Source organism: Excalfactoria chinensis, chromosome 5 (genome assembly GCF_039878825.1).
Source record: "Excalfactoria chinensis isolate bCotChi1 chromosome 5, bCotChi1.hap2, whole genome shotgun sequence".
Lineage (NCBI taxonomy): Eukaryota > Metazoa > Chordata > Aves > Galliformes > Phasianidae > Excalfactoria > Excalfactoria chinensis.
In genome coordinates this window covers 44,039,185-44,161,080 of record NC_092829.1, presented here as the reverse complement: position 1 = coordinate 44,161,080, position 121,896 = coordinate 44,039,185, and the positions used below count along the sequence as shown (strand labels likewise).

General features: G+C 40.3%; 2 protein-coding genes and 1 long non-coding RNA gene across 5 annotated transcripts; 2 read left to right on the top strand and 1 right to left on the bottom strand.

The window, feature by feature from the left end:
• Positions 1 to 496: 496 nt before the first annotated feature.
• ELF5 (E74 like ETS transcription factor 5) lies at positions 497 to 10,001 on the bottom strand. Of its 2 annotated transcripts, XM_072338536.1 has the most exons (6): positions 9,878 to 10,001; positions 3,959 to 4,192; positions 2,927 to 2,977; positions 2,495 to 2,563; positions 1,166 to 1,361; positions 497 to 593 (listed from the first exon to the last, which is right to left on the bottom strand). In XM_072338536.1, the coding sequence occupies exons 1-6, from the start codon at positions 9,999 to 10,001 to the stop codon at positions 497 to 499; spliced, it is 771 nt and encodes a 256-aa protein (XP_072194637.1). The 2 variants fall into 2 exon arrangements, with proteins under 2 accessions (XP_072194637.1, XP_072194638.1); XM_072338537.1 differs by lacking the exons at positions 2,927 to 2,977; positions 3,959 to 4,192.
• Positions 10,002 to 16,339: 6,338 nt separating this feature from the next.
• On the top strand, positions 16,340 to 75,733 carry EHF (ETS homologous factor). 2 transcript variants are annotated; one of them, XM_072338202.1, is made up of 10 exons: positions 16,340 to 16,381; positions 60,953 to 61,052; positions 63,760 to 64,005; positions 64,305 to 64,364; positions 66,599 to 66,667; positions 66,754 to 66,822; positions 69,706 to 69,765; positions 71,815 to 72,010; positions 72,930 to 73,063; positions 75,105 to 75,733. In XM_072338202.1, the coding sequence occupies exons 2-9, from the start codon at positions 60,956 to 60,958 to the stop codon at positions 73,027 to 73,029; spliced, it is 897 nt and encodes a 298-aa protein (XP_072194303.1). In that variant the 5' UTR covers positions 16,340 to 16,381; positions 60,953 to 60,955; the 3' UTR covers positions 73,030 to 73,063; positions 75,105 to 75,733. The 2 variants fall into 2 exon arrangements, with proteins under 2 accessions (XP_072194303.1, XP_072194302.1); XM_072338201.1 differs by lacking the exon at positions 75,105 to 75,733 and having other exon boundaries at positions 72,930 to 73,237.
• Positions 75,734 to 82,971: 7,238 nt separating this feature from the next.
• Positions 82,972 to 92,784, top strand: LOC140253559 (uncharacterized). Its single transcript, XR_011903897.1, has 3 exons — positions 82,972 to 83,270; positions 86,130 to 86,241; positions 92,629 to 92,784. It is a non-coding gene; the product is annotated as an uncharacterized lncRNA (long non-coding RNA).
• Positions 92,785 to 121,896: the final 29,112 nt, after the last annotated feature.

Genomic DNA, 121,896 nt, shown 5'->3' with positions numbered 1-121,896 from the left:
ATGGATTTCTGGCATATCTGAGAAATGCAGTGGTTTAGAATGGAATGGATCTGAAGAGTGTTTTTCTCATCAAATGGAAAAGAAGCTTTTCTACATTCTTTAGAAATACCGTAGCATAACTGGGAAATGTCTCTAAATATTCCCCTTATAGATGGCAGCAGAACAGGGAGGAATTTCATACTGGGCAGTGACCATATTGGCTGAGACAGGGAGACAGATAGGATTTAATTGTCACTTGAGCAGCAGGTAAAAATATTCCTAAAGGCTTGCTAGCAGACAGTGCTTGGCAGAAAGCACAAAGGCAAAAATGGCTCCAAAATTCAAGTGCTTTTTTTGATGTTGTAGCCTGTCTCTTGAAGCAGACTCCAATGAATTCATCCAGATGATCTGAGGGGAAGAAGGGAGGAGAAAACCTCTCTCTCAAGTGTCCGCTGCAGCTGGACCATCCAGATTATGGCGTGTTTTGTGCCGAGCATGTGTGGAAGCACTGAGCAGTTCATATCTTGTTCTCCTGCCACCCGTGGGCATTCTTCCCAAACTTGTACACCAGCCTTCTGTCCACTCGTTCCAAAATGCCTGTTTTATAGTAGTATCTGCAGGAAAAACAAACAAACAAAAAACAAACAATGGAGCAAATAGTCATAGAACTCAGATTACAGCAGTGTTTTACATAGACACTGCAGCCAGAGAATAGAGTGGGAGTCAGTGTACTCTTTCCAGTCTTCCTTTCCATTAAATTGCTTTGTTGTGACTTAAAAGAGCTTTCATCTTTCCCAGGTGCCTTGGATTATACCTCCCGCTGTTTGAAAGTTACAAGGAATACTAAGCCTTTCTGTCAGTTGTATTTTTAACTAAGATTACCACAGTTCAGCAAAAACTGCCTATGTTACTAAAAAGGGTCATTTTGCAGGTATAGTCCAGGTACTCAGCTGGGTTAGTGTGATAGCTTTGTTGCAATCAGTAGAGTTGGTTGCACCACTTTACATCTATCCCTATGGTTGTCCTATTTGAAACAAAGGAGACTGAGTGCTCTCTCATGGCCTATAGAATAAACAGGAAGTACCAATCCCCATCTGCCCAATGTCAATTTTCAGGATAGTAGTGAGAAGTGGATGTTGGGGCAGAAGTAAAGTGAGGTGAGGGATTCTTCCACCAGTTAACTCACCGAAGTGCTCTGCTCAATTTCTCATATGTCATTCTGTCATTTTTCTTCCTTTGTCCCCACATCTTTGCTAGAGCTTCTGATTTGACAACCCGAAAAATGCCTTGTCCCCTGTCCTCCCATTCCAGAATGCCACTGTTTTCTTCAGGAGAAAGGAGGAGGTCTCTTACGAATTCCCACAAATGTGAACTCTGCAAGTCTTGAACAGGAAGAAGACAGCTATGCAGTAGATGTTTTCTTACTCAGGCAGAATTGTACTTACATTTTGTCACCAGCTGGTTATTCTCACTGTCTGTTTACACTTATTTCAATTTAGCTTTCAAAATGTTTGTGCCTTGCCTCTCCATAAATGGAAAAGTGCTCCAGAAAATATCAGTTAAGAGCCTTTTTTAATTTTTTTTATTTATTTTTTTTTTCTGTGGTGCTAGAATCTGTTTTCTACTCCAGAGATTTTACTGTAGCACAGCTTTATTTATTTCATTCATTGGTTTTGTTCCACTTATCATTGCCAACTTTAACACTGGGTTTAAATTGGTTCTTTTAAAGAAGTTTTATTTTTCATGTCAACTGCTCCAAGGAACAAATAATAACAAAGACTGGGTTGGCTAAAAATGAGATAATCAGTGCCAGTTTCCCAACACTTCTAGACAATTTCTTTTCTTATTTTTTCACTTAGCTCAGAGGTGGGGTTTTTTTTGCATCAGATGTCCTACAGATAATGGGACTCTAGTTAAAAACAAACAAACAAAAGCCTACTAAATAATGTCCCTTTCTACAACATCTAAGCTTTTCTTCAACCTCCTGGGATGGTGACTCAAGCACCTTCCTGGGCAGTCTGTGCCACTGCCTGACAACTCTTTCAGAGAAGAAATTTGTCCTAGTTGGTTGCTAATTGACTGACATATGAATGAACGTTGGATCTCAGTGTTGACCCCAAGCATTTAAAAATAATGAGTCAGCCCCCTCCAAAGTCCTGCGAGCAACATAAGAATAAGGAAAGTCATAATAATATTTGAGGTTTCTTATTTGGTTCTCTGCATTTCTAATCTTTATGTTGTTTTCAGATTGTTTTCCAGTCATTCTGCTGCTAGATGGCTAGAAGCACTTTAAACATGTAAATAGAAAAAGAAACATGGCTTTAAGAAAAATGCCAAGTACCTCAAGTCTCGTGATAAAATCATGAGAGCTGGCAATGCTTAAAAGCCAAACCTCAATGAAATGTTACTTATTTGTGGTATCATTAAGGTTTCTTTTGATAACCACATTGAGCTGGAGAGTTAGAACAACGCAGGCTGTGCAATCTTGAGTTTTGAGTTTCAGATACGTACTTACTTGTTCTACCATGACTGTGACATTCTTGGCTGCTGATGCCACCTGCCCTCATGCATGCCTTATCACGCACTGGGACTGAACTGCAGAATAACGTGAGAAGTGAAGAAGGAACTCCTGAGTCTGGTGGCAACTTGGTCAAAAGGTCACCTATGCAAACGCCATGCAACATTAAGTCAAAGAGGGTATGAGCTACAACTTTATCTCTTTAATAAAACTCCTGCACAACGGTAAGCACAAGTGAATAATTAACACAACCGTGGGGCTAGCAGAAGGGGGACTGGTGAAACCTCGTGAAAGCAATTAACAGTGGAGACCTACAGATTCCTTTCATGGGGTAAATAGTAGAGGGATAAAAGTAACAAAATAGGGAAACTTCTGTGAAACGTGTTTTCCATTGAATGCAACTTAGCGTGTATGAGTACGTTTACTTACAGTCCTTGTTGGATAACTTTGTTTCTTCTAAGTCAGTAAAAAAGGACGTGCCTGTGAGGGAAAAGCACAACCCAGTGTTCAGTGCTTTTCTTCAGAACATTATCTACTGAAATCAGTGAAATAATTTTTCAAAGATTTCTCATTTCCACTTCTTGATCTGCTTTTATCCTCCACTTTCCTTAGCCTTTGCATCACATCTACTCATGTGTCTCTGCTTCTCTCTCTAAAGCTCACTCCTTTACTGTTTAGATCACTCCTTCCTCATTCAGTCTCTTGAAAACTACTCCTACTTAATGACCACCTCTACTGCTGGAAACAAGATGTGCATAGGGCTGGAACTCTGAGTTAGCAGTTTTCTGTCACCTTGGTAAAGGAGTCATTGCATTCCCAGCATACAAATGAATTCTTTGCACATACTGAGCTGCATTCAGGAAACTTAATCTATGCTGAGCAGTCTGGCACACAAAGTAAGAAAATGATAGACTTAGGCCTGCTTGTAAAGGTGCAGTTGGGTGCGTTGCCTGCTGTGTTGTGGCAGCCTCATTACTGGACTCTCTATATTGCTTTTCCTCACAGGCCTTGGGCAATGCATGGGGTGGACAGGCATGATCTGTTGTATTTAACTTAGCTGTTGAGCGTCAGCTCTCAGAACCTCATCAAACAAAACCGGTCTACTTTCTGAGAAGAGCAGCCTTCACTCTGTTGGGTTACAGAAATAACTGTGTGTTATGTCTCTCTGTATCTAGTCTCGATGTAACCCTGGCACTGTGCAGGTTGAGCAGTTTCAGCAGAAAGGCCAAGGATGGAGCAGTGCTGGAGCCTGCACAAAGATTTGTGTGGCCCAGAGAGGAGCCTTGTGACATATGATTGTCCCCATGGCTACATCAAGAGTGCTAGCTGTGGCTGTGTCCTTCCTTAGGGCAGCACCTAAGCAGCCCTCCTGTTTTGCACGAATCCCACAGTTTCCTCTAGCAAAACTTCACACAAAAAAGCACTGCTTTCTGTTTTGCATTTGGTTTCTGGAACACTCACCGTGCATCCTGATGTTCTGTAAGATGAAATACAAGTATTCACCACAAATGCCTGCAGCATTCAGGAACTCTTCCTGGGTCATGTTGCACAGCTGTAAGCCACTGATATTAAAATGGGAAAAGGAAATGCAGTTGGCATCTAGCTTGTACTGATCACAGCAGAACTGCAGCCATTCGCAGACATTGTGCTTACTCCAGTGCTCTGGATGGATAGATGTCCAGAAAGAATCAGAATCTGTAACATATTGGGCAAGAAAGAGAAACACTACGATGCAAAGCTCATTGTGCTCTTCATTTTAATAACCACATCCCAAGCAAAACTGATCCCTCTTCTTTCTTCTTTTATGCCTGCAGACTCCTTCCTTATTCTTTTAGAAAACACCAGGCCCATACCGTCTGCATTTCACTTACTGCTGTAGCCACTCAAATATGCATGCTAATTCTTTTAGACCTGCTGAGAGAAACTGCTTACATGCACAAAGGACAACCTATTTCTCAAAACTATAGAAATACATTTTTCAAAGGTACAAGTTAGAGTAGAGAATGTGTACAAACTTAGCACTGTGTGGTAACAATGAGCGATGCATTCCCAGGCTGAAATAACCTGACATACTCTCTTTCAGTTATATCTGTGGCAGTAGGCTAAATGCCATTAATTTTCATCTAAAATGATATTAGTGTTACAGATGGAAATACTTTTTGTTATATTAGAAACTGAAAGATGCATTGCTTTTAATACTTATGTTATTTGGCTTTGATAATCTATCTGAGTCATTTATCGTACTCCTGGAGTGGCTTAAGAGTAAATAACAACAGGAGGGCAACAAAGCAGCACATGAATGAGAGTAGTATAATGTAATCAGGAATTATTCCATTTGTTTTCACATCTAGCAGTGTTGTATTCTTGACTTACGTTTCCCACCGTCTCAGTCTGGTCATCCAATTTTTACTATTATATTTTCAAATGAATCCCGAACATCTGATTTTAGGTACTGCTTACGTGAAATGGCAATTCAAATTAGGTTATGATAGCACTGTGAGCAAAGTGAATTGTAGCTGTCATTTGTCTAGACAACCAGCTCAGAGTGCAAAATGATGCAAATAGTCTGGGTGAGTTTCCACAGTAAAATGAATTCCGAGGGCTTGAAATTGTGACAGAATAACTAAAATATGGATCTTGCATTCTACGTGGGCTTCTGTTAAATAATTAATACTTCTAATTAGAAGTCCTAAAAGTTTACAGGGGAATTTGTGGTTGCTTTCATGAATCATTCCCAGGCTATAAATATCTTCATCTGTATGCACATACAGAATTAATATAATACTGAACCTCTGCTGTGACATCCCCATAAAGCAAAGAGGTGGGCAGAAGATCTGGGTCTAGCTTTTGGGCCCCATTGCTTGAGGATATTTGAATCTGAGATTTTATTCAGCTCCTGATTTAAAAGGGAAATCTGGTGAGCCTGACATTGGGTTGGCTGCTCTAAGCCCTGCAGACGGCATACACCTGGCTATGTCAGAGTCTGGAGGTTTCCTTGGGGGGAATGGGAGTGCTTAAAACACTGGGCTCACAGGGCTTCTGCCAGGAAAAAAAAAATTGCTTTAATACTAGGCCTGAGCTCTACAGGAATCTCAGCTTTAGAGGCTGCTCAAGAAAAGCAGAAGGCTGAATCGATCTCTTTTGGACCAGGCACACTATTTTTATTTAATCTTGTGCCAACAGCCTCCAGCCCCCTTAGGAAAGCTGGAGCATCCCCAGGTCCCCAGCTAGACAGACTGACTGTGGAGGGGCCTTTCCATGGGATCGGGCACACATCCAGCCCCATGTTTCCTGAGCTGCCTTGTGAGCTTTCTGTCCTTCCATGGATACAGTGAATTATCTCATATTGTTTTGGCCCTTGGTCTTGAAAATTTGACTTGACAGTGATAAATATCAGCTTTGCAGGCAGCACAAATGCCACAGCATGTTTCTTTCATGCACCAGCACTCATCTGGTCTGGTTTCCTTGTTTGCTTTGGCTTTGGAAAGGCTCAGATTCTTTTTATTTTTATTTTTTGAATATTCCAGGGCCCTGTGTTAATGTACATGATGTGTTCAAAATGTGCTGACACTGAGGTGTAGCATTTGCATGTGCTCTTGCCTTGTAGTTCTTATATCTGGGTTAGACAAGCAGGGGAGCTTCCCCTTCTTCCAGGCGATAGACGTGACTGAGATACTGTGCCACTTTAAACATGCTGCTGGAAGAAAAGATCAGCTGAAGACAAAGGCTCTGCCAAAGGATTTCAGGTCATCTTTTAGAGAAAAAGAAAAGGTCAGGCAGAATTTCAGAGCACTGTTCCAAAAGTGTAAGGCAAGAAGGCACCTGGCAGGAGCTGGGGGCAGGAAGCTCCCTGTGGCAGGGCAGTAGTGTACCTAAAGCTATGTAAAGGGCACTTAGGAGGAGGGTGGTGGACAGCTGAGAACAGAGAAGAGAGCCCCAATTCAGCCGTTGCCCTTTCCACTGGTTTTAGATGATTTCAGCTACCTATTCTATTTCACTAATTGTCTTGCTAGACCTCACCTGAAACCTGAATATTTTAAACCCTTTTATGCCATCCAGTACTCAGCCCTTGGGAAATGGCATTTGTAGGCATAATCCCACTGGGATGCAACTGTTGTTTCAGTCGGCAGGCCTGGTTCATGTCCTCCAGCTAATACTGCGCTGTGAAAATGAGTCTCCTGCCTTGCAGGGGATGCAGCTTTATATGTAGTGACAAGCAAAGATGAGGAAGACATGAAGTCCCAGGTAGGGTCAGCAATGCAGGCCAAGAAAAGGCAGCTGTCCAGGTTTTCCTGGGATGCACTGGTTTCTGCATGACAATGGCAATCCAACGTTGTGTATGTGCTTTCAGTTGGGGAGAATACTTCTATCAGCCATAGCAAACCTGGGTGGATGCAATAATGTCTGCTTATACACAGCCCAGCTGTATGTAATGCAAAGCAGATAGCCCATGCCTGTACCTTATGGCCCACCTCTTGTCAGTTGGAAAAGATGTATTTCATCTAAACATAATGTTTTGACTTTTAGAGACAGAATTTCCATACATTTTCTGTATCATTTCCCCACTATTAATGCTTCTGTATTATTTTCCAGCACTCAGTGATGGAAAATGAGGACAATAAATGAAAATGACATAATAGTTTAGTGTCACAGATTTTAACTTCCTCCACTTCATGTATATAAATAAAGATGGCTCCAAAATGTAAAACCTGGTATGTTCTGATTGCCAGAAAGTGGAAATGTCAGAACATGAAGATGACTGATGTGGGAACTGTAATGGCAGATTAACCTTGCAGTTCTGACAGGAACATGAGGATAGATTAAACCCCAGACAGAAAGCTCCACTGAGCTGGGCTCCAGTCTGTGATCAGGTTTACAGGAACAATTTCATATATTCAGGGAAACTTTTGGACTTGGACTGGTGCAAGTGTTGATCTGAGCTTGTACATAAAACTACTAATGCTCTGTCTGGCACAGGAGCTGAGTCTAGTAATAGCTTTAAATCTTCACCTGACTCTTTCCAGGCAGACTTGTTGTCTATTGTTCATCTGAATATATACATATGTTTTATATATATTTATGCATAATAATACACATTCCCATCTGGAATACCTTTGAACTTGACCTTACACTTTTTTTTTTTTTTTTCCCTATCAAATATAAAACAAGTTTTCAGAGGGTATTGAGATCACAGCCCTGAAGCCTGTTGCTGTGACCAGGAGGGACCTACATTCTCCTCTGCCTTCATAGCAAAGTTCTCCTCGAATTGCTGCTCTAGGGGCTGCTCCTGCACTGCTACAATGGTTTTGTTTTTTATGTGCTAGACATGTTAAATGTGCTCCTTGGCTACTGTGAAGGAAGGGAAGGAAATAGGAACAGAACTCACAGGTTCTACAAGGTTGGTTTAAATTTGGTTCGGGAAAGAAATGATTGTAACCACGAGGAGTTTACAGGAAGCCTAAAAGCATCAGAAATTGAGCTATAGAAAACTTGTGAAGGAGGAAATATAGCTTCCACCGTGGTCAGAAAAGGATAATTATTTCCTCTGTTCAACTTTGCCTGGCAAGAGGGAGTCTAACCTGATTGCTGCACAAAATTCTGCTTCTAGAGCAGAGGGAGTTTTGCACTTAGCTACAAGCAGAGTTTGATTCATCATCACTGCCACATTGCTGTTCACCTGGGTTTGCTCAGAGCTGAGCAACTGTTGAGTTGCAGAGCTCATGCTGATAACAAGGAACAGATGGCTGTAATGCTAGGAATTGTCAGGATGCCTCAGAAGGGCTGCTCTGCCTTTAACAAATGCTGATCTGCTGATAGTAGAACCACTTCACAGTCATAGAAACACAAAGGTTGGAAAAGACCTCTCGAGATCATCCACCTACCACCTATACTGCTCATTGAACCATGTCCCTCAGTACCACAGCTACATGTTTCTTGAACACCTCCAGGGCTGGTGACTCCACCACCTCCCTGGGCAGCCCTTGGCATCATTTCAATTTCAGTGACTTGGTGGATTTCTATTTTGGTTGGATAACAAAGTAAATCTATAATACAAATCAAGGCAAAACTGTGACTGACCCTAAATTAACTTTAAATTGAATAACATCAGGCATTGTAAAATACATACTTAAATTTTAAAAAAGAATACTTTCTATGATTTCTGTAATGTCAAGTGAACTTTAGAATTTCATTCTAAGTTGGAATGAAAACTACTATTAAAGCAATATATATGTATATATATTTAAGTAAAAATTTAATTCCTGCAGGGCTTTAAAGAACGGCCTTTTATTTGAAGCAAGATTTATATTCCACCTCATATATCATACAAACACTGAGCAGACAAATTCAGCCATGTAAAAATAAACGCTATGTCCTCAAAGGCCATGGATTAGCACCAACGGAAGCTGTGTGGAAAGTTTTGTTCCTTATTACTCAAACCATGCCTTAGCAGGAAAGTACTTTTCCATAAGGCCAACACTGTTTTCATTTAAGAGGACAAAAATAGCTTAATGAGAGAAAAATAATGCATGAAACCATTAATCTTCCCCAGATCTCACCACAAGTTTGGCTCAGTATTGTGACTTGGTTGTGTTACCTTTCTTTACAGAACTGTTGGATGATTCAGAGAAAGACTGTTCAGGAATTTACACTGACTGTTTTGAAGGGAGAAGATTTAGAATGAAATCCTTTGCAGAGCTGGGATGATCATGTGAGGTGTGCAGCCTGGTGAAGTGCAGGGTCTCCATGTTCACAGTCAGAGAATTTCACACTTAACATCCGCAGAGGAGAATTTGATGTGTTTCTGGACCCACACATTTCTCCACTGGCTTTAGAAATCCCAGGTATTGGCAGGTACGTGTGTGATCTGGTCATTGACATTCATCACAAATAATTGGCCCAGTATATGGCCGAAGTTCTGTATGGAGGAAGTGATCTCAGGGACAAATTCTGCACTCTAGGCAGATGGGATAAACAAGGAGTCAAGAATCTGAGGCTATTGCTGCCTTTCTCTCTTTATTAACTGCACTTTCCTTTGGGAGTTCCTTCTTGCATTATGTGTATCACCTTGACAAATGAGGGGAAAACACCACTTAAACACAAAACACTGTTCTTTCTGTGCACCTTGATAAGCTAGCAATATGCTTGAGAAAGTTAATCGGACCAGAAAAGGTCCCCTGCATATAGCAAAGGGGTTGAAACCAGATGCTTATTATGGTCCTTTTCAACCCAGGCCATTCTATGATCCTAAGAAAAGATGAAAATACAAGAGTGGACTCAGCCTGTTTGCCACTCAGTTTGTCTTGAACTAAATTAAATTGAAATTAACCTTGAATTATCGAAAATGCACATTCTTCTCAATTTCACTTTTTATCTACATACCTGTCTGATGGTCACAGGTGGGATAGTCATCTTCAGTTGTCCCAAATATCTCTGTCCAAGACATCAGGGGATCACAAACCATTGTGTTTGACAGCAGCGTGCTGGGTGTTACTGAATCCAGCATCACCTTGAGACAGCAAAACATTAGTTGAAGATAAAAAGGTAATAGTAAGAGTGTAATTTTTAAGTAGACCGGCATTATTTCCTTGCTGTGAATGCACTGCTCTGTGATGTACCAATGGCCACCACATAAACTTCAACTGAAGCTAATGATCTTCTTTTGAAAACTGCAGTGAAGTAAGACATTTAGGAGCAACGCAGCTGATGAAAGCACCACAGGTAGACTTGCAGTCCAAATGATTGCAGTGACACATTTCTAGGGATTTGAAAATGCAATGCATGCATACAAGAATAAGAGTGACAAACTATTACATAAATCATAAAATAATTAGAAACATGTAGATGAGTTTGACACTGATTATATGAGCTAGGTGGTAAAGAAGTCCCTGTGTATGAAAAAACATCAGATGGGCCATAAGGATGTTCACCGTGTTTATAAAACACTGCCATAAATGTCAGCCAGGCTAAAAACTGAGAATTTAGGTAGAAAATTGGAGAACTATTTCAAATGTTTCATGCTTCAAGGAAGAGTCTTCTTGCACCAAAAATGAGATGACTGCAGTATAAGTGGCTGAGAACTGGTGATATTTCAATGAAATAGCAGTGGTTGGTTAAAACATGATTTATGGTAGAAAGAGAATTTGTGGTCCATCGCACTCTTTTCTGCCTATGCCACATACATGTACATGAGTACACACGCATGCAACTTGCTTTTCATCACGGCCAAGACTCACAAAGTCCAAACCCCCACAGTTTCCCACATGCAGTAGGAAAGGTGATGGATTAGAAGGACTGAAGGAAGTAATAAAGCAGATTTTAAACACACAGTGCTTTACGTCCTAGTTTCCTCTTTAGGAAAGACAGGAATTGTTCCATGGAATAACTGCTGTGAAGACAAAAATGGACCTGATTTGAGCTCTTGCCTTCCAGACTTGTTTACCAACCATTTAGAATGTAAAAACAGTGGCTTTTTTTTCTATCCATCTGTGTGGCTGTGCAACATAATCCAAACAGAAATGAGCTCAAAATGCTTACTCAGATTTTTCTGAGTGGGATTACTTATTTATTTATTTATTTATTGTACACTACAGCAGAATTTCACCACTCACGTATCACCAAGGGGTGGCAGGACAGGCACACGCAGAAGAGCTGAATAGGAGCTCATGGAACAGGGAAGAAGGCAGGGAGAACTACGAGTTACTGGTAACTCACTTCAGTAATGACAGGACAATGCTAGAGAAGTACCTCCATCTGTGCAGTAGGTGATTCCAGTTTAGTACTGCTAAACTGGAAATATAGGAAAGAAAGAGGTGTCCAGGACACAGGCAGTGACAATGATGTTCCTGACCATTCCCTTGGCAGCCAGCACACCCTTTTTTCCTGTGACAGTCATCCCCAAATGGCACAATGATCACCTGGCTGTGAATACATCGTGGTACCAACCCGACAGGCAGGAATAAACCCCCCAAAGCCAACTCAGTTTTGGTAAAGCAAATAGAATATCTCTGCAGGTAATTGGAGAGAAATGTGCCTTAAGAGTGATTGCTGGGCTTACCTGGCAAAGCATCTCCCCCACCCTTTACACCTGTCTGCCCATAAGTAAGATTTCACACAGAGACAGAAGTATTTGGAATGAAATCCCAGTCCTTCTCACGACAATTTTCCCCTAAAATTCATCAAGGACAGCATTGCACTGCATATTTCTTTTGCTTGACAGTAGAAAATAATTTCTACCTGACAGTTTCACAAGTTTGCTAGAAATACAAATGGAAAAGATGTGAGAGGAAGGTGAGACTGACACATCTTCTCTACAGTAAAAACCATTTCTTGCTTGAATTTTTTTAGTCTAGTGTTTTTAGTAGAAAACAAACAAACAAACAAACAAAAAACAGTTGAAAATAGTAATGGCTTAGACAAAAGAATATGTTACTTTTGAAGATGATAATCGTATCTCTATCTGGGTAAGACTTAACCCAAAGAGAAGGATGAAGTTATCATTTTCATCATCTCTATCCAAACATTAATGACAGATTAGTAGATTCACTGCCTGGCTTGTGAATTTTCATGATGATTTTTCCCAAGATGGAAAGTAGATTTGCACAAGGTGGAATGATACCTGCGATGATGGATGAACTAGAGAGAGCAAAGTATGATCCGAAACAGAGCCAAAGCCATTGGTTTTAGAAAAGTCCTGAATGAGTCACATGCTTTATTTTGTAGTTCCCTGTGAGGAAAACTTTTTATCCAAGCTGGGAAATTCTGTGAGAGGAAGGGCAGCTTCAGCCCCTGCTGAGGAATGGGCCTCTTCTCCCAGTTATGGGACAGAGCTGCCAGCTCCACATCCAACAGCTTGGCCATGTGCTGTGACAGGTAGCAAAACCCATTTAGAAAGGAAAAATCCTGTTTTACCCATACACAGCTTATACTGTTGCTCCTATACAGAGCTATGTATGCTCCATAAAATAATGTTAATTCTTAACATTACTAACAAAGGTAATCTCTTTTCAAATATGTCATGCAAACAGGATGCTGGTTTGGATCAGGTCAAATGGCATTTCACTGTTAGCCGGTGCTGCTTAGATACACACATGGGTATCCGCTTAAATCCACTTTTGGGAAACAGAAAGAGGAAGAGGCAGTCACTTGTTTAAACAAAAGGAGAGCTTTACAATATTGGCTTTATCCCAGATGGTGGCTGGTTGGAAGAAGCAATTAATTAGCTGTCACACTGCAAACGTTCTCTTCTGATTTAATGAGACAGGCCTAGATTGTTAATTTATTAAAAAGCATTTGTTGAGGTTCTCCTCTATTAATTCATTAAACCAAAATCAATTGTTTATCATTAAGAGAGGAGGTGATGTGCAGTAAGAGTGACAGGCAGCACATCAGCTGAGTGCCTGACAAACCATCACAGCTAAAGCACCTTGGCAGCTGACAGCTCTTTTGAAAACAGCGACTTGAAGAAAGAAATGGAGCTTACTTGCAGGCGGGCACTTAGTCTTGATGCTGCAGCTAAATCCAGAAGCAGTCTTGGGAGCCAGCGGGAGCAGGAGGCGTCAGCAGCAGCGCAACCCGGTGCTTGGAAATAAAGCCACCTGTGGGACTGTGATATACGGAACACCTTGCAGACAGGTTCGTTTGGTTTTTCAAGTTCTTACACACACCCCTTTTGATGACAGTGATAATATATAGTATAACACAGCCGAGGGAACGGGGGAGAAACATTCTCAAGTGCAGAAAGTTTACCTTTATCCTGCATTGTTTTCTTCTCCTCCTCTAAAAAGTGTTGATTTATGTAAGCCTGACTCTTGGACCACCTTAGGCAAACCCTGAGTGTTTAAGCACTTGAACTGAGGTGGCATTTCACTCTTTCTTTTACAGCCTTAGTATGTCGGAATGGTTACTGCATTATATTCAGAGACCTCAAAGCCCAGAGAAGTGGCATTCTCACCACTTCTGACAAGGACCAGGAAAATGACTGGTGAAAATCATGGAGTAAAACACTGACAGCATGGGAGAAAGGACAGTGCTCACCTGATGTCAAGTGACATCTCTGCTCTGTACATAGAATCATCAAGGTTGGAAGAGAGCACTAACATCATCTAATCCAACCACCAACCCACTCTCAACATGCCTGCTGACCATGTCCCTCCATGCCACATCTCCATGGCTCTTGAACACTTCCAGGGATGGTGACCCTACTGCCTTCCTGGGCAGCTGTGCCACTGTATCACCACTCCTTCTGAGAAGATGTTTTTCAAAACTGTTTTTTGTCTCACAGGGCCTGAGATCCCCCAGACCTGCAGGATTGTAGCCCAGATACAACTGCCTTTATGTTGTCACCGACTACCGAATTAGGTGAATTTTCATGAGGATGATGTTTGGCATCATTAGAAGCAACAGATCAGAGACAACAGCAGTGGAGAGAATGAATTGGAAAATAAAATGAGAACATCTAATATAAAAGAACAGTTCTTAATATAAATAAGGAGAAGCTTTGGTCAGCCTAGATCAAAATATTTTTGTGCCCCAGAGCTCCATGTTAATTAGTAGTCTCTGGAGGATGCCCGAGTAAATAGCACGAGTTAAAGACTTGCGCACGTATGACACCTCAGTTCTCCAAAGAGGTGCTGTTTCTAATGCTGAAGATACCTCATCCTTTATATGCTTAAGGCATACTTTGGAATAAGGTTCTCCTGTCTTCAGAAATTCCACAGCCACAATTGTCATTCAGGGAGGAGTGGGAGAAATTAAATGAGGCAAACACAGAGCCATCTGCTTGTAGGATCCCTTTGACTTAGTCTTCTGCTATTATTTTAAGCTCTTGCTCCAAGCTTAGGCATTTGCTTGCCCAATTACTGCAGTGTCAGAGTGCCTCCACTCCTATGCACATCTTATGCTGCTGCATAGTGTGACCCTGAGGGGCAGAGACTGAAGCCAGGTGCTGCAGCGTGGTGTGGATACAGGAGCATTACCATCTCCCCAGTGCAGCAGGGCAAGCACAAGCTCACGGCTTGTGGGGCTGTAATGGGACCACCCATGGGCACAATGCACCTGAGGTTCATCACCTGCTACACAGGAACATTGCTCTGCACTTCTGAATCCCTAGGACAGCACCAGCCTGTGCCATGTGCGCTGAACTGCTCGAGCCTCAATGCTCAGCACACGAACAAAGACTTTGCAGGTTTAAAGAAGATTGACTGGGCTCCTGAGAGTAGCAGGAAGAAGTTATTACTGGATTAGCCTGTGACATCACCTTTCACAATTTTTAATAAAAGTGCCACTCACAGAGCTTTGCAGGCTGATCTGAGAAGCGTTGCTGACAAGTGCAAATGGACACCAGGGATTTCCACAGCGAGGCAGTTCTGATTCAAATGCAGCTCAGATTTCCACTGGCTACAATGAACTTCGTTCACAGTCTATTAAGGGGAGTTTGTCTCATATTCCCTCAGTTTATGGCCCATTATTATTTTTTATCTCATGTAATCATCTGAGTGACTGCAAAGAGACTTTGACTTGTACTGTATGGCCTGGAGAGTGTGCTGGTGAAACCAGGTTAGTAATACTTACTATAACTACTAATCAAGGCTTTTTTCTTTTTTTCTTTCAGCTAGAGCAATACAAACTCAAATAACTCCACTTCCTCTACAATGAATGAACGAACACCAAAGAGCACTGGCAAGCTGCCCTGCCGTAACAGAGGGTGCCATAAATATATTCCTGTGTAACATGGCCTAACTGTGTGCATCTTGGGCAACACATCTCCCAGGCACAGCCCATCCCAGTGAACCCCACATGGCTTGTAGAAAAGGGAAATTTCCCTTCATTACTTTTCCCTTTGGAGCACCAGTCAAAGTGTCAGTGGAAGCATCAAGTACCTGTGGAAAGGCAGTAGAAAGGCCCTTATCAGTGAGATCTCAGCATATCTGAGACCATAATGTCCTCATTTCTTCCATCCTAATACAAAACTAATCTGAGTGTCTTTTCCTACAGAGCACTTCTAAATGGGCAAGGTAAGAGGAAAGGCCTCTAGGAAAAGAGGCAGCATTAAGGTTATGTAAAAATATAACAGAGAATGCACTAGAAAAGAAAAAAAACAAACCAAACCAACCCTCACACAACCATCACTCCACAAATCCTGATATACTTCTGAAGGACTGTAAAAGGAACAAACATCTGGAGGCTTAGTGACATGCATGAAATACATTCAACGAATATTGCATCACTGCCTCTTCAAGTGTGCGACCCCACTGTGTGCTGCCATCAGGGATTCCACACTGAGCAACATTGCTCAGGAAGTCTAGGCATTTAACTAGACTGAAATATTGCTATGATGTGACTATGTACGTAATTTCTTAGGCACCTGGGCTGGCATTTAGACTTCTGTTATGACAATGTATCTGTTCCACGTCTTTCACTGGGGAGGGCAATTTACTTTTCCCAGCAAGAGGAATTCCTGCATTTCTGAACATACTTCATGCCTCAGTATCTTCCTGCAGTGATCCTGACAGTGATTCAGTAGGCCTACCCTCTGCAGCACCGCAAACAAACTGTGATCCAACCATAGGTAGACATGCACAGACCATCTCATTGCTAATAACATCGCAGTTCTCAGCACCAACCAGAGGCAGAAGGCAGTTTTTTTTTTAATGGGTTTAAAAGCTGTTGCAGAAATACTAAGTCAGGGCCTGAAGCAGTGATTGAGCACCTGGTGGGAAGGCAGGACCAACCCAGGGGAGCTCAGGTGCATGCAGTGCACCTGAGTGACTGGACGGGGTGGAGCCAGGATCCATCCCTTCCCTCACCTCATTTGAGGATTGGCAGTGGAGTTGGCTTGTTTTGTTTTTTTGCTGGAGATCCCTGCCCACCTGAAGCCTTCCAAGGGTGAGTGGACTTTTTTCTTTGTTGCTATGTTCACAAATGTTGCAGCCGACTACTTTGTTACTGTGCTGTTACTGCTGTGTTTTCCATTGTGTTACAGTGTTACAATAGCACTTTCCCTAGAATATGTAGAAGTTTCTGGGATGTGTGTCTGGAACCTCATTTTCTAGAGATTTTCTCTATTGAATGCAGTAGGATTGTAGGACAATAGAAGTATTGACAGTTTTCCTTGGTATTAGTTGAGATTATCATAGTATGTTACATACTTGTATGCTACACAGTTTTGGCCCTAAAAGACCTAAAAGAGAGAAGTCATAGTTGAATGTTTTCAGTATCAGAATAAAAACTGATGGCAAAAGAAACACTGAGGAAAAGCCAAGACTGGAGCTTTGGTGGTGGAGGTTGGGTAGCACCTGGGCTTTTTGAGTTTGGATCCAGCAGTAGGTGCTTACATTCATAGCTGCACATGGGTCAGAAAGGAGGCCCTTGTTTTTAATCCAGTTCAGAGGAATGATTTTTTTACCTCTCCCCAGCAAAATCTCCTTTGTTAGATTCATTTTGGTGAAGAGGAGGCTTTGTGAATGTTCTAGTTGAAGCACTGATATTTACCACACTATGGGAGATATTGTTGCTTTTTCTTCTGCCTGTTAGCCTTTACTGCCTGACAGAAAGGAAGCAGGCATGGACTTTCCACAGGTATTGGTCTCCTAGGTTGCAATCCAGCTTGCTAGGATGATGAAATTTTTCTACTTTTTAGACCCCATTCTTATCCTGACTGCTGAACTACCTCTTGGTTTTAGGTGCTATGAATGGGCAGCCGTTCCGGTTAAAAACATGATGTGAACGTACTCCTCCTAAAGAGTGTCAGATAGAGTGAGAGCTATTTTCTCACATCCACAGAAGTAAGGGTCACAACACTTACATAAAACATTTGGTTGCTTTTATTAAGGGAAGAAAAACCAAGGGTGTGTCTTTGACTTTTAAAATATGATGGGAATTCCCCCTACAGAGGTAACTTGGAGGAGTTAAGGAACAATGGCATAGATCAGAGACATCTTAGGGGTTGGAAAACAATAGTAGCGATCAAATCAGTGCTATAAAAATAATCACCCTTTTACAATACCTTTCACTTGTTAACAGGGCCCATAAAACCTCTGCAAGGTGAGGAAAAAAATATCTTTTTTTCTCTGAAAAGTCTAAGTGGTCAATGTTCATGTGGAGGTCTGCACTGAAAGTGACCATGCCTCAGGATCTCAAATTATTTCTCATCTAGGAACTATTGCATATGTATTCAGCATTTGATGCTCCCTGGAAAGTGTCTTCATCTCTAACTGTAGGAAGTAAGGAAGGTTGTTTTGAAGGCATGCTCATACACAGTAGATTCCTTTTCTTAACAAATATCTCTGTGTCTTTGGACAATATATTTAATCATTTTTAAGGTGGGGCCAATTTTCCTTTCTTATTCACAAGAGCCTAAAAGAACCTCATTCACGAGAACTGTGCTTTAGGTAAATATGAAAAGTTATACCTGTCTTCACACCTTGTAGAATCTGCGGCTTTGTTAGCTTGAGGTTTCTCCTTTATTGAAGGTCACTGCCATAAGTATAGGGCTGCAAACAATCCTTATGCTTTGGCTCAGGGAATTATTGTAGCTTAATGAATTAGTGCATGCTGTTCATAATCCCCTCAGTTAGACTGAATAAATGAACAGTGGGATACAGCATGGCTGACTCATAAGCAATGAAAGACGTGGGGCCCTTGATCAGAGGGAGAGTGTCAGATTCTGTATCCTGGGCCCTGAATGAGTGCTGTAGTACCAGCACCACAGAACTGAAAGGCAGTTCACCCTGCAGCAGGCTTGGCTGAAGCCTTCTCTGATAGCAATGTTCTAGAGATGCTGGTGAATTTGGATGGTGGGTGAGGAAGGGTGATTTCCTAATTCCTACTGAGGCTAGGTGTTGTGCTGAGAGCCTGGCATTTTGGTGGCTGGAAAATATAATCATCAGAAATGAGGGTGAGTATCTTTTTAGTGACACCCGAGCTCTTCTCTTTTGGGCAGCGTGGTAGCTGTATGATTTTTTTGATAGTCGTTTAGTGAAGTTTCTGAATGGAAGGTGCTTCATGATTAAATTATGAGTAGTTTTTACAGGCAAGTACAAGGAAGCAAAACACAGCACAAAAGAGCCTTGTATAGGTCACATCTCTTATCCTGAATCTACTACAGCAGAATGAAGCAGGTGAAAGGGCAGTAAATATACCTTGTGAAGGGGAAGCCCTGCAGAAAGCACCCAGATGACTCTCACAGCACTCGGAATTAAGAGGGGATTTTTTTTTCCCCTCCACAAGAAATCAGTTGATGCTGTGAGCCATAAGGTTCAAAAGCACTTACTGCACTCTTTCTTTGCATAATTGCAGTGGTTTATCATGCTGCTGCAGCTGCTGAAGCCCAGGTGCCCCTTTGGCCTTGAGAAAACCTCCTGAAGCAACAAGACAGCTCTTGAGGGTCAGATCCTAACCTTTTGCTGTTACCTCCAAGCATGGCAATCTGATGTAGCTATTGTTTAACCCGCACAAACAGCGTTTGCTCAGGTGTTGATCCTTCAGTGTCAGATCCTTCATTTTCTATGGCTGCTTTGCTCATGAGCATTCAGGTCCAGATACACAACCTGTGAGGCTAAAATCAGCTGCCATGGACATGATCAGCCTTATGCAGTCCTGGTGTGCAGGCTCCCTGCTTTCCTTGTGAGTCATGAGAAGCAGCTGGAAGAGCTGGAACAAAACTCCCAGCTGCACTATCACTCACAGCCTCAGGTTTAATCAGAAGGTCAATGTGGTTCTCAAGTGAGAAACTTTAGATTAAAATATAAACAAATGAATGAGAAATGGTGCCAAGCTTGGAGGGATTAAGGGATTCAATGAAAGATGAAACTTCAAAAAGTGTTTGAGCCTGTTTCTTAATCCTTGGAACTCAAAGGCACATTAAAGTAACCTCTTGCTACACACCTGTGCATGTCTTTGTCACTGCCTGCAAAGGCAGCAGGCTTATAGTTTTGCAAAGGTGGGCATCTCTCAACAAAATAGCTGTACACAGTTCCAGCTAAATGAACTCTTTCCTGGGTAAGAGAAGGGTAAATTCCCTTGATACTAATCTAACCTTATGAAGAGTTGTTGGTGATCTGAGGCACAAGAAACATAAAAAAAAAAGTACTCGTGACAGCTTTAGCTGGGAAATTTGGTTGTGAGAATGATTGAATCCTGCAAGATGCCATGCTGCTGTGGAGACATGTAGGGGGATAGGACTAACCAAGTAGCAAGTTGGGTTTCTATAGATTTATAATCTTCACTTGCATACAGAATGATATTCAGCAGTCTTGATTGAAATGCTGCTTCTGCTCAAATGAGGTTTTCTAGGTGGTGGTTCACAGGGGTAGGGCTCTTTCCATGGGAGGTGTTTCTTCTGTCTAAACTGTTATGCCAATAATATTACATGATGTTTTCATAGAGGAGAGCACTGCTTCAAAAGTCCTTTCAAGCTGTGGGCTGGAATATCAGTGGGGTGCAGAAGTCCCATGGGCCACAGCAAAGAGTAGAGCCCATGGAAGGAAGGAAGGATGGAAGCAGCTAGCAACAAGGACCTCCACTTGATTGCCTGTCCTGCCAGGTATTTCTTTGGAGAAATATGCACATCTGAACTTTTGTTTCAGTTCAACCCTGAGAACAGGTGTAGCAGTGTGTCCTTCTGTACAGACGCGCAGTGTGTTTCCGTCACTATTTGCAAGGACCACCTGGTCCTCTTTTAGTGCTTCAGCATGTTGAATATCTCCTTCAAATGACCTTGTAAGCAATCAGTGCAACAGCCAGATGAAACTAACGCTTACTTAGGTGGCTTCCAGAAAGAAATGAAAACTTCTGTCTGTTGTTTTACAGGCACTTTGGGCAGAACAGAAAGCTTAATGCTGCTGATGTTGTTGGCTGGAGAAATGCTTTTGACATTTCAGGAATTAAGCTTGAAGGATTAGTGAACAAATGGTACATTGTTGTGCACAAAGAGCCATCTTTAACCCTTCACACTTCCTGAAATGCTATGTGCCTTATCTGGATGGTCAGTGAAGAGACTTTGGGAGGGGGCATTTGGGCTTCCTTTCATTGTTACAAGTCTAAATTTACATTTGAACTTAGGGAAATGGAGTAGGAAAACTGTAAATGTTATGTTAGCTAGTGCTGGAGGAAAGACTGCAGGATTGGGCACGCTGCAGAGCTTTGTATGCAGGACAGGGAGTGGATCAGAGGAAGTGTTAATATGCTGAGTTTACGTGCTCCACTTTACAATGGGCAGGTGGGAACCTGGCTTTCTAGCCACTACTGCAACCAGAGAAACATCCTTGAAAGATTAGCACTGTGGTGCTGCTCAGGATTTTGCAAAGGCAGCTGTGAAGCCCGCCCTTGCCTTAGTTTAGGGGCTGGGCAGTGAATTTTGATGTTAAGCAAATCCATGACTTATAAAAATAGCCTTTGTCTCTCTTTTAGTAGCATATTTCTGTTCTTCAAGAAAAGTGTTAGTTTATCTTTTTGTAAAGTGTTCTAAACTAGAAGTTCAGCAGGTTTACTCTTTATTATTTTTTATCCTACAGCATCAGACCAGAAACATATTCTACATTTCTTTCCATATAAAACTACTTTAAGTTGTTTTAAAATTGGTCATTGTGTTTTTCTCTTCCTGTTGTTTCTTCTCCACGAAGGTACTTTGAAACTTTAATGAATTTGAGGGATTATTTTGCTGAGACTTAGCTAGATACTCTGTGAAATATAGCAAATGCTTACTGTCACACACAACTCCAAAGGAGTTGAGGATAAGAAGTGAAGGTTGATAATCACACCATTCTAGGACTGAGAAATGATGCAGAAAATCAAATTAGCTCAATCTGTGAGGCACTGCTCAGTAATAAGGACATCGTCCTTAGAAATGGAGCCTGAGAACTGTTTCTGGTTAAAGAGGAGAGAGGGAGGATAGGAAAAGGATTGGGGCTGTGGAACCATACGTGTGCAGACATTAAGAGGTAGAGAAAACAGTGACAGGAGACATAACAAGATCTGCCTGGAAACCCCAGGAATTGCAGGTCTGTCCCAGTGCTAGGTCAGTGTTTGCCAATAGCAATCATACATTTGGCCATCTCTAGTCCAATTAGTCACCAGGTTTGATCTGGTCTTGTCAGGTGTGATCTGGAAGGATCAGAATGCAACTATGTGACCACAGCATTGCAAAAAATATGGTGGCTGATGAACTGAAAGGTAGAGCAGGACAGATCGTTCTTGCTAGATGGAAATTTGAACGTAGTTTTCTCACTGACTCTTTAGGATTAAGCTATAGAGATATAGGACTATGTGAGAGCACTGGATTAGAAGTTTAACATTCTTTAGCATATACACATTAAGTTACACTTAACCAATTCACTTCCATTTTCCTGGATAGGTAAATGACAGTCTTAGATCAGTCAGGAAGCTGAACCGTGAGCTAGCAAATCTCATCCTAACTTCTGTAATTATCGCTATATTTTTTGGCATGTTTGGGCCTCAGCTAGGATCACGACATGGTACACACCTCCTGTGACTACTCCTATTAGTTTTCCATTCTGTTGACTTACAGATCTCTTTCAAACCAACTTTTAGCAAAGAAGTTCAGAAGGCATGTCCTTACTTCATATCCAGTTCCATTTACAACATTGAAATATTTTCGGGTCTTAACATGCTCAGGCTGTACCAAGGCTAAGCCAGATAGCAATCGATTGTCATGCTTTGAGAACGTTTGCTTGTAATGTGTCTCTGTACATTTCTGTGATGGAAGAGCTGCAGGTGAGGTGCCTGGGGAGGGCAGACACAGGGAGCAAAGGGGAATCGACCTCCTGTGTGTGTGTGTGCATAGAAAATGTCTATGTTGACTTTTGCTGTTGGTGGTGTTTTCAAAGCTTCAACTTTGGCTCATCTCAGAGCCTGCCTGAGAACAGCATTAGTGGTCCTGTAGGTTAGACACAGCTTTTGGGATGAGGATACACCTGTTATCAGACAGTGCTTTTCCTGTGATCAGTAACGGAAGCTTTACAGACACAAGAACCATTTAATCTTCTTGCTTCATTGTTTTATCAGTATTTCATGTAATTCTTTGTGCTATTTCTTTTTCTCATGTAAACCTGTGAATGTTATCTCTTCGGGAGCCATCTCCAGCGTTGTGTGGATTTCTAATAGTCATTTCAGTTTTCCAAGAGGAACAGTCCCTTTATTCATCTGGTTTGTCTGGAAGAACTCTTCAGTGCTTAAGCTGATAGCGGTCTTCCCTTACCAAGATATATGATGAAGTAAATTTCAGAGTGTGATTTCAAGAAAAATTTAAACCTTTTAGATGCATGGCTAAATATAGGAAGACAGGTATCACTTGAATGTTTCATCGCACACTGCAGTATTATTCCAGAAGGGATACAGTAACAACCCATATGTAAAGATATTTAGATGTGAATGCTGAACAACCTCAGCATAAACCATGTTTGGATAGTACAGTTTGCTTGCATAGGTTAAACAAATCCTGCTAAGATTAATTTACAAAACAAGACTAAAAGATGGAGACTTTTCAATGGCAGACTACTTTTTGCTCACTTAAGCTCCTGTGAAGCATTCTAGAGCTCCAGGTGCTGCTGTGTACTTTCAGTTTGAATGTGTTTCCATTGAGTTTTAGGTTCAGGATTTATACGTTTGCATTGATTATGTCACAAAGTGGAACTCTGTTCTGGAATCTATTATGCATCTGTATCAATCACTTGCAAACAGCATCAGTTGGCTGCCTGCAGTAACCATATCTAGGATATGCATGATCATTTTGTAGCCATCCCTCTTGTTAGCTCATTAGGAAAACAAAAGACCACAATAAAACCCACAAACAAGACTAAAAACACAACTGAGGAAGGAATCATGTCATCAGTCACTGGGAAACCTCAGAATTATTTCAAGCAAAAGATGTTCAATAAAACATGCGGCTAGGAAGTAGTTCCCAGACCATAAGGTGGTTACATACAAATCTCACGGTCTTTGTAGTTTTTTTGTCAGGACAGAGTTGATTTTTAACTTATGAAACCTTTCTGTGTGGCAGCAGAGTGGGGGAGTGGGAGGGGAAAGGGAAGGTTGTTTAAAGTCAAATTGCATAAATACAAACCAAAATACAGGCTGGGTTGATAAAATAGTCCCTGAGAGTCCATGCTTCCCTTATTAGTGAGTCCAGGCCTGAGTTCATGACTCATGCTGGAAATTTCTCTGTAGAATTTACACTTTCTGTTTGGTGGACAAAGTGAAGACTACGTGGGCAGGCATATGCTGCCTTCCCAAGCAGGTAGGTGCTGTCAGTGAGGAATGTGGCTTATGGGCTAAACCCCCTCTTTATGGCTCTTCTTTAAGAAGAAAGATCCAAGATCCCAGGCAGGGGTTAGGAGATCTTTTTTTTAGATACTAGGTGCTGCATTTTCTGATAAGTGCTTGCATGCAGTGCTGGTGAGGAATCTGCCAGGGCAGCATTTTTTCCACCAGAAATTTCCCTTTTGTAAAAGAAAAATAAAAATAATTTTTAAAATTGCAGTTCTTTTTGAAAAGACACTGACTACAATGAACACATATTACTGGAAATAGCATTCTTGATCAAATCAGACTGTAACGAACTGTTTGCCTCAAGTGTGTGAAATTCAAAGCTAGGTGACAATATTGAGATAGGCATGCATTTCTTAAAGCAAACAATCATAGAATCATTAAGGTTGGAAAAACCAACTAAGGTTGATGGCTGATCATCTATCTCCACCGTATCTCTAAGTCATGTCCCTCAGTGCCACATCTTACAGGTTTCACAAACACTTCTGGAGGCAAAGAGTGTCCAGGATAGCACTGAAGTTATGGGACTATTCCATCCAATGAATTGATTTTCATGTTCCATCTGTTAAAAAAAACACGAAAACAAAAAAACATTTTGATTCAGTAGTGAAGCAATAGTGCAAAAGAAACCTCCCTATGATGGACTGCAAGGCAGACTTCAAAAGAATGCAGGTATCTGTTGTGTGCACATTTGTGCAATTGTGCTATTGTGTAAGTGGTTCCCAGCATGGTAAACAGTTAAGGCAAGGCAGTGAGATAGCTTGGCCAAGCACGTATTTATTTCAGCTGTTAATGCAGTTTTGGTGACTGTATTTGCACAAAGATGTGATATTGTATGTCCAGTGTTGGGTAACCTTAATATTTATCATCACATTCAACAGTGGAAAGCAGCAGCAATCTCATCAAAGACAAACATCATAACATCATAAGCTCTGTATTTGCCCATACATCTTCTATGTGACATCTGATTATTCCTAAAGAATATTAATTGTCCCCTTCCAATCCTTTGCTATTTCCTGGCCTCTCTTGAATCTTATCTAATTAAAAAAAAAAAAAAAAAAAAAAAAAAAAAAAAAAAAAAAAAGGAAGAAACCACTTTACAACACTTAAATCATTTTCCACTGAATTATATGATTCTGTGTTTGATTTCTTATGTGCTCCATTAGTGCACATCAGTAAGACACTGTTCAGATCAGATGGAAGAAAAGAAGCTGAGACCCCACCAGCCAGTTTTAACTGTATTTGATGTGAAAACAGCAGTTTTAACAACACCACAGGTTCTGTGGATGTGGTCAGGTACGGATCTCTTGGTCTTTTTCCTTATAAAGACACTCCTTCTGACTTCCCCTTTTCAAAAAATTAGTTGCTTTAACAAGCATGACCCTTATGTGATGGGTTGCACAGACAGCATATGCCAAATGAGGCAGATTTGATCCTGTGAAGAATAACATGGGAGTGCAGAGCTGGAGACTATATTATTTCTTCATCCTTTGGAAGAAGGTGATTGTGAAGATCAGAACCACTGCTTTCAGTTTGGGCTTATTCTCCACCAGATGGTGCTCTTCCCCTTGTCCTGAGGTTGTTTTCGTTCAGCCTCCATCAACAAATACCTCGGCGCGTTGCCCCTTTGCATCTCTTCGCCTGTCTCTCCCGCACTGCTGTCCCCATGTATGCAACGTGCTGGTTGACCGCCCTTAGCTCTGCTTCTGCAGTCCGACCTGCAGCTGTGCATGGCTGCCTTACAGGAAGTCCGGAGGCTGGAATTTCTTCAAAACCTTATGCCTCATTGTGAAATTACAATATTGCAACTGAGTCTGATCACATTGCGTCAATACCTCCCAATCCGTTCTTACTGCCATATGCATTTACCTTTACAGCGCTGCCTGAGACAAGCAAACTGAGAAACGAGGTGTTTCCACACACCTGCACAACTGTTAGAGGTCATGATGTATAATCTGAGCACAGGATGGTGACCTGCGATGGAATGCGTTAGCTCTTTGGAAATCACTTGTTGGTTTCTCCAGACTAGGTCTAGATTGCTGTAAACAAGTGGATGACATACTAAATTAAAAACAAAAGCTGAATCATACAGGAAACCCATCTGATTTTACAGTGTCTGCTTTCCCGTGATCTCTGGTGTTAGCAGTGCTATGGGCACTGGTGGCTCAGCCACCTGCTGAGGGCAAGCACTGACCTCATGCTGCCCATAGTTTTGGTCCTGTGCTTCCCAGAGACGGAGTTCTGGCAGCTCCTGCTTCTGTCTAGTGCCAGGAAGACAGCCAGCAAAGGAAGTTGTAAAGACCTTGCTATCTCTATAAGAAGCTATAAAAAGTTAACAACATCCCTTGACACTCACTCTCACGTTAGATGCATGGAATCATATTGCTCTGAAAAGTAAAGCAACAGATCTGCAAGGAAGCTGACTGAGCCTGGCACCTGACAAACCTCGAGGGCACTGGAACATGGTGGGGCAACAGAGCCAGCCACAGTCCTGTCCTTCAGCTGTGAGTGTCCCCAGCTCACCTATTGCCCTCCATAGCCCTCAGCCTCTTCCTTCTTCATCGACCTCATGTTAAGAAAACTCATGAATTAACAACGAATACATTTTCCTCCGAGGTTTTTTTCCTCTATCTTTTTCTTTCTCTTCCAGTACGTACTTAACTGCAATCAGACTTCAGCCTACCTCCAGCCACCTGCAATAGTGTATTATTGGGGGTGTTAAGAAGATGCACCTGCTAAGTGGCTCAATGATTAACCCAGTGTCAGGAAGGGATGGGTGTGGGTTCAAACATTTTATTTAAATAGATGGTGGGCAGGGAAACTCTGTTTCCTAAAGGACTCATGTGCTTTGCTTTGCTAGCATGACCAAGCAGGCAGGTAAGAGTTTGTAGCTACAGAATTAGACTTTTTTTTGCTTGGAGTTCTTCATGAAGCTGAGAATTATTACTCCCTTGTTCACCTCATGAAGCAAAACAGACACTTGCCCATGGCAGACAGTGAGTCAGTGGCAATGTTCAATAGGTATGCCTGGGATTCAGGTTGCAACTTTACTGTGCTAGTTTGGCATTCCGCAACAACACTAAAATTCAGAAGGGGAAAGAAAAACATGATGAGACCAAATGATTCTAACAGACCAAAGATATATAACCAAATCCTATCTTCTATCATTTTTATTATTCATATGAAATTTAATTTTGTTACAAAAGTTTTTTATCCTGTTTATTTTCCTCTTTGAAACACCACTGAGCCCTACAAGCAGTTCCTCCACAGGTTGACTTTGTGCAGGAATAGCAGACAGTTGCATGGATCTTGAAAGCCATCCTGTTCTTAATATCCCTTGACACTTTAGAGATGCATCAGTTTGTTATCTGAGATACTGTTATTCAAATGCCTGGCTGCTATAATTTTCAATTACAAATCCACTCCTTAGGGAAAAAGAAGAAAAAATATATATTCTCATAGCTCTTAATATACTGGTAGAGCCATTGCACCTTTGTGCCAAGGATTCTTAAAGTGTTAATGGCAGAAATTTCAGTGGCTCAAGATCAGCCTGTTAGTAAGGATTGAAAAGACAATTTCATTTTGGTATTTTCCTAACTCTGAAAATTTGTCTATTAGAACCAAGCTGTTGGAATGGACTTCTCATTAGTTTCTCTCTAGCTACCTTGCAAGTAGCATGCCTTTATAAATGAAGGAAAATTATTGGAAGGATTCAAGCATTCATTTGAACAACTAGCTAAGAGGAAAGACTTCAGAGTACTTGTGGCTAAATTGCTTCATTCTCTCCCATTCAGAGCTGCTTGGCTCAGCCCACACTGGGGATGATTTCTGGGAGGTGACACAACAGTACTTTGGAGTGTGAAAATTGATTTGGAAACAGAATTCTGATGAGGATGAGACAGTGGGGCTGTGGGAAATGCTTACTCATGATGCAGAAATGCAAATAGCTAATAAATTATGAGTGCAGGAGAATTAATCCAGCAAAGAATGCTTTTTATCTTGTCAAGAGAGACTAACAGTTTGAAACTGTGCTGCCCAGTGACAAGCCTAGGGTAATAGGCACAAACTAGAACATGCAAAGTTCCACCTGAACATGAGAAAAAACTTCTTTACTGTGAGGCTGGCAGAGCGCTGGAACAGGCTGCCCAGAAAGGCTGTGGGGTCTCTTTCCCTGGAGATATTCAAAACTTATTTGGATGCTTTCCTGTGCGACCTACTGTAGGGAACCTGCTTTAGCTGGGAGTTGGACTAGGTGGTCTCCGGTGGTCAATCCCAAACCCCTATGATTCTGTGATTATTCTGTTTTCCTTAGACATCTTAATTACAGGTGGATCCAGATACGCTAGCACACAAAATGACAGCAAGCTGCTATGACAGTTTCTTTTGAGACCTAAGAAAGGAATAGCTTTCTTGTTATGACCTCAGGTGTGGTCAGTTAAAAGCAAAGATAAGATTAAGTTTTGGGAGGGATACAGAGAACCTGTCTCCTCCCTGCACCAGCTAACTGGGACGGGGTAGGGGTATCTGCCTGGCTAGGGCTTCTGCAGTTGTTTTGGACTTTTGAGTTTCAGCAACAGCACCGGCGATCATTAATGGGCCAAAAGTTACTGCTCGCTTAATACAATGAAGGTAGCTTTGCAGTGGCAAAGGGAGTGGCAGGTTGATCTGATGTCTTTCTTCTATCTCAGCTACAAAAGCTAGAGCTCAGGTGAGGTGAGGCAGGGCACCTGGAGCAAGGAGCAAACTGCCTCCCAAAGGTTACCCGGGGACTGCTGTGACTCAGTTTATCAGAGCCAAAGTGACAAAACAAGAACAAAGCTTCCAGACAGCCGCCAGTTGCATGGCTTAGATGGGTGCTACTCCCAGCAGGGTTCTGATCAGGGCAGTATTGGTCACCAGAGTACTGCTGACTGCTGGTCTTGAAGTTGTTGGCACATGCCCTCTGCATTTAGATCTGGGTATTGTGTATTAGAGGAGAGTTCCTTTCCCCCCCCTCCCCCACCGCCTTTTCTCCTCTCCCTGAATGCTATAGTAAATGCTCAGTTTAATTCCCAAGGATAATGCAAGGTCTCATCCACCACTGAATTCCTGAGGAAAGGTTTTTAAGGGCAGAGGAGGACTCTGTGCTGGCAGTGACACTGCCCCTTGGCACCTGCCGAGACTGCTGTGGCTGATGCACCCTTCTCAGTGGCTGTGAATGTTTCCTGAGGAAATGCATCTAGCTGAAGGTCTTCTCGGCCACATTCCTTTTTCTCTCTAGGGCATAAGAAGAACAAAACTGTACAGTACAGGTCCTGAACATTAGCGAAACAGTGATGAGTTTCTCTCTGTGCTTTTCTCAAGGGAACCTGGAAGAATGATTCAAAGGGCTTTGGGAATGTATTTTTTAATAACACCCCTGGATTGTACTTGCTGGTCTTTGTGTTTGGCTTGACATTTTGTTTACTATAGTGTTTGTGAAATAGGGACAAGCCATAAACATCCATCTAGCTGCACCTCTGCAATGACATGCTCTGACATGTACGAGTACTTTCAGTGGAAGTGTTCCTGCAGCCATCTTGAGAGATCTTTGTGGGTTTTCAAGTCATCCAGTTACGGAGAAAAACAACCATAACACATTACTGAGGTCACAGGATGAATAAGGCATTATGAATAGTTGTGCTGGAAACAAAAGCTTTGGTGAATACTTGGTGAGAAATGTGGGGGTTGACTAAAGTTTGTGGACCAGCTCAAAATAATGAAGCACTGGGAAAAATGTTAGCTTGTGGGTAATGTCCAAGTGAAAGAGTTTATTCATAAACAGTCCAATGTGAGGACCTCACCAACCCTTATTTCCATCTGAGTTGTGAATTAGTATGTCACCCTCTTGAAGGTAAATTATTAAGTAAAGAATTTAGAGCAAAGAAAAAAAAAAATCAATATGTCAGGTTTACCCTATGTCCCAGAGCTGTGAGTAATTGCTTTGTGTTGCTGTAGAAACAGATGGCTCAATCTCTTCAACTTACAATTCTCACCAGCAGTGTCAGGTCTTCTAAGCAGATCATAAATAAATGTGATTATATCTTCTTTGCATCAGAAACTTTGCCTACAGATAAAATACCTTTCTTTTCTATGCTCTTTAAAAGAAGACAGATACTAACATGCCCACATCACAACTTGCTCATTTGCGACAAAGCTTTTCTCCACATTGTGTCTTACTGTTGATTCACAACTTCCTTCTCAGTTCACTGGGATTTTATCTGAAAGTTTCTATCAGATGCATATTTATAAGCTTTTCTCAAATACAGATTGTAAACATCTGTAGAATCTCAGAAATGACACCATGTTTTACAAGTCCGGACCTGAAACATGGCTGTTGTACAATCTACCTACCCTCTATCAGAAGGACTGTGTTGGGAAGAGAAATTTTCCTTAAGATCAACAACATAGTCTTAAATACACAATCATGCAAGCTAAGTATCAGCTCTGCAAGCATGGGTCCATGCATACTTTTCCCTGATGTGATAGCAGAACTATACTGGCATAGAATGATAGCACGATTGATCCAAATATTTACTTTTCTCGGTCCTGTGAAACTGTAGCACTCTGATGTGTTTTCCTCCCTCTGAGACAGATATTCAGGTTTTTAGTTGGGTGTTTTTGTTTTTTTTTTGACTGCATCCCATTTCAAGTCACAGAATCAGAGAATTGTAGGGGTTGGAAGGGACCTCTAGAGATCATCGAGTCCAACCCCCCTGCCAAAGCAGGTTCCATATTGTCTTCTGGTCACTCCTTTCTCCTTTCTTCCACAAAACAGAGAGACTTGTCACCTGTTAGGAAGTTTCCTGGCAGAAAGGAGAACCGAGCTGGTAACAGTGATCAGCTGAAGGGATGAATGCTCTCATTACACAAAAGTGCATGCTTAGCAATTAAAATATTCAAAAATAACATTGTAGTTGTTTTTATGCTTTATGTACAGTATTAAAAATAAAATAGTCTACCACAGGTAATTTATGAAAGCAGGTAATAATGAGTTCATTATTGCATAGCAAGCCAACGTTGCAGTCGTGGTTATAGACCTAGCCAAGGTCTTTGATCTTCTGGTTAATTAATGTATAAATGAAAAGACCTTGGCTTTCATCTCGCATCCATCGGCTAATTATCTCAGTAACTGGTCTCACTCAGATCTCAGTCAGTTCTTATTCAAGGACTTACCCTTTCATTTTCCATCCTCTATACAGGCAGTGAGTCACCAGAGTCATGATTTATTGTCCGTCCTTGTAAGAGATTCGTTATTTGCACAGCTCTGTCCAAGGGACTCATCTGCTTTATAAAACTTGCAGTTGAAACTATTTGAAAATATGAAGTGATGTCTCTATTTATGGAGACACCACTGAAGTTAGCAGGAGCTGATTTTTAAGTAGGAAAGTGTAGATCTTAAGGGTTCAGCCAATCACAGAGCTGACCTGTGTATCATGAGAGTAATACTGCACAGTGTTCTGTCTTCTTCCTATGCTGCCATGCCATCAGGGTGTGAAAGCCATGAGTGTGAATAAGATAAGATTCTGTGTTAAGAGGGCATCTGAAAAAGCAATGAAGTTGAACTCTGAGGTCTGACAGCATAGATGCTGGGAGTTCTGTCAGAAGTGCACAGCAAAGAATTTCTTCTTGCAAAACTTTGCATCAGTTGGAAGCTTCCAATTGGCTGTAGGATCTCAACAAAATAATGTGGTGTTGTTTGGGATCATTTCCAAATGTTGCAAATGGCCAGTTCTATTTAGATCATTTTTTAGTCAAAACAGAATGTGTGTAATACATATGTATTTATATTCATTTGCATATCCACATTAATTAAATCCAATCTGGATTGTGTTTTTAAAATGTATATTTTGTTTTATGCGTACACCGTGGTTTTTACCTTGCATCTCAAAAAAAGACTATCATCAAAGGAAGCCTAACAGATGATTGCAAGACTCTCACCCTCTTTCTTCCTCCTTCTCTTCATCTTTTTCATTCTATTTGTAATAACAGTAATTCAATCTCAACTAGAGGAATTAAGTTCTTGACTTGGAACTTGCAGACCAAAAATGTTATGTTATTACACTAAGGCAGCTTTTATTTTTGTAAATAAAATACATTTCTTGAATAATTATGTTCCAAAATAGTCCTGGAAATACATTTGTTAGAAACTGTTATAGTCATGTTCTTGTCTTAAGATGATGAATGCTTGGAACGGCAATACTGCTGAGCTGCCTGAAAGTTCCAGCACTGCTTCTTTTTCACTGCATCTTTCAGTGATGAGTGCTGATGCTGAGAACAGAGTTGGTTCTATGCAGATCTGTTGCATGGGGGGTGGAGAAAGGTAGAGGTGATATTTAGCAGTTCATTAACTGTTGTTTTCAGGAGATGCTTCAGTTCCCCTACATTTAGCATTATCAGAGATGTGGGTATGGATGTGATATATAGTTAGAAGATAAAAGTAACTCCAAGTAGTGTTGCAAAAGGAATACAACAGTGGATTACATTCAGAGCATTTGGATGAACATGAACAGGGTAAAACTGAGTTAAATGACTGGGATAAACTTATTTCCAGATTATAATAAATGACTGAATACTCTCACAAAGGAAGAGGTACAAGTACTACCTTTGTGAATGCTTGACACTACATAATAGGCTAGTTACAGTGGTAGTTTTAATGGTTTCAATTCATTAAAATATACCTGATTCATCAAGGAACTGATTTAGATGGTTAAACACAACCCTAGAATCTGTATCAGTGTGGTCTGATCTCTTAGCTGATACTGTTTTCAGCAGGAGGTTGGACTAGGGACTTTCTGAGGTCCTTCCAGCTTGAATTATTATATGAAATAAATACATGCAGTGGTACAAAAGAAACACAGAAAATGACCACTTGTTTTACAGTCTATAAGTTGAAAAATCCAATGTTTTCCCATTTTTCACTCTTCTCTCTCTTCATCTACTCTCCTTTTCCTTTCTCTTCATAAATATGGGGCATGTTAACAAAATTTCCCATGTTAGCAGTGTTATGACCCAAGAACATGCTTGTGCACTTTCTGTCCTTATTCAAAAGTGTAAGCATGTTGTGCCAGTGACCATTCTGAATAGTTCAAGGCCAATAGCCAAGTGATGTAGTTGGCAGTAATGAACAGACAATTTGGTTTAGTTGCAATCTCCTAATACAGGAATCCCCATGAAAACCAGGTCCATACTTTCTTCTGGATGCGTCTGCTCCATAGGTATTCTTTAAGGTACATTCTCGAGGCATTTCTGTACGTGTGTAAATGCATGGTGAGGCCACCTGCCTGCTAAATCAACCAGTTCAGTCTTTCTGGAGGATCTGTTCTCACTACTAGTGTGATTCCAGCACACATCTGCCTGTTAGTATGTCCTTGCACTTACACAGATCTATTTTCAAACAAAATAGACTTGTAGAGTGTTCCTGTTGAAACTGTGTGTCAGTAGAAGGATTGGCCACAGGGCATGAGACCAGTGGTGGAGATTCCTGAAGAACAGAACTCCAGCTCCAAGGCTTTTGCTAGCTTACTAGAAGAAAAGGGAGCAGCTTAAGGAGGGACTCACTCCTTTGAAATTCAGGGCAGTGTTGCTGTGGGTCACTGAGTCTAGTTTGCAAGCCACAGAATGAGAATGAGTCCTACTAAAGTCACTCCAATTTTTCTCATTCTTTCCTCCCACAGATGCACCATGCCAGCTGCTAAAAGCCATTTCAGAAAGGGCATGAGAGAAACCTGGGAGAAGGTTTTTCTTTTTAAATAAATCAAGCAATTACTTCTGAGTAATGTAATGTAGTAACCCTGTACAGGGATGATGAAGTGCCAGCTTCATGCCAGTGTGCCTTACTGTACTACCTGGGATTCTGTTCACATGGTCATTGTCCAGGATCCATCAGCCTGGTTGGTAAAGGGCAGTGAAGTTCTTCAGTTCTTGCTGGCCAAACAGCTACATACCTGAATTAAATGGGCCTTTCTCCAGGCAAAAAGAATGTACGTGTACTTTCAGCTGAGATCAAGCCATATGTCAAAACAACTTGCCAGATCTAAGCATTAGAAAAGTGAGATAGTCATACAGTGAAAGGTGTCTGGGTTATATTATAGCTTTCAGACATGGGCAGCCCACTTCCAAGACTAATGCAGTAGAGCCCTAAGGACAAAGGCTGAACTTGGGGCATAGAAGGATATAGCACATATATCTATTGAAAGTTTCATATTTCTTTTTAACTGCTAGAAAAGTTGAAATTTAGTAAGGAAAGGGTGTACTGTTTTAATTTCATTATACAAACAAATAAAAGTACTTGCAGTTCTATGGAATTTTAACACAGTTAATCATAAACCTGATATTTGCATCTCACGGGCATTGAGCACTGTGTAGATACTGGAGTTGGGATAAACTGGTTTGTAAAGGTTTGCCTGCTGTAGCTGTGTTCAAGGGTTAACCCTCACTTCTCCCATTGATGCTGGCAAAGGAAATCCTGCCATGACTGCAGGATAGGAGGATAGCCTACTAACTGCACGTCATGCTGCCTTGCACAAGTAGCTGCCTGCTTTGAGATGTCCCCAAAAGATCTGTCCAGTTATGATTCCTAAGGCCAACCTGAACAACAGCGACTTGGACTTTTCATGTCCTTTGTAACTATGCAGCTCTTAGATCCCTTCATTCAGTACTGTTCAGCTATTCCAGTCTTGCCTCGTGGCAAACATACCCACTCCCTGTCTGTACAGGCTGAAATCTTGGAGGCCTCTAATAGCTCTTCTCAAACAGATGAATGTTAGCAATCTGAATGCACTCAGCTCACATTTATGCACCAGGACAGACATATACATAATGAGTTTGTTACTTTATCCCCTCCTCAGTCATTCAGTCATGTAATGCTCACCCACATGCATGCAAGCATTCATGAAAATGCACTTATACAGAACATTATTACTCTTGAATGTCATGAAGCGTGAGTAGCTTGGTCACCCACATATTCATGCTGCCATGGGTCTCTGTTGGGCGTATTCCTAGTTGAGCAACTCAAGGGAGCAGCACTGGTGCCACAAACTCCTCATAACTAATCAAATCCATAGTCTCACAGTCAGACACCTGGCATCCCAGACCGTCTGCTCTCTATTCTGCTGGGGTCTGTGTTGTGCTGACTGTCCTTGAAGTACTTTTGCTCAAAGTATGTGCATGGATTTTTGTGTCTAGGGATGTCCTTGACTCCTTGTCTCTATTTCGTTTAGTCACTCCATGCAGCTTTTAAGGGTGGCTGCCTTGAAAAATAGTTGATTGTGGTATGAACAACTTAAATGTTCAAGTAAGTGTTGCTGCTATCACTTTTCATTCCTATTTTGTATATTCTTTTGTCTGTTCTAATGGCAGATAAGTGCTCCTTTGGTGGCCTGTTGTGCTTACTTTTTAATCTTCTGCTTTTCCAGAGCATAAAGAAACATGTGCTACTTTCAGGTTTCTGCTGGAGATTATCTCAGGTCAAATTCTCTCTTCTGAACAGATTTTGATGTTGGGAATATTCAAACCCTATGTATTCTTCAAGGATTTACAAAGAGCACTCCTTATGAAATCTAGCTTCCTTAAATTGGGAAAAGTTTCATTCAAAAATAGGATTAGAATTGAAATGCTGTAGGTGTGATGCTCTTTTCATTTGTAGGTTTCCTAAGAGGTTTGACATTATATACTGTATATGAAATGACAACCTCAAATACTGTGGTGTAGAGTCATTGATGAGGGCCTATGCACAAGAATGAATTTGAATTCTGTCCAACCATTCTACAGTGCTTATCCCTACTTTTTCTTCTCTGTAGTTCAGTAACAAGGTGTCTGTGATGCAAGATCTCTTTCTGAGCTCTCTAATTGTGCTCTATGTCCAACATCGGAGAAATCGATGGCTCTGACTACAGAGTTACCAATGGGTCCTAGAGCAAGCATCCTTTTGCATTCACCAGATTTGGGGAGAGTGAGGTACAACACTCATAGGCTTTGCCCCTTCTGGCCCTTGTGGTTTTACCAGGTTGCAGGTTGTGAATGTACCAGGAAAAGTATCTGTGCCCAACTAAAAGTTTATCTTGCTATATTTGTACTCTTTATCTTTGTGCTTGCATTCATGGAAAGATAGTTTTTTGTTCTTAAAGTCAAAAGTTTGATGGTGTTGGGACCAAAACAAATCAAAGTATTTGCTAAGAGACTGAAACCACAACACGTAGAAGAGACCAATTAGGTCATTTTGCTGTGCCTGTTGTTTCTTAACATCTGCTATTGCATAAAGTTGTGATGCCTTTTCTCTGAGAAAGCATTCCACAATCTAGGCTCATAATAATCCCCATTTGGGCTTAGAAACTCTTAATGACAAAACACTCAATCAACAATTTCTCATCCCCTTTGATGCATATAGTCCTCTGATATGAATAAATGATTATATACGTCCATCATTTCCTACAGAAACACCAGTGAAAAGAAGGAGACTTTATGTAACAGATAAAGAGATGTTTTCTGGCTCCTGAACAGGCAGTGCACAGACCTACATTCAGAAATGCTGTATATATATTGTTTTATATATATTGTTAAAATCTCACAGAAATTTATGGGACTGCATGGGTTCATCTGGATGAAAAACACAACTTTTAGGTCTTGTAAATAGTTTTTTGACAGTTGATCCTGGTGACTCCTTACAATTTTATTTTATTTTTTTCCCCAAGTGAAAAGCAAAACAAATCAGCTGCTGCACTGTACTGAACCTCAGTGGTACGTTTTCATTTGCCACAGCCATTGCTTATTATTTCAGATCTCTCTCTCTCCATTTCTCATACCTGTATATTCCCACCAGTGTGAGCAACAATGAATTGAGCTCTTGCACAAAGGAGTGGCTGGATGCCACTGTGCTGTTACATTGAGTTGGTTTGACCTGCACACTAGGGAGAATGAAACAAATACGTAATTAATAATAAGCCCATGTTCTCTCTATGATTTACCTTTTTCCTTCAGTGTTCGATTAAGATATTCTGTTTGCCCTGCTGGCTCATTTTAGCCCTTTACTCCTCTTATCTTTTCCATGGAAAGCTTAACGTGTTATCTGTAGTTTTATTTGGTTTCTGCTCTATCCTCAGCTCAGATTTATATGTTTTTTATCCCAGAATATTTCTTGTAGATCACAGGCAGAATTGCAGTGATCCTTGAAAGGATTCTTGCATGTTTTTCCTGCAAATTGTTAAAGTAACAGATAACTGCTGGATTCAGCCTTGTCTTCACCTTTGGACTGGCACAATAAGAGAAACCACTGTGGATTTTCTGAGAAAATGTCTATTCCTCAGTTCTTTTCTGCAAATAGGGGGCCAAAGTATTGAGACAGAAGCTCTGTACCAGCAGGAGAAAAAACAGTGCTTAGGTGGTACCTCTGGTTGGCAATTGACTTTGCTTGGAGGAACCTGAGGGGTTTGCTTTTATCACCTTTTTTCATTGGAGTGTACAGCACCCCTTCCAAGGCTTGGTTTTGGAGGACTTCCCATCATGAGAGCTTTCAAAACCAAAGAGCTTTGTTACTCAACTACTTCTAGTTCATCAGTTCCAGTTAACAGCATGTTGTTGGTCTGACAGATGGGGGATTGTGAGGAAGCTGAAGAATTATTAATGAATGTAGCTGTGTAGGTTTAGAGATTGAACCTTCCTAGAATCATGGCTGATACTCTGAGGCTATTGCCTAGCTGCTCACTGTTACTACCTTATAATTCATTCAAATGGTGACCAACATAGCTGTAATGAGTTTTGCTTTAGGTTGAATATGTTTGGAAAAATCCAGACAAAATGCTTAAGCTGTCTTCTAGACTGATGTCACTGTTTGTTCATACACAGAAAAAGTTCTCCTTTCCTGGGAGAAAGATAATCTGATGTATGAAACTGCTGAGCACTAAAATCTGAAACAGAAGTGAATGGGAGAGAGCTTTCAGTACTACACCTAGCTACTGAATACCAAGTGAATGGGAGAGAGCTTTCAGTACTACACCTAGCTATTGAATACCAAGTGCTCTAAATACACATTCTTAGGCATCTCAGAATGGATTCCTTGAATTATTAAACAGCTTTACCTTGATCTTTTTTAGAATTCCCCATTAAAATAAGGATAATAAATTATTATGTTCTTACTTCACTAGGGCAGTGTAAAGATAAATAAGAATTTGGTGTTAATACTGTAGTGTTAGTGCTAATGCATTAATATAATGTAATACACTGCTGTACATGCATTAAATGTTTATTTATATTATGAATAAATGTATTACTATAATACCTCAAATACCATGAGGATTAACACTATAAGAAAACTCATGAGGAAATGAATACAAGTTTTCAGAGCAACTTTGATTCATGTGCAGCAAATGGAGCTGGCGGCCACTCCCTGAATACATAATATTGGTTAGCTTAGCTTCAAATGAGTACCATTTTGTCTCTGCCTTAAGTACAGTACTGCTCAACTGTCACAATGTTAATAAGTCCTTCTACTTCTGTTTCTTCTGTATGCATTCTGCATTATTTATTTTAAATGTGAAGTGAAAGAGCTGTTGTTTCAGCACTGCGAGTTAAACCCAGGAACTGCAGCCCCGCTCAGACCTCTGCCCAATGAACTGAGTGTGGCTGTTAGGCCAAATGGGGGACTCACTGGAAAATATCTTTTCAGAAGGGTGGATATGAACAGGAACACAGCCTTTGTTAGCTGTGTATGTGGGAAATGGAGAATGCTTAGTACACTGTGAAGCTGCACGGTATGTAGCTCCTCAGTGTGGAGTCCATTATGTGGGTTCTGATTTGACAACAAGCTTTGAACTCTCCAAATGTGGATAGCTCTTATTGAGAGTGGCAAATAGCATGTCTGTAACTCCATGGCCAGTTGTGATCATCCTTGCTTTAAATGTAGAAGTTCCTGAGCTTTCCAAAGAAAAAGGCAGGAGTAGTTTCACTATTAATACAAAGAACAGTACTATCTCTTAAAACAAAAAACAAAAAACAAAAAAAATAAAAACATAAAAACAAAAAACTTATATATATATAATAATAATAATTGGAGATAAATATATGCTATTGAGGATGAAAATTATCCAAATATACTTTGCATGATGGGAAATCCCAATTTATCTAAACAGCTAAGGAAGAGAATTCAGGAACCTGCAAAGAAGAAATTGTCTTGCAAGCCTAGGTAGTGTGCAACTGTAGTAATAGGTGGTGCTTGCCTGTAACATCAAAACCTGTTTGGAAATAACTTCTGTTCTGCTCCTTGTGATTTCTCTATAGTTTTTGCAGAAATTGTATTATTTTTACAGCAAATTTTATGAACCACTTCTGATTTTGCCGTGGAAGATTTGAAGACACATTATACACTGAATTCTGATTGCTGGGCATGTCTAACTTATGTATCAGCTTCTAACACTTTCCGTTTGTTATTCCCCTGGAATTTAACAAATGAAGCAAAGAATATGACTGGAAAAGTAGAAATTATCATACTTCTGTTCTCTGTTTTCATCAGGTGTCAGACGCCAATTTAAGAATCTAGACAGATTTAGATAATTTCCTCCATGCCTGATGGTTGCAATTAAATTAATTCTGAGAATCTGTACTGACACTACAACCATGCTGTGAATGTGGCCTCGTAGCTCCTAATTAGAGAGGTTTTCATGTTTCCTCTGCCACCTAGAACGGTGTGGGGACCAAAATCATGCTAATTTTGTGGTTCTGTTGCTGCAGAAGAATATGAAGAGGGAAAGGTCTGCCTGTCTCCAAAGGCCACCTGTAATACTCTCTGTGCTGAACCACATGTAAGTGTCAATAAGCATAATCAGGAGCATGGGGGCAGCATAGCTGGCCTGGTAGGGCAGTAAATTTAAGAAGCCACCACCCTGTGTGGCACCCTGCCTTTGAAAATAGAACACTACTAAATAATGCATGCTGGTATGCCGGCCAAGTTAGCCTCACCTTGCCCAGACGTGTTGGTACAATGTGCTTTTTTGTCTGTCTGGAAGTATTCTGGGCCTTAGCAACCAGAGCTGTCTCTGCCCTTGGGAGCTGAGACAGAAAAGGCTTGCAGCCACACACACAGAAAGTGGCATACCAGTCTAAGTACCATATTTGAATCTAAGTTCTGACACTTTTGCTTGTGCCCTTACTGAGAGAAGGAAAAACCTGATATCTGTAGCTATGTTGAGATTCTGTGGTCATATCTTCTGCGATACTGCTGCAGCATGTGGTGAGACATTCATCTTCCGCGTTTACTCAGTGGGGTGGTGTAAGATGTGGCGGGTTCCTTGTTAAAGGAGTCTTTCCAGGGAAGGGGAACGTTCTTTATTACTTTCTTACTCTTTGCTTGCTTCTTAACTTTTTCCTGTTCTCCTGCTCTGGATTGATCACTCTTGCTGATATGATGATAAGACATTATTTTAATGATGAAAGCTTTAGTATGAATGCTCACCCAAGGGATGAACTGGTATGCAAATACTTAGACTCAGTGACATGAATGCTTAGAGAAACCTCACAGATACTTGACCTACTTGTGAAAACTCTGAACAGTTGCCTAGCTGTTTTCATTGACATCCTTAGCCCTTGGTGTTGTAATTCCAAGATGGTACTGCTCCCCAAGATGGAAATTTACAGCTGCCTTCTTCTTCAGGGTCAATTTTCTTTGATAAGTGAGAATCAAGATTTGCAGCCATGGAACTTGACTTTACCTTGGGTGAAAACATCTTTTCAAACATTACTTGTGTTCAGGCACACCATTTTAATTTGGACAAATCCATCTTAGGTTTTAATATCATTGGTGTGGATGATAAAAGCAAAGGTGACATTCCTCAAGAGTGAGATCCACTATTAATCTTCAAATCAGGTTCAGAATAAGTAATGTATCTGAATTATTTTCTCTACACTGACAATGGTCCTGCTTAATTATTAATAGTATCTCTGAATGTTAAGGACGACTCACTCCCTGTGCTGTGTGCATCTAGCACCGAGAGTGCTTGTTGGTGTCTGCTCATAGGACAATTTATGATGAGCCCTGGAACCAAAAGTGAAAAGTAGATGGAAAATTCATTTTGTATGGACCATTGAAGAATCATGGAGTAAAAATATTCAGCAATGCTTGTCTTATGCATACAGATTAACAAAACCTTGAAACTTTCCTATGTCAGTAAATTATGTAAAACAAACAAACAAACAAAGATGAGGATTCATATTCTAGGTACCTCATTTCTTGCTCAGGTTGCTGATTGCAAGCTGAAGTAATTCACACGTGATCAAGGTCAGATTCTCAGAAGTGTCTGTAGAGATCAGGTATTTCACAAGGAAACAGCCTTTCTGTGCTTTTCATCTCAGCCAAGAGTTGAACTCAGGTCTGGATTAGTGAAAGGCTCTAATCCAGTGCCCTCCCTGTGGCTTGGACGAGCAAAGAAAAAGATTTTGCCTGACTCCTATGGTCTCTGGAGTGCCTTAAGAAAAGTTGTAGCTCTCCCTTACTGGTCAGAACCCTTAGAATCAAGAAGCTTAAAGCAGATAAATGTAAAACCAGATGCTCACCTGCATTTTTTTTCCTATTACAGATCTTCGTATAGCTATTTTTTTTCATTCAGCCCTATTTACATATAAAGATTTTGCTTGTAATTTTTCTTTTCTTTCTTTTTTTTTTTTTTTTTTCCTCTCACATACCCAGAGAAGCTGGAAGAATGAGAGACTCCCCCTGATGGAGACTCACTCATTTCACAGGAAGCTCAAAGTATGATAAGAAAGAATCAAGTCCATAATATTGGCTTGTCCAATCCATCTGCCTGGCAGCACAGGGCTATTTTCTACCATGTGTCTTCTAATGTTATTTCCAGACTAAGTTTAATTTAGGACATACCTGCTTTTCACTTCTCCTCATTCTAATTATAATCTCCCTATCTACCTGAAATAACCTCCTTTAAAAAAAAAAAAAAAAAAAAAAAAAAAAAGGGATGGTCTTAAAAAAACAACTACAAAGAAATCAATCCCTCATCCATTACCAGGTTTCTCTTTTGTTCTGGAGCCACACGTGTAACCTGGTTAGACCTGTTCTCTTTGAATACTGAGGACTGAGCTGGCCTTATGCAAATGTACCCAACCTCGTCTTGGTTGTTGTCGTTGCAGACCCAATCAAATGAACAGGAAGTGACCTAAGGAATTCCCCCATTGGCTGCCTGAGTGTTCAGCAAAATGTTTTAAAATTAATATCACATCCATTTATCTTCACTCCTGGGAGTCTTTAGGAGAGATAACCTAGTAGCTGTGTTTACCCAACCTACCATTCTTCAGACTGTCTTCCTATTGCCTCAGTTAAGGATTTCCACTCCAGAATCTGCAGCTAAATGAGGTAAGGTGTTTGGGTTATTATTTTTTATATGCTTCCTTTAAATTAACACCAACGGAGAGAAAAAAAAAAAAAAAAAGAGCTGTCTGCTGGACTCATGCCCACCCTACCGAGCCCCTCCCTTCTCAGTCTGGAACAGGAGCTAAGCTTGTTAAATCAAAAGGCTTTTTTTTTTTTTTTTTTTTTTTTTTAAACATTACAGTATATACTCCTATTTTTACCTATTTTGAACTTGCAGCTTTTCTTACGTTAAAATAATCTAGTTGTGTTTATGTTTGATTGGGGTCAGATCTCCTATCTCTACTCAGGCAGAGTGTCACTGACCTCACGCTTGAGCCACTGGCTTCCTCAGAATTACTCAAAGGTTGTGAGGACCCTTGTTATTATGATATCTCTAAGAATAATAAATTTGTGGGTCAACAGTCTGCTGCCGTTGTTCCCAGAGAGGTCATCTGTTCAGTAAGGCAAGGGGCAAAAAGGTAGACCTCACTAGCTCTAGTGAATTATACTAGTGACACCCTTCACTAGGATGGTGTTTCTGCTGTGGTTTAGGGAGGAGGTATGGATGGTGATTGTACTGATGACAAAAAAATACTGAAGGAGTTTATAACTTGGTCCACCTCTGTCCTCAAGGCAGTCTCTTGGCAACTCCAGCGGTGGGGGGGGATTGTCGCTCTCAGTCCCTTCTGAGTTAAAGCACCCCAGAGAAGGGAGCTCAAGTATTGAATAGGTAAATACAGTTTGAACAGAGGCCTGCAGTGTCTTTGCTTCTTTAATTTGTTTCCCTTCCAATGGTAATTTTATTTGAATAGAGCCTGAATTGGCCCCTTAAGGTATAGACACAGCAAGAAAGATACTATAAAAATTCGCACGATACTCTGATGATACTATGATACTATGATAAAAATTCTGTTTAAGGAATGGTAGAAGTGCGTGTAAGGAAAGAGTTGCTCAAAATCTACAATGATTGTGTAAAATATATGTGATGGGCATTGTGATAAATATTTGTGTTTCATCCCTTGAGACACTTTAAGTGGGTGCTCTTGTGTATATATAATTTTAGTTACTTATCAGTAGTAAGATTACTGCACCTAAACATATATCGCCTTTTCTTCTAAGTTACATCCAACTATCCTTTTTTTTTTTTTTTTTTTTTTTTTTTTCATGTTCATTTTTGAAATAAAACTGGTTTGTTAAGATAGAAATGAACCTTGAGGTAAATGTCTCACTGACTGATTTTACTTGTACTCTTGTTACTGCATTAAGCATAGCTATCTTGTTTTACATTTCCTGTAATTTGTGAAAATTTGAGAGGGATAATAATAATAGAAAGCACTCCTTTAAGCATTGTTTTGATAGCAAATTTGTGGGTAGCAATTTAAGCCACTTTTCTGACACCCGTTTTTGCACTGTAGAAAGTACGAGAGCTGAAAAACAGCAGGTTTACATTTAATGCAAATATAGAAACCAGAGAGAACAGTTGCAATTAAAACTAGAAAAACAGCAGTATTAAGGTACTTTACCAACAAATATTGCAATTAATGCCAGTTTAATTCTTAGCCCTTACGGGTTTTAAAACCAGAAGTGATTGTTGTGATAACAGCAGGATTTCCCAGAATTTTTCAGAGTTAGAGGGCTTGAAGTAGAGTTCATCTTTTTAGAAAACTTCCAAACTTGATTAAAAAAGCCCATACGTCCAACAGTGGGAAATTCACCAGAACTTTTAAATTAACTGCTTAAATACCGTTCCTCTAAAAATATTTTCTCTCATTTTCAGTCTGACGTGGTCTAACTTCAACATTCAGCCACTGGGTTCTGTCATCTTCTGATAGCCAGCACAAAATTCCCCTGGGTCACAAATTTCTCTTTCCTTACAGTGGTAGCTGTTTGTAGCTGTGAACAAGTCCACCATCTGTCTTGTCTTTGACAAATGTGCTGAGTTCCATAGGCTCTTCCATCTCATGGAAAAATCTTTGCTAGTTCCACTGTAGGTTTTTCTGTCCTCTCATCTCTTTGCTGATTCCCTTTAATTTTCAACTTCCTCTGTAAAAGTCGGATGTCAGAAGTGGTCATGTTCGGTAGGAGCAGCAAAGCCCAGCACATAAACAATATGAGTCAATATATCTGTGTTTCTGCCATCGTAAGTGACTTTGTTTTTTCCCCCCCAGAAGGTGGAATTCTTAAAGTCCTGGGTCAAAAGTTTATAAAGTATGGTTGAGACTCTGTGGAGTCATTGTCCTCCAGGCCCCCTTCTCACCTCTGTATGTCGGTCCTACCTGCAGAGATGGTGTTACCACTAATAGCGCTGATGTAGTTTGCTTGCATTTTGTTTTTATTTTTTCTAGTCATAGTAGCAATTATAAATCCCACAAGAAAATAAGAGTATATTCTTCCCAACTTACAGTATTAAATAAACCTGTATCAGAGCAGAATTGTGCTTCTTTACCAGCAGAAATTAGGTAATGCTACTTAGCAGTTTGTAAGGCGGTAGCAATTCTTATTATCCCAGTCAGAGTGAGCTCAGTTAATAGAATGTGGTCTTTTTAACATGAGAAATATTTGCTTGTCACTGTTTGCTTGTGGTATTGCCACAACATCATATTATTTCAGATATTCTCAAGTTCTTACGAGTTTTCAGACATGGAGAAAACAGACTGTTGGAGAGCTGGACTAAGGCAAAGTTAAATAATTTGGCTCCAACTGAACTTACTTCACTTCTTTTCATTACCAACTAGTTTTACTGTTAAAATCAGTACTTGTTCTGTCTGGGAGGTGCGAGGTAACAAATTGCGATGGAGAGAGATCAAACTAAAAAGGAAAATTCATCCGGAGACACAGATGAAGAGAGATTAGAGAGGAAAATGAAGGATTTCTGTAGGTGCGTCTCTGTCCAGACAGGACTGTTGTGTTAGTCTGTAGTTGCCTCTCCCACAGCAAATCAAACAAACAAACAAAAAAAAATCTAGGAGGGCTAATTTCTACACCTGCTGAAGAAGTATCAGCTCTTAAAAAAAGAGGGTAGATGACTTTGCAACTGTGAGCTCAGAGAACTGTTCATGACACCTTTCCAGAATCAATGCTTACTGTCACTCCTTTGCTCACCCCTTTCTTATTCTGTCTAGCTTAATGTTGGCACCAAATTATTCAATCTTCTCCCAGCAAATTTTCCACTGATTTCAGCATTATCTGGGTTTGCTTTGTGGAGTCTACAGTTATATGTTTTTTATTGCTGTTGATGTGCTTCAATTCGCACAGAATTGTCTAAGCTCTATCTGCAGTACAACCAATGCCACCTCCATAGACTGGAGCAACAGCCCGTGGTACCAGGACAGTGAGACGGAGCTAATTGGCTTAAAAATTGCTCAGTGTGTTGAGACTAAACTACAAATAGATGGATGACCCTTCTTGTTTTGATCGTAGTGTGACCACGCTCTGTGGGATCTTCTGTGGTCTTACAGTGCTCTCTTTCTCATAAGTCTTCTTTCAGTTGTGAAGGAGGTATTCTTGCTGAGGACTAGGTGTTCCTGCAGTAAACAGCACATAAAAAGAAAAGGGTCACAAACTTAATTGTCTGTTGTCATTGCTAATGACACATGATGTTAGCATGTGGTAGAATCAAATACAAAGGCATTGTTGCATATGAGGAAATGAACAGAAATGCTAACGATTTCTGTAGCTTGCGCAGTTTGTGATGTTTCGTTGAGTCTCTTGTCCAGTCTGGCAGCTTAGTTATTGCTGAACTTTTAAGTATAAACTCATGAAGTTCTCTTCCTAATGATCAGTGCACCAAAAATGTCCAGAACTATCTTCACCAAACCCACTGGCTTCGGTCACCCAGCCAACCTTAAAGGTACCTCAGGTGTCTGCTGCTTCTTCTCCCTGTGTCACCTTCAGCCCATGCTGCAGTTTGTGTGTATTTCAGCCCCTGATTAACCAGGGACATTGCAAAATTCATGAGTAAAACTACTGATAGAAAGAGTAAACTATTAAGTATTTGTTCGTACAGCTGGCATTTGGAAGAGTAAAGATTAATTTGGTTTCTGGGGAAGTTACCTGTCTTTTCTTAGTATGATAGACGTTTTGAGCTTTATTAGGGGTGCAGCTTGAAGCAAATCCCTCACTGAATGCCGAAAATGCCTGGGACGTTTGTTGGTCATTGGCCTATAGATGGGTGAGAATGAGTAAACAAGGAGTCATGTAGCCAGTGGAGCAACCAACTGGCACTTGGCACTTTGGGTGCCTCCATATGAGGAAGATCCCTCAGAGGCTCCCCTTCCAAAAGCTGACATTGCACATGGTTATCGTTACCTATTCCTTTGCTGATCTTGTGAAATGTGCTCCATCGGGAAGAGTATGAAAGCTAGTAGAAAAAATAGCTAGCTGGGGCTGGGTAATCGCTGGTCATGAACCAAAGAGATTGGGCAATGAAAAGGAATTGCTTTGTAGTGGTGAAAAGAAAGCTACTCTATGTGGAGGATCTGCAAACATGAAGAATAAAATAAAAAAATCCTGCCTATTAGAGAGGAAAAATAGTGATGTATTCTCTTAAGATATTTCCTTTGTTCACAATCATTTGTAGTCAGAAAACCTTCCTGAGCCGCCATGGGTCTGTAACGATTGAGCTTCTATGCATAAAAATATACTCTGTTGTCCAGATTTCTGGTGCCATCACCATAAAAAATACATACATACGTATATGTATTTCAAATCTGTTCTGAGTTCTCTCTTTCACCTTACAGTGAGCGGTAACTAATTTATATTGTTCTATTATTTATGATCCTGTGTAAAACTGCCTGAGATGCTATGGTCAGGAAAGAGACTAAATGGACAATATAGTGATTACCCCCAAATTTTCTTAATGGTTTTTACTGAAACTTATAATTACTATTGCACAACAGTGTAGAAGCGTGCATCTTGATGATGCACTTTCAAAGTATGCTTGGTTAAGCAACTGTCTCATAGATTGGCATGGCCATGAAGGGGCTTTATCAGGGAGTCAAATTCTGGCACACTGAAGGTGCTGTTCTCATCTCTTTTGCAGTGGGATATGCCATTCCACTCATGTGAACCAGATTTCACTCATAATGTTCCCAGGCAACTGCCCCGACAGAGAAAGATGAAAAAGGTTTTAGAAGACTGAATTAATAGGTGATTAGATGAGGGAGATATCCCTAGAGACTTATCAAAAGTGTGGTACACAAAGTGAAACAGATACAGATTTTCCTTCATTTAGGGACTGGTAGATATCTTTACACTCCCTAAGACTTTTGATGGAGCTCTAATACTGTGCGAGAACAGGTAGAAACTTATCTTCCTCCTTTAAAATCTCAAATGATTAAATGTTTTTGGATGATAGTCAAATTGTAGTCAATCCAGCAAATCTTTCTCAGTCTGTCTGCAGCCACTCCCGATAGGCATACACTCAGACACGCTGCACAAAGTACGTGCACACGCACATCCCTTATCTCCTGCATGGGCTTTCTTGCCCAACTTTTTAAAGTAGATATTCAAATATTTGCCTTATATTCAGCCAGTTTTGTCTGATAGTCTGAATAATTCCTTCATTTAATCCTTTAAAATGTAAAGTAACTTGTGTTCAGTGTATTTTGTCGGCAGGCAGAAATGGATGACTTGTGCTGTCCTGCAGCAAGCGAGGGGCTGCTCGTGCCAACAGCCCAAGCGTGAGCTGCCCATGAGTTCCATGATTCTGTGATGAGTTCCCTCCCTCTGCTTTTTTCCCGTGCTGTGCCCTGCTTTCCTGCAGGAACACGAGCTGTGTGCCCAGGGCTTCCCTTCCCTGAGCCCCAAGCAGAGGTTGGCGGCTCCTGCAGCATCAGGTGCTGCTGTGATCATTGGGTGCATCGCTGTGTTGGTGGATGTGAGACTCGAAGGTGTTAACAATGGATGCTAATATCATGTGAAAAGCTAATGAGCTTTGAACAAATTTAGCACCAAAGTGTTAGCCTGCCTTATGATACAATGGTCTTTGATATCGAAAAACCTGAAAACAGCTTTTTACAAGGATACGAGAAAGGATATATAAGGATCTCTGCTAACTCCCCCTCCCTAAAATATTCTAGTTGGTATAGCTTAGATGGTATTAAAAAAATGTCAAAGTTGGTATAGTTCTGATGGTAGTAAGCTTCCTTTAGAAGAAAATAGTTGTTTGAAAGAGCCTAGAAATATTTTCATTGGTTTTGTTGGTGATTTGTTAGTTCCAGCTAGCTCAAGGACTAAATGAGATACAGACAGAGGGGAGCAAAAAGGACTGATAAAACAGAGCTTTTCTCCCCACTTCTGACTCCTCCAGTCTCTGTCCTACAGCCCAACACACAACTGCTGGAGGACCTGGCATTTTTGTGCCATGGATAGAGAGCTGGAGATGCTGTTTTTGTCTGTCTCATTGGCTATAGGCCTTATGTGGTCTCCAAGAAAAAGTTCCTTAGCCAGATCAATCAGTCTGATCAAATAGAATGAAAAAGTAAAAGAGTAAAAAGAAAGAAAAGAAATAAGGAGGAAGTGATATTCCAGCACTTGGTGGAAGAACAGGACCAGGATTGCAAACTCCACATCACAGCTTGTGTTTGAGATGTCAGATCTGGTAATTGCAGAGAATGTGCTCTAGAATCACAGTGGCAAAAACCTGAGAGGATCTCCAGGTGCCCACATGGGCACACTAGACAAGGGGATGGCTTCCAGTGGAGCCGCCCTGCACTGACATTACTACCTTCTGCAGTGATATCGTAGTGTGGCTTTGGACGTTTTCTGTCTTCTACAAACAATTTTGCATGACAGGCCGAGTTGCGTTTTTGTTAATTGAACAGCTTGAATATAGGTTTTTACATGCCAGCTCATAGGGATGGGGATCCTCCCTCTTTGCTGCCAGGAAACTTGCTTTTTAAAGTTCATGGTGATTCAAAAGGGAAAAAAAAAAAAAAAAAAAAGCCTTGAAATAGCCACAGTTCCACAGAACAGGGATTTTGAATTTCAGCCAGCTCTATTCAGGAATTTCTTGCTCTTTTTCAGGATCATACATAGGTCAAGGGCAGCTTTTTTGATTTAATATTTCAAGTGTATGTTTGACTGAGTTAACATTCAAATCTCTACTAGGTGCATAATAACTGTGATGCATAGAGGAGACTTGCTTCCATCTGAACAGGTCTCTTTTCTAGAGAAAATTATTTTCCTTATTTTAAGTCTTCTCTTTGCCCTAGCGAAAAAGCCTATGATTATCCTAACTCATCTGTATGTTGAAATTTTTTGCTGGAAACATGATGTAATGGAGCCTGCACTGGAGGATGTGAGTGGGGCTGACTCGTTCACTGACTTCTTATAAGACTGTAGCAAGTCACTTCAGCTGTGTCTCAATGTGCCTACTAGTCATAAGGAGGCAATACCAGTTCCTGCCATCACTTCTGTGCTTTGTGCTATCTACTACCCTGTTTGTGGACTTTTCTTTTTTTGCGTGTGTGCTTCTGCTATTGCTATAGAGGGATACTTTTACAGAAGATGAGCCCTGTTTGGTTCTCAGAAGACCTTAAAACCAGCCCATTCCTAGCTGAGTGCCTGCTTCTTGTGAATTTCATTTATTAATTTATATTGGTAAATAGCAGCTGGAGGAGTGGAGTGTGCGTAGGTGCACAGGGATAAGCAAACCTTCCCAATGTTTCAGGTTTTCTTTCTCTCTCACCAAGGGTCCTCTGCCCCTTACACTCAGTTCTATGCTTTCTCCTGCTTACTTTCAAACCACTGCTTTTTTTAGCTGATTTTGCTTTACATATTTTGCGCAGCACCTCTTCTGATGCCAGTCTTAGAAGAGGGTGTTACTTTGCCCTGTTGGGATTTCAGTCAGTGGAAAAGTACAGTGTTGAGCCGTCCTCCTGACACCAGTCTGTTCTGTAGCGAAGGGCTATTTATGAAGCAGGAGAGAGTTCACGTAAGAATCGAAAGAGTACATTTGTGCAGAACCCAATGGGAAAAGCTGTATCGTCAAACCGGCCCAGGCTGTTGAGGCAGATGCCTGGCTTTGCTCTTTTGTTTATATTCCAACAAATCAAAGCTGACCTGTGTTGTTATCGGAGTAGAGCAGCAGGTGCAAAAAAATAACCCCACTGCCAACTCAAACGAAAGGGTAAGGCTAATACCCTCTGGGAGGTATTGAGAAGATAACAGAGGGCCATGCCAGCAACTGAATTAACGGCTCTATTTACGGTGGGTTTTACTTAACAACCTGCTCCCAACGCAGGCACATAAATACTCCATTGTATTGTTTAATGCAACCACTGGAGAAATCAATGGAAACAGGATGGGCAGCTCTCACTGTGCCAGCTGAGGAGAGGCACTATGAAATGTTGCTCCCCTAATCATGGCCAGGAGAGAGAGGAAGCTGCTCTGGGCTTTTACAAATGCAGGAAGATGTTTTCCACAGCTCCTCCTTGCTTTGCCTGTAGGAGGTGGCTGTTAAAGCATGAAAACTTTGCTCCCGCTATTTTCTGGCTGCTTTTAACAGAGGCAGAAAGCAGGAATGAGGTCTTGTGTTCCAGCACTGTGTGGCTCTAGGAGGTATTGGGCTTCCCTGAAGTTCAGGCCACGTGGGGTCAGGGGCATGTGACTGAATGGAATGCTAGAGCAGTGGTGTCACAACCTCTTATTCTTAACACAGTAAATACAGGATGAAGAAATATGAAGGAGACAGCAGAGCTCTACATAAAAGTGCTTGCTGAACACACAACCACACAAGACTAAATGGCAGTCAAAGTAATGGTTGGTGAGCACCACTGAACTGTTTCACTGATAGCTGCCACTCAGGCATACTTTCCTGCACAAACACCTGCCCACCTTGGGATATTTCATAGTCTAGAGAGCAGTGCTGGAGGAGCAGGTGTATTGGCTGGAGCAACTATCATTCTGATGGGATCAATATTCCCCAGCCTGTCACTGGGGAATGTCTGACTCAAGCGGAGGAGTTAATAGTCAGCTGTACAAACCCTCTCTTATCAACTGCAACTCATGATCCTTCCCATTACAAGCCCCTGTTATGTTCCCATTCTACTACCCCTGTTATGTTTCTTCCTTGAAACACCCTTGTGCTTTTGTGACAGTAGAAAAGTGATCACATCAGGCTAGGCAGACAGTAGGTTGAAATAAAGGTGCAAATGCCGCTGCTGACTGGCTTAGACCTCCAGCAGCCTGTGCTTGGACCTTGTTTAAGATAGGACACTTTGCTCTCAACTCTCGGCTCCTCTATCCTAGCTAACTCTCAGCTGCGCCTTTCATGTATTTAGTGAGCAAATGCTATCAGTTTGTCAACTGAATTAATTCATGTAAAACAAACAAACAAAAAAATGGTAGTCTCAATGAGAAAATGTCTGTTAATCATAAGTAAGGCTTTTAAGTATGAAATCTTAAGTGGACAAAATTTATATTGAAGATTTTATCTCTGTTCTCAAAAGCAGGAAGTTTTCCAAAGTGAAATCCAGCCTGCTATGAGTTGGCAGTGTGGGAAATGAAAAAGAAAATGTCTTTCTGTATCCCAAGTCAGGTTCTGGACAGTACCGAAAAGACCACTAACTCTAAGTGAGAAGGTATTCCAGGCTTATTCATGTCCATAGAGCCACCAGGCACCACACTGGAAGAATGTTAATATAGAATAATCTCTAGGCTGTGTTAGCTGGGTGTCCTGAGTGGGGTACTGACAGCACAGGCATACAAAGGCTCAGCTGCTCTCAGCTGTGTCATGCCTAGGGCTCACTGTGCCCGTGTCTGTGGGGCTGTCATCCCTGCCAGGGAGGTCTCTGCCTTCTCCCTCCTTCCCAGATACCAGAGGCTGATCGCAGGGACCCGCAGGACACCTTCCCTTTTATGGTGCCTGAGTCATGGTCCTCACACAGAAACCAACCCCAAAGAAGAAGCCTGTAATTTCCCAGCAGTTGCTCTTTGTAAAAGCACAATGTCTGAAACTGAATTGGTTTTGTTTTGTTTTGTTTTTTTAAAAGGATCTTTTTATTTTGGAAGTAGGCAAATTAGTGGTTGTTACTACTGAAACCAGACTAGTCCCATAAAAAAAAAAAAAAAAAAAAAAAAAGCAAAAAAAAAGAGAAGTTCTGGTTGTGGCAGTGGTTAAAATATATTTCTCCATGAAAAACTGGCTGCAGCAGCAGCGTATGTCGGACTCTATATGTCAGACTCTATATGTCAGAGTAGCTGTTACGTTGTGTTTCAGCACCTAAAAAGATCTAAACATGAACAAAGCCTCAATTTTTCTCTTTATTTGCTAGTAACTGATCAGTTACATAGCCTGTGTTAGCAGTATAGAAAGCAGATCCCCCAGCACAGGCTCAGTCTACAAGGCAATGCAAAGAGAGGCTGTCGTGAAAGGTGAAGGGAAGTGGTTGGGGAACCAGAGCCAAGGGGAAAGGAGAAGGTGTTAGAACACGATGGTAGTATTTTGTTAGCTGATGAGGTTCTTGCCTAATTATAGGCAGGTAGTTTGTCAAGCTACAGGGGCATCTAGAGTGCTTTTTGGCCATTTGTATATTTAGTGTATTGTAAGCAAAAGAAAGGTGTTTAGTAAAAGGAGATTAGGAAGATGAGCTGGCTCCTCGTTAGAGGAAGGATGTACTGGAGAGATAGGAAGGACATGAAAGAAGGTGTGGAGTTGTTCCATGAGGTGTGGTATTAAATGCTGAAAGAAGAATAAAGAGCAAAGGCAGTTTTTCCCATTATTGTGTTTTCCAAGACTCTGTACCCCTGAGGCAAGACTGATGAATCTATTGCAAATGACTTCTAAATACTCAGGAAAAAATGGCTGGCCCAAATTATCATGAACTTTATGAGGTGATGCAGACAGCAACAAAGGGAGTGCTGTATGCTGGTCAAAGCCACCTCCAAACAACAACAACAAAAGTCCTATTTCTTTTTGCCAGTTATTTGCAGACATGTCTACGTATTCAAAAAATTCTAAGTTTCTGATCATGCAAAATTGACATGAGCATTTCTCACAAGATATAGAACCTTTCCTTGGCTTGCTTTTAATTTAGCCATGTGACTAACGCTTATGTGCAAATCTGTGAAGGGACCTTCTGCATGAAAAGAACGAGCTTTCTGACATCAAAATCAATTGTGCTATTTTCTTTCTTACTCAAAAACTGGAGGCATGGCAAGAAGATGTACGTCTAGGCTGTGATGTGAAGAGGAAGCACAGATCCCAGCACTGGATCCTTGATGAGAGGCAGGTTCGCTGTTTCCTCTGCTAAGGTAGCATAAGTGTGGATAAAATTTCCCGAAGTGCCAACATTTGGCAGTTAGCAGTGTCAGGCACATCTGTGCCTTGAGGATGGTGTGCTTGTAGTTGGCTTTCTGTTTGCTTCTGATTTAGAAAAACAAACAAACAAAACCTCTGCTGAAATTCTCTCTTTTATTTTCATTATACTAAGTAGTACCTTGAAAATTGAAGCCAGTTCATATGAAGATTGTGGACTACGGGAGGGTGGGGGGAAGAAAGAAAAAAGGGGGACGGAGGAAAAATACCCTGTGAGACTTTGCATACAATCAAGTACATTTTCATTTTTTGCATTCGTAAAGTGAACTTTGTTCTCACTCAGAAAGGAAACTGAACTATGGTTTTGTCTTTAAATTACATCGTTAAAAGAGAGATAAGAACCAAACCCTGGAGCAGAGGGGTAGCTCAGATACAGATCTAGATCCTAGATTTTCTACTCAAGCTTCTCTTTGGTTAAAATATATATGCAAGATTTTGAAGCATCCATATGAACATGTTAAAACAACCACCACATATCTCTTACAAAAGTTGCCTTGTAGTGCATCATGAAAATCAGATCTTTAGTAATAAAAGATTCCAACCAAGCTTTATTTGACTTTGTTTATTGCGATCCTATCTGCAACACAGGTAAATGCTAAAAGCTCCTTTTCTATTCATCTTCCTTTTTCTAGTCTTTCAGTTTACCTTCATGTATACGTTTAATAACAAGGTTCAAAGAAAACAAAAGAGTAAACCCAACTCTTCCTTTCCAAAAGCCCACAACAGTAAATGATCAAGGTCTCAATATAATCTCTGAAAGCTTACCAAGAGCCCGTTTTGCACATGCGAAGGTGGTTTTATGCATATGAACCACAGCTGTATACACCAGAAATGTAGAAGCATAGGAATGTGCAGTTCAGAGGAAAGAAAAACATGGGCCCCAAAGCTCCAAACCAGAATCTGGAATACAAAGAGTATGGGGATTATTTAGAAAATTTTCTTATAAAAATGAGTAGTTGAACTTTACACTTGCAGCGTGATTCAGTGAACGCGTTTTGTTGCTGTGGCCTAAGGGTACATGTGATGGACTAAAAATGAAATGCATCAAACAGTGTGTATGTTATATAACAAAACCTGAGCCTGATCATAGTGCTGCTTCATAGCAACTTTCTTCACAGCTTTCACAGAACTGGGTAACCTTTTTCTTCTTTTCTTTTCTTTTCTTTTCTTTTCTTTTCTTTTCTTTTCTTTTCTTTTCTTTTCTTTTCTTTTCTTTTCTTTTCTTTTCTTTTCTTTTCTTTTCTTTTCTTTTCTTTTCTTTTCTTTTCTTCTCTTCTCTTCTCTTCTCTTCTCTTCTCTTCTCTTCTCTTCTCTTCTCTTCTCTTCTCTTCTCTTCTCTTCTCTTCTCTTCTCTTCTCTTCTCTTCTCTTCTCTTCTCTTCTCTTCTCTTTTTTTTTCCTGCTATGTTTGCACTGACATAAGTGGTGATTATATCAGCGAGGCCAAGCTGCATGGGGTATCACTGGTACAGTAACTTGCAGGTCACAGTGAGGTGGCACTCAGCTGAGCTTTGAGTTGTGAAATGGATCCCTGCTGGGAATCAGCTTGCAAAAAGTTTTTTGTTGGAAGCTTCTGTCTGCTTTTTTGGACACTGAAACAATGGGACTGAATCATGGAAGTGTGTGATTGCTGTATGTGGATCTGCATGGTCAGGAGAGATCCTAACAGGAAAAGATCACAGTGAGCTCTGACAGGGTTATATCTTGTCTGGGATTTTGGCACAGACACTGAGGTTGAATGTGAAACTTGTGTAAAATAGATGGTGAGGCACTCTTAGGGTCATCCATAACTGTATTTTTATGTGCAGTGGTTCAGAATTAAGCTCTGGTGCCCTGGTAGTAATGCACGTTAAATGAGAGAAAACAGCAGAAGACTGAAAGCTCATGGTAACATGTAAACAGGCTGTCAACATTCATGTATTCAGTTTGTGCCTGCTATTGGAGATGTAAAATAGGTGGTTGGAATGCAAAGCAGCTAATTGATCATACACATTTCAAGTACAATGCAGTTGTGTTTCTGTAATAACCGTATGTGTAAAGCAGGTCCACCTGCTTTGTTGTGAATCTCCTTTGTTTCTGATGTCTTGAAAACTCAGCCCGTTGCCATCTTTTGAGATTTCAAGAAAAAGCTTTAAATCCAGAATCTGATCCTCTGCAGCTGCAGTTATTATCTGGTATCATTTATTTTAGATTGCTGTTTAACTGCTTGACTGCAATCCAAGGCGCAGTAATGGTATAAAATATTTAACATACTCTGTAGATACTTGTTCCATAAACTCCAAGCCCTGAAAAACAGGGATTGTGTCTTCACTGTGTACATAACACACTTCAAAGAAAATAGGCCCAGGTGAAATCTATATTTGAAGTTCAGCCACGATGGTAAAAGGGGAAAAATGGGGAAGGATCCCATAGATAAATGCACCAAAAGAGATCCGCCCTTTTGGACACGCCAGGAGGAGCTGCACAGAGCTTGTCTCAGCTAGAAGTCACTTTTAGACTTCGCATAGCTTACGGGTGGAGTCATAGTTTAATAGTTCCAGTCAGTTTTGCCTTAGATATTTTTTTAGTCTTTTGCATAGAGTGCGTATTACAAACCAGAAAGCTGTATGCTCTTTTCCCCCTATGGGCTCCACACCCTCTCATATTTGTAATTAATGAGACCCTTAGTTCAGTTCAGTGTTGTAATGTAAGCAATTGTACAAATCAATGTCAGTGCAATCGCTGTGGTTGGAGTTCTTTGGGATTCACTCATTTTCTCTGCATTGCTCCTTTCATGTTGGGTTTAGCATTTTCCTGCCATTTAATACACAGTGTTCTTGAAAGATTTGAGTTCAAAGAAAGGAGAAATCCATTATTTGGCTGTTAAGGCTCATTGGGGTGAATGTGGAAACGGGGATCAGAGTAATTTACTTTCAGAGCACACCTGTAGTGCAATAAAATAATTTGCATAGAGTGCACTATACACTGTTCAAGGTTCAAGGATTTGTAAATATGTTTTTCTGCAAAGCTGGGTTTGCTCCCTTTGCCAGGCCATGGCTTTTTCTGGTACCACCATGCACTCAGATTAGTCAGGCAGCTAGGACAGATGAGAGGACCAGAACAGCTGAGCTCTGGTCGCTGCAAAGTCGCCAGGTTCTGGCTTGGTCCAAGCTCCTCCTGACTCCAGTGAGAGCTTCATTAAGAGAGGCCTTCAGGCTTTGGGCTTTGAATGCCATCTGATATACTGAATGTAGATTAAATAGCTTTTTTTAAAATTTATTTTCTGGGTGCACGCATGCCCTCTAGTAGGACTCTCTCTGAAAAGAATGCTGCTTAGCACCAGTGCACAACTATATTTAACCTTGCTGACTGAGTAGAGTGTTGTTTGTTTCAACTTATAACTGTGTGTCGTGTTCCTGGTAATGTTTTAAGGTTATAATTCAAAGGTGTCACATCTTTAGTGGAAAAAACTAGGAATGTGTGTACAGATACCTGCAGCGTGCACACAAGGGTGTATGTGTTTAAAAATGCATATACACATACGTATACGTATAGACACGCAGAACATTTCATGTGTGTTTTCATTCATAATATACCACATCTTATTCAGTACTGAGACACATCCTAAGATCTTTATATTGTTTTTTGAAATCTCATCTTAGTTAGAATCCCCTTTTAGCATGGTTTCCTGAGGAAATGAGGGTTTTGTGGTTATTTTGTCTGTATCTTGGCTTTTTTACAGTGGCCTGTAACAAGCTGAGTCCCATTGCCAATTTTAATTAAATTTGATATGGGGTAGGAGTCTCAAAGATATGAAGTTCTTACAGGATTAATGAAACAGGCTGCCAAATAGAGGAGAAAAATCTATTAATACCATGTCTGAAAGGAGTGAAGCTTGAGCTCACTTCTTGAAGACAACGAGATATTATGAATGCCCCAACCGTGGGAAAAACTTCAATCAGCGCTCACATCTTACTAGACACTCGAGAATCCAACCACAAGATACACATTCATAGGAAACCAGGCTTCATTAGTTCCACCGTTCACTTTGATATATGGCATACGATTAAAAGAAAACTGAACATATTATGTGTCCTTCCCCTTGAGGCTTCACACCCTTTAACCAGGTTTGTCTGTACACAAGGGAGACTTGAGGATTTGGCCCCAAACTAATGAAGAGCACGCCCGTTCCAATATCCTGACTCGAAATCTTTCCAAGTAAGGGATGAGACACTGCTCTAAGCATAAATCTGTCATGAACTTGTATCAAAGAAAGGCATATACTGGATGAAATGAAGAAAATCACTATTTCGTTTTCATAGGGAAAATATTCTTGAGCATGATGTGCACGCTTCATGTTAGTTATGTTAGTGAAGCAAATTCTTGAAGTTACATTAGTGGGACTTTGTATTCAGCCTGAATAAAGTGCTACAAGTCACTTCCAAATAAGGAGTGCTCTTGCATTAAGGTGCAGAAGGTGACACGACAATTTTCAAGTCACAGAAAAACTCAACCCAGCACCTTGATTAATACCTATAACTTTGGGAAAGTTTGAGTTAAAGCTGAATCTAGTCCTGTGCCAGTGGTTATTGTTGTATCATGATTTCTTCTTGTGAACAGCTGTTCCCACAAGTGATGTGGGAAGATAAGTTATTTTGGTTGAAATAACTTGTATAGCTTTCAGAAAGAGGATGTACTGACTGATAAATTTGCAAAGTAAGTTCCATGTACATTGTCTGAAAATACTAATAATGTTGTAAGGAATACTGTGAAGAGCAATTATCTGCTAGACTATGACAGGGGAATAAGTTTTCAAGGGAGCACGTCAGGAATCAGAATCTAGGGAGAAGGTTTTCAGAGTGCTTCTACTCAGTGCTTTAATGTGTTCTGCTTAATGCTGGAAACTACGCAAGACTTAATTTTTGGTTCATTTAACTTTCTATGGGTTTGTCATTGAACCGAAGTGTCAGTGTCTTTTAGTTTGGAAATTCAGCTGATTGGTTACGAAGAAAATAAAATGAGAATTTACGAGTAGAATTTTCAGAGCAAAGATACACGGGGCCTTGAACATGGAAAGTATTTCAGATCATAAGCATACGTTTTCCCAGACACGTTTTTATTTGCACAAGTATCAGGCATTAAAATTGTGTAGAATTCCATAAACTGCAGAAACTGCTTGAAATAACATAACAAAGTACATGTGAATCCTCGATGATCTCTTCTGAAAACCTGAGATCTATCAGTTGAAATTCAATATTAAATGCCTGCTGCATTTTTTTAAAACAAAGTCACCAAACTACGTTCTTAGGAGAGTTTTGTTAATCCTCAAGCTCTATGGTTTTCCCAGCGTACCTGGTGTTCTACCTCACCTTTACTTGATATTGTAATAAGTTTTTTTATCATGAATACTTTAATTGTATAAAATCTTAAGAATATAATTGAGTCTTAATTATTAAAAAACAAGTCAGTGAAATAAATAATTTGATGTATCTTTCAGTCTGTATCTGCTCAGAAGAGTGGATATGTGTTTACTTTAAAACATGCATTATCACTGAAAAAGCATCCATCTCGAGTATGTGTGATAAATGATATTTATGCTGAACACAATTGGTGTAAGAAAATTCAATGTTTCCTGACCTTCTCCCCCTCAGAGTACCAAGGTGCTTGGCTTTAACACAGGGCTAATAATGTCTTCTTATCTAACTTGCATAAGCTTACTGACTGATACCCCCGTCATCTTTTATTTGGCCACGGAGTTTAGCCATAGAGGGACAATGGCTATCACTCAGTTGTTGACATTTTGTACCATCACATATCTGCTATAAGAAATAAAATTCACCAGTTGTCACTGCATCACAGATTTGTTAGAATTAAGAATGAAAGGCATTATGTCATTCTGTGTAGCAGAAAAAAGATGGTGCTGCAGTAGGGTATACTGTAAAGGACTGTTCCCTGTGACACATTTCTTAAGGCTCTGTATTTTTAAGTAATTTTGAACAACCCCTCTCACTTTATAAATGTACATAGATGTGGAGTCAGGGAGAAGAGAGACTCTCCATAAAATGCACATGTTCATAACTTTTACGAATGTTATCATTTATTGCAAATGATGGAGGAACGTGTCAGCCCAGATCTTTTTCACGCAGTTCTTTCAAACCAAGGCTGTGACTGTTCTGAATGGCTTCTTCTATCAGAAATGTTCTTGATATCAGCTTGTGGGGTTCTGACAGGGCACTCAGTGGAAGTTTTCTCTTTCGCCTCAGTGGGGAAAAGGCCAAGACCATCATTTTTAACTTTCACAGGTGCATTTTTATCATTTCAGCCTCTCTGTAATTTCAAAGTGATGTCTAGCTACTTTCATGTGCCCTCCTGAGCTCTAGCATTTTCATTCTTACAAACTCCATGGCTTTTGGTTTAGAAGGTTTTTGAACAGCAGTTTGTTCTGTGTGTACTTATATGAGGGCAGTGCTCTGAAACCATTGTAGAAGTTAGAAAAATTACCTTTCTAAACTCTCAAAGAATGTTCATTCTGTGTAGATATAATGTGTATTTATAAACTTACAACTTTAAACCACTGAAAGATAATAAGAAAGTCACGAGTACCTGTAGTTGTGGAGTTTTGTCCATGTTCACTGAAATGATTTAATGTGTGATAAATGTGACATTTTTCTAAAATGCCATCTAAGTAATTTTGCACAAACAAAGCCAAAAAAAAAGAGCAGTTTTATTCATGATGCTAACGCTAATGTAAATAGAAGGGAAAATCTGCGTCATTTGTCTTACTTATGAGATCTTTGACTGACCAGTAGTTAAAAAAGTATGATCTGTGCTATCTGCAACTGAGAACAGGTTAGGGACGCTGCTGACACAGATCAGAAAGAACCTGAGCCAGCTGAGAAAATATCCCTTGTAACATTACCTCCCTGTAGCACTTACAGGTGGGTCCCTCTGTGTGAAGGAGTTTCTCAATATGAGTTGTTATCATGAGTTCTTGTATAGTTTAATTTGCAGTTATTGAAAAGTCTTTTCTTCCTCTTAAACAAAACAAAACAAAAAACAAAAAAAAAGAAAAGAAAAAAAAAAGAAAATCCTATTTCGATCACATTTGTCTTTAAATTTAAAAAAAAAAAAAAAAAAAAAAAAAAAAAAAAAGAGTCAGACAACTTTGTTTTTCACTTCTCAAAGCTTGGCAGTTTTCCTGTATTGCTCTGTCAGGATCCTTGTCTTTTCATTCAGCTTCATTTCTGATTACGGATTATTCATTTATGGATGGGCAGCTGTAGAAACTTGCTTCTTGCATATGCAAATCAAGCATGGTAATGTTTATCATAAAGAGATTTTGTGGCAGCTGAAAAGGGGTTGTGGCAACATGTTCTTGATTTCAATTGTATCTCCTACAAATGGAATTGGCTTGCTCACTTCACCTTCAGTGGATTCTTTTTTTTTTTCACCATTTACCTTTTGGACTAGACGCTGTTCACTAAGCAAGCTGTTCGATTCATTTACAGATCATGATTTTGGAAGGAGCTGGCAGAATGAGTATCAATTCCAGCAGCAACCTACTCCACCAGCAGCCTTCCTGGACAGATGGATATTCCACATGCAATGGTAGGAGGAATTCAACAGCTCTGAGCTACGTGGTTTTGTTTTTTTGGTGGGAGATGGTAGAGGATAGGTAGGGGTGGAAGGGACTACTTAACCCTTAAATACACATAAGTATTGCTTTTCAGTGATACTGGTTTACTGGAGTTTCACTTCACATCGGAAAATTTCCCTTTGTTATTTTCTTTGTAAAAGCTGAACTCACAAAACTTATATTTCCGAAAGTGACCGGTTTATGGCTTGTTTTGTTACTGCTCCTGTTTTTTGTTTTAGTTTTTTTTTTGTGTGTGTGTGTGTTTTTTTTTTTTTAATGAATTTCAAAATAGCCAAAGAGTCAAATGTTCCCTTTCTTCAGTCCGGAATTCTTTCTCTGTCACATTTACCCCTCATGCCCTCTCTGAACTGACGTTACTCCTCAGCACTAATCACCCCTCCGGCTTTGCAGGGGAGTAGTCTTTTTGCTCCTTTACTGTATTTGCTTTTTCAGCTCAAATTACTAGATAGCTATCTAATTAGACTGGCGTTAGGGCACTAGATAGCTTGTGATCTGAGAACTTCTTTGTTATGCACAGAACCATCTCTTTAATTCCATATATGCCTTCTAATGCCTAAGAGCTAGTGATGACTTTTGCACCTGAATTAACTTCCAAGGTGTCACACAGGGTGAAATTTATTATACTATTTTTGTGATTATATAGCTGCACAGATACACATTCTCTCTTTATATATAAAAATGTAGATACAGATGCATAGATAGACATGCAGTTCTTCATCTAATTTTATTTTCCTCACCCAAAATAGTGTTTTGGAATCAATGTGTGAATCTTAAAATCTAAGCAAACATTTTGCAGTTGTTGTTCTAATCTATAGAGTGGTACAAAAAACTTACAATGAAAGTAAAAAGTGAAACTCTTGTGTTTGATTTTTATTTTACTTTTTTAATTTGTCATTTCTAAATACAGAGAAATACAAAAGTGAGCTTTGAGTAAATGTACCAAGCTGCCTATAAGCTCCCTAACAGAATTATGGAAAAAAGTCTTGACTGATCTTGCACAGGATCTCATAAAGATATGAATTTGGATTTCCCATTTAGAGATCCTCAGGATTCACAAATCTTTTGGAGTTACAGGAAACTGAGAGCATAGGCCAGCCTCTGCAGTTACGTACCTCCTCACGTCCATTTACCACGCTGACTCCTTCCTCTCACTGAAGACTTGTACTTACATTAGAGAGTGTATGAAAATTCTTCACTCTTCTGAAATGATGGAAATAAGTATCAACCTCTTTTTCAGGGATAACTTCTTTGTTCCATCAGACCTTCACTTGCCAACATACCGAAGTCTTAGTCATTTCTGTACTCATCCCCCTAATCCTTCTACAGCAGGATGAGTAACATCAACCTAAAGCACTGACGCAGACTTTGCTGGCCAACATTAGTAAAGGAACCTAAGAAACTGTGGGCTTATTTTGCGTTCACCCATGGGCTCACACTGTGCATTGTATCTTAAGTGAAGAGACCTGAGGTCTAGCTGAAATGATTTCCTAAAATGTGCCAGCTCTGTTGTTTGTGGTCTTCTAGCCATACCCCTTGTTACCCGTATTTCTTGCAGCTGTGTGGGGAAGACTGTGAAGGACCAGATTGGTACCAGTGAGAGAAGCCATGTGCTGGAGTGAAGCTAACTCAGAGCTTGGCCACGGCAGTATTTCCTTTTCCCATAATTTAATCACCTCTGCAGACTATAGTTCTCTCATCCTTAAATGAACCTCCTTGCTCTTCTGAACATTTTATCATGCCGCTGTCTCTGCCTGGCCTTCCCCACTGTCCTCCTTTCCCAAGGAATAAATTGCACCAAACTCCTTTTGCTAGATTTTCTGAGTGGCTGGATCAAGGCAGTCCTACCTTTGTATATCTTACATCTTATCTTATCTTGTGTAATTATCCTGTCCCCGCATATGTTTCCTTTCATTTGTACACATAAATAATTGTCATGCAGTGCCATACAACTGAGAGTGGTTTGAAAGACTGACCAAGAAATTATTCAGACATCCTAAGAAGAAAATAAGGCAGCTCCCTTAATTTCAAAATGAGTTTTACAATTCTACTCAGAATTCATCTTACCAGACTATAAAGATAACGTGCATTTGTTAGAAGGTCAGCTCTGCCCTGATACTGTAGGCCGTACTGATAGATTTTTACGTTAGAGCAGTGTAAGAGCGCCTTGTTTTTAGTGTTCATTGGCTGAATTCCACAATTCATATTCAGTCTTTATACAAACAAAATTCCACTGCTCATTATGTGGATTTTGCAAGGCTTTTCCATCATTTTCTGATGTACTAGAACATTTTTCCCACGCACAGATCAACACTCCTTTGTGACAGTACTCCTGCACTTTATCTTGCTCCAAAGAATTTTTTTGGTATATTTAGCCAACATTACTGAATTTGTTCCTTCTCATTTAACTTCTTAAGAGAGGTGTAAAGTAATATCTTTCATTTTTAATGGGAAAACTGAGTAAAAAAAAAAAAAAAAAAGAAGAAGAAGAAAAGAAAAGATCTTTTTCTCCAGCACTAGCTACTGAGCTAATCATTAAAGACTGAAAAGAGTCTAAGTTTGTGGACTTCCAAGACATAAAATTTAGCTATGTAACTTTTCTATCCTCACCATAATCCCATGGTCTCAATGGATCCAGTTAATATCCATTTTCTTCTCCAGTGTCCAGCAGTTTCTATGGAACCCAGTGGCATGAAATACATCCTCAGTACTGGACAAAGTTTCAGGTCTGGGAGTGGCTGCAGCATCTCCTTGATACCAACCAACTGGATGCCAACTGCATACCCTTCCAGGAGTTTGATATCAATGGGGAACATCTGTGCAGCATGAGCCTGCAGGAATTCACTCAGGCAGCCGGGACAGCAGGGCAGCTGCTTTATAGCAACCTTCAGCACCTAAAATGGAATGGTAAGTAGACAGTAAGCTACACAGGGATAGAGATGCATGTTCAATTGTCTGAATTTGGGAGTCTTCAGGAGCTGCTTCCTAGCAAATCTCATTTGCTTTGTCTGCTATATTGCTTATACCTGACAGTATTACTGTATCACTTATGTCATGTATAAGGCAGAAGGATTAAGGAGAAGGGTTTGTACTCCACTCCAGAATTAGCTCTCTGATTCAAGTGTAGCAGTTTGTGCTTGGAGCTGTATCTTCAATTCTTCAGTGCTTGTTGTCGCATGTCCTATCTGCTGTACACTTTCTTGCAGGTCAGTGTGGAAGTGACATGTACCAATCTCATAATGTCATTGTGAAGACAGAGCAAACAGGTAAGTAATTGTTGGGTGACTTATGTCTTTATGTAGACAAAAAGGGGAAGCTGTCCATTCCAAGAGAGGGAGATCACAGCGGCATTAGTTGCAGTGTCAAGCGTTTCACACAGAATTAAAGAAATAACACAGATATCAGTCATTTTTTTGAAGCTTCAGGTAGCACCATAATACCTTCTCATGTGGCCACTTTTGCTGGAAGAATAATGTAACACCACTGGCCTACAGTAATGTGCAGAGTTAGTGTAGTGCGCTGTGGTCAGAGAGTGCAGCTGTACAGAGAACATCATTCTTTGCTTCATTCAGCAGATTGAAAAACGATTTACAGAGTTTTAAGTTGTTGGCTTTTTTCATAAGAGGAAAAATATTTTGCGATGAAGTGCTGTTAGTGCTTTGAAATGTGAGGAAATTTCCAAACCAAACGTATCGGATTAAAAAAATTCAAAATGTTACATTTCAGTTTCTTGGTGTTTCAATGAAACTGAAATTCTTAGTATTGATTAAGTCTGCATTTTTCCTGCAGCAGTCCCTTATTCCATTGTATTCGTGGCTAGATGCTTTTCCTGCCAGGGCTTTGTTTCTCTGGGGAAAGAACTTCAGCTTGGCTCAGTGCACTTTGGGCACAATTATTGTGCAGATTCCTTTCCCAGGACAGCTCCATCTGTATCTGAATGCTGCTTATCACAATGGCCCCAGCATCTTTGTCTGTAGATGTATTCAGTAGGCACATTTTAGTATCTCCTGGCAGCAGGAGTAAAGACTCATAGTGTGAGGTGTCTCTGTCAAATACTGCCAGCCAGTTCATTCATTGAACCCGGAGGAGCGCAGCCTCCCCAGCCAGGCACACTCTTCACCTTCTCCTTGCAGCAAACAAGCATGGCAGTCCACTCCCTGCCTGTGCCCACATGGCATGGGTGGCATGCATCCAGTGGCCTTGATGCTTGCCCTGTGAGAAACCACAGTAATTCTCTAAGTCTTGATTTATGAGATCCTGGTATAATGTTAGTCTCTCCTTCCAGTAGAGATGCACAGGGCTCTGCAGAGTACTTCTGCCACACATCCTGGAAAGATCAAAACCCACCACTGACTTGTGTCTACCTCTGCCAGGTGGTGGGGTGGCAAGGACTGGTGCAGACTGGGACTCCATGCGAGCTGGCAGGGATAGGCTGGTGGTTTAGGGGGGAAAGCCTGCCTTGTAGGCACTGAAATAGTATGAAATGTGAAGACAAGCTGTCTCCCCACGTTCTGGCTGGCTAAGGCCTGTTTTCAGAGGTAACACTGGGCAGATCAGGTGTCCAAACAAGCAAAGGGTGTGTGCTATTGTAGGAACACAAGCTCTGGGTGCCCAAACATGCAGCTATTACTTAGCATGCCTGCTGAATTCCTATGTCATAAGTGGTAACTCAGCCAACCATGATTATTTAGCTATAACTCTTTTTTTCTTCCCCCATTTATACGAACATGAAAAAAAAATAATAAGTAAAACAGGGATTTGAACTTCAGATCTCATCCTTTCTGAGCTTGAGTTCAAAAGAAAAGTAAGTGTTTAAAGCTTCTAACCTCAAAAATGCACTGTAAAAAGAGTAATTTCCTGCTCACTGTACAGCTTATAAAGACAATCCTTCTGTATGTATTGATCCACCTGACCAGAAGGTCACTAAGTCATATTAAGCTTTAAGCTTACTAGTGGCTTTTGGGTTAAGGGTGGGGACTTACGTGCTGGTTATGCTTTGATGTTTCTCACCATGTGCTTACACATGAAGCTCTGTCTCGGAGGGGACTTTCGAGTTCCACTATTATAGAAATAAATACTCATTATAAGCATTCTCTTGTTCTACTAGATATTTGAGAGCACTTTCATTCCCATGGCACCAAAGAACCATCATAATCACCAGGGGCTGAAACTTCAGGACTGGACTGGGTAGAATTAGGGCTGTTCTGACATAGGAAAATTCCTTCAAGGGCAGGCATAAATGATGCCTTAGCCAGGAAAGCGAAAAGGCAGCTACATTATTTTGTAAGTCAGTGCTTTGTGCAAGTACGTTTGCCTGAGTATGCAAACCCTAATCCACAATTTGAGAGAAAGGAAGTAACTTTTCACTTAGCCCCTTCCATTTTCAGTTCTTTTCACTATTCCTTTTGCGCACTTCTTGCTGCTTTGTCCATGTTGTGCTCAATATTCATCCTTATGTTGTTTTGTTGATCTAATTTTCCTTATTGCTCTTCACCTTCAGATCCATCGTTAATGGTGTCCTGGAAAGAAGACAATTACCTGTATGACAGTGGCTATGGTAGTACAGTAGGTAACTACCTTCACCATACTTCATGCTTTTCTGAAGCAGCTATATTGTTGTCAGAGGACATTAAGTGTTTTCTTTTTAATTCCCAGAGCTGCTAGACAGCAAAACGTTCTGTCGTGCTCAGATCTCCATGACAACACCAAGTCACCAGCCTCCTGGTAAGGAACTTGTAATTATTATTGTTAATTGTTGCTTCTTCCAAAGCTACCAACATATATTAGCCTCCGTGTTCTTCTGTTGCATGATTGAATCTCAGCCTCCAGTCATTTTATACCAAGCAGTACTGATTCTGACAACTCTTCTAGCTATCATTATTACCGTAGCTTCTCTCTTCCCTCTGTCAAGACAAAGAAGATCAAACAATCTGCTGCCTCCACATATCTTTTAAAGTGACTGAGTCAAAGGGTTCATGTCAGAGAGACAAGATGTTCCAGCTCAGGCATCTCCTTTTCTGTGGGGTAGCCGAGTGTGGGCAAATAATAGTCATATTCCTCCCCAGAAGCGGCTGCAGTTCCTTGCTGAGCTGGTTGTTCATGTCAAGTAGGTTTGGGGGCAGACTGGGGGCAGCCTCTGGGCACTGTAGGGCAGACCCGGAGCCCCCTGCCCAGCCTGTCTCTGGGCAAGCCCAGCATGCCATTTCACCCCTTCTCGGAGCTCCACAAGGCCACAGGAGAGATATGATCTGTCTGCTAAAGGGCAGGAAAAATTGCGAACCCATTTAATGCAGCACCCATCAAAACCACGGGCAGGGCATACACGTTGGGGTGCTCTGCAGGGCACCTCCTGCTGCAGGCAGCGGGATGGAGGCGAGAGCGAGGTTGGAGGGAAAAGGGAATCTGAGGTCATGAGGCAGCAAGGAAAGGGGAAGGAAAGGCACGGTCCTCTTAGAAGGCTTTCATGCAGATCGGCCTGAGGGTGACAGGTAGAAGCTGTGGGGTAATGAGGGAGGTGTGCTGCTGGGGATGTGACCTTGCAGGCACTGTCTCTGCAGAGCGCTGTGGACTGTGGAGCTGTGACTGTCCCTGTGCCCACTGCGCCCCTGCCTCTTGGCACCGCTGGGCTTGCTACTGGGATGTGTGGCTTAAGTGAATACACTTGGCAATCTATTTAATAAGACAGAGAAAACCTGACTTGAGAAAGAAAACCGCCAAATCTTAAAAAGAAAAAAAAAAAAACCCAACCAACCAACAGCAAAACCCCCACTCTGTTTGCTTTTGCCGCTGCCTCCACCCACTCTGCTAAGATGGCTGCCAGGAGTTCAGAGCGCTCTGGTGGGACCAGAGACCTGTCAAGCTCCTGGCGCGGTGTGTTTACCCGCTGACTGCTTGAGCCTAGAGCGAGGGTGGCACGCCAAGGGCACAGCCTCCTGTAAAAACTAAATTTGTATATCCCGTAAAGAATATGGCTCATTCCTGAATCATATGCAAATACCCTGCAACCTTTTGTCACAAGTTTTGCAAGACAGCTTTGTTGAAACTGCATTGTAACTCTTTTCATCTGCCAGGCCCCGGCCTCAAAACACGGTGTGTTTGAAACCGGTCTCCATGTGAGAGGGAGGCAGAGCGAGAGGCTGTGTACACAGCTGAAATCCAGAGTAAATCACCAGCCAGGCAGAAGGCAACTGAATCTCCACGAATAAATCTCCAGCTAAACAGAGCATAACAAACATTTGCGAGCAAATTGTGGGATTTTAAAATAGAAAGGATTTAAATAAGAGGGCAAATAAAGGGCCTGGTCCTGCTGTCCTCACCAGGAGTTCCCACAGGCTTTTAATAACATCGGGGGATCGTGATCTGAGGAAAGGCAGTGAAATAAGCTTCATTTTACTTTTTCCCCCCAAGCTGAGTAAGGTTCAGGCTGGTTCCTGCTCTTTGAGAGTGGGAAGGCAGGATGACTCAGAGAGCATTTGCTGCTCGGGGGGTCAAGGACACTAATTATGTCAGCTCAGAGCAGGGGAGGTTGGACTTATCCTCTCTGCCCTGCTTGGGGTACATATCCAGTTATATATGAATAAAGCGAGTGTGTGAATAGCTTTGCATCTACCTTTTCACATGCAGTTATTGCAGTTGCTTGTGCAAATCCAACAAGTTTCCATGCAAATGAATATTTCCTATGAGTCATTTGCAAATGCAAATGTCCCGTTTCCATGAAAAGTATGATAATCTTGCATTCATAGAAGCTGGGAAAACGTGCGTGGGACCTTCAGCTTTGCTTTGTGGCATTCATGCATGAAGCAGGCCAAAAAGCAAATAGAGGAGGGCCTCGCTCTTGGGACGGTCCCACAGATTTTGCGAGACCTTGGAGTTGCAGCGGGATGCAGTCAGGCTGCCAGGTGGGGGATGGCAAGGAACAGACAGAACTTTTCTTTTTCTTCGTTTCTGAAGAAACGTTTGTGCCAGAAATCCGATTCCTCCTGGGGCTGGCTGCAGGTGATAAAGCACCATCAATGAGAAATGGCTTGTTTCTGTGGCTTCGAGCCACGGAACAATATACGCACGTCCAGCTGCCAAAACCTCCTACCAGCACAGTCCCACTCCCTGCCCCCCAAACAACCATGCTGTGCCAGTTCATTATGTTTTAGTCAGGTAGGTGTTCTGTGCATCGGTACTAGCGCATACATTTCACATTAGATCATCTCTTCAGAAACAAATAAGCCCCCAAAGATACATGCTTCTGCAAAGACTAAGACATAATGGGACAATTCAGGCTTCCTTTTATAGACGTGATTCTCTTATTTTTCTTTCTCTCACACATAGCATGGGGTGAGGTATTTGTTAATCTAATTTAGGTTTCAAAAGCCAAATGTTTACCTCTGCGTTCATTCTTTATTCATCAATGGTCTCTTTGTGAAGTGTGCTGATTACCATACAGTACAGAAAACAAAACTCTCCCCCTTCCTCCTCCCTTAGATTGCCTTCTGAAAAGTGATTATCTTTAAAAGAGATATTCATTCTTTTTTGTGGTTTTATTTCTTTCAACCTGCTAGTCAATGGAAAACCTTTAATCAAATTTACAAATAGGCTTCATTTTCCTCTCTACAGATTCTTCAGATGTGAAAAAAACACAAGATCATACCCCAAAGTCCCACACCAAGAAACACAGTAAGTCCATGCTTATAATGGTTATAACATCTGTGGTTTATAATGGTTGTTTGATTGAGGGAAAAGAAACACATTAAGAGTAGATACCCATTGGGAAGGAAAAGGGAGCATTCTGAGTTCATTTTGAAAGCAGAACTGGTTAGATGGTTACTCTGATTGAATTCTCTTAGGATCTGACTGTTTCTGGTGCCGTTTGCTCACATTATTTCTGATGCAGTAGTTTTGCACTTTTCTAATTGTTTTTATCGGTTAGAGCCTAGAGCGAAACAACCAGAATTCAGTTTCCTTCACCCTGTGTTTAGCTGAGCTGGTAAAAGGAGTATAGTAATGACAAAAGAGGTGATGGACTAAATTAGGAAGATCTGTGCACAGGCCCTGCTGTGCCTGTGCCCGTGCCTGCCAGGTGCAGCAATTCCAGAGATGCAGTTCTGCATCTCCTCCCAGAGCTTTTCATGCATGGCATCATGAACAAACACCTGCCCCCCTTCTCCTACAGCTGCCTTTTCTTCTGATACAGCTGTCTTTCTGCTCTCCTCATCCTCTTTTTCTGCTAGTTTTGGTTCAACCTGAGTCTGAAGACCAGTTACCATATCAGTGATTCATAGGCAGCATTCTGTTAATGCATTTCAGTGGGACTTTAAACCTGAAAGTAACTTGCATATGTTCTTTTCAGCCTGCATTTATAATAGAGCATATTAACATTGGTCCTCTGATGTGCATTGCAGTATTCAATGTAATCCTGTTTCTGTAGTCTCCAGATTAGTTTTTCCTTCATGACTTCTCTTCTTATCCTGTTCTGTGATGCTGCTCTTTCAGGACTCCAGAACTTTTATCTGCACACAGACTCTTTTTGTGTTGTTGTGTGTGTGTATCAAGATTGCTAATGAAGAGATTAAGTAGGAGTGGTCTGAAGACAAACCTGAGAAGAACCCCATCACAGACTTGGCATAAAGGTCACTTTGCCATGCTGGGCTAATCCCCTACATTTCCAGTTTCATCAGTAGTCGTACCACTATCTATACAGACTGTTGTTGGTGTCCAGATAGACCAGATTCGCCACATTTTGTTGCTTCTAGAAAGCAATTATCTTAGCAAAGAAAAATTAAGGATTAGTTGACAGACAGCTACTGATGTTACCTGTATACCAGTTTTTATTTAACATCACATCTTTGTTGAGGTTGTTTCCTTCTTACTTTGGTCTAAAGCTTTACATGCGCTTGAAAGCAGACCAAAGGACAACAGTTTTCTGGCCCACCTTGTCACTGTTATTCTTCATTTGTATATCACCACATCTCACTTGTTTGACTGTATGTTTGTTTCTTTTCCTTCTTCTACCTGGGCGTTCTGGTGTCATCTCTACAATAGCTGGAACAGAGTCGTGCTTAAATAGGGCCTCCATATTGAACTTGGATGTCTATTTTTGCCCTTTCTGCTATTGCAGTCAAAATTTAATGCTATTTTCCTATACAGTTTTGGCTATCTGTTTTTATCATATCTCTCTATCCAGTATACACCTTTTTCCTGAAGTCTATCTAGAATGCTTGAGATAAACACTTGCTTATGTGGAACAGCAATGTATTTCATTTGCCTTCTTTTTGTCTGTTTTAAATGTATGGCACTTCAGTGCCCACCATATGGTTCTGCTGGCTGCTTCACAAGCTGCACAATAATACCAGGTTACATGCTGCCATGCTGTAGAAGAATATCAGGAAAAATGGTCAAGGGAAGTGAGGGGAAGATTTAAACACATTCAGTTCCAGAGTGGTGTTCATTTCAGGAAGCAGAGGATGGTTTGGTTTCTGCCTCCCCTGGTTGCTGGGGCTCCCATCCATCCTTTTGCCTCAGGACTCAGCCTGCTGAAAGGTGTAAAAGCCATCAGTGTTTTCACCTGTGCAGCTCCAAGGTGGTGGTTCTGCACTCCGCGAGGCATGGCCCATCCTCACTGTGTGGTCCTTGTTTATAGATGACATACCATAAGAAAACGGCATAATAAAGAACATGCCCAAATTGCTCCTTAAACTCCTTCCTTCTGCACCCTTCCTCTTTCAGACCCTCGAGGAACTCATCTCTGGGAATTTATTCGAGATATTCTTCTTAACCCTGAGAAATATCCAGGATTAATCAAATGGGAGGACCGGTCAGAAGGTGTCTTCAGATTCTTAAAATCCGAAGCTGTGGCTCAGCTCTGGGGGAAGAAGAAGAACAACAGCAGCATGACTTATGAGAAACTCAGCCGGGCTATGAGGTGAGTGCACCATAAAGAAACTGCCTGAATGGTGAATCTCATGACTTTTAAAAATGAACTGTAAGCTGCAGCAGTTCTTTATTTTATTTATTTATTTTCTTTGCAACAACAAAGTCTCTCCCACTAATTTTGAGGTTGTAATGTTACATTCTGCTTTGTCTTAACTTATTCCTCCTGTTTCTGTATACTGTGTGTATTATATAACGTGTACACTATATTTTATACATGATAAATTCTGTTTCTGTCCATACTACCAACCATTAAAAATATTTGACTGTAGGAAGGAAGGATGGTTATAGAAAGCTGAAAGTTCACGTACTACTGAACTGGGAAGTTTTAAATTACAGAGAACTTGTTTTTTGCACCAGTGTTCAGAACATAAACATTCCCCTGCCCGTTATCTTAAAACTGGTTTACAAATCCTCTGTGAGGATCTTCATTGTCCCTTGCTTTAACATTTTCAGTATTTCCTATAATCCATAGAAGTTCAAACTGTATTTCAAAATGGTATTTTAGATTCTTTCCTGGTCAGGCTTATTTAGGTTAAAAAACAAAACAAAACAAAAAAAACCAAAACAAACAAAAAACAAAAAAACAAAAAAACAAAAAAAAAAAAACCCAAAACAAGATGAAATCTAATCAGATCTTGTAATGAATAGGGCAGTACTTTGTAACTTAAAAAATGGTGAGATTCAAATTCATTAGATGATTAATGGGAAGTAAAGAGAAGACACAATGATTTTTTTCTTCTTGTGTCTTTCAGTTAGATGAACGTTAGGTGTAATAAAATATGATAAAATAACATAAAATGAAACAAAATAAACATTTCAGATAGCTTTGTGATGCCCAGTTTGACTGTGGTCTTTTGAGACTATACAGGAATTTAGTTTAAATCTTTTTTACATGTTTCTTTTAACAGATACTATTATAAAAGAGAAATCCTGGAGCGTGTGGATGGTCGCAGATTAGTATATAAATTTGGAAAGAATGCTCGTGGCTGGAGAGAAAATGAGAATTAAAGATGTCAAGAAATAACACTTAAAACACCTGGATGTAAATATTCAAAGACTATTTTCTTATATTTATGTACCAAACTGGGGTGAAAAAACAATTCTGCTTCTGTCGGGAAGAAGGAACATTATCATTATTGGTGTTAAAATTATTTTATTTGAAGTACGTCCTGTATGGGGAAAAAATGTACACAGTTTTCTGTGATATAAGATAACATTATAGAATTATGATTATTTTTCCCTTCTTGTGAAGTTTTTCTTTTTTTTTTCTTTTTTTTTTTCTTTTTTTTTTTTTTTAAAGTCATACAGGCATAATGTGATTTATGACAATGCTGTGAGTCATGCAAAGAAAGGGAAGGAGCAAAATACTAGGGCATTTAGGCAGTATGATAATCCACTTTGGAAGGCAACTGTAAGTGGAGAAACTGTAAAGCATCTCTGAGCCAAGTAGTCTTCTTCTATAACCAGCTGGTTTATAGCTTTCATTGGCCAATATCACTTGTTCCTTCCCTCCAGTTTCTGAATGTTTCAACACTTTGCTGGCTTCCAGTTGCTTTTATTAATCCAGACAGTGGGTTCCCCTTCAATTGGCTTGTCCCAGCTGTCAGAGCGGTAGCTCAGCAAGGTGGGCATGAGCATTTACTTGGAGAACCCATACTACCTCCACCACTGGGACCTTCTTTTGTAGGCAGAAGTTTAGGACTGGACCTTGCCTGGTACTGAGTATCCTCCCTAACCTCCAAAGGGCATTCAGCTCACACCATGAAAAGGGCTATTTGTTTATAACTGACTTTAACTATCTTTGAAGTGGACTGCAGGAAGAGAGTCAATCTCAGGGACCAAAAGCCATTAGAGGAAGATGACTGTTTTCTGACTGGGCAAACATACCAAAAGACACCAGTTTCCCAGTAGAGAGAATACTCTCCCCTACCTGATATTCCTAACTAAAGCATTCAAATCCTTGACACATAAAACAATGAGGGGTGGGGGGGGAGGGGACAAGCAGAATATGTATTAATCCAATGGCATGAGGGAGAAGTCCCCCCAGTTCCTTCAAGTTATATGATCTTCCTGGCAGGTCAAGTCTCATTTGGACATATATTTTCAAATAACCTCTGAGAAATGTAAAACTCTGTTGCATGTAAAATATGAGTTCTCTTTGCTTTTCTCAAGTCTAGCTCTTTGTATTTGTTTGCTTTTTTTCAATTTTTTTTTTTCTCCCCATTTTTTGGCATTCATAGTTTCAGATAAACCCACCAACATAAAGACACTGAGACACTGGATACACTTGAATCTGGGTCTGAGTCAGTATTTTGGGCTTGTCTCTAGCTGTGCCATGCGGAGACTGAACATTCATTGGCAGCTTTTTCTTTCTCCAACTCACATTCTTCCTGCTGGCACCAGGCAATGGGGAAATAAATCTAGAGGAGGCAGTTCTTCACCAGGTCACTGAGTGCGTGAGATGTGGGAGTTGAGAAACAGGATTTTCTTGGTGATGTTAACAGAGGTGAAACAAAGATCAATTCCTATTTCAAGGATTGGGAATTTGGAAAGCAATGACAATTACAGGGGCTGAAAAATCCCAGGGAAAAGAATATTAAATCCACCCGATATCCATTTCCCCAGGCTCTTGGATTTGAATCCAAATTAGCCAGAAATGCAGCAGGGCACAGCTGGAGCTTGTAAGTTATTCCATTTTTTTTGTTTGTCTTAAAAGGAGATGGAGATGAAACCAAGAGACAACAGAAGTATCAATATAAATGGCATCAAATGTGCTTAGCAACAATTTGTAGGCAAACATAAAAGCCTAACTTGTTATCTACACATGTAGGGCATGTCTAACAATAGCACCACCTCCTGCAGTGTGTGTGCCAAAGCTGTCACCATCAATTACCCGTACATGACAATTTTTACTTTTCATAACCTGGGTGGAGAGAGGTTCATCTAATTTACAAATCAAGTTATAAGTGTCTGTACTTCAAAGTATTGTTTTTTCTCTCAGTGTATCTTTTTTTTTTTTTTTTGGACTGACTGTGCCAGCCTTGCTTGCTTTTGCGCAACTCATTAATTTCCTCTTTTTTCAGCTTGATTGGCTACATTCCACTCTATTTACCATGATTTTGTAGTTCATACAGCAAGAACCATGCCACCAGATGAGGAGAGAACCTTCACTTTGTTCCAAAGATCGTTACCTTCCTTCCCCCAGCCCCACAGTTATTCAGTTATTTGCAGCCCTTTCATAGGATCATAGAATCATTAAAAAAGGTTAAAAAAGACCACTAAGATCATCTAGTCCAACCATCAACCCATAGTCACTGCACTCCAGGCTTATCCCCCTACACATTCCAATCCACCCCTTGAATGAAAACCTGAAATTAGTGCCACCATCACAAATCCTCTGGCACCCAGATTTCATCTTTTCTTGCTCTGGAAGCAAAAAGGCATAGCTGATGGCCATAGTGATGCTGTTGTGCTAACTCATTTGTTGTGCTATAGCAGGCTAACTGATGTCTTACAGATTATCATACCTTCTGCTTGCTACCAGATCTTTCAGCAACTTCCTGGGAAATACATTGAACTTGTGATATAGATGTCTCACCCCTTTTTTACTGAGCAGCAGCTTAACATGCTTGTAAAGGTTTTGAAAATAAGAATCTTCACTTAAAGCCCACTATATAAATCCAGATAGTGATTTATGCTGGGCTGCAGTACAAATGCCAGTCTTCTGTCATGTCTTTCAGCAAGTGGAAATTGTGCAAGTTTATGTTCCCATTCTGTAGAACTTTTCAGACTAGGTACTTGTCATTCAGCATTACAATAGCACAAACCTGGAACAGAAGCCAGCCAACTTTTACTCTGTTTCACAAATATATTAACCCTCGCCTAAGACAAACACAAAGGGCTGTTTAAATCTGCAGTTCTTGCCAAGGACAGATGCAACCAACCAAAGGGAATCTTTTTACCAGACCTAAGCAAATGGAGAAAATGAAGAGATGAATGTTTATGTAAATTACTATTTAAACAAAAAGCATTTCTGATTGCTCTTTTATTTTGTATTTCAGAAGCTGAGCAATCATATTTTTAGATGTATCCTTTAAGTTAGCAGCTGCTCATGGTAGCACCATGTGTATAGATTTTAATTGTACCATAATTTTTTCACATGTAAAAAGCTCTAGATAGGAAAGTATATTATATTTATATAGATACATGCAAATCACAATGTCAGAGGTGTTGGTGTGAGCACCCCTCCAACTCTATTTTCTACACTAAGTTAGAGCAACTTACTCTTAAAACATCCTGAGAAGCTATATGTAGGCTGGTGAACTACACGGACATTAACATGCTTAGTTATGTTTTTGTCTTTCTTTCTGTGGCAAATTGCATAATTCTTGCTTGTGTCTCACAGCTTCTTCAACATACACGTGTGGAAAAAAACCCACATGAGATATTTCTCTATTGCCATTGTAAATCTCAGCTTGGAGACTATGTATCACAGAATGGATCTAAAGACTGTTTCTATTTTTGTGGACATTATATAAATTCAAATAAATGACTTGTGAAAGAATTTTCAGGCTAACATTTACCTTTTTTTTTCTTTTCTTTTTTCTTTTTTTTTTTTTTTTTTTTTTTTTTTAATCTCTTGAAACTAGAATTATGGCTGCAATGAATTCTTTTTGATATTGAAGAATATTTCGGTATCGGGGAAAAAGTGATGTAACTCCCACAGAATCCAGTAGCCTACTCAACTGGTTGGTGGCGTAGCCCTTCTCTGGTGAAGCCACTCACTGGATTTGCAAACGTCTTGCACGTCCCACAAGGCTTGTTGTCAGTGCTGTCAGCAGAGCCAGACTGCCTTTCTTGTTTGGCTGCTGAACTTCACAAAGTCTTACTTCAGCACTGCAAATTTAACTTCAAGGCATTTTGGAGCACGCACAAGGGCTTGTCTGATTACCGCTGGCATTACTCACACCGAGCATTTCCTTCACTGAATCAAAGCAGCTAAAGTGGCAAAGTCCTTTCCTTTGTGCTCTTTTTTTCCACCTAAGAGATAGCTACAAAAACACTCAATGAACAAAGAGAGCACCTTTCTCCTGATTTGGTCTGCAGTTTGAGGGAAACAAAAGTGAAAAACCTGATGCTTAAGAGAAATTCAGAGTGGGATCGCACAGCATTTGCACCCCGTGGCTATATCAAAGAAAACGTTTGATTTTCAGACACAGGCACAGCCCTCGCGTTCAGCCCGCAGAACCAGGCTGCTTCCCCACAGGGCTGTCGCAGTCTGAGGGCTTGGAAGTCCCGCGTCAGCCTTCAGGAGGAACAGGAACCAGATACCACGCTGGTTTGGCTGAATTTTAAATAAGCACACAGCTAGTTTTCCTCAAAATGGCTGGGCTTTTGTTTCAAGCAAGCTGAAGCCAATATTTGAGCCAAAGACAAATGAGAACATTGTCTGGAAACATGCAAATAAATGCATATTTAAAACTAACCTTCTCTGCTTATGACTTAAAATAAAGCAAAACTGCAGTTTTCAGCCACACTAAGGCCATGTGAAATAAATAACTCTGTTTGCAAATCCTGTGTGAATTGAGAGTAAGTAAGACATGCATTGAAAATGGTCTTCCAAACTTCATCTAAACCTGATATAAACTTGCGTGCACTCCTCTGTGACAGGAGTGAGTGGGATTTGGTTCAGTTAAGTGAAATCTGGTACTGCAGAAAAATAAACAGTTAGAAGTTACCAATACCAATAGTTCCCAAGCAGCATCATCAATTTAAAAGACAGACAGTCTATTGGAGTTTGCAGTGCTTGCTCCCAGGCTGATGGAGTTTTGCACAGGCAGCCCAGGTCCTGAGATGAAGGCAACTCAGCTGAGCTCTGTGCCACTCAGGAATTTCCTCCAGCGAGCACTTTTGCCGCCTTTCCCTTGATATTTAGCTCTTTCAGTCACCAGACACTGTTTCAACATGTGAGAAAACAAGAAAATGCCAGGAAAACAAAAAAACATGAGAAAGAGACAGCACACAGCCATGTATTACTGCACCGAGTGCTGCTGTGTGGAACTCCAAGGGCAGGAAAAGAGTTGATGACATCCAAATCAGTCTATTTGTATTCTTCCTACCAGAGGTTGCTTGCAAAAATTAAATACAAATTAGTGTTTACAAGTCTAATTGCAACTGTAAGGAGAAGAAGAAAAGAGAACAATATGCCTATATGCATGACATAATCTTGTGAGGCTAAAATAATTATGGAAGTAAAATGACAAAATATATATATATATATATATGCTTTCTGCTGAAGAATTTCCCTCCTCTGTCTTCAAAATGGTATAATATTCTCCTTTTCTCTCATCAACTTTTGAATTTCCAGCAACGATGTTTAGTCTCAACATGGGGAATGAGGAGGAGCAGGATGATCTGTGATGCTGCACCACATCCTGCAAAGCAAAGAGGCAAATTATAGCTTCTTCTTCCCAGACTTTTGGGATTGGTTTGGATCACAGAGCTTTTAATGTTCCTGGGAAAAAGATACTTTGTGTGAGGTTGAGGGTTAATTTTAGAGCAAATAGAAGATGTCACTAAAATTAATAGGAAAATTACATTTTTTCTCAGGATAGAAAATCTGAATTTTTCTCCAGTGAAACTCCAGTGAGTCTCTCCCAAGCAGTTTCTGTGCTGGTGGGATTATTTTTCATGAGCCTGTTGTCTTGAATAGCCAAGTCTGGTTGAAAAGTGCCTGTTATTTCTGTGAGAATTTTAAAGCTTTCTCAGGTGTTTTCATTTTGATGTAAGTAACCTGGAATTGTTTCCACATGAAAAGCCCAGCACCAATGTATATTTCACAAGAGTATTTTAATGTTTGAAACCTATGAAGGGAAATTTTTTTATTTTAACTGAATACCAGAGAGATTTCCAACATGTCAAGAGAGCAAATAAAGTAAAACAGGAGAGATTCTTCTTGTCATTTTACTTTTAATTTTGGAGAAAAAGTTTTATAATAACTTTTTGCATTTTGTCTTTGCCTCTTACATCGTAGTAATGACACTGGAAATGAATCTGATTTAATTGAGTTATTCTTTTAAAAGTATTCTGTGTTTTCTAAGACACAGATGAAGATAACTGTTGCTGCATTCGTAGAAGTTGGAGAACATTTGCACCTCTTAAGTGATTCACCTCTTTTTGGAAGATACAAAGGTAAAAATACATCACAGTTGTATGTTAATCATGAACAAAAACTGCATGCATGCTGTGTTGCATCAGAATCTCCCTATACAGATGCATCTGTTCCAGTTTGAGGTGTTTCTAAGAGTACCTGATTAATGATACTTTTCAGGTAAATGTCAACAGCATGGCAGCTATAACTGTATTTTGCTTGAAGTATTCTGGTTTGCTGATAAATCTGGCGTAACCCAGCATATATTTTCATTTTAATCAAACTAATTAAGGATCCATCCCACAAATTTTACATCCTGATGCACCATTGCTCCTGCCTTGATTACTGTCCTTTTTTGCCACAGGCCATCAATTTCACTGTCTTATTCAATGCATGTCCCTAATACCTATTTGATTCTGAATATTTTACCTTAAGCGCTGCTTTGAATTCTACCTTAAAAGGCAAAAAAAATCTGGATGCAATCTACAAAATTTCAGTATTGCAATTATTTTCTCCTCTCAGATCTTGCCTAGGGTCAGGGAGACAGGATAGGCCAGAAATGCAGTTTCTGTTCCTACAGTTGGCCTGCAAGGCCTCTGAAGAGCAGCACAAAATGTGCTTTTGCCTTTTGCCTTTGCAAACCAGCTTGCTCCTCACGCAGCACTTCTGGGCCCCAGGGAGGTGTGAAGGCTTCATAAATTCTTGTTCTCTACTGTTATAAATTTCATGTATGTATTGCACTTGTTTGTATCTGAGCCTGCAGCTTGACACCTCTCTAGATGTTAAGATAGTTTCTTCTTCCAGTGAATTAGTTCGAGTGATTTATTGTTTGAATGAATTGATCGCAAACTGAGATTAACAGGTGGACTATTTATTGCAACTTTCATTCATTGTGAAAGTCACTTTGTTTTTCCATTGGCAGATGTTTTGTGACTGATTCCAGGTTTCTGCATAACCATGCGCTGGGATTTCCTCATTTCAAGCTCTGGGAAATTCAGAGGTGCAAGTGCTTTTTCAGGAAGTGATTTCAATATCACGACACATTTTCTGTGTTTTGCAAAGGACCTTCTCGCTCTATGTGTCTTCAGAGCAGTGAAGAGACTGAAAGCTTGAGGATCTCGAGACCCATTCATGTTAATAAGAATCCCTGGGGCTGACATGACTCTCTCACCTGCTTCTTTCCAAAGCTCTTTTCTGCACCTAGAGAATCTTGGACAACAATGTGACCTATAGGATTGTGTGGGGATGAGATTACTGTGCTTCACAGCTCTCAGAGGCAGGCTGAGGACAGCTCCATAGCTCCACAGGTGAGGAGAAGCATCAAACTGATACAGGTTGTAGCCCCTGGAGAAGGTAGGACTGACTGAGCACAGGGCTGTACTGCTGCTCTGCACCCTCGCCTCCTGAGGCCTGGCCAAAGATGCATGCCAAATACTTTTAATATACTGTGACAGTGAGTGCTGCAGAAAGGTCTGAAGACAGATGGGACTGGAGAAGGTCCAGGTTGGTGCTGTGAGGATGCTGAGATGTAGCCTGCCATTAGAGTACATGAGGAATGCTGGGATGAGTGGACTGCACCCTCCCCTTCAGGTCTTGCCAGCTTGCTTGCTGTGTGTCAGCTCCTGCCTCTGCTCTCCCACCCCCTTTTCCCAGGTGGGGTGGTTACAGCTTCCCAGCTGTACCCACAGGAACTGCCCTTTCCCCAGAAGCCGCCAGCCTTGAGCTGGCTTTCATGGGCTAAGAACAAACTAGCCCTTTGGCTCTAGCTTACACAGTTATAAGCTTTGGATTTGCCAAGTCAGGGAAATTTAAATGTGCAAACCGAACCTGCTTCCAGGGGCTCTCTCATTCTGAGTCAGTGCATCTGGGAGGGAATGGAGGACAACACCAGAGCCTGACGCTGCTCAGTGGTACTTCTCCTCAGTGCGGCCACCGACCAATAGGAGGAGAAACAACAACCAGTGACTGCTGCGAGTCACCAGAGACATGCAGACTGCAGTCCTATGCTGTCTAAGAGCCCTATATTTTCAAAGAAAGCTTAAATAGAGAGACAATTAATTAAAAAGGGGGGAGGGGAAACGCCTTGAATCTCATCCTTCTTATGGCAGATACAATCATAATGTTTCGGGTAATTAGCTTTGCCTGAGCTGATGATCTCTCATTTTGGGAGTGTATAAAATCTGTGAGTAGTGATATGAGGCAACCTGCAAGTCTCCATGCCTTCTTCTAGAGTTCTCTCTGTACTCCTCTATCTCCCTCTGAATCGTACCTCCTCTCCCAGGAAAAGGCTCACTGGTGCTTATCAGATTCAATTACTGCTGTTTCATATCAATGTTCTCATGTGAAATCAGAATACAAATAACAGAACTACTTCCATGCCCCTAAACAATTACAAACGCTGATGATTCACCAGTTATTCATGCCAAACCAATATTTTTCAGTATTTTACAGATCAAGAGCTAGACATTTTAATATGTTCAGGCTGAAATCACTGGCATGCTGAAAGACATCTAGTGGAGAAGGCCACTCTGCTTGAGGATGCATGGCATGCTCAGTTGCTGTCACACAGCCACACACAGCTCTTTTCCTGGTAGGTTTGTGGGTAATGAAAGGCTTGTTTGCTTTCAAGGAAATTTAGTTAGATGGTAAAGTTAATCCATTCTGTTACCATGCTCCCATGGAAGAGGGACCCACTTTGTCCTCCTGCCCCAGCAACCATCCCTGGCACAGCTCCTACATACTGCTGTGGTTCTTTACTAGCTCTTCCCCATTTTGGGGCTGCCTCTATCTTCTCTTCTTAGAGCTCTCCTCAAGCTGGTCCGGATGAGAGTATAAGCTGTCCTGTCATGGCAGGCTCCATCGCTTCTGCCACCAGCAGCACGGCAGATGCAGCTGTTCATTAGTTTTGCTATAAAATCTGAAATTGAAGTTGTCAGTGCTGAAAACGTTAAGGACTGCGGGAACTGTGATAAATGTTGAGGCTGAGAACACTCTTAAGCTCCCGGAAAGCTGAGCTCATGGCTTCAGTGAAGGAAAGTAACTGACACTGGACTGTGTGCTTGCATAGGTGAGGAGCAACCTGGTGCTGTCAAATTTAAGGGAGTGAAATACAATGCCCCATTGTGGGTGTCCCGGGATCCCACCAAAAACTGTATCATACCAAATATGTTCTGCTGTCATGGAGATTGGTCACTTTCAGCGGTGGTAAATGAGACCTGCCCTTTATCTGATGTTTCTATCAGATGTAGTTTTTAATATATATACACAATAAAAAGTCATGTGCTGAAGCTTATGCTCCTTTCTTCTGGTGTGCAGAAGGAATTTAATTCACTGCATATGGATAACCCATTTGTTTACAGTCAAGTTAAGTACAAAGCCAGCTATTAAGCTTTGCTGTCACCTTTAATAAATGGTTTCACAAGATAATAACTCCATGCAGCTACGCCCAAGGGCCATCAGCATTTTTAAAGCCTCTTTATGTGTCAAGAAAAAGCCACACTGTAACAGCCAACAACACTGTGGAGAAATATTACCAGCTAATATTTTGTTTGAACACTAAGGTTATGAGTTACAGAGACCTGCAAGCAAAGCTGAAGCTTTAAGCTAATCCCCTGCCTCAGAAAGGATATAGAGCAGCAAGTCTTTCTTCAGCTTGGAGAAAGACAAGGCTGGAAGCAGGGGACTTATCAGAGGCCTATCTCCCAAGCCTAGTCACCATGTGAAACACCTTGAACCTGATTGCAGATTGTTTAAGCTGACCTCAGATGGCTGCTGGGAGAATGGCTACCTTGCCTTTTCTGCTCTGTGCCTGCTGCTGTGTGGGCTGGCCCTGCTTGATGATGGATCCAAAAATCAGTCTGAAGTAGAGAGAGATAAGATTTTGGTTGGATCTGTACAACCTGAGGCTGTGGGGTTGTTGGGTCCAACCTGAAGGAGAAGGTACAATTCTGTGATCAGAGGATCAGAAGAGGAAGGTGATCTGTTTCTTGGGCAGCCATTTATTGTCAAGTTATTTGTTATCAGCTATTTGTGAGCAGTGAAGGGATCACCTCCTCTGTGGAGAAGACATCTGACTGAGCCATGCAGGGGCACTTGGCAGGTATGTTACACTTTGACAAACGTGTTGACACCTTTCTTTAAATTTTGCATGGCAATGAAAGGATTTTGTGTTGCATTTCTGCCATGATGTTCCTTTGACTCTAAGAGTGCTTTCCCAGTCTGGCAAAGCACAGATCTGATGAGACTGGGGTGCAAAACTAGGGAGCTGACACAAACCAGGGGGACCCAGGCTGATTGCAAACCTCCTGGGCTGAGCTGCAAGGATGAGCTTGTTGAGGAGTTGCAAGCACAAGGTGTTCGTTTGTGAAAGATCCCTCCCACCAGCAGGTGTTTGCCATGGAGGGTGAGCAGGCCATGTTGAGTCACAGGGTGCTGTGAGGCACAGCCTGCATCATCTGGGCAGCAAGGGGTGAGTGGGGATCAAAGCTGCTGATAAATGGTGTGGGGTTATATGTTGTGAAATGAAGTGATGGTTGGTAAGGGGTGGAAATATAGTTAAGATAAGGAGGAACTGAAGAGAAGGATTTGGTTGGGCAGGGAGTTCTTCCCAACTGCTAGCTGCAAGGCTGGAGGTGCTGGTGCTGCAGGGCTGCACCATGCTTGCTCAAAGTGTGTGTGATCAGAATTAGAAACCATTATAACTGTAATGACTGAAATTGCAGAGTGATGCATCTAGGCCTTTTGAACTCTGGATACGGCATTTGCATGCTAATATCTGAGAACAATTACCTCATGTCTCCTAAGGGAAGTGGTTGAGGCCCCATCTGCGCACCAGCAGGGCCTGATTTTCAGAGGCACTGAGCAATTGCCTATCCCAGGAAAAAATCAGGCTGGAAAATAAACTGCAGATAACAATCTGGTACTGGCAGAGGAATAGAGTAGGTGGGACCTATTATGCTTTTTTCCATCTCAAAATTTTATGATTTGGCTGCATGTATTCGCCTGATACGCCAGTTAAAAAAAATAAAAATAAAAAAAAAATACTGTGTGATCAACCCACACAGCTCTGCTCCCCAGTCAGTTCCCACACCTTCATTCCCCAGCTTACTCAAAGGGTTTGGTTGGGGGAAGAAAATCACAAAGAAACCACAAGCAGAGCGGATCACCACAATGTGGCAATGACTGGGTTACAGATAATTAATTTTTTGGAGCTAGATTATCCCATGGGTTTACACACCTGTCTGAAGGAGCAAGGCAGAACAGACGATCCTCCACTTGATGCTGAGGAGCTATGGCATATGTAGCTCGAGGTGTGATACCTGCGTCAGATCTCTTTTCTCCTTGCCCCATCCCTAGAGTAGGGGTGAGGTGGAGCACAGCAGGGCTTCTCTGGTGATGGAAAAAGGGAAACAGGAACTGCTCTGGATGGGAGTAAAAAGTGTTAGTTGCTTCCAGGGAAAAACAGGAAAAATACAACCCTGCTGGCCAGTCCTGAGGGATTTCTTTCAAACAAAATGTCTGCATGTATACTTTCAATCTAGCCTTGCGCAACAAGTTCATTGTAGTAAGAGATCTATGGTCCAATCATTTTGATAGCAGAAAATAGGCATCTTCAGAAGGCTGAGATAATGAAGTAACACCCTTTCATGCCTGCCATGTCATAGTGAAAACAAGCAGGTACACAACAGGCATCTGATGACAGAAAGGGTTTGCAATGGATGCAATTACATTGTACTTTTTCAAGATGTTCTTGAACAAATTGTCTTCTATCTACAAATTGTAATGAAGAGTAAATCATAAATATGACCTGGATTGCTACCAGTGTGTGAAAATGTGTCTATGGGATCACACACATTAGCAGTTTCCCAGAAAAAGCCAATGATCTTAACGATTGAGTCCTAACTTGTTAATCACTCCATCATTTGTCCTTTTATTTTCTCATCAGTCCTGTTAGTGATCTTTAGTACTTCAGCTGCTGTCTTAAGGTAACAGAGTTGGAGGCTTCAAGCTTTTTTTCCTTCAGAGTATTTGTAAATATTTTGTATTTTCCTAAACAGATCAGGCTGTAGGTGAGCAGGGTAGTATGTTCAGAGCTACAGTAAGTGCTACATGGTTATTGTGGAGCTTTTTATGTGCATGGAGACATAAATTATACTGTGTTGGTTTTGATCGCTTGGAAGGATCTCAGTCAATGGTCTCAGCTATTTCAGACAGAGACTCTCCTGTTTATCAGTGTTGTATTCCAGACACAAATCTTTCTCAATGCCTCAAGTGATTACAGCTGTAATATTGCATGCAGAAAGCTAACATGTGACACATATATGTGTGGTATGTAAGGGATCTAGTCATAATATTCAGCCTTTCTAAATCATTATTTATAGAGCATGGTGTGTTCAAAAAGATGTGCAATACTTTGAAAATAAAATAGATTACTGTTTTTCTGTTTTATTTCACAGCCTTATTTTCTTTACTATTCCGCTCTATGGAGAAAGCAATAGTTTGTGACAATGAACCTGTACCATCCACAGGTGAGATAGCTCAGGCTGCATGTAAAGGTCTCTGGAGTTATTTGCAAACCTTTAATTCCTTCTTGGGCCTGTCAGTTTTGCTTTGGAAATCATAGTCTAGGTACTGAGTATGGAATGCAATAACACAGTTTTAAAATCTCAGTGCATGTAGCATGGAATGAAAGAAGAAAATTGTTTCTAGTCAGTTTTCCTTCGCATGTGTCAGTGAGGGAAACAGAAGAAATAATATTCTTCTTAAACAAATCACAGTATTTAAAATTCTTTTTCAGAAGGTATTACAAGTAAATAAAAGCAGCCATCACTTCTAACTTTTAGGGTATTAAATTAAAAACAAAAATTCTTGAAGCTTTTTCCAAAATGCATTTGGATATAAATATGGTAAATTCTGGATTGGACAATACTTGGTTTTTCTTATCCTTTTTTTTCCACAGTGTGAGCATTATGAATTTTAGTAACATTCCCACTAGAAACTTGGTTGGACTTCTGATTAGAATGCCAAAGAAATTAACATCAGCAAAAGAAGTGTGACTTCAGACTGGAAAGGTAAGAATATGAGGAAGGGGGCTCAGATCTTTTTGAGATCAAGTTAAAAACTCTGAATTGTTAACAATTGAGAGTAAAAACAAAACAAAAAAAGGAAAGCTGAAGTTCTTAAACACAAAAGACTTCAGGGGATGGTGAGCAGAAGATGGCTAAGGCAAATATAGGTCAGTGGGCGTAACTTCAGTTTCTGAACTGGTACAAATAATGCATTTACAAAACACCTACAAGCACAGTTCCAACAAATTTTATTCTGTGATAGCATGTCAGGTTAACAGTTTTGTAATAGGAGAGAGAATTCTGTGCTAGGCTTTTGACTTATTACTGTTTTGTAGATGTTTTAATCTTCAAGGTATGGAAACATAGTTTTGATGAAATTACACCAAACTGTGCTCAAAGCAGTTGCAAAATTGCACCCCATAAGTGGATATTAGTGATTCATTGTCAAACTGAGTTATATTTAATGTGGCTTGGCTGTGATCTCCCATAGGCCCAAGTACTAGTCAATATTTTCATTAATGACTTTACTCATGGAAAAAAGGAGTCAATTTACTGAGTTTGTAAGTCATGACAGCTAAAAAATATAGCCAGCCTTTTGAAACACAGGATGGAAAGTCAAAACAATGACATTAGAGTTGTGACCCAAAATAAGTAGAAGGTGTTCTAGATGGACACAAACAAGATCAATGGTACTACAGGAACACTCAGTTGCACAAAAATGAGGTGGTAAGTGACTTATTGGATATGTGTTTCACAGAAAAAGAGGAACATAATATTTCTGCGAATCTCAAGTTAAGCATAAGAGGGCAGTGCCAGAAAATATTCAAGAACACATAGACACAATGCTTATGAGATAACAACAGCGCATTTCCTGCTCACCTGCAGATAATCTAGCTTTATGCCCAGCTTTGGACGCTACTTCAGCAACACCAAGATCTTGGTAGCACAGCAGGAAGTGCTAGAGATCTAAAGACATGCTTTATGAGGAAAGATTAGAATATCAGGTTTATTTTATAGGGAGAGGACAGGAATGAAAAGAAAGGTGGTTCCCGTATTCAAACGTGTTTAAAAAACAACAACAACAAAAAACACAAAAAAGCCATCACAAAGAAGATGAATCTTTCTCCACTTCCAGTAAGACAAAACAATAAATAACAAGCCTAACTACAGCAAAGGAAATTTGGGTTAGATGCAAGCAAGAGATTTATAATGGTATGAAGAGGATTCCCATCAGCAGACACTAAAAAGAACAGGTTAGACCAACATCTCTTTAGAATTACATAAGCACAGCTGATCTTTCCTTTGGGTGAGGGATGTACTTGCACAGTCATAAGAGCTCCTCTAGAACACCGTCTTGTGAAGACATACTGCAGTCATAAGTCATGTAGGCTTGGATAAAACAATAATGTCTCAATGGGGGAAAAGACATTTTCTTCAAAAGCTTTCTGGCCAGCTCTAGCTGCATACACTGACAATTCCTAAAGCTGCCTAATACTAAGATTTCACTGTTACACTGTCACCTGAATCTACATTCTGCAGTAAATGTTTAGGCATTTGGAGAAGAGTATCATATGGACATACAATTTAAATTAGAATATATGAGAAATTCAAACTGATTGTAGAGGACAGTGGTGAGAACAAGTCATACTGACATACCCTGTATTATGTCTGAGTCTCACCTATCATGCCTGTTAGGTAATTGTTTACTATTTACTCTTTCCCTGCAAGTAAGTGATAAAGTAAGTTCAAGTCTTAGAAGGAAATGAGAGAGGTTGCTAATGTCATTAAATTGTAGGGAGTGTTAACCTAGATTGGTCTACACTACTACACTAGCAGGATCGTGTTCTGCAAACAACTGCCCTGCAGGAGGGAAATCAACTTTTTACACGGGTAGGTGGTGATAGGACAAGGGGGCGCGATTTAAAACTAAAGGAAGGGAGATTTAGTTTGGATGTCAGTTAGAAATTTTTACTGAGAGACTGATAGAGTGCAGGAACAGGCTGGCCAGAGAAGCTGTGGGTGCACCCGTCCCTGGAGATGGTCAAATCCAGATTGGATGGGGCCATGGGCAACCTGATCTAATTCCATGATTTAGAGGTTGCCAACCCTACTTGTAGCAGGGGGCACAAAGATGATCTTTGAGGACCCATCCTGCCCAAGCACTTCTGTGACTTTCCTATGTGCATCTAATCTTTATATAGCTGATACTATTGTAAAATTCTACAACACCTTAAGATCCTTATCCTCATAGTACTGTCAGAAATGTGAGTGCTATCATATCAGTGCTAGTGTTACCATCTTCCTACACATCTTAGACACAGAAAATAAAGTCTAAATCTCTTCACTGCTTTTGAAATGTTTATCTACTTGTATGTAGACATGAACTGATGCAAATTCCTTGAAGTCATAGAAACAGAGAAGTCCTGGATGTGAATGCATCTGCCAGGTATTGTAGGTACCCTGCTCTGGGGTCTTTCTTTCATTTGCCTGTCATGAAGCACAAAGCTGTCTAAAGTAAGCACTGTGATTCTAGTGGTAGAAAATGCTTTTGTTTCTTAAAATGGTCACAAAAATAAGGTTTGAGAATATTTTTTGTTGTTGTTGTTATGAAGAATTTCTAATAGCAACCTGTAAAGCTGCAAAATCTGAACTGTGGTAACTAAATAGTACTAGATTTTAGAAAAATAAAGAAATCATGAAAAAAGAAAACACCCTGAAAAAATACAATATAACAAATATTTCTGCTTTGACAGAAAAATACATCCATGTATTTTGGCTTTTTCCAAGGAAAATTCAAACTTTTAGCCAATCCCATTCTTCTTGCTGTCAAGTGGGAGATAGAGTCCTATTAGAAGGTGGATATGGGGAAGAAACTGTGTAAAAAAAATAAATAATAATAATAATTTAAAAAATTAAAAAAAATAAGGTTATGCTAAATGAGTTGGTCCTGTGCATTGTGAGTGAAAGGAAAAATAGGACATCAGTTTTACAACACATTAATTCTCTTATTCTTCAGCTGAGTTTTTAATGTGTAGTTAAAGAGCTGGGTGAAGAACTAGGATGGAAAACAGCTTTTTGTAAATAAGCCAATGAAGTTAACAGTGATATTTAGACACAAAACAGCTTTAAAATGATGTTCCAGCTTTTCTTCTACAAAGCCCATAAAACTTAATGGTTATGAAATATTTCCTTTGTTTGGCTTCTTTTTAATTCAGTTTAAAGCAAAGTCTGAGGTACTCCTGATGGTCTGCCAAGGCTAAGAAAAAGAATTTTAGGAAAGCCTGAACTTCCAGAGAAGTTCATGTTCATTGCTGTCAACAAAGCAGCAATAAAAGGAGATTTGGCCATCCAAAATTCAGCTTATACGAAGTAAATACAATAGAATCAGATTTCTAAGATGATTAATGCTTGGTACTTAGGAAGGTAGACACAAAAGGTTGGCTGCAGCCTGCTGAGGCTGATCACCTAAGGGTTGTCTATAGTCAGTGGAAGATTTGGGCTTGGCGGACACAGGGTATGTGATTCTTGTGTTGGACAATCTCCCCATGGATTCTCTGCATTGGCATTCCAGGAGGAATCAAAAACCTATGCAAAGCTCAAGTTTCAAACTGGATCCAGTCAGTTTGTAGCACTCATAAATGAGTGCTAACAATTAATTAACTCAGTGCTACCGAGTTTGTCCTATTACTTAGGACAAACCTCTATCTTGATGTCCAGAGAATTTGAATGCAAAATGAACATACCTAGAGGATACCCTGAGTTAACAAGATGGTAATGCCTTATTGATCTTGCCAGGCCACAGAAAAAAGGATCTTGGCTGTCTAGAATGATTGGCACCTGGTACTGCCAACCTCAGGCGCATGAAATGATGTGGGAGTTGGGTGTGTCAGGAAGCAAGGACTGAGCCTCATGCTGCTATCTTCTAAGGATAGCTTGCGCTCTTCCTGATGCTTAATGGGAACTGGGATATGCCTAATCAGACCAAACAAAAGATGTAGAGATTAAACTGCACCATTAGTATGCAGTAATGAGATGACTGGGAAAGATCTCTCACATGCAACACCTTCATTTCCATGCTTAAATGATTTACTTCTTTATTAAGTCCACTTGAATCAGCATTTCAACCAGGGAAATTAAATGTATGTGGAAGAGCAGTTGGCATCTTGACCACAAGCTGTGCTGTGGATGTGGATTTAAATGCACAAGCCTGCAGAGTTGGATATTACTAGTGAATGAAACAACAGAAAAAAACCCAACATTTACATATCCTTACTCTTGCCAAAAAGTCTTACAGAAATACTGCAAGGTAAATTGGGAGCATCAAAAAAGAAAAAGCAGAGCACTTGCCAAATATAATTTTTTTTCATGGCACTGCTGTTTCACTTCACAAATAGACTATTGATTTTAGTAATGTAGGAAGAGTGACAGAATTACCTGCTCGTAATTACAGTCCTTTCAGCTTCAAGAATCTGTCTGTAGAATCTGACATTCAAGGAAAAAAACAGATGGCCTGAGAAAAGCCCACATCTTCTCCCAGTCCAGACAAAAAGCAGCCACATTTTGGTATGAAATGTTTTATTTCCAGAAACCATTAAGGTGAAATTTTGCTTGTGATTTCACTGCAGATTTTTAAACATTTTATCATCTTAGAGTCACCCCTGGCTTACCTCCCCTCCACTGCAGGACAGGAGTTAGGAGTGATGGCACTGGGGAAAGTCCAATGGTCAATGCATATGTGCACCAATGCTGATGGTGCTGCAATGGCACCACGAAGCATGAAACTGCAGTCATTTCTAACAAGGGATGTGAACTGGAGTTGACTGCTCCACATGAAAGGCTCTCTATTCCAATTACTCACTGCTCAGCTATCCAACACACCCAAGGTTTTCAATTTGTAAGAAAAACACATTTTGATCTTGATTCTGGAAAGAGGGCTTGGGCAATTTGTTAATCATGTACTAATAGGATTGGCTCTTGTCATACCAAATCATTCTGCTGGGTTTTGAGTGGCTTGCAGATTCACTGTGGCATAGAAACTGGAAACTTCTTTATACAAGGATTTTCTCTTTTATTCACAGAAAGGCCACCTGAAATCTAAAATGTGGTGCAACCTAGCTTTTCAACATTGATTTTAGTTGAATCGTCTCTGAGATAAGGATGCTGGTAAAAATAATTAGAGAGCATTTCAAGCTGATTAGAGGATAAATATTCACAAAGAGTTATCTGCATTCATATGAAATACTTCAGATTCATGTTTATAGAACTATGGACTGATAAACTACCCTCCTGTTGTAAAACTAAATTGTAGTGAAACTTGATGAAATAGTCATCATAAGTGATGCAGAAACAATAATCTCTTCCCAGAAACTAACAAGAATTGGTGCACAGAAAAGTCAGTCCATCTGCTACAATATCTGAATTTAAAGGAAAGAACAAACAAACACTAAAGGAGTCTTGGCTTTGGGATGTGAGGCCCCCCACTACCGTATCAGTGTTGACTGCATATCATGTGAGGTGGAAAACAGGACTGCCTGTGATTTGCTGAGAACAGATCTGGTCAGCTTGAATCCTGGTTTGCCCCTGGCCACACTAGGAGTATGTGGCACAGCAGGGACCTGCTAGGGGATGGCCTTAGTACTCAGCATTTCTCCTAAGCTGGAGTCTCTCCTCCTTGTCTGCAGTTTTTCCTCCCTTGCAGAGAGTGGCAGCTCAGATCTCCCAGCTGATCCTGACGGGAACTTCTCTGGATTTCCCCCACTCTGCCCAAGATACACAGTTTTTATCTGTTTTCTGAGCTTTGGGGTTGCCTGTTACCAGCGGCACACTGGCATGAAAGGACAGAGGCTGTCCTGGATGACTTTGTGGGTGCAAAAGCACTTGGCTGGGAGAGTTACTTCCGTGGCTCATTTCTGTCAATCCGATACATTTTTTGTTCATCATATGGAAGAATAGCCTAAAAGGAAAACCTGGGAAATGAGTGAATTTTAGAAGGTAGTTTAAATTAGCAGTGGAAGATTTTTATAAATAAACACAGGTCATCAAGTGTTGAAGATAATTAAGAAATAATAAGAAAATGCCACCAAATTATTGTTTTGTCAGAAGGAAGAATTTGGCAAAGAGAGCAATGCTCACTGGGTAGCTGCTAAGGGATAATATTCCCTGTAGCCTTTTGGACATCTCTGAACAAAATCCCAAGAGCAACTAAAAGGCAGAGGCTGCATTCAGTGCTACAGCATTTGCTACAAAACTGTTGTTAGGTGAGAGAAGCATATCCATGTTCCTTGCAGCTGGTTTGGCAATGTGCAGCCATGGTTACATTTGAATAGGGCAGCCAAAAATAGCTGGAATTTTTTTTCCAAATTGATGTTGTTTTCCTTCATTTATTTACAGGCTGGGATCACACATGCTGTTGGAAGGGCACTACTCTATGTAGGAGGCACAACCAGTGGCTTTGCCTTCCTGACCCCCACCCCCCATATACTGAACCTGCACACCCACTCTGCCTGAGCTGCGCAGCATTTGGTTTGTCTGTTGGTGGCTGGTAGCAAAACCTGTGCTTACCTTGAAGTGTCAGTGCAAATACAGTCTCCTGCAGGGTAAAACTTTGTCCATACCCTTAGCCCTCTATTTCTAAAGATCCAGTTTTCTTTTTTTTTCTCATTTTCCTGTCCCCTCACGCATGGTGGTGCTAAACCAAACTCAGTGAGGATATGGTAAAGTTCCAAAAGTAGTCAGTTTATCTGATGGTATTTGTTTTCCTTCGCTGTTCTTTAAAAATAATGACATGTGATTTGTAATATTTGCTGTAGCCTGGCAATACATATAGCGGCAACAGCACAGATTCAATCTGAGATGAAGCCATCATCCTCTGCTAATCAGGGTGTGGGAGCGGCATGCAAGCAACATGTTCAGCCCATTTATTCAGTTATGTAATGGCCTTTTAAACATTTTCCATTTACGGTCTCTATTTAATTTACTGTAAGTCACAATGGTTTAATGTAAATTCAAGCCATAACATATACCAGACAGCTCAGCCATAAATCAGATGAGACTCTGTCTTCGTATATTTATTCTTTTATGAAATAACAGAATGTCCATGACCTGCATTTTAAAACTACGCTAGAATAAATAAATCATTTTTGTTACTGCATAGAAAAAAACAGTTCAGAGTGACTAAGTCTTTGCCCACAGTGAATGCAAGAAAGGCTTAGAAACCTTCTAAAAATATTTTCACTCACCTTTTGTGTTGTATGGCTTCAGCTGCGCTTGAAAGAGAAAATGTGAAGAAAAATCACTTCTGCAGTATAGGTTTCAAACTTCTGGGAAGTTTGAAATGTCAGGAGCTTGGGAAGGCTCTTTTTGCAAGATTTCCAAGTGTCTCGTTAAAGGAGATTTGGATTGGTGTCTAGATTAGGAGACTTACTGAACTAAGCAAAACCTTAGCTCTACTGTTAACAAGTCATAGCATGAGTTCAGTGGTGTGTGTTTCCTCGTTCATCTCTACTCTGGAGATTCTCTCTCCACTCGGCTTTTCCAGTCAGGATCAGCCTAGCACATTATTGAGAATGAATCATTTTCTACTGAAGGTGTCGATTAACGTGTCACAATATCTGGACATTTCTCTGCATCCCTCCTGCCTGCAGGCCTACCCCAGAGCACCAGCTGTTCCTATGGGGCCTTGGGAAGTGCAGCCCAAACTCCTTGGTGGCAGCCAGACCGCAGAACCAGCCCAGTCCCTCTGATGCATGGCTGGCCTGCATCCCAGGTGGCCTCACACTGGCTGGACAGGGCTGCTGCAGCCCCCTAATTAGCAGGACTCATTTCTGACATTGTTAGGTGGCTCACTGCTCTGAGCAGTGATGTGCATGGTGGCAGGGCTTGCATGTGTATGCTACCCGGTTCTCTGGCAGAAGTGCTGGTCCCTTTGGGCAGACCTTATGTCAAAGAGGGAACTGTCCCTGTGCTGCCTCCTGGGAGCCTCAGACAGGACTGAGAATGGGTCTCAGAGGTCTCTGGGGAAACACACTGAGGTAAATGTGCCACTGAGGAGCACCGTGGGGTGAAGCTGGACAAGTTCTTTCTGGTGGGAAAGCTCTTTGTGGTTTGAACTCTAGACTTAGAAAGTTTCTGCCCAAAAGGCTCATCCTGAGGTCTGTCGGCTTAAGGGCGCTGTGCAGAGGAAGAGTACAGCTTCTGAGCCTACTTCTGCATTAATGAAAACAGAGTGTACCTATATTTCTTCTCTGTACTGACTTTATCTGATGGAAATCTGATGGGTCTGGTGTATTTGCGAGAGCCTTGTGTGCATTGTTCTGCTGTTTGGTTTTGATAAAATGTGGTATTGTACTTGATGTTCTCTAGCTACGTCAAACCTTGCTTCACGGTTAATGCATGGCATTAGTCCATACCACAAGTTGTGCAATGCTCTGCAGCAAAATATTGATGCTCCTTGGGGATTAACAGTGTTATTTCAGTGTGAGTTTGATGAAAGAAGTGAGGGCAGAAGTGGAGGAAGGATAGTTATGCTACAGAATTGATTTTGGCAAGTTAATTATGGGGGAAAAGACCATATTTATTCACCCTTTCAAGCATAATACGTTCACCTGTTTCAACAAATGAGCTTTAACAGAAAGAAACAAAAAACAAAAAACAAGAAGAATACATCCAACTAGAAAGAGTGAAGAGAATGACAAGTAATTCTACAATAGACCATCTCTCAGTAGAGGTTCTCAGAAAAGTCTCATGAGTTTGGGGTATCCCAAATCAGCAGATGCGTTTCTCTTGCCACACCAACCTCCTGTAATTTGGCTACAGTAAAGACAGTCATGACAGAGGTGGATGTGGCCAGCTCTTCACAGGACAGGCACTTGGTCACAGTCACTCTGTGAACTTCTCAAGGCAAGTAAATGTGTATTTGATGGCCTTGGTGGCTACGTCTCAACCATGTAATGAAACAGTATTGTTTAGGACATGACACTCTCAACATGCTTTTTACTAGGCTTCCCAGTGGTTTCCAGACATGTTTTGGAACCAGATGCTCGCCACCACAGACTGTGTGTGGCTTGGGCTGAAGCTGCAATGTACAAATCCTTTTCCTGCCCTGACAGCATCAAATTTAAGCTGCTCCTCTCATTTCCTGGCCAAGGAGGCCCCATGCTACGATCACGCTGGGGAAGCAGTCCTGCTTGCAGGAGAGACGCCTCCACTCGGGTAGCAGCAAAATAAAGCTCACACCCACCCTCTGGACTGATTCATGTGCTCTACTCATTCACGCCAGGCTGATCCAAGAGATTAGCCACTCTAGCTGGCAGCCACACCTGTCTGCTGGGGGTTGTTGCCCTGTCACGAGGGCAACGGGGCAGCAGAGGATCAGTTCCAAAGGCTCTTCAAGGCACAGGCTGATAAGCCCACATGAATGGCTGCTTTGCTTTTGGTTAGTATTACCATGCCTTGGAATGTGGCAGCAGTTTGTGACCCCTCAGCTACAGCTAGATCAAAATTGAAATACTATTTCCCATGTTTCCAATGTAAACTCTGTGAGACCGGCTGGCTTTTAATTGTTACAGGCTTATATTTCAGAGAGCCTGGTCTCTGCTGAGAGTAGCAGTTACTGTGCTAATTTAGTGCTACTACCATTAACCATAACAATAATAACAACAGTGAGCACCCACATGAGCCAGACAATAAGTTTATTAGATGCCACAAACACCTTTTATCATGCAGCACAAGTGCTTATGTCATACTGCCTGTATGCCTTGACTGTCTAAAACCCATGCTGCTGGCTTCCTTCCAGGGTGTTCCTGCATGTCCGTGGCATGACTGCAGGGTCAGGGCAGCACAGGCCATCCCAGAGCTGGGTCATCTAAGTCCAGCAGGTAAGGAAGGAATGCTCCCCCATTACGCAGCGATTTATTCTAGCAAGATCACTCCATCTCAGTCTAAAACCAACACTCATACATATTAGAGGAATCTCTACCCACCAAAGTTTGCATGTGGTGTTTTTGCTTATTAAATTCCCGAGTCCTCGGGTCATCATTTGCATTGTGTATCTTCCTCTCTTGGGCTGACAGTGTTGCAGTATGAAAACACTGAGGCTAATTGTTCTGCTATTACAAAGGCTTCTAGAAACAAAGCAGGTTTGGAAAATAATTCAGAGCAGGTGATCTGTACTGGGGAAGTTCAGCTGTCCAAGTAACAGGTACCGCAGAAGGTCACCAGCTCTGGTATTTGGTTATATTATTCTCTAACCCTTTCAGGTCTTCTCTAATGGATTAGGTAGCTTAGAAAACCTCTATGGCTATCTTTCATATCTAAATGCTATGAGCATATTGTTAATTTACCCTTTGTCTAATTATGAATGTTCTTCTGGATCTAGGTCTGGCTTTATTTTACTGAGTTGTTTTACAGATGTTAGTATCCTTAGTGGGCATGGCTTCAACACTGTGTTTAAGCACCATGGATACATTTTGTGAAGTGAAAATGGGTAATATTCATAGTTCACCAGAGATGTTTACGAATTATTAATCTTCCTTCCTTTCTCCCTTCCTCCCTTCCTCCCTTCCTTCTAGATATATGCCTTCATTATGGATTCAGTACCTATTTATGCCTAGATTGCAGTAAGAGAAAGAACTTTGTAATAGAATAATATAATCATTAAGGCTGGGAAAGACCGCTAAGATCATGTAGTCCAGCCACCAACCCATTACCACCATGCCCACTGGCCATGTCTCTCAGTGCCACATCTCCACATTTCTTAAATACTTCCAGAGACGGTGACTCCTCCACCTCCCTGGGCAACCTGTTCCAATGTGTCACCACTCTTTTGGAGAAGAAATCTTTGTTAATGTCCAACCAAAAAAGAGAGGAAGCTGAACATCCCATTGCTAGCCATGCTAGCTCAGACACTGTTTCTGTGCTAAATCTGTCTTTTTCCTTTAGACTTCTTCAGTAAGATGTGAATAGCACAGACTAAATTAAAAGCTTACTATGATACAGCAACTCCAAAACAGATCCTGGAGATGCTGAATTGCTTATCATGAATTAATCCCAAAAGAAAACCTGTGTTCATGCTGGGCTGTGAAATTCAGTGTCTGATTCAGACAGACATTCCAGGAAAATTACTTCTATCTGATACAAGAATAGTTCAACTACAGATGCACTGGCAACAGTAGCAATATCTAGTCACAGCATATGATAGTCCAGCAACATTATTTTATGTTAATTACCTTTCCTAGTAATTCCTTGCTGCTTGTTTTATATTTAGTTTAAAGCTGGCTCATAATAGAGCATGCTCATAATTTTATAATAATATATAAGTATACATTGTGCTTCATCAGTGCAAGAAATGAGAAACAGTCACACTTAGTAACTGACCAGGCAGACAAAATTAAATAAAGGGGATAGTTTAAAAAAAAAAAAAAATGACCCCAAACACTCAGGGAAATTAAAACTTATCTTTCTTCATGCTGTGATACCTATATGAATAAATAGGAATGACTTTGTAGTTTTTTCCATTAATAGATTGTTTTGCAGAATTATATATATTTAGTTCATTTGTGAGTTGCAGTCAGGGATTTCCTAGGTGCTGGGCAGTGACTTAGTAATTCACTGTGCTGTTGTGGCTTTCATGTTAACCCCCTACATGTATACACTTGCAGCACTGTTAGTGTTGGTAGCTAACTGATGAAGTAAATGAGGTGAAATTACTGCATGTGAAGAGTTAATGAAGAGTTGTTAATACCCTCTGCAATCCCCACTTAGTGCACTACTCAGTTATTTACCTGGGAAGAGGAGCTTTCAGCCTGATCAGAGGATAATTCTATGGACCATTTCTCTTTTTTAAAAGCTTGTTACTTTAGCATTTCTTGGTAGACAGTGCTTTTCTCCATAAAAATACCTGACAGCAGGCTGGTAGTAATGATAAATAATTATTTAATGCTTTTGGAGTACGCATTTAATGCATGTATACAGCATACATAGGTGTGCCTACTTTTTAATTGCCAGTTATGAAATATATGTATATAGATGCCTGTGCATTATGTGAATAGATATATTTATTCATCTTTTTCAGAAAGTTTTTTAGAAAGGAATTCAAATATTTACACTGGTTTTAGGAGTATCATAAAATTAGCTTTCTTACTAAGTAGCTTGTTTTCTTTCTAGAGGTTATGAATCACATTTTTTGTTTCCTAACTACCTAGAAGTAGTTCATGAATAATCAGTCATGCAAAGCTGTCACACTTGGTTAAATAGCTCAGTCTTGTTTTTACTGCTTCAGTCCTTTATATCTTTAATTACCTTTATTTAGCTGATATAAATCACCTTAGAATGCATGCTTTCCAAAGCAGCCCTCCTTTCTGCACGTATTCTGCAAAGTACTGAAGTGCAAAACAACACCTGTATCTCTTTTTCTTTGGTGTAGCTAAGAACATCTTTTTCATACTTCAAGTCATTTTATCTAGAATGAAACCTTTTTGTCTTGCCTTTTTAAGACATATTTCACTGCATTAGTATTTTTGCTTGGCTGTCTTCTCATGTATATACATTTTTTGGTTTATGCAAAGCCCCTTGTATGAACTCTGTCTTTTCCAGCACCTTCACCACTGGAACAAGCTGCTGTGGAAGCTTCTTTGACCCTCTCTGCAATTGGATATGCACTGCTCCATGCCTAAAGAGCTTTTAGGAGCCTATAAATAGCTAGTCTCTAGCTGATAGAGGGATACACTGTGTTGAAGAATATAATTCATTAAGAAGAGTTTTGATAACTTGAACCATGACTTCAGTGTTACTGTCATAATAAATGTTTGCAAAAGCCACTCAGTGACCTAACTTACTCAATCAGGTTGTAATGAAAAAGCGATGATGTGTTAAAGTCATAGCAACTAGAAAAGTTTGCTGATGGCTGCCAAAAACACACTTTGTCTAATATGAATGTCACTTTCCATTTATTTTCTCATAATCTATCTGTCATAGTGAACAGACAGATTTGCTATAATGGCTAGGTGTCTGCAGATTAAATGTGATTACTTCTCCAAAATGAAAGGAGTGCATCTTCATGCAAAAAGTTAATTAGGCTCTGAAAATTGTCTTGCAAATCCCCAAAGGAAAGACAGACAAGAAAAAAAAAAAAAAAAAAAAAAAAAGAACAACCCACAAAGAAGATAAACTAGCTGAATTATTTCAGGATGATAATTTAGTTCTCCTAATTTTTTGCATACGTTTTAACTTCTGTTCAAGGACTACAGCTGATTATATATATGCATGTATGTATGAATATAAACAAATGACTGTAGCTGAGCAGATGAAGCCAGGTGTCCTGTATTCCTGATCCTGCAACAGGCTTGTTAGTAGGGACAAGATATTTAATGTTTCTGTGTTTTTGGACAACACATATGTGAAAATTGCAGAATCACAGAATTATAGAGATTGGAAGGGACCTCTGGGGATCACCTAGTCCAACTCCGCTGCTAAACCAGGTTCCATTCAGTAGATTCAGACAAACTTTCTCTCTCCCATCTTGCCAGTACCCTCAAGCTTTCATCTTGTTTTCAAAAATTTCTCTTGAACCTTCCAGTTCATGAGTAATATAGCAACATCTATAAAAACAAAACCTACCATGAAAATCTCTGCTAAGGAATAGCTACATAACATCAAACACATCAACAAGTCATTAACACCCTAAGCTTCTGATGCATCATCTGACATCAGTGATGCTTGCAATCGGACTGGCAAGAGCTGCTGTTCTGGCTGTTCTTGCTTTTTTAAATTCCTTTTTGCATGTTCACTGCCAACTGTACAAAACTGATACGCCTTTTTGATGAAACAAAGGGAATATTATTGGACAAGCTGCTGATTACAATATGTTGTTATTTGCATATCTAAATGCTGGCTTGTGAGTAAGTGCTGTAGGCCTGGGAATGGGTGGGTTTCTGTTCAAGTGACTCAGATTGTAGCTTTGCCTAGTGCAGGAGCTTTAGTGAATAATAATCACCAAGTATCCTTCTGTTGTATGTATGCAGAAAGATAAGAGCTACTCTTTCTAGTGCAGAGAGACCATCATCACTCAGTACATAAAGGATAAAGGAAGCTTTTGCTCTAACATTAATTTTTCTTAGTGTCTTGCATAAACATAATTGACTTTTTTTTCCATCTTAGAAAGTTCTGTTACATTTTCACAAAGGTTTTCCTCATTTTGTAACCACGTCTGGAGATCTGGAGATCTAAAGTTATCACAACTCACAAGTTTTGAAAACTCTCAAGTCTGTTTTTTTATTTATTTTTCTAATGCAAATGTGTTCCCTTTTCTAGGCCATGGACAGTGCAGCTAACAAGAACATTTGTGCCCTAGATTTGCATATATTACCTCTTTAATTGGGATTTAGTTCCAGTGTTTTCTTTTTCTTACTTTTTATACCATCGCATCTCCATCCAGCTTTTAAAAATAAATATCAATATTCCTTCCAATTCCCCTTCTCCAGATTGTAGCGTTCTTCCAACATGCAAGTATTATTCCTCATGTGTTAATGAAGCTGATATCTAGCACATTATACTAGACACACAATTACTAACAGTGCAGGTCAGCAGATAAATACCTACTGCTTATTTATTCCCTCCAAACTAAAACTAAAACATGCATTCTTGTCTCAGGCGCTCAAGAATCAGACTGAGGTACCCACTCTCTGAAGGGAAAATCCCAGGTGAAAATCAGACTGTCCCAAACTCTTTATGACCTGTAGACCAGTTTCTTGTAAAACAAGTGTTTCCCACGCTGGAACTTCAGGCACTTTTCATAGTACTCCAGGCTTTGGAGATGGTTCAAAGCTTCTTTGGGAAGACCCCTGTGAGATAAATTCTTGTGCTGAGGGTCCCAGGCCTGGATGCAGTACTCTACAGAGGACCCCAAGAGGGCAGAATAGAAAGGGCCACCCCTCCTTTCATGCAGCCCAGGATACTGTTTGCGTTCTGGGCTGTGAGAGCACACTGCTGGCTCACATCCAGCTTTTGGTTTACCAGAACACCCAAATTCCTCTCCAAAGGACTCATTTCAATAAGTTTTTCTCCCAGTCTTTAGACATATCTGGGATTGCCCTGACCAAGTGCAACACATTACATTTGGCCCTGTTGAACCTCATCAGATTCTTATGGGCCCACATTCCAAGCTGGTCTAGATCCCTTCGGATGGCATCCCTGCCTTCTATTATATCAACTGTACCACTCAGTTTGTTGTCATAAGCAAACTTGCTAAGGGTACTTTCAGTCCCACTATGTCATTGATTAAGATGTTGTAGAGCACTTGTCCAAGACCAGCCTATGGGGGACACTAGTCATAAACAGTCTCCACCTGAACATAGATCCACTGATCACAACGCTCTGGCTGTGACCATCCAACCAATTATTTGTCCAGCAAATAATCAGACTTCAAATCCATGTTTCTCCAATTTAGAGATAAGGATGTGGTATGGGACCGTGTCAAAGGCCTTGCACAAGTCTAGGCAGATGACATCAGTTGCCCTTCCACTGATACCATCACACCATCATAGAAGGCTATGAGATTAATGCTCCATGATTTTCCGAGGCACAGAGGTGAATCTCACCAGCCTGTAGTTAGCTGGGTCTTCTTTTCTCCCTTTCTTGAAAATGAAAGTAATGTTTCCTTTTCTCCAGTCACCAAGGATTTTTCCTGACAGCCACAGCTTTTCAAATATGATGGATAATGGCCCAGCAGCCACATCAGCCAATTCCCTTAGGATCCTAGGATGTATGTCATCTGCCCCATACATTTGCACACATTCAGACTTATGAGGTGGTCTCAGACTTTCTGTGCTCTTATAGCAGGGGACATTTTGCCCCGTAGTGACCACATAGAGGTTCAGGGACATGAGAGGCATGGAAAATCTGACTGCCAATGAAGATAGAAGCAAAAAACTCATAGAATACCTCAGCCTTCTCCATGTTGAGCTATCTGGACAAGTCATTAGGTGAGTACTTTTACAGATAATTCCACATAGAAATGAGAGTACTAGGCTGATGATGGACATCTTTATTGTAGGAATGCGATTTTTAAGAGATAGTTGAGATGGAGCTGCTGCACGGGGGTGGTTGTGGAGCAGTTGAAGAGACAGTCTCTGTGGCTTGCAGCTGCTTTCAAATTTGCATCTCCTTCAGCCACATGGCCAGAAGGCATTTTCCAGCCCAAAGTGTACTTCAGAAAGGTAGCATCAGCATTCTCCTTGAAAATGACTACTGTAAGGTGGAGGGAGTAGGAAAAAAAAAGAACAACAAGAAGTGGATAAAACTTGGCTGAGAGTGATGAAGAGAGAACACTCTCTATGCTTCTGATGTGTGACCATTCTCACCTGCTGGCAACGTAACCCATCCTAACTCTCCATCTGATTATGCTTGCAGACTGGCCTCACCAGTTCCTAGCTCAAAAACAAAAACGACAGTGGGGTGCTGTACCATTTTCTGCAGCACACTGTTGTTGTAATATGGGTCTAGGGAGAGAAGGACACAGAAAAGCCTGAAATATGTGACTTGGGGAATGCCTTTATGCAAACAAAGACCACTTCAGTTAGACCTCCTTCACCTGGTGCAGTGCCAGGGCTGATTGATGAGCTGAGCTAGGCCAGCTGAGTGTCTCAGCTGTGGGGCTGAGTAGATAGGTTGCCTGGGCTACTGATTGTTCTGTGCTTGTAGCTGTGCTTGTGTGTATAACTGAGGGAGCAGATGTGGCTATCAGTTTCTCTCTGTGCTGGGAGATAGCACTGTCCTGAGAATGCCTCTGCTCTTGTGGCATGTGAGCAGCCCAGCAAAGATATGGAGCAAGTGTCCTGAGCGTGCTGCAGAGCTAATGACAAGGTAACCATCTCTACAGACATTTGGGTGCTGGGACGTGATGTGAAGGTATGGTGACATATAACTGTGACTGTTGGTTTACTGTGTGTGGCAGATGGCTTGGGTAGTTCAAGCTAGAGTAAGCCCTTCATGCTTCTCATGTTGTGTGCTGAAAGCTGAGAGGTGTGGAGAGCCAAGTACTCCTGAGTTTTCCTCTCCCCTTGGATCCCAAGCAGGCTATTTTCACAGTGCCCTGCAGGTGCCCTTGTGTTAAAGCTGAGTGAGCAACTGGAAAGTTGAGTTTTCAGAGCTGAGCTAGTGGCAATCCTATGGGCAGCGTGGGTGCAGCCAACCTGGGCATGGCGAGCCTCTGGAGAAAAGGGTGTGAGTGCTGTGATCGTGTCTGTAGGACGGATTGAATAGGTGATGTTGCCCTCTAGTGACTGCCCAAAGAGAGAGTAACTGCAAATACGGAGGGTATGCTTTTGATCTTGTTTAAGACCTATGGTGATGAAGAGTTCAAGTCCTTGGTCCTTGTTTTCCGTTTGGCTGAATACAATTATCGTTTATTGCCAGCAGCATATTAAATCGATCAAGCATAACAAAAGGTTAGTGAAATGGTAGGCTTAGTAAAGTTTGAGTTTCATCTGTCAGTCTTTTTTTCTTAAATATGTTCTGAAGAAGGGTTGGTATAAGAGAAAATCTTTGGCTATCTGGGTCCTCTTAGAAAACAATCTTCTCTTATTGAAATAAGTATTACATTTTCATACAAATCTGCTTGCTCCTGTTATGAGTATTTCCTTAACATATGAGTACCTGAAATGTAAGTTAAAATATATAGTAATTACATTTATTCCTTGTTCTTACTTAATGGGCCCTGCTTAACTTTTTGGGAAACCTTTTTGATTTCTTGCCGTTCAACTTAGCTAGAAAAATGTACTTGGATCAAACGTTTTTTAAGAGCACTGTTGCTTATGCAGACTGCATCATTTTCTGAATGGAGATGTGAATCACCGTATTGAGTGCAGGAATGACTTTATATAAAGACCGATAATCACCAGGTTTTCAAATTCAAAAGGACTGTAATGTTTCCTCCCTCCTCCCTCTTCCACCCGTCCCCCAGTTTGCTGTGTCTATTTACTTACCGTTTCTGTACGTGAGTGTGACAATTTGTACAGTACTGCTTTCAGTCAGAGAGCCTCTGCTGTGAGATCTATCTCATATGTACATACTTATTAACTGTTGCTCTTGGCTTACAGTCGTGCTTCAGTCTTTGATATCCCTTCTTTTGGGAAGGGAGGTCTTTGGCATTAGGACCATTTCTTTTTATCACTATTATTTTCATGTTCTCTTCGTACTCAAATCATGCTAGTGGTAAATAGAAGATTCCAGATAATCAAAGGACCAAAAATGCTATTAGTATCTTTTTTTTTTTTTTTTTTTTTGGCCAAAGGTGAAGGAGTATGAGAATGAGGGGGGAAGAACATATCCTTCCTGTTCTCCACAAAGGAACCACCACTTAGAGCTGCAGTGCCTCTTCCTTGTTTGCAGAACTCATGAAAATGGCTAAAGATGGTAGTAAGCATAAGTATTTCTCTTTGTATCAAATCTGCACCATCTTTGCCTACAAATGCTCGGGGGAGGGCTGTCCTGCTCTGCAAGCAGCTGTGCCCAACTCAGTGCAGGTGTTAGCCCCAGCTCTCTCTGCCTGTAGGTGAAGGGAGAACCAGGGAGCCTTGGAGATGGGAAGTGGCAGTGAGAAGAGGAGCAGTAAAGGATATAGGAAAAAGAAGTGTAAAGTGATATCTGGCTTCCCAGTTTTTTTTTTTAATCTCAGTACTGCACTCCTCTCTCAAAACATGAGAAGTGAAGGAAGCCCATTTACAGAGAATGAATGAGCAGAAGGGAGACAAACAGAACAGAGAAAAATGTGTTGGAAATAGGGCAGACAAAAAGCAGGTACATGTCACAAGACACCCCAGCATTTTGTCTTTGTTGTCTCTTGCAAGTGACCATCTGAAATAGTCAGAGGGTATTAATTAGATTAGCAACAAGAATTCAGTGGGTGGAAAAGTGGGACAATCTGCTGATATTATGCATGTCAGCACATATGACCTCTGTGCTAATTCAAGGCGTCTGTTTTGCCAGTCCTGGGTGTTCCTTCAAGCTGACAGAAAAGTGCTCTGGGTGCAAACAGATGTACTTAATTAGGAGCAACACCAATCTGTACTTTACTACTTACAGATCTCAATTAAAAGATGGTTTAAATGTGCTAGATCCTTTTACTAATAAGTCTTGTATGAACAAGGCATCCAGCCTGCTGAACCTCCCCGCTGGGAGGATGAAGTGAGGAGTGAAATACAGGGAGCTGTCTCTGTTTATTTGGTGTTCAGTGTCCTCAAGTAAGGCTGTTGATTATTAAAGTTAATCTTATGCTTTGATCTTTTTCTTTTTTTCTTCTTCTTTTTTTTTTCCCCTGTGTGTGTAGGAACTGTATGTAAAGGATTTGGTGTGGACAGAAATCCTATGAGGATGTAGGCTCTGTCTCTTAAATACTAGCATGATTAAAAGTTATTATGCTTTTTTAGTAGTAGATGTTGTGAGCAGGTTATTTTTATATATGGGTGATGCTTCTGGAAAATACAGAGTGAATTCGTATGGTACTGGAGGAGGAGAAAGCAAGCAAGCCTATGAGTTACAATGAGTAGGTCTGTTCAGGGAGCTGCTTTGCACAAGCTGAGGACAGGGGGTATTAAATCATCTTAATGACTCTCCCGTCTGAGCTTCTGGACCTCCTCTCAGCATCCTCTGCAAGACTCCCCCTGGGAAACAGTTCTCTGTAAAAATATGCCTCCCCATCCATCAGCAGAGAGCAGCTTCCATGTGTTCATTGTTGCCCCTCACACACAATGGTGACAGAGGGTACAGTTGTACCACACCTACGTCATACCCTGCACCTGAACTCCTGCTTGAGCAGGTGAGGGTTCAAAGATTTATAGCAGAATTGAGAAATGTCTCACTCCTATGTTCCTTTCTCTTCAGGGAGAGCGGGGAGAAGGTATTTTTAAAATAATAATAATGCATATAAGGAATTACTGGGAGAAGTGCTATTTATGTCGCTTATCCCAACACAAAAGTTTACTGCAGAGTTGGAAAATCTTCCTTTTGGAATCTCACGGTCTTTGTCACTTGATGTGTTGTTGATTTTTTTATTGTTATTATTATTTTTCATTTGCTTGGAATTGATTGGCATTTTTTTATTTGCTTCTTTGTTCTGGTTTGTTCTTTTCTTTCTTTTCTTTCTTTTAATATTAAGCAGTAATTTATGAAGATAGGTCTTCAAAGTATATCAGCTGAGTATTCTGAGTATTCCAACCACAGGCCTTCCAGGTTCATCAGATTTCATTTTTATATATCTATTTATTTGCTTCCTAAAGGTTGTGGTTTGACGGAACAGAATCAGCTCTAGAATTCTTTTAAAGACCAGTGACCAGCTAGGATTCACTTACTGACTCTTCCCAGACATCAATTAGGAACTGTTCTAAGATGTCCAGCAAAAATACAGTAAATGCAAAGCAAACCTTCACCCTCAGCTGTTCCTGTTATCAGGCTTGTCAGAACTTCAGTTTCTGTGTTGCCAACACAGAATCAGGCTGACCTCCTTTAATAAGGAGTCTTTATTTTACTTTTTCCTTCCTTTGGCCCTTTGAACATCAAGGAAGTAACTTTCTCTGCATTACTGTGGGTATTTAATTACAGATTGTTCATGACTGCATCTTTTCCTTTTCTCTCTATATTATGAATATTTCAACTTGCTTATTCTTCAGTGTTTTTTATTTGTGTGTTTTGGGTTTTTTTCTTTAGTGTTTTTTTTTTTGTTTGTTTGTTTTTTTCCCCTTCACAAGATAATTTGTTACCTTGTTCTAAAGTTCTAACCTCAAACATTGTACTTGGATCTACAGTTAATTTTATTGGTTAAAATGCCTTCATTATTTCAGACAGGTGCTGTGCTCAGCCAACACTAAGTAATGAAGAAATACCAAACAGTTTGGGAGTTGGGATAGATTCTAGCTGTCCGTAGTATTTATGTGATGTTCTGTGTTTTCAGGATATACTTCATGTACCAACTAGTTTGACAAGCAGTCCAAAACATTTGTGCACCAAAAAAACCACCGCAGGCTTGTCTTCTTTCTTATTGTTCTTGCTTTGACTGTAATGACAGAGGGAGGAATAACGAATGATCTGATGGTGCTGTACTAGAGAGTATATATTCCAAGCATGAGATAAGAGATGTCAGCTGTTCACAGATGAGGAAAATAACAAGCTGTCAGCAATGTAAAGAATATTTTTTCAATAAGCATTGCAGATAAGGAAGATAAATGAAATTTCTTCCTGACGTGATTTTTTTTTTCTTCATGTTATATTTGGAAAAAAACAAAAAACAAAACACAAATAAGAAACCAAAACACGACAGATAAGACTAGGTTATCCACCGCCTTTCCAAGGAAATCAGAGCTCAAGAATGGATGTCTGCTACAGTTGTTCTTTGCACATTGTCTATTTGCAAGGAATAGGTCTGTGCAGGTAGAAGTGGGAGCAGAACTTGGCTGCAAAGCCTTGATGACTGGTGAGGGTGTGCAGAAGAGCAGGACTTGTGCTGTATTTGCATAACTGACAGCTTGGGGGTGGGCAGAGGAACAACAAAAAACAACATTTTCAATTATAAACTTAAAAAAAAAAAAAACTAGTGCCCAAGAAATGCTGAGATAGGGATGCTTTTAATCCTACACACTCAGTCACATGATGGGACAGGACCACGCTTTGAGGCAATCTGATTTTCTTCCCATAGATTTAGGATTCTGCTGTGATTCCCTAATTGCTGTGGAATGTTGGTAATAACAAGCAGGGTTTTATCGCTCCATCTGGATTGTACAACACTAGAATACTTTGCATTTCTTTAGTCTCATTTACCATGGGGAATTTAGATGTAACCCGACTGATGAACCTGCATGACTAATATTCCCTTTATAGGAGTGCAGAAATTGAGACCAATGGCAATGGCTTTTTATTCATGTTGTACAGACTAGGAAAGCCTGAGATTGGAAGGGGATTTTCAGATCCTTACAGGCTTGATTTCTTTAACCCAAAGCTTCAAGTACAGATTGCATGAAGATCTTCATTCTCACTTTTCTGTATTTTTGGCATATGGAAGAAATTCACTGCAGAAACTTCTTCAATGGTCTATCACAGAACCACTTTTCTCAGGCTTACAAAATGTGTTGTGTTTTTAAGAAATATATAAGAGCTTGTATGAATGTTGATATATATATATATATATATATATATATATATATATATAAATTCTTTATTCCTGATACCTGCTCTGTGAATACACTTGTATCTTTCCAGGTATTATTGTGGTTATGAGTTGTCAGTTCATAGTGGCATAGTGGGTGAGTTTTAGGTGGTCCCATGTGGAACCAGGAGTTAGACTCGGTGATCCTGGTGGGTTGCTTCCAACTTGTTATATTGTATTCCACGAACATACAGAATTAATGTGCTTCTTAGCTGGTGCCTTTCTCTATGCTGTAAAATGACAAAAGATTTGAACCAAGGCTTATAATTTAGTTGAAATTATAATGATAAAAAAACCCCACACATTATCTCTGTCAGAAGGAGGTGGTATTTTGAAGTATATTAAAATCTTTGAGTGCCAGGTTACGGTTTCTTGGAGAAAAATGTTGGTGTCTCCTTTCTGACAGATGGGATACGCAATAGTTTTAATGTGAGTGTCCTGCTGTCTACTCCTGAGTGTTTGTTTTTCTATCTTGCTCCTTTTCCCCAATCACATCTACATGTAATGTGGTGCGGTTGTTCAGATGCTTATTACCAGACAGTGTCAGAGAAAGATCTGAATACATTGAAGATGTGAGGACCATGTTTGTGGCTTGAATTCCCTCTATGAAAGGCTTTCTGCATACGTGTAGTTGGCATGACAGGCAAAAGCACAGTCTATCGTTTCCATGCAAGCATGCAAGCTACTGCAGACACCTTGCTTAGAAAGATAGGGGAGTTTTGTAATTACTTGGATATTGTTTCCCACTAGCTCAGTTACCTGTATTTCCAATAGCTTATTACAGTTTACAACCCTAAAAATGTACAGTCAGAATCACATTGAGGAGGAAGTTTTGGTCTGAATTGGAAATCTGGTGGGAGTCGCAGGATCCTGGAGGGTACATGTTTGTGTCCTACCCCCATCCTATTACTCTGCAGGATCTGTTCTGAAATGACCAGCTTATTTCCCACAGCTGATCAGCCATCTAATCAACACTGCTGACCTTGACTGGAATGGAATGATTATTTAGCATTTAGCTGTAGGAGATAATGTTGGTTCAAGTTCCTGGCCATACTTGATCAGTTTTCAGAGTAGTGCATGTATGCACGATGAACCTATCGCAGCTGTGGTTTAATAGATCTAAGCAATTAAGCAATTATAAATCAATGAGCTCTGTAACTCTGGTATTATAATAATTACATTTTAAAAGGCTCTACTTAGTTACAACTTGGGGATTATTTACAAGCAATAATTAAGGTCAGACTGACTTCCTCCTGTTACACAGTGTATGTATGAGTAGCATGTCAAACAATAATTAATTTAGGGTAAACCTAATTGCTTATTGTGCTGGAGTGTGTCGGTACCTTACAGAATATGATCTTGTATGTATTCCTGGTTATATTTTAAGTAAAAAAAAGACATCTATTTTAAATTTAAAAAAGAAAAAAAAAGGCAAATTGTCTTTGTAGGTCATGTTTTACTTAGAAAGGTAACAATTGCTCCAGGGTTTTTTTCATTAAACCCACAGGAAAAGGAATAAAGTAACAGGAAAAGGAGTATGGCACACTGCGTGTATGAAGCAATCCTATGAAGAAGAATAGATGGGAAAAATTAGTGCAATCTTTTTTACAAGATTATTCCCCACAGTATATTTCCCAGTGCTTTGTCTGGTCTCGTTTGCAAAGATGCAAATGATGTCGTTTTTATTGCTTCCCTAAGGGGAGATTATCCAGTCTAATAACATTCACTGTTAGGAAATTTTACTGATGTTCAAACTGTTTTTCTTTACCTGACTTTACCCTATTGCTCCTAGTTGTAAACTCCCGCTGGCGGTTCTGAGTAGTTCTTCTCCTTCCTGGGTGTTCTGGGCCAAGCTGCATACAAGTATTCTTTTTAATCTTTCACCAGAGTCCATCTAAATGATGGGCATTTGGGTCTTGGAGAGCCTGTAAGTTTGAATGCAGCATCTGATCTCTGTCCTGTGTGCACACGTATGTCCCTTACATAAATGTACTGACATGCAGATGTGCGCATGCTCCTGAAATGCTTGCCCCCAGACAACCTGCTGATTGATGAAACATTCTCTTGCAAATGTTCTTGTCCTCTGGTGAGAGGGAAAGTCACTGCTGGACCAGCTGCCTTAAAAACAAAACAAAACAACATCAACAACAAAAAAGTTGAGCTCATAGGATCAGCACAGTGTGGGGAAGGGACCTGTGGTACTCTCCAGTCTGACTTCCATTGCAAAGCAGGATAAACCCTGAACATATTCCTTGGGTCTTTGTCCCATCTTCAGAACTCACAAGGACTCATGTTCTACAGCCTTTCTTGGTGTCCTAGTCCAATACTCTATTTTTACATTGATTTCTTTCTTTTTTTTTCCCTCCCTCCCTTTATATTCAGTCAGAACCTGAATCAATAGTAGTTTTCTGAGATGCATTTTACGTTTGAGTTACTTTTATAAGCAGACACCAAAGTTGCCAAAGGGGCAGCTTGAAGTGTTGATAAGAAGTTTCATGAGCTTTGAAAGGCAGCACAGGCTTCCTCTGCTCTTGGTCAGATGAAGACAGAAGTTCTGTCCCTTTCTATCTTTTACTTTCCTGTCCAGTTTTGTTTCTGTAGTATTAAAAAATGAAGGGGTTTTGAATGATGTTTTAATAGGATGTATTTAAAATGGGCTTGTGTGAAAACATTTTAGAGTTAAGTCTAGAATGAAATCTAGAAATCACATCAAACACTGGAAAGTTTCTTCTGTCTGTTGAAGTACCTAACATAGCATGACTGTTGGTAGTAGTCACACTGTGCAGTCTGTCCCCATCAATCTGTATGAAAATGGGAATTTTTTGTGAGGGGCATAGTGACTTTTTTTTTCTGAACATGATTTATAAATCAGATGACCTCAATGACATCTACTTAGGGGACTGACATTCATATGCAAGCAACTTGTTTTTTTGCCCCTGTACCTCATTCTTCCTTGGTGTTCCTATTTTTTGTTCTAATGCTGAATGTGCACCAAGACTTCTCCAGCTCCATCTCTGCAGTGCAGACCTTTTTTATCTCAGTTAGTGCTGGATATTTTAGTCGGATACTGGTGTTACTCCCTGAAATATATCAACACATTTTGCATTTCTGACAGGCTTGATTACTACCCAGAGATTGCAGTCATCACAACTGGAGGTGTCTCTGAGAAAGATAACTTTCTGTTCTGCAGCAGCAAGTGTAGTGAACAGTCTCTGCTTTGTTAGGCTAACAAGCTCTAGTTCCTTCAGTCTTTTAAAGATTCCTGTCCATTCTTCTTGACCTCTCGTTTCCATCTGCAGTACTTATAGAGGTGGAGTTCCTGGTTATAGGCTTAGTATTCCAGCTGAAGACTTACTAACCCTGAAAAAAACTTCATGTATTTGAAGGCTGTACTCTGCTTTAAAACTCCAGGGGTGATGCCAACTTCTTCTTGTTATGGCAAGTGTAGCCTGTGCTTAGAAATGTCCCTGACCTCAGTGTATTCCAAACTCTTTTCTGGACATTCTCCACTCTGCTTTCATGCATCTTGCCATGTCTGTGCAAGCATGCAATCTTCCACTTGATTCTATTACTAAATTGCATTCTACTTTACTTCTAGATAATTTCTTGTTTCTTTTTTTCCTTATGATATCTACAGTTTTCTGAATCCGTTCTCCTATATTTTGTTCATAAGTAAGGGTTTAGTAAAATGGAATTGCAGCACTCCAAAAAGATCAAACCAAATAAAATCCACAGAATGGATATGTTAGGATATCAAGTCAGGTGTAATTCTGTTTTGTACGAGTCACAGTATTTATCATGAAGAAAATAAGCATTCGTTTAGGAAGAAGTACATATATGAGGAAAGCTGAGAAAAGTGAATGTCTGCTTTATAAATAGATGCAATGGGAAAAATGACTTGACAAATCCTTGTAATGTAATGTTTCCAAATGACAAGGATGAGTTATTTCATACAAAGGACATCTATGAAGACATTTCAAGAAATAAGAAAACGAAAGATCTGAGTTCCAAAGGGACTGAGTTTCTTTTCATTTAGCAAAAAGTTTTACACCATGGTTGTTTTATAGAGATGTACAGATACATCTAGAACCCAAAATAATAACTGAGTTATACTGTAATATACTTTAGCTGAAATATTTCAAAGGGGACAGGCTTTTCAAAAAGCTTGGCTTCTGTTTGAGAACCAAAACAGCAACATTCTCAGAGACCTTTAGCATGCATGGCTTTGAGCACTTCTGAAAATTTGCCTATAGAGGTGGATGCTGAGTATTTGAAAAGAATTATCCTTGAGCTCTTTTGAAAATCTGGCTACATTTTAGACAAATGCCTGATCTATGATCTCTTGCCCTTTGATATACCAAAGCTTCAGTGCTATGTGGTGAACTGCTTGTTGTCAGATGCTTATCAGTTTTAAGCTGGCTTTAGAAGTAAAAACAAAAACAAACCAACAGAACAACAGAAAAACAAAAAAACAAACAACAAAAAAAGAAAACAATGAGGTGTGGAGAGTCTTTTTAGATTTTGTGGAGATGTAGCTAAACTTTATCATTAGATAGCAAGTCAAGCAGTCGACCAAGTGATTAATCAAAACTTTCAGTCCTTACAAAGGACCTGGAGCATACAATCCAAGTGCTTCAATCCCTTGTTACATCAAGGCTTTATAGTTTTACCGGTGCAGCCAAGAGGTGTTTGCTCATGTTTTCCACTACCAAATGGGAAGAAAATGCTGCAACCTCTTGTGCTCATACATCAGGTGATTAGCTCAGTTTGGAAGGTATATTTATTAGTACTTATTTGTAATCTCTCTGCAGATTCAAGTATTACTGGTAAAATAAATTGTAAGAATGTGCATATTTGGATGAAACCAATATTTCATAAAAAGCATTAAAAAAAAAAACAAAACACCAAACTATTAACTTTTAAATCTACTTACCTTCATAGCAGCACCCATTTACTAACATTTCTAGGTTGCACTTGTGTTTTTCAGGTTTATGTGCTGATGCAATATATCTCTCCTGTTTTCAGTTCTCTTATTTGTAATGTTAATCTGGAAGCTTTCTTCCAGACTCCCAACTTCTGAAGAACATCTAAATTGAACACACAGGGCCATGTATTCGTGGAAAATTTCTAGTATTTAATTTGCTATTAAAATTTTTTTGCAACCTTTTCAAATTTTTGAGCTCATAGCAAAACAAATTTAAAAAATAAATAAAGAAAGAAAAACAATCTGATGCAAATCTGTATCGGAACAAGAGGAATATCATGGCTGGCCTGAAGGTGTCCTTTGTGAAAATGTAAGACTCTACTGAAGCATTCTGTCCCTGAAGCATCATCGTCCCTGGATGTGTTTAAGAGCCGTTTGGATGTGGTGCTCAGAGATATGATTTAGCAGAGGGTTGTTAGAGTTAGGGTACTATGGTTAGGCTGTGGTTGGACTTGATGATCTTTGAGGTCTTTTCCAACCTGAGTAACTCTATGATTCCCACAACTGAAATGTGGGCAGCAGCCAGTGCTAGACAGACTGCCAGCAAGAATATCATTGCACCCTTTTTCAGACATGTATGCATATATGCTAAAAAACAAAGAGCCTAATCTTTTGAGGATATGCTTCTCTTGCTGTACTCAAATATTTAAATGTACGAGTAGTAATTATTTACAGCACTAAGTGATTAACTTGTTCTTATATATCAACTACCAGTCTTATCCCAATTCATCAGTATTTCATTGTGCATTCCACATCTCCACTGACCTTTAAAAATATTCTTTGCTACCTATCAGAAAATTTTATATGTTAGGAATTATTTTAGATTGTATTTGGATGATTAATTGCTTTGTTTTTCATCTCAGCAGGAGAGGTAGGCTTGTTCAGTGCATTTCTCAGAACTACATGAAAGTAGTTTCTGAGCAACAGAAGTGGACAAACTGTGCTATGGGTGCAGTAACATGGGCTTTGTGATATAAGACAACATTAATACTTCTAAAAAGAAGTTATTTGTTTACTTATTCCCCATAGCTTCTTTTCAAAGATTGTACAAGTGATGTGAAGCTATAATAGCAAGGTAAAGATATGATTGTGTAATAGATATGGTTTAAGGGAAGTTTTAATCTTTATTGAATCTTCTCAGAAACTAGTGAATGATATGTAGCTGATAGAAGAGATATAAGAAAGAAAGAGCAGCTGGTGTTTTGACTGATTCTATAATATTGTAATTATGTTTCTAAACCTATGCCAGGTGCTTTAACATCTCTACCTAGGTTTTATGTTACGTGGATGTAAATAAATAAATATTGTGGTTAATTTTCCTGTTTCCTGAAATAAGTCTATATATGTGTCAGTGAAAGCAAGATAATTGAGGCCTAGAAAAAATAGGAGACTTAATTATTGGAAGTGTGCAACCAAAATAATGGGGTGCTTCAGAAGGTGACTAAGAAGCTTTGGAGGAGGTGTACTAGCAAGGTATTTATAGTCCAGCAAAGGTCCATGTTCATGCCTTTTAATAAGGACATGAAAGCAAGAAAATGGCCAAAGATAGCCTTCAAACTCTTAGGACATGAACAAATGGTGAAGATTGGAGGTAGCATGAATTCATAATGTATGGTTAAGTCATAATCATTAATCAATTGACAAACGTGTTGCAGATTGACAACAGAAGCTAAGCAGTAGGAAGGGCACGGTAAAGTGTAAAAGGAACAGACTGGATGTAAATAAAGCAGTGGGAGGAAGATTGCATATGAACTTTTTGGTTCAGCTGCTTGAAAGCTTGACCTGCAGCATGTTTCTTCACTTAACATCCTATATCAGTAAAAGGAACCTGAGTAACAAATCTACTCTTGATTCTATTACGTGGTTAAAGGCTACTAAGTGAGTGAAAGTTCCTGACTGATGAGAAAGGGAGGGTCCTGCTAGGGGTGTAGGGCTAATGGATGAGCAATCAAGTCTGGAATAGCATCCAGGGACCCTAGAGGGCTAGTGGTCTGTGGGAGCAAGGCATAGTGCAGGAGAAATGATTTGCAGCTGATAAAGGCATACCTATCAACTTCAGGAAGGCTGAATTATATTCTTAACTAGTTTTAAATGCTTGTTTTAACCCAACATAAATTAGAAGTCAATACAACTAATAATTAATACAGCCTTATCTCCCAAATCTCAATATTTAACAAAGATTCTCTTTGTTTTCACTGAAAGTGAAGTGGAAGCCACAGCGGAAAAGATCTGAGCTTCATGTGAAATGTGATCATACCATATTTCAGAAAACATTTTTGTATTTTCTGGTTTAAACGTCTCATAAAGCTGTATGAGATTATAACAAATCTTACGACTTTCCCCTTAGGTCTCTGTGATGATGGTTATTGTGCAATTTTCATTTCAACATACAGCTATGCTTTCTGGATTTCAGCCCTACTGGAGCATGATCAACTTCAGGATAAACAATAAAGAGAAGATATAATTATATGTGCTCACAGGAGATGAAAATCAAAACTTTTTCAGACCATAGATGCTAAATGGGCTCAAGTCAATTAGCAAAACCATCTCTCACCATATGCTATAGCAATTAATGTATTAAATTGAGGAGTGATCACTTAGTGCAACTTAGGCAGCTGCTCTTCTTTCAGTGAGACAGAAGTCTTAAATATTTTCTCTGCCACATTACCTAGCAGTGGAAACTAGCTCTTGCCAAAATCCATAAAGCTGATGCCTTATCCCTCTCTAAATCCCTCCTCAAAACCTTTTTCTGCTATGATGCTCATGAACCACTCCCATCTGTTAAGCAAGTAGTGAGCTGCAATGAAGTCTGTTTGCTTTACAGTTATTCAGTCTTTCCAATCCACTCCCACCTCACAGTTTATCTGTTCCATCCATCGCTTTTATGCTTGCCGATAAGAGCAGTGTTAGATCTCTGATGCAGCAACTCTTATTGTTTGCAAAACTCCTAATTAAATGATACCCTTTCTTTTTGGGTTTCTAGGTGCAGCTATAATATATATTGTAAATAATAACTTAGTGGCATTAGCATTATCTGTAACCCAAAAAATCTGGAATTAAGACTTCAGTTGTAGATGATCTGTGGTGTGCTGAAGGAACTAAAAAGTGAAAAAGACATTGAGTTGTCACAGCAGTTTCCTTACCATACAAATTCCACCCTCTGATGTGGTGGGGTGCAAATAGACATGAGGAACTGTGCATGTGTGAGCCTATACCACTCAAATTTGTCACAATTAGGTCTGATTTCTTGGTTGGTGCTAACTTCTGGTTGGCCATCTGTGCACAGAAAGCTTCCCATATTAATATAGCTTTGCAGTACACAACCTGGTGTTCCTCCTGTTTGAACCACAGTGACGTACTTTGTCCTGTAGTGAAGCTTCATAATATAAGAGATCTTTAGTTGAATGTTATAGGAGAGGTTACGAGAAAGTTCTGGGTCATAACCTCATTATGACAAGACTGATAGCGTGTCACTTTGGCTGTGATATCAATAACTGGGTCAACTCCAGCAATAAAAAATGAATACACTGTGCATCACTAAGCCAAGAGGAGAACAGTATGTCTTTTGAGACCTCTGCGTAACTGGTTGTACGTGTTCTAAAATGAGTACATTCTTTGAGAAGCATTAAAAGAAACAGATCTTACCTTAGTGTCTAATCATAATAAATGACAGGCTGGTTTAATTATTACTTGGTAATTCTTTATTTAAACTTTGTACTAAGATTCATTTGCAGTATATTCTTTCATGCAGAACATAAAAGATGTAATTGTGTGCAGAGTAGGTGTGGTGCTTCGCTAGGTCAAGTAAGGAGTAATTTGTTTATATACTTGCTCTGTATGAAAAGCCTGCACATGCTGTACATGTGTGTCCCAGTTCATATGACTGCTCCTAATAATTGTTTACACAAATTGAGGACAATCATCTCATCAGTATCTGAGGGTCGCTTTTCTCACCTGAAGCAGGGAGGGAGCTTGACTGGAAGTCTGATATAAAGTGCAAGATAGAGATGTGTTGGCACAGTGCTGCAGTGACTTAAAACCTTTTAGATGCGGTCAAGATCCTTGACCTTCCTCAATCTAAGTATCAGTATTTCTAAATTAGTTAGCCTGGTGATTTTATTGCCTTGTAAGACTTGATAAAATAAATAATCAGGGGTCTGACTTCACTGATTAGCCATTCTTGTGGATGATACAAAACAATCTGTGCTGAACCTTTTTACTCTGCTTACTGAAGCTGACTTTCTGCCTCCAGGAAGCTGTTAGAGTTATTTCACTGGCTCGCTTCTTTTGAGCCAATTCATACATGTTGTGTTTGTATGTGCTTCACATGTATAGTTGTTGTATCAAGGAACTTGTGTGAACTAAGGCACTGGACATGTCAACTAAGGGATGGGGAAATAAGTCTAGAAGTCACTGTGGAAAACTTTGGTATCATTTTCACAAAACAATGCAGTATTGTGATAAAGGTGGAATGTTAATTCTCAAGGGCTTTCTTTAGTTTTGTTTTAATTTGATAACAAACAGGCAAAAACTGCAGATATTGCTTGGGTTGCCACCTGCTTTCTACTGAACACTACACAATCCAGTTGAGACTGAGAGAATTTGATGTGCATGGAAGACTTATTTCAGCAGTTTGCTTCTTACAGCTTCTGTCCTCTCTCTTCTATTCTTTCCTCCACCTCTCATATCTTAGAGCTGGAAATCTCTGCAATTCCTTGCCTCAGTACCTCACTGTTTGATACCATTTTCCTGTACTTATTCTGGCTTTTTAGATTGCCATGAAGGTCCCAGTTAATGTAGAGGAATTGATCAGTTGAGTCACTGTCAACTCAAAACTAAAGGATCGGAGTCAAAGACACTCACTTTAATAGCTGTTGCCTTATATCCACTCTTAGTACACGGGCCTATAGAGATGAGAGAAGACCAACAAGCCTGAACTCCATTGGACTAGCAACTGGAATGGCTTCCATAGAGTGAGAAAAGGAAGGAAAGAAATTACTTTCACTCTAGGGGATCAGGAATAACATGCAGGCTGTACAACAATTACAGAAAGGAGCTGCAAAACTCATCAGTGTCTATCCTGTGGAAAAGGAGAACCACATTTTTCAAAGCTGCTAATCAGCCATTTTAATTAGTGCTGAACTTACTAGCCCTCAAGGCAACTTTCTTTATTAGCACTGCTCCTGTGTGAGAATTTTGGATTCACAGGAGCCTACTGTGTACTTGGGGTTCTGTGTTGCAGAGCTCTCATCAACTCCGGAGGGCATAGGACATTTGACAGTACCACAAGAGAAATGCAAGCAATTACACATAGAAGAAATGCGTTCTTCCAGTATGGAAAAATGGATAGAATGCTGTTGTCCTGCCACAGGGCACTCATTGTTCTATGACACAGCCACTGTTTTTTCTATTATCGAGCCATATTTAGAAAGTAAATGTTTTTCTAACCTCTGCTGTTTTTCTGCCCTTTACTCTTCTTATAAGTCCTTTGTCCCATATTTCTGTATAACATTTATTCTCTATGGATATCATTTTGTCCTCTAGATATCTTTGAGTATTCGTTGTACTTGTCTTTTCAATAAGTTTTCTGTTTCCTTTTCCCTTTCTTTTATAATCTCCTGCATAGTTTCTTCTCTTTTCTCTAGTATTATATTTATTTATTAACTACCAGTTAATAGTCTCAGTTGAACACAAGGTCTTATTACGTTAGTCACAATCTACAAAGCACAGCAGAAAGGAATTTTATCCTCATTTCACAGATAAGGACATGGCTCTGGCTAGTCGTTGTCTTGACCTAACCTATGTAAGCAAGCTAGATGCTTTCAGTCTTGAGACAATTTCTCATGAGTCCTGCTCATATAAGGCTATTATTAATCTTTTTATTATTATTATTATTATTTTTCTTTACCGTCTCCTTTTTTGTCTGCTTGCTTTCTCCTTTCTATTTTCTTTTGTACTTTTCCAGAGAGTTTATTCTCTGTAGGTACGAGCCCCTGGCCACTTTGCAGAGTGGGCACCTTTCCACCTAAATCAGTGACAATGATCTTGAGTTACGTTTCATCAACATCAAAATATCTGTATTGCATAACTCAACTAAGTTGAACAGTACGCCCATCCTGAAATAACACTGGGCATACAAGTTAATTGCATGGTTCTGTGGAAAAAATAAAATTGTTTGGTGGCAACTATGCAGGGACTCTCTCAGCAGTGGTAGTAACTTGCTTGTTTAACTTGAGGGAACACTTTCAGTGCTTGCTGTTTTCCAGTAATCATGTAATTGACTGGTGTGCAAACAAAATGACTCTTTGGAAAAGTGCTTGTACATAAAATCCCAAGCTAACACATTAAGAAAAAGCTACTCCTACTACCTCCATAAACATTACTGACAGCAGTTATCATAGTTTCTTCAAAAATAAGTGGGGGGGGGGGGGGGGGGGGGGGGGAATAAAATAAGTGCCTTCATTGAATTCCACCCACATTCTGCTGCAGGGCAATGGGGAAAGATGTGCAACTGGGGGAGGAGGCGGAAGAAAAGAAGTACTTGATTGACACATATAAATGAAGATCAAATAACCTTTGTTTTTGTTCTCCTTCGCTGTGGAAAATGATTTGGGTGAGGGAAGGTTATTTGAATTATGTGGTAAAACAGATGCTTAGCACTATCTCATTTGCAGAGCAAAAGGACCCCTGTCTTGTTATTTTGAGTTATTACTACCTCTAGCTCTCCAAAACTTAGACTTCAAATTCTGAGAGCAAGATGGAATCTGCTTCTGTTAATTTGAGTAGAAGTTAAATAATGCAACTGACAATTAGACTCAAGTTTTTAACATGGGAGTGAGTATTTGGTTGATTGAAGACAAACAAAAAATAAAATCCTACAACCTTCATAAAGTTAAAGCAAGGATCATTTTTTTTGTTCTCTGCTTTGAAAACAGTAGTTTTGTATCAATAAAATATTCTTCTCCCACAAGATTTTAGCATTTATCCTTAGACGTGGACACAAGTAATTAGATCCTAGCCTGAGCCTTTAATGTTATATAGAAGGTGGATGTGACACCTTATCTTCATAAAGATCAGTATCAAAGTAAGGTCAGGCATGGATAAGGGGTTGTTTATTCATGGCCTGAATTGGATTTTCCTACTGTAAGAAACTTGCCAGTGTTGTATCTCTTCTTTAGATTAGAAGACTGCACTTGTTACAATGACACTCTCACATGGATACAGCTAACTTCCCCATATGACTCACTATAATGTTAGCTTGTATTTTCCCTGTCAAGTCAGTTTATTGTACGTTTTAAGGCAGTAATGCTACCACATTCATGAAGTCACAACGTGCCTGTGTTACAATATTGTCTCCAAATTACACTTAGTCAACTATGTGCGTAACAGCATTTGAACTACTTCTGCTATAGTTTTTCCTGGGTGAATACCAGGAACTGTGTCTGGAAGTCTAGGATGCAGTGTTGTGAGAGCTAACGTAATGCTGAGATCTTGCAGAAACATCATCTACTACAAGTTCACTGCAGCTGTTGTTCTGTCTGTATTTCACTGAGGTGCTTCGTTGTTAATGGAAATTCTAAGGGAGTTGTTATCCCATATTAAAGCATAACAAGAGATTTCAATCTATTATTGAGTCATAATAGCTAGTGGCATGGTGCTTTTTTTCAATAGTAAGAGGCTGGAGAGCAACTTTTGGACATGTTCCTGCAGCAACACCCACTCTTCTAGGGAAAAGGATTATCAATGCAAATTACAGGGGTGTGTTTATTAAAGGTTACTAATTTGAAAAATGAAAAAATTGCCAAGGTGAATGATTGTTTAAGGCATCTGTCATCCACGTCACAACCAAAAGAAGATGAAAAGAATCAGAGAAAGCAAAAAAGATATATATATATATCTTGCTAAAAGGGAGGCCTGGAAGCTATGATTACTCACTTCCTTGTATTTGTTCTAAAATGCCTATCCAAACCTCTGAGGCTCTTTTCAAGCATCTTAAATATTTGTTAGAACTATCTAATTCATAGGTAACTTGTCCTCTTTTTCCTTTGTCATCTGAAGTTCTCTTAGAATTGCATATAGTCACCACATACCTTGGGCAACCAAACACCTACATCCAAACTAATCCCATATAGAGTCTCGGTGCATTGTGGAAAGGTGCGAGGATATCTGAATTAGGCTCTGAGTAAAATATTTCTCACAAGTGACACTGAAAAATAGGTTTTATATCCTGCTTTTACATAAGTAACACTAATTTGAAACCTATTCTGCCTCACTTAAATTCATTCTTCTGCTAGAGGAATGCAGACTAGAATTCAAGATTCTCTCTCTCTCTCTTCATTTAAGAATTGGTTCCCTGAGAATTTGTCAGTGCCCACTGTTATTTCTTTATGAGCCAGTGAATAGTTTCTGAGTGTCTTCAGAAAGATGTATACTCCCTACAAATTCAGAATAACTCAAATTCTAGCTTTCTTCATGAAGGTGGGAG

Excerpts from the sequence above, each read along its gene's own strand:
- ELF5 (XM_072338536.1), bottom strand. The coding sequence starts at position 10,001 with ATGCTGGATTCAGTAACACCCAGCACGCTGCTGTCAAACACAATGGTT. Across the intron at positions 4,193-9,877 it reads CACCTGTGACCATCAGACAG|ATTCTGATTCTTTCTGGACA; the intron begins GTATGTAGATAA and ends AATATGTTACAG. Across the intron at positions 2,978-3,958 it reads ACAGAACATCAGGATGCACG|GCACGTCCTTTTTTACTGAC; the intron begins GTGAGTGTTCCA and ends TTTCCCTCACAG.
- EHF (XM_072338202.1), top strand. The coding sequence starts at position 60,956 with ATGATTTTGGAAGGAGCTGGCAGAATGAGTATCAATTCCAGCAGCAAC. Across the intron at positions 64,365-66,598 it reads TGTGAAGACAGAGCAAACAG|ATCCATCGTTAATGGTGTCC; the intron begins GTAAGTAATTGT and ends CTTCACCTTCAG. Across the intron at positions 69,766-71,814 it reads GTCCCACACCAAGAAACACA|ACCCTCGAGGAACTCATCTC; the intron begins GTAAGTCCATGC and ends TTCCTCTTTCAG.